General features: G+C 55.7%; 3 protein-coding genes across 3 annotated transcripts; all 3 read left to right on the top strand.

Annotated features, from left to right (window-relative positions):
* The first annotated feature begins 5,265 nt into the window (after positions 1 to 5,265).
* Positions 5,266 to 32,941, top strand: LOC104635391 (uncharacterized). The gene is made up of 10 exons (XM_010302165.2): positions 5,266 to 5,355; positions 9,371 to 9,558; positions 23,083 to 23,201; positions 25,748 to 25,837; positions 26,815 to 26,929; positions 27,398 to 27,528; positions 27,668 to 27,858; positions 28,248 to 28,357; positions 28,701 to 28,842; positions 29,263 to 32,941. The coding sequence occupies exons 1-10, from the start codon at positions 5,315 to 5,317 to the stop codon at positions 31,103 to 31,105; spliced, it is 2,970 nt and encodes a 989-aa protein (XP_010300467.2). The 5' UTR covers positions 5,266 to 5,314; the 3' UTR covers positions 31,106 to 32,941.
* A 1,248-nt stretch (positions 32,942 to 34,189) lies between these two features.
* On the top strand, positions 34,190 to 60,943 carry LOC104636240 (aryl hydrocarbon receptor-like). The gene is made up of 11 exons (XM_075755842.1): positions 34,190 to 34,304; positions 34,402 to 34,589; positions 47,688 to 47,794; positions 52,082 to 52,171; positions 53,126 to 53,249; positions 53,517 to 53,647; positions 54,464 to 54,666; positions 54,782 to 54,891; positions 55,220 to 55,361; positions 56,046 to 57,657; positions 59,135 to 60,943. Exons 1-11 carry the CDS (start codon positions 34,231 to 34,233, stop codon positions 59,267 to 59,269), a joined length of 2,916 nt encoding a protein of 971 aa, XP_075611957.1. The 5' UTR covers positions 34,190 to 34,230; the 3' UTR covers positions 59,270 to 60,943.
* A 48,482-nt stretch (positions 60,944 to 109,425) lies between these two features.
* Positions 109,426 to 110,852, top strand: LOC142602293 (maestro heat-like repeat-containing protein family member 7). The gene is made up of 5 exons (XM_075755781.1): positions 109,426 to 109,559; positions 109,649 to 109,786; positions 110,133 to 110,247; positions 110,614 to 110,745; positions 110,841 to 110,852. The coding sequence occupies exons 1-5, from the start codon at positions 109,426 to 109,428 to the stop codon at positions 110,850 to 110,852; spliced, it is 531 nt and encodes a 176-aa protein (XP_075611896.1).
* The last annotated feature ends 9,360 nt before the right edge of the window (positions 110,853 to 120,212 follow it).

Below are 120,212 nucleotides of genomic sequence, written 5' to 3'. Positions count from 1 at the left end.
CCACTTCTTCCTCCATAATCAGATTTCTTCATCTATTTATCTCCTGCTTTCAACTGTCGCATAATTCCCTGCTTGCTGTCTCCTCGGGGACTGGCATCACTTGTGGGGAGCAGGGCAGCTCCTGGGGAGATGGCCATGCTTCCAGCCCTGTCCTGTGCCGGGGTCCCCCTTGGCTCCTAGCTCATCATCTCATTGCCTCCACCACGAGCCCTGGCCCTCAGGTGCTGCAGGGTCTTGTCCCCATGGCTACCCTGGATCTTGCCCCCCTTCACTCCCTGAAACCCTGCCCGCCTGTCATCCTGGGCTCCATCACTACCCCAGACCTGGGGATCCTCAGCGTTGTCTCCCACCCTCCTCCCCACCCAGCCTCTGGGGCATCTTCATGACTCGCCATCTCTGTCCCAGCTCCAAGCCACCAAGCCGTGTCCCTGCCTTAGCTCCGTGTCACCCTGACGTAGCCCCGTGGTGACCCGCAGTACCCACGGCACTTTATAAGGGACCCCCCCCTGCATGAGGGATGTTGGTGGACCATCTACCAGGGCTCTGTGAGTGGCCCCAGCCAACCTCACCCTCTGCTCACGGCTCTCTGAGCTCCACTTAAGTTCAGCCACAAGCACCTAGGCTCGGCCTTAGGCTGTACCTTTACCAGTGTCTATCTCTGTCCCTCTCTTCCTGCGCATGGGTGGACCTTGGACCTATGCTGCAGGTAGCCTTGTCCCCACTCCTGTCTCCCAGATGGACCTTTGACCTATGCTGCAGCCTCATCCCTCGTTCAGCCTCCATCTCCCACTGCTCCTGGGCTCCCCCAGACCGAGCCGTACTCCTTCGCTCGCTTTCCCCGGGGCTTTTACCAGAGGCTGCCCACGCTGCTGCTGCTGCTCCCTGGGGTGCTCCATCGGGGAGGCACCCATGGCTCATCCTGCCCTTGGGTCTCTTTGCTTGTTGGCAGGGAGCTGAGACGGAGCGGGATGTTGTCACTCTCTGGAGCACACCAAATCCTCAATTACACACTGGACCTGTTCTGGTACTAGGGATGAGGTGGGTTTTTTTCCTTTTCAGCTCGGGCACCTCCATGGCTTCTGAACTGGACAGAAGGGTTTCCTTTCTGCCATGCCTTGCTGTCCTTGAACTCAGGCCATCACAGTCAGGTTTACCCTTAGGGATACTCTGGCACTGGATGGCCAAAAACCAGTGCCCTGCTGAAAGCCAGTAACTTTGGTCCCTCCTAGCTATCATACGAGGGGCTGCGAGAAGTCCTCGTGCTGGAGGTGATGAATACCATCAAATACAAGGCAGCTGTACCAGATTTTGCTGAGTGAAGGTTTCCCCTATGCTGCCCTGAAGAGGTTGAGGCACTTTTCTCATAGAGCACAATAGCCAGCGTCTCTCCTTTCACCCATCGCTTATTCCCGGCCCCACGTTTGCAGGAGGGATGGATACAGGCAGACCGGTATAAATCCACAGACGCTCATTACTGCCTTTTGTTTTGATAAAGCCACAGAGCTGAGTTCCACACTTGGTGAAATCCTGGGATGTCCGCAGCAACCTTCCCCCGGCTGCAGAGCAGGCAGACGATCTCCAGGTGAACTGACTTGTCCAAGTGGGCAAGTTTTGCAGCAGGGAGATTATTTTTTATGCCTGGGCTGCTGTCTCTTTCAACATCTGTACACTCAGTTGTCCAAATTCCCGCTGCGCCCTGCTTTCAGTGCTTGACTAGCATCTCAAAGCTTCTCCGCCTGCAGGGACGTGAACAGGCAGGGACAGCCCCGGTGACATCCATGGGATCACGTGCTTCAGACAACCTCCCTGCTGACCCATTTTGATGCCTCGTGCCTTTCCTGCACCAGATGGGAGGTTGGACTGGAGACCCTTCCCACCAAGACCTCTGTGAACCTGTGCACAGCGGGTGATGAGCCATCCGAGGCAGGTGAGCAGGGAGAAAACAGGTATAACTGTATGGTTTTGCTTCTTGTTCAGTACAGCTCCAGGCACTTGATTTTGGGGCCTGGAGCTCAGGTAGAACGTTCACAGCCCCCTCCCTGCTTCATTCAGTAGTGTGAGAGACACCTCTGGAGGGTTCCTGGCCTTTAAGCTTGAAACATGTGCAGTGCCCCAAGCCTGACTCTGCCTTGCAGGAGATGCCTTAGGAAGCCCGTTTGCTTAAAGCTGCTCTAGGTCTTGCTCCATCTCTGGCAAGAAAGTCCATCCCCAGCGGGTGGAAAGAGATGAATCAGGTGGGTTTTCCCAGAGGAAAGCTGGCAGTAGGTGTAGGACAGCAAGGTAGAGCTGCCTTGTAAAGGCACTGGGGTTTGTAGGAGCTGGGGAGGAGAAGTCCAGGAGGAGGGCGTCGGGGGCAAAGAGGGGCCAGAGAGCAACGAGAGACCGTGTGCAAGCTTCCCAAGTCCAGGGGTGTCCCACGGGCCCTGGAAACTGCCTTCCCACGGCCCTGCCTGCCACTGAGACACCCGAGAGCTGGGACATCTTCCTCCGACAGCTCCCCTTCTCCACTTGATGGAGACACTGGAGTGTAATTTCCAGGGCTGAGCTGGATCTTTGCCTGCCTTGTTAAAAAGCACGGCTAAATTTCTGGGTCTCTACGTATGGTCTGGGAAGGTCATAAACAAATGTATTAACACACTTCCCATCAAACCAACACCAGCTCTCCTGACCTGAGACAGTTTTGATACCGTTAGCTGCTTCTGCTCTGCCCCTTGGCAAGAAGCGATCACATTTCATTTCAAGAATTTATCCTTGGAATTTGCAAATGGCTTAAAAAAAAAACAAACAACCTAACCAAACCAACATACAATGTGGCTGGGTCTGGCTTTCTACCCTTAACAGCTCTGTTTGCAACGTGCTGGCACGTCAGGTGAGTCTTTCCAGTGCGAGGGTAGGGAGAACTCTGCAGTGGAGGCTGTAGGGGTGTCAGGGTGCTGAAGGGGGGACCAGGGAAGGGGATGGCCTGACTCTCCAGGACTGGTGCTCCGTGCTCCTCTGTACCCACGTGGGAATAAGAGAGCTCCAGGAGGTCAGGCTCTGCCCGAAACTGCTGGAAACTGCTCCTTGACCCTGACATCCTAAATGGGGTGTGAACAGCAAGGCGGCTGCGTTTGGTGATGGTAGGAGTTACTCATCCAGGGGAGGATGGCAGGAAGGGGTCAAAGGGGTCTTACAGGACTGAGCAATGAAACAGCAGCTCGTGTTCAGCGTGGGTAACTGTAAAAGTGATGTGGGTGGGAACATGCAGTCCCACGTGGACACGTAAAACGCAGGGCTCTGAGCTGAGCCTTACTGCTCAGGAATGGTGTCTTGTCCCTGAAAATGTCAACTCAGCAAAGATCAAAAAAGGAAAGCGGTGAGGTAAGGAGGAGAGAAGAAAATAAAGGACATCATCTGGCACCAGTATGAACCCACAGTTTTCTCATTGTCCTTCTTGTCTCAGAAAGGATGTGATGGAAGAGAAGGGCAAACAAGGACAATCAAAGATCCAAATGACCACATGAGTGGTGGAAGCCAGGCTTTAAAACCAGACCAGAGGAGGTGAGGCTTTGTGCAGTGATGGTTGGGCTGTGGAACTCGTTGCTAAAGGGTGCTAAACATTTACAGGAATTCAAGGGGAGCCTGGAAGAGTGTTGCTAGGTAGGAACAATGTCTGGCTGAGGAAATCTCCTGGGCTGAAAGTAGTTGGGCACCAGGAAAGTCCTCAGGAGAAGTATCAAATTTGCTTGTTCCATCCTTGGTCTTCCTGGGGCTTCTGCTTGTGCTGAATACGGGGCAGACTCGCCTCCCACCGTACCACCACTCTGTGCTGTAGCACATAGCTGCCTATCCCACCAACGCAGCTATGAAAGCACGTGGTTGTTTACCGTGGTTTCCTCCCACTGGGACATAAACAGCCTTGATTTTTAAGAGAAATTATTTATAGTAAAAAACAAACCATGGTTAGATGTGATGTCTCTGTGTCTAACAGTCTGTCCTTGGAGTTCATGGTTGCCTGCCTCTGTCACCCCTGTTTTCACAAAAACAGCTGAAGGTAGCTCTTGAGTGGAAAAGCGAAAGCTTTGGGCAGCGTTAACACGAGGAAATGCAAAGCGAGAGGCAACAGGCTGGCTGTTCCTGGAGGGGAACCAGCAGGGAGATCAGGCTCTGGGAGGTGGGGAGGCTTATCTTGCAAAGCCCTGGAGTCATGGCACGCAGGGGTACCTGCAGGGTTAGGAAAAAAAGGAGAGGTGTATTCCATGGAGTGGGACAATGAAGGATTTCATTGCATCTTTCTGCTCAATTTTTTGTTTTTCACTGGTGACTGCATGACAAAACATCTCGATGTTGAAACAGAGCAGTAATTCAGGTGCCTCCAGTTCTGCATCGTCTCTCTGGCTGTGGCTGTCGGGCAGGACCACATGTCCCGGGCTACACTGGCCTGGATGCTCTGGGAGGGACTGGGGCCAGCCAGTGTGTCGCAAGAGGGACAACACAGCCACCAAGCACAATGCATGGAGTCCAGCAACATGAGCCCGTGGGTGAAGGTTATCCTGCAGGCATTGCAGGGGGAGAGGAGCGTGGAAACTGGTCTGCCAGTGGTCATCTTTGGCAGGAAAAAGAGCTGGCCTGTAGACATGGGGGATCCCAGGACTTGGTACCCCCCTGCCCACAGGCACAGTGGTGACCTGTGAGTGCGGCGGTGAGAAGTGAACACGGCAGTGAGAAGTGAGCATGGCGGTGAGCTGTGAGCGCGGCGGTGAGAAGTGAGCGCGGTGGTGAGCTGTGAGCACGGCGGTGAGCTGTGAGCACGGCAGTGAGAAGTGAGCACGGAGGTGAGCTGTGAGCACGGCGGTGAGAAGTGAGCGCGGTGGTGAGCTGTGAGTGCAGCGGTGAGAAGTGAGTGCAGCGGTGAGAAGTGAGCACGGTGGCTTTTGAGGCACAGTGGCTCCCTGGGCACAGTGACCCTCTGGTCACGGTGGCCCACGGGCACAGTAGCTCCCTGGGCACGGTGGCCCACGGGCACGGTTTTTCCCAGGATCAGGTGCCTCCCGGAGCCAGTGACCCCCTGGGCACGGTGCTTCGTGCCCTCAGTGCCCGCTGTCCCCTGCGCACAGCACACACGGTGACCCGGCGACCGGGCGCCGCGGCTCCGCCATCCCCGACCGCTCCATCCCCGGGGGCCAGTCCGACGTCCCGGGGCGGGGAAGGGACCGGGGCCGGGGCGGGGCGGGGAAGGGGCCGGGGCCGCCCCGCCGCCATCCTGTTTAAACCCCGCCTCCGGGTGCGGCTGTCCGCCCGCTGTTCGTGCCCGGTGCTCGGCGCTGCCGGCGGGATGTACGCCGGGAGGAAGAGGAAGAAGCCGGTGCCGAAGAGGTGGGTGCGGAGGGGAGATGTCTGTCTGTGTGTTTCCCCCCCCCGCCGTGGCGGCAGCTGGGGGGAGGCTGGGGCCGGTGTGTGGGACTGGGCAGGAGAACTGGTCTGCGAGAGCCAAACTGGTTGTAGGGAACAGTGCTGAGCTGCTCTGGTGTGAGCATTGAAGAAGCAAAAGATAGGGAGGCAGTGTGCTTGAGCTGCTCTCTGTTTTAATTAAGGTTAATTGGAGCTAGTGCTTTGTGGGCTCTGGTGTGCTGGAGGAAAAATAAAAATGCTGGTGATGGTTGTCCTGTATCCCCAGTGTCCCTGTGAGGAGGCTCGTTGGGGAGTTTGAGATGGTCAGCTGTCCTCTGGTTTGAGTTGCAGGCTGACTTACATTTCAGTGTTTGCTTCAGTCAAACATACAGTAATTGCTATTTACCAAAAGGCTGCTGTTCCTCAATAATTAATTAGTGTGCTGCTCAATAGCTGTTGCATAATGTGTTGATGGAGTTTCCTGACTTTGGGACCCCTGTGCCTCCATCCCTGGTATCTTCTCTGAGGTAACATCAGCCTGTTGACCTCATGTTACCAGGTGTATAGGAAATAAAGGTGTGTATATATATTTCTGGGAGCCAGTGGGGGGAGACAGATGAGCTGAGCCTAAACCTGGGCTGGGTGAGGGATCTTCAATGTTATAAATGTATGGTGAGGAGGTGAGTTAGAGCCTCTCTTGGGTGTTTGTTAGGGAGTGAAGATGTGAAGGGTAGTTGCTCTGCCTCAAACCTTTCTCTGCTCCCCTTGGAGCAGAGATTCCAGCCCTGTGGTGAAGCTGGTGGGGCCAGACCAAGGGTTTGGGCTGCATTTGTGTGGCTCAGGGTGTGGGAAAAGGTGTTTCTTTGGAGCAGAGGGGACCTCGATCCCTGGTGCTGCAAGGTCAACCTCAGGAATTGGGAGAGATTATTTTCCTCAGCAACTGGGCAGATCTTGCCTGGCAGAGCAGGGCTGTGGGCAGCAGGAATGGGTGACCAGCTGGGTGGGGAGGGGAGGATGGGGTTAGGGACTTCTCTGATCCCTCTGCAGTTTGCTCAGGGCTTTTTACTTATTAAAAAAAAATTAATACAAATTAGGAGATAATATATCAGCTCAGGCAACCTCTGCTGTTGTTAATAGTTAATATCCCTTGGTATTTTGCCAGTTTGCAAAAGTGATAAACTTCCTGCTGGGTTCCCTGTTCAAAGGGCGGCTGGGGAAAAACAACCCTGCAGCAGCCTTTGCCCCTCTGGCAGCAGAGCTCTCCCCGCTGCTCTGCTCCAGCCCGTCTAATGGGGGTCAGCAGCTCTTCTCAGCGGCTTCACTGTAAACTCCACGGCACAGCCGTGCTGAGCTTTGCACCGTATCCATTTCATAAGACTGTGCTATGTTTGCTCTTGCAAATGAGATGAGGGCTCAGACCTCTTTTTAAAATGCCTTTTCCTTGCTTGTTGTGTGGGCGTTGAGCTGCTCTGAACCCCAGGGTGGTGCCTGGGCAGCGGTGCTCCCTGGGACAGCCTCGCGCTGTGCCCGGGGTCGGCAGAGACTGCCGGAGCTTTGCCCGGTGCTGTGGATGGAGATGGCCCTAAGGGTAGGGAATTGAGACAGATTTTAAACATGTAGACCAAGCTTCACTTTTTCCGTGAGCGGGGGAAATGTCGTTTCGTGCAGTGCTCACCTGTGCAGATTCTCCAGTGGCTAATAATGTGGTTGTGCTCAAGCCAGTGACTTTCCCTTGGGAGGTGCGTGATGGGGGCTGCTGGTTTTCCTGGCCCTGCTTGCTTGCACAGAGCTCAAGGGAGCTTCAGAACTGCTTGGCAGAGAGGGAACAGATTTGTCAGTGATGAGCACCTGGAAGCTGTTGTGCTGTGGCATCCCAAGGGATGGGGAACTGTGAAGCATCTGGTCCTGGGAGCTCTGGGGTGTGGGCTGTGGCATTTGCCCATGGAGACAGGCTGCCAAAAGAGCTGCCCAGCATCAGCAGAGCCATTTTCTGTTTGTCATCCCTCCCCTCAAGGGTGGATGACCTGCAGGTGCTGTCTGTGGGGGTGTGCAGGAACAGAGATGTTGGGGTGTCCTCCTTTAGCCCTCTGGTACTTTGTTGTTGGCTGTGTCACCCCATGTTGCCCCATGTGCCAGGGCACTTTCAGTGCTTGCCCAGACTAGCCAAGAGACCTGTTACACCTCTGCATTTTGCTGCCCCCCCCCCCCCCAATAAAGGGCAGCACTTCTTGTTCCTGTGTACTTTACTTTTTTTCCCCTTCTGGGCTAGATTTGGGTACCGAGTGAGCAGAGGATGTTTCTTGAAAGGATATCTGAGGAAACTCAGAATAATTTTCTTCACTTTTTTCACTTTTTTTTTTTAGTCTTAACTCTGTCTCTGAAAACTGTTTCATCTTTTTCCTTCCTGATGAGTGACTGTGATTTCAGAAGTGTTTGTTAAGCCACTGGCTAATAGAGCACACATAAGTGCTGGTGCCAGTGTGTTTTGCTCAGCTTGTACGGACAAGTTTGGTGATGAGTTGTACCCAACCTCTCTGAGAAGCAGGGTATATCCCTCCTGATGCATTTGTTACAAAACAGCATGATTGAGCTCTTCTGGAGAAATGGTAAAATTTTCCATCTGTGCTTAGAAGACCCCTTGGTAGCTCTCTGCAATGAAAATTCAACAGGCATCTCACTGCATTTCATTTAATACTCATTTCTTCTTGTCACACATGCGAGCAGTCCTGCTGGATGAGATCTGAGAGTGCTAGTAGAGGGGAGAGCTTAAATTGTTGCTAAATACTGACAGATCCTGTTATCTGAAGCTGCTTTATGAAGCGAGGATGCCTGCGGAGAGGGAGTTTGTGGTTAGACAAATTACATCAAAACAATATGGGTCGCATGTTAGGGGATGCAATCTGGCCAAATACAGAGGGGGGGGCCTGAAGGGTTTTTCTTCAAGCTAGAAAATTCAAATCAGTGTTAATAAACCAAAGGAGACAAGATGACATCCAAGACTCATTAAAGTCATTCACTAACCTGGTACTGCTGTGGCTGGGACTTCAGCTGTAGCTTGTGAAAAAACTGCAGCTGATGGAGACAGGTCCCTGTATGAGCTTCAGACAGACAAGAGCTGCTGCTGTGAACCCTTCTTCTGCAGGCTGAGGGTTGGTCTTGGAGCCCAAGTTTGGCATCAGATGTTGTTTTAGGTTGGAAATGCTCATCTGAAAGGATCAGAAATCAGAAGTTTGGAAGAAAACAAATTTTAAAAATCCACTGTTTTGTCAGTGCTGTTCCCTAAACCACACTGTGCAGTATCTCTTTTTCCAAGTGCTGTCATTGACTTTTGCTTGTGCTTCTTCTCGTAATGCTAGTAAGTAAAGCAATGGATTCAGGCTCTAAGCAGTCAGAGGAATCTTAGAAGAAGCTAACTGAAATAAATTCAAATAAATAAATCTTTTTGGACCTTCCCACTTTCCATTCTTGCTATTTGTTAGCATGCTTATTGCCAAGGGCTGCTTGGTCCTTCAGCTGATCTGAATCCTTTGAGTTACTTGAGGTAGTGCTTGCCATGGTGAGGACCTGGTGTGAGCATGTGGAGCATGGCCAGGGAGAAACCTGCTGGGTGGGAAGGGTATGAGATGAGGAAGAAGAGGAGAAAGAATGGACAGAGCAGAGTGTGGGGTGGAAAAGTCTAACCAGACCTCCAAGAGATGCTCTGATGTCTTGCAGGTCTCTGGCCTTGGTGTCTCTTTCCCTGCCAGGGCTCAATGGTGGGAGCAAGGCTGTAGTATCCAGCTGAGCTGGCTCAGCCAGGCTGCATGTTAAGGTGCCTGACAAGGTGGCCAGCTGGGATGGCCACATCTCCTTCAGCTGTTGCCTTGTGGGCTTGCTGCTACATGGCTTCACCTTGGCCACCTGATGTTTTACTGTTGTTGTGGCTGCACTAAAGTCAACACTGGCTTTGGAAAGAGCCTGTCAGGCCCAGTTTGATTAAACTCCCTTTTGCCTCTTCCAGCCCCAAACCACCACCCCCTGAGGGTGTGAAGTCCAACCCTTCCAAGCGGCATAGAGACAGGCTCAACCAGGAGCTGAACAAGCTGACTGGCTTGCTGCCCTTCCCCGAAGATGTGTGCACCAGGCTCGATAAGCTCTCCATCCTCCGACTGGCTGTTGGGTACCTGAAGGTGAAGAGCTACATGATGGGTGAGTTGTCCATGTTGTGAGGGGTGAAAAAGCCCCTGGGGTCAATCCCTGCTGCCCAGCTCTCATCCCACCCTGAGCTGTGTTTGCCTTGGGATCGAGAGTTGTGTCTCCTGAGGATAGGATGATGATGAGTTGTGGTATCAGACCCTTGTATGTTGATGTATCAGCGTTGGATCTTTAGCTGAGGTACTGGCCTGAGGATGCGCTGGAAAAATGGGGAAGAAAGTGCCATGTCTCCAGAAATGTGGAGGATTTGGGTTGATGGGAGGTGCTATGCTCATGGGACATCTACCCCACCAGGCCTTCTTTTGCCGCAATGATGCGTCTGTGTCCCTTCTGGAAGGATTCATCTTCATTTTTGGATGCTGCACACCCAGATGTAATCCTTTTTGGTCAGTTATGGGTTGTTGGTGTCTTGGAAAAGCAACATCCTTGGGAAAGTGAAACCACCTAGTTGGGTCTTGGAAAGTGAGTCACAGGGATGGAGAGTGGGCCAGCGAGTGATTCAGGAGAGGCTGGGAGTGGTCAGGAGCAGCACAGGGAGCGGAGGACCCCTGCCCCATCACTTTTGGAGGGGGTATCTGGCAGAGAAATGGCATCATGAGTGGAGGGGAGGAGCTTGGGTGCATGCTCAGCAGCTGAGACCTCCTGCAAAGTTCCTCCATCTACTGCTAATTAGCAGCCATACCACCCCTCCTTTATGTCCAACAACCCTCCTGTGTCCTGCTTTTGCCAGCCCATGGTCAAGGGAGCTATAGGTAAAACAGCGTGAGTCTGTCATCTAACTGGAACTGCTGTTTAGAATTAAACTAAACTGAAAATCCCCTGTGGATTTTCCCTGTGTGAAAAGGACCTGTGGGCTGCTGTGGGTCTCCTGGGCAGGCAGGGGTAGGAGGTGTCACACAAGGCTGCTCTGTTCATTGAGGATGGCAGGTTAGACAAGGCTGCTCCTCAGGCCCTTGTTCGGTTTGGTGTCTCATTAGCTCATTTTTTCTCCTCTTTCTTCCTTGGGGGGGGTGTGTCTCATGGTGGTGACTTACTGCTGCGCTTGCCACCCTGGCCCTGCCGGGCTCAGCTGTGCTGCAGGTCTATTGTGCTTCTCTAATGAGTGTTTCTATGAGATTGAGGGTGATGCCTCATACCCAGAGACCCCACTTCATTTTTGCAGGATGGAGGGTTGAGCTAATGCGCCTGGAAAACTGATCTCCTCACATTTGCCTCTCCGCAGCCCTTCTGCTGCGGGGACCCTGGTACAGGGCAGCAACTGCAGTGCCAGAGACACTGGCTGGACATCGCTGCTGTCTTGCTTCTGCTCTTGGCACCAGGGGCTTTTTGGGTGTGTTTCTGCCCCCATGTGTCTGTGGGTCCCTTCTTCCTGCTCACAGGTCACAGCTGTGATGACCTCCTGGTTTTTCAGCAGCCATTGATGTAGCTGAGATAGTTGCTGCTGGTGACAATACTTGTGCTGGGGGCTCCGGGGTTACTCTGCAGCCCTTGGGTTTGAGGAGCAGGGATCCCTTGTACGTTGCACACATCACCTGATGTGCTGCCTTTATGAGCAGGAAAAATACTGCAAAGAGGAGGCTGGCTGAGCTTCTCTGGGTGCACAGACCTGCTGGCTGCCCTCTCACCCCAGCCGTAGCCTAGGGAAGTTTTGTGCTGGTGTGCTCATGCCAAACCCTGCTGAGGAGCCTCTCCCAGCCCAGGAGTTGTGGATGGTTCAGCTCCTACTCCTGAAGCTGTAGCTCACATGGGGCTGCAATGATGGGATCTTGCTGGCGGAGCTGGTTTCTTGGGTGGGAACCAGAGCAGCTCCCTCCTGCTCCTCCAGGTCCCATTCCTGGGGCAGTGTTGGAGCATCACAACAGTGTGTTGCCTCTGCAAAGAACTCGAAGGTGGCTGGGGGACCACCCAGTGTAGCTGTGAGCGTGATGGACCCTTGTTTTTGCTCTGGAGATGGATGTTCTTGCTCTTACGCTGGCCTGACCTCTGTTGTGGTGTTAGGTGTTCCCTGAGCCCCTCCGGCTGCTGTAGGCTTTGAGCCTATGCCTGTACCGGCTGACTGGCTGGGTCAGAAGGGCTGTGACCCAAGAGGTCCTTCTTGGGAGCAGGACCCCAAAAGACATGATGAGGATGTAAAGAGGCACCTTGTTGTGGAGGGAAAATGTCTTGTGCTGGCTGCCTTTGCACAGGAGGGGTGATTGCTGCATGCACACCATTGGATGTGTTTTGGATGCTGTTGTGCTCCTCCAAGGCGAGGTTGGACTGAGAGCGAGCCTGGCTGAGTGTCTCTTCCTCCCTTGTCTGCTTTGTGCAGAACAAACCTGGGAAATAGCGGATTTGCTGCCTGCCCGTCTGTGAGATGCGGGGTGTGTAGCTGGGAAGGCAGCCTAAGGCAATGATGTTTTTGGGATGCGACAGGCCCTTCTGTCCGGGTGGTGCTGGTGTAACATTAACCTGTGTTGCCTTCTCTACTGACATTCAAAGCAAGGCAGCAGTCAGCCCTCCTTACTGACATGGCTGGACTCTGTGGCATCCAGCACACATCTGGGCTAAGAGGGAAAATGGGGATGCAGAGCCTGGCTGGGGGTAGTCACCACGCACCCGTGAGTCACCATGCTCCCCTGCCTGCTGGCAGGACACGGGCTGCAGTGCAAACGAAGCCTGAAACGCTGCCAGGGATTGCTTTACAAAAGCGGTTGCTTCAACACCAGGGAGCAGTGCTTGAGGGCTGGGGTGACTCTTGCAGCTGGGGGAGGCACGGGCTGGTGTGTGTGCGTGACATGGCACAGAGGAGGGTCGGGACGTATGGACAGGGACGTGTTTCATCTCCAGTGCCTTGGGCATGATGGCATGGGTGATGGACCCTGGTGAAGGCAGAGCATGTGGAGGGCAGGAAGCCATCAGCATCTTTCTATACTTAAAGGCTCCTATGAGGTCTTCTCCCCTCCAGACTGAATAAACTTGGCTCCCTTAGCTTTTTGCCCTATGCCCAGTCCCTTGGGGCTCTCCCAGGGCCCCCTCCAGCTGGAAGTGCTGGTCCCCAGGAGGAGACCTCTGCACCAAGCTCTCCAGCTGGGACCCCTGCCTCTGAGCAGGAGTGGCTCCCACTGGATGTGCTCAGCATGTGCTTCCCAGTGGGAGAGCTGCTTTGGGAAAGCAATCATCATTGAACAGGTTCATGTTCGGTGGCAGCCTTGTCCCCTTCTTGGAAACCCGTTCTGCCAGGCCAATTACTCCCATTTGGCCACTGCGCCTGTGATTTCCATTTCCCTCCCCTTGCTTTGCCTGTGCCTGAAGTTCATCTTGTTTGACTTCAGATCATCCCACTGATTCATCAAGGTCAACCCCAGTCCGAACCCTGCCTGATGAAGAGCCGTGTCATCTGTAAGTCACAGCAGCCTGCTTGTGGTGCATCACATCAGGTGTTTAGGGGCGAGACAGTGAAAGCCCTTGAGTTGTGCTTTCCAGTTCACTTTTGTTGTCGTCCAGGTAAGCGTGACATCACCTGGTGAGCATCCCTGTCCTCTGTTACCTTGGCCTCTTTTCTTTAACAACCAGAGTCTGTTGCCTTGTCTCCAGGCAGCTTTAATTGGTGCCATATTGATAAAGAGAGTTCCTCTTGTCAAGCATTTCTATCGAGCCTGGGCTCTTGCCCTTTCTCCTAGGCAAAAGGTCTACGTGGAGCCAAAGTACGCGGTTATAACCAGCCTGGCAGGGAGGTGACCCTGGACCTCTGCCTGCCTGGGCTGTGTCACAAGTTAAAAGTAAAAATCTCATGTACTGCTAGAGATGGTTCTTGCAAGAAATGCAGCATGTGCCAAAAAGCCCATCCAAGGTTCAGCCTCCTCTTGGAGTTGTGTCTTTGGGACAGGAGATAGACTGATTGTTTGTGCAAGGCAGGAGGAATTAGCTACTGACTGCTTTGGTGTCCTTCTGCTAGCTCTCCCTTCCTGCTTCAAGTCTCCCATGCAGCTCACCCTGTGGCATTGCTTCTGGGAGTAGAGGTGAACCAAACTGGGTTTGGCTTTTTGTTACTGTTGGTGGGTTTCTTGGCTTTTTTCTTCTTTTCAGTTCAGATGTTTGGGGAGAGATTGATAAGAGATGAGATGGACAATGTTTCTTCTGAACATCTGGTCCTCCCTGTCTGCATCAGCTGGTATTTCCTCCTGCTGCCCCTGATGTGGCTTTTGCCGGTTTGGAAACTCTCTCAGGAAGACTCTGCAGAGATGACAGGTCTTCAGCTGATTTCTTCTCGGGGGTGGTGGTGGTAGAAGGATCCACACACCTTCCTCTCCAGATGGAGAGGGTTAAACTGTCCTGCAGAGTGTGCAACACCCACTTGAGTTATCAGTGAAACTTCACTGGTATTTGGCCTAGGTCGAGCTGGCCAGGCTTTGTGTGCTGGTGTCCAGAAGCTCACTTTGGCTGTGCCAGGTTTGCATGTGGGCTGAGTTGTCTGACTGCAGCCCTTGGTAAGAGCTGTTGAGTTATCCCACTCTGACCTGCTGCCTGGCCACCTGAAGCAGGAAAACCATCACACAGGCTTCCCTGGACAGCTTCAGAGACCTGTGTATGTCCAGCATGGAGGTTTTCCTGACAACTTCCCAGGAACTTCATGTTTGCCTGGAGCCTCCCCTCTGATGCCAGTAGACAGGGCTGCAGTAACCACAGGCTTATAAAAATACACGTGGCACCTGTGATGCCAGCCCAGGTCAATATAAACCATCTGCCATGCAGGTGCCATGAACAAGCAGCAGCTGGTGGACAAGGATCTGGTTTAGAAATCTTTTATGAGACTGCCCGTAAGCAGGACAGAAATAGATCAACTTCTGTGGATGGACTGAAAGGTCAGCAAGGATGGTTAAGAGTTTTCTGACAAACCCTACAGCTTTTCTGATCTTTTGCTGGTTTTGGAGTTGAATACTCTTCATTGGGGGGAAAAAAAACCAACCCTGTTTCCTGGTGTTTCCACCAGTTTGCATCTCAGACTGAGCATGGCCCTCACTTTGAGGGAATGAGCCTGGCTCCCATTTTGCATGTTGGATTTAGAGCTGGGTTTGCACAGATTTTTGTGTGTTGTGAATGTTTGCACAGTGCCTTTTGTAAGCTTGCTCTTTCTGACGGAAAGCAAAGAGGATTCATGGTAGGTTCATGTTAAAAGCTCAATGACCTGGAGGTGAGTTTTACAGGATGATGCAACAGAATTAGTTGTCCTTCAGGAAACCGCACTCTGGGCTGGCTGTGTTGTGGCCTCTAAATCTGTCCTTCTGCAAGCTTGGGTTTACATCCAGTGTCTACACTCTCCTTTTGGAAAGGAAATTGCAAGTGGGCTCAGGGTGATGTCCTGAGGCTCCTCATTTTCTTGCACTACATTTCTTGTGCTCCCTCCAGCTGTAGGACTTGAGCTTTCTGGTGTTGTCTGCAACTTGCCTGGCTGCTTATATGTGTGGAAGAAATGCGAGGAAGGGGTTTCCAACCTTCATCTTCTCTGATATTTCCAATACGTGGGTGCTGTGTGCCTGTGGCTTGGACAGACCCATTTAATGGGGTTTAGGAAGTCAAGCAGCAGGGTCTGGGGCAGTGTCCAGAGTGGAAAGCAACCCATAGTAGGTTTGGATGCTGGTATCAGTCCCTGCTTATGTGGGGGATACTAGGGAAAGGGACTTGTCATGTCATCAGGGGCCTGTGGTGGAGGTCTATCTGTCCAGCTGCTCTGCATAGTGGGCTGGTGCCAAGCAGGGTATGTTGGCTGGGGTACCCCTTCCTGCTGGTGTTTGCCCATCCCCACCAGCAAACTCGAAGCAGAAAAGGAATTGATGGCCAAACTCTCCGGAGAACTGGCCCCCAAAGCTCAGGCTTTCTTGTGCCTGCCTGGTGTGAAGCTCGCATGTCCCCTCCTGGATGTTGTCATGGATATCCCTGTTACTCTGTAACACTGCTTTTTAGCTCACCATCAGCTTCCTCAGGGCATGAGGAAGAGCTCGTCAGTGGACACAGTGAGGGGAATGGCCATGGTGAGGGCCAGCCATGAGAGATGTGGGTCAGCAGCAGACACACAGATGCTTCTGCATCCTTCTCTTTCCTACCTGGGGAGGATCATGGGTATTGTTATTTATGCTTGGGATCTGCAGTTGGATAAGCAGGCAGCAGGATTGCAGCTGGAAGCTCATGAGGATTTAATTTTTTGAAAGTTGGAAGAAACTGCTTTTGGGATTTGAACTTGGTTCTGGAGCACGGGGCTGTTTGGAAACCAGGAGATGCTATTGCAGGGTAGTGACTCACTGGATCATCTTTTAAATGTTCTCTCTTCTGTCTGTGCTTTAGCAAGAAACCAGAAAAACTTGTAGTTTGCTGGAAATTACAAGCTTCAGGCATTGAGAGGAAAGCTCTCAAAGCTCCATGTCTCCATAGGCTCATTTGGGGCATACACACATCTGCTGTAACTTGTTTGTCCCCTGGTGCAAGCACTGCAGATGGTGCACAGCTCTTCTGCCTGGTATCACAGTCTTCCCTGTGGAAATTAAAAAAAAAAATATGGAAATTTGGCATGTGAGTTTAGAGTCAGGTGTTCAGGGAAATCATCTGGATTGGCCATGACTGTCATCTCCTGAACCACTCCTTCCCCTGGGGTTGGGTGGGACTGGACTTTGAGGTCAGTTGCTAAAATCTCGTCATATTTTAGCCAAGCTCTTCTACAGTACAAAAGCCAGCAGGATTGGTCTCCCGGCTCTCCTAGGAGTATAAGGTGGTTGTACAAACCACTGCTGGTGAAGCTGAAGGCAGCATTGTTTCAGGCTTGGTGTATGGAAGATGCATGTCTCGAGTCATGGTGGCTCTCAGATGGTGTGCGCCAAGTGCCAGGAGGATGGTGGTGGCTGTGTGTCCTGGCTCTGACTGTTCCCCATAGTTAGGAGGAGGAATAGAGCCAGAAGTCCAGATTTCCCTCTGCTTTGCAGCCTGCACTTGCACCAGTGTGTGGCTGTTGCACAGCTTGGGGAGCAGCCAGCCCCGTGCAGATGGCTACACCTCAGATGGCGACCTCCAGTAGTTGAGCAGTGACGGGAGCTCCACTTGCTGCAAACAGTGAGATCTCATGGAAGCTTGGATGGATTTGTTTAGTGCTGAGTGGCTTGGAAAACCTCCTGCTAGCTGGAGATCTGTGCTGGGGTTCATTGCCTAGGGTGTACATAACAAAAGAAGCAGAAGCTGGGGATTGCAGATGTGGCTGAGTGCTGGCTCTGCCAAGGGTGAGAGCAGTGAGAAAATGGGGCTTGAAATCCTCTGCGAGGTGGAGAGGATGTGCTTAGGGTATGTGCTGCCATGCCCTCTGCCCAGATTAAGGTTGCCCAGGTGGTGAGGTCTGTAATAGAGACCCAGTGGAAAAACCTCTCCTGGTACAAGACCATGCTCTGGAGGTTGGCAAAGCTTGTGTGGGGGGGGGCTAACAGCTTGTAACAGGCTTCACTCTGCACCTGGCAAGCACAGCTGGAGACAGAGGTATGTATGAAGCTGAAGGAGCTCCTACAGGGTTATTGAGCATTGTGGCTTGCTGGAGAGAAGTGGTTATGGCTGCAGGTAAGGAGCTGCCTGGCTGGGACCAGCTTTGGGGGCTGGTCTTCATGGTGGTGCACCAAGAGGTGGCAGGTCACAAGCTGTGAAGAGTTGTCAGTGTTGCAGCTGACACTTATACGTGTGGATGTATTTTTAGCCTGCTCCCATTTCAGGGTGGCACCGTACTTAGGATGAACATGGGGAAAGTCTTGCATGATGCAGCCTTTCCCCTGCATGCCCAAGGCTCTCCAGACAGCTGTGATGGGAACTTCTGCTTGGTCTGTGCTGAGCAAGAGTTCATCGTAGTGCCAAGTGGTCCTGCCTGCCACCTTTCAGCTGTGACGATGGTTTCTTAGCTCCACACCAAGGCCTAGACCTGTGGTTTGCAGGCAAACATTTGAGCACCAGCAGGCACCAGTGCAGAGATGGATCCTATATGGATATGCTGGGTGGCATAGTCCTGCCACCACAGGAGCTGATGTCCTGGTGGGTTGTCTCCTGCCCATGGAGGAGGGCAGGATGAGTCTTCCAAGGTCCATGCTTCCCACCAGCAGTGTCAGACACTTTCTGTCCCTGCACTGGTGCAGTTATAAAGGTTAGATCCAAGATCCCCATCTGTGCTGGGGACTGCTCATGGTCCTGGGAAACCTGCTCTGGCTGGCCCTGCTTGAGCAGGAGGCTAACCTAGGACATCTCACAGGTCCCTTCCCACCTCGGCCATTCTCCATGCAACTCTGCAATGCTCTGCTGCAGGGCAGCTGGCAGCAGGTTTCACCGGGTAATCTCACTGCATTCAGTGTTAAATTAGCTTTTTTAGTCATCTCCTTGTTTGCTGTTACTTTGGGCCAGAGCTGCAGGGGTCTGGACCTGAATTAAGTGAAAGGAGTCAAGCTTAAATCCCTCCCTGGGCAAGATCCTACAGGACTGTGCGGGACTGTTTGCAGCAGCAGCAGGCTGGAGAGGTTGGTGTGGGCTTTGGGGCTGCCAGCGCTCCCCTGGGCGTTTCCATGCTCCTTGGAAAAATGTTGGGTGATGTCTGATAGGTTTATAATCTGTGGGTTTGGCGTTTGCCTGCAGAGTGCTGTTTTGCTTGGATGGCGTGAGCCTGCTCTGCTTGGCACGGTGCCCTTGTTAAACAGCTGAGGCAAAAATTGCTAATTTCATGATGGTTGGGATTGGGTCCAAGAGGAAGATGGTTGTGCGTGGCATGCTGTTGTTGGAAGAGCTGGGAGCTCCTAGTTTCTTGATGACAGGCATCTCTGGACTCTGTTCAAAGAGAAATGCTTGCCAGGGGTGAAGTCTGTCATCTCCCACTGGTGTAACTCTGCCCAGCAGAACTGACCCCAGGATTTTTTGCTGATAATTAGTTTTTTTCAGTGACAAAATGAAGCCAGAGGCAAGGGATGTGTTAGCCTCCATGGTTGTGCTGCTGTGTCTCTGTGAATGTGATGAGCAAAAGTGAAGAGATTAGACTGCTTCACTCTTTTTTTTTTTTCTCATGCTTGAGGTCTTTCTCCCACATTGCAGGGCTTAGAAACCTCCTCACAGAGGTGAGAAACAAAACCCAAAGGGATGTTTCTAGGGATGTACAGGACACCTCCTGATTCATTAATGCTGAAAATGTTCCTGATCCTGGCTGACATCTCCCCTGGTTTCCTTTTAAATGAAAGCCTTCCAGTTTTGGGTGATCACACCAGCAGCAGGACCCCTCCTTCAGTGTTCTGCCTGGTGTAGGGGTTCAGGACAGAGCTGGATTTCCTTACCCTCCTCTTCAATATTGCACAATGATAGGCTCTGTCCCAGCACTTTGAAAATATAAATTGCTTCAGCAAATGTCTGGAATTTGTCTAGTAACTGCAGATCGCTTTTGTCATGCTCTTTTTCATCTTTTATTAATTACCATTAATTCTCAAAGATGTGCAGCAGGACACTGAAGAAGCTGGGCACAAACAATAAATATGCATCACCTTTGTGTTTATAGTTACTTCTTTTGGCTGTGGATGTGCTAGAGCTTGTATACATCTTGGACCTCTTTCTTTTAGTGCCATTAACTTCATGGCCTCAGCTGCTTGGTGTGGAAATGAGTCTCAACGTGTAGTGGTCCCTTACAACAAGTACCTTAAGCACAGGGGGAATTAGCTTTTAATGTGGCTTGGCAGCTGCTTTCTCCTGCCTTGCAGCAGACAGGGATCTCCTCTTGCCATCAACTGCATTCAGGGCATCTCAGCCATAGCCCCTTGGAGACATGCCTGCAGCAGGCTGAGGGACCCGGGGCTCTCGGTGGGATGCTGAGGGGTGGCATCTCCCCATCATGTAGCCTGCTCTGCTGGGGTGAAGAACCCTTGGCTTTGGTCCTCCCTGCTCCCAGTAGTGCCGGCTCCAGGTTGCTGCAGGCTCTGCTCTGGAGTCACGGCATGTCCTGGAGATGCTCTGTGCATCACCTTCACCCAGCTGTGTTGGGGAGCCAGCAGGAGGGGAAGGAGGCTCCAGGCTGCCACCCAGTGTCATTGGGAGATGGAGCCAGCAGTGCCTGTCATGGGGTGAGTATCCTTCAAGTTGTTCCTGGTGACTGTGGCTTTATGTGCTGGTGAAATTCCCCAGAGACTAATAACCTGTCTCTAGCAGATCGGGGATGTTTCAGGAGCAATCCCTCCCTCCCATCAGGTTACCAGTGTTGCAGATGGGCTGGCAGTTTTTTCCTACACTTTGATTAAAAGTTTTTTTCCTTTCCAAGTCAAAAAGTGACTGGGAATAGCTTCTGGTGGTTACATGGACCTGGAGTCATCTATCTGGATGTGATCAGGCATCTCTTGGGATTGCTCCCAACCCCTGTGGTTCTCGGCAATTCAAGTGAGGATGAGTTGAGAGACCTGTTTGGAGGGGGAGAGTCACAGGGACACTTTGCTCCTGACTTGTTGGTTGAGGAGGATGCCCAGTCATGACATGTTTGAACATGAAGAGGGTCACCACTTGAAAATGGGTACGGGAGGTTTCCAGATCATCTAGACTGCTGAAGAATGGCTGTGGCTTCTGAAAGCAGCCTCAGCCCTGCCAGTCTGCTGGATGCTCACTCCACCACTGGCCATCCCCAGCAGGGTGGGATGCCACAAGCTTAAGTTGCAGGTGTTGAAGTGATGATGAAGGCAAGGGGAGCTCAGCTCACACATTCCTGGATTATTTTGGTGGGAGAGCGCCATGTGTTTTGCTTCATGCGCTGGCCTCAGCATCTCCTTGGCCTCTGGCCATGGATGGTAAGGACTGGGCTGGATGTGAACACCAGCTGCTCTATACCACCAGTACTTAGAAGCACCAGTTACAATCCATGCCCTGCAGTTAGGACCTTGCAACCCCAGTGTGGTGATACTTGGTGGCAAAGCAGTTGGAGACAGCATCTCTTCTGGTTTCCTACCCTTTCTCTGAGTCCAGGCTTTCTCCCCAAGCCAGGTCATCATGGTGTGTCCTATGGGAGACAGATTCTGCAGGATTTTCTAGCTCAGCTGTGCAGAAATGGACTTCTCTGAGAGTAGAAGTGAGCATCTTGGGGAGATTAAAAGCCTCTTGCTGAGATTGGTGGGAGAGTTGGAAGAAATAATTTTGCTGGAAAGCACAAAATGAACAAATAGGTGTTTTCCATTGGATTCTGTAAGCCCACAGCAGCTCTTTAGCTCATTGCAGATCTCCCTGCAGGTGCTGCTGGTGGACACTGGGAGAGAGCTGGAGACCATGTGTTCTCAGGATGTGCATCATCTCAAAATGCCCTCTGCCCTTTTGGAGCTTTGTTTTGGAAGAACTTGGTTTCTTTTTTAATTTCCCTGCCAGCTTGCCTCATTTCAATGCTTTAGAGAGGAGTCAGCCCTTCAGAAGAATTAAAATTTTAAAAAAGAATCAATGTTTCATTTTGAAACTATTCCATCATGTGCAAATTGAAGCCATACCCATGGTCCGGATTGGCTATGGATGTTTTTCCTTTGGGATCACTTGGCAGTCATGCGGGGAGGCTTTTTACTTGGTGGCTGCCTCAAACCTGCCTCTTGAAACTCCCGTGGGTGTGACTTTTCTTGACTGATGAGCAAACCAAGCACAATGACAGCTTTTCTGGCATTGAACCTCCTCTTTCCCAGAGATCTCACCTCCCCTGGCTCTGGCTGATCCATTTCTTGCTGATTTGGGAATTCTCTGTGCAGAGGTTCATCCCCAGGAGAAATGGGATTGGGACCTTCTCTGTGACACGGGCTAAACTGACCCACAGGGGACGTGCCATGGGAATTGCCCACAAGCTGGAGTTTCCTCGAGTGAGCAGGGAGGATGCAGGGTGGAAAAGAGCAGAAGATGCGACCACTGCCTGAGCACCTCCAAGGAGCACCCAAGCTTTGGGGGAGGCTGATGTAGCCGAGTCGTATCAGCGATAGAGATCAAGGCTAATTCTGCTTCATGGGCTCAGCATCTTCTTCACTTTGAATTAAAACCTGTGTGACTGCAGCAGACAGCATGGCTGCTCTGTGTCACCTTATGCAAGACCTTCAGCTGATTATCTTTAACCACATGCCTGGTTGCTGAAAACCAGGTGGGTTCTTGTTGCTCAGGCTCCACATGTAGAGCTGAGCAATGTTTTGACCTCAAACTGTTTTTTTAATACAAAAATATGGTTCTGTCAGGGAAAATGCTTTTGCATATTGATGGTTTGATGAAAAGCAAATTGTTTCATATCAGCAGTTTTAGATAAAACTTTTTAGGTTTGGAATTATTTTGGCTTTGAACTCAGTGCTACTGGTGGGGGTGGGGGGTGGGTGGGAATTACAAACCTTTAAAACCTTTCAATGGTGAGGCGAGAGCTTCTACCATGGAGAAAACTAAATGTGTGGTCATACTTGGGATGGTTTGGGGTTTTTCCTCATTTCCTACCACTCCATCAGATTAGGAAGACCTTTTCCCTTTGGATCCAGCCCAGGTCATGCAGTGCCATCAGAACCCCAGGGCTCAGACAGGGCAGGGTGTGCTCTGCTGGGGTGTGATGAGCCCTGCCTGACCCCAGGATGCTGTAGGAGCTCCCAGTGGTGGCAGAGGTGGGGTGGTTCCTACGTGGGGGCTGCTTTGAAGTTTTCCTGTGGGTTTTTGGTCAAGTTGACAAAAAACCTGCCTTGAAAATTGTCCTTTAGTTGGAACCTGAATTTGGACTGAGTTTTTCAAGGATAATTCCCCAGCAGGTGAAGTACTGCTCTGGGGATGTCCCTGGGAGCCACCATCCTCATTCCTGTTCCCTGAACTGGTTTTCTGTGTCCCATGATGCTTGAGGTCCTGCAACCGGGGCAGGAGGTTTCATGTTGGCTGCACCCATGGGTGTTGTCTTGAAGGCATCTAGCAAGGAAGCATGAAGCAGTGTGTGAATCAGCCTGGGGAGGTCATGGCAGCGAGTCCTGGGAGCAGAGAGCTGCTTTGGTGTCTCACTGGGAGTGCCATGGCCACCAACCCTCGGCTCTGCTTCTGAGTAGCCAAAGGTGGGAGAAAAACTGTGGGTGCTTTGATGGCATCTCAGATGGTTTGGGAAGGTTTACCACCATCTCTTGTCAGCCCTGAAGGGCAGGAAAGCAGACACTGGGGTAGCTTGAAGCCAGTTCTAGCTCTACAGGCCCTAACCTGAAGACTTCTTGCTGTGTTGGGTGGTGTTTTCTAGCCTGGGCAGCCCAGAAGCACTCACCTCTGCTCTATCCTTTGCATCTCTGCCTCAGACCTTGGCACAAGTGAGGCTTCCCAGAAACAGGACCAAGCAGGGGAAATAATCTCTTGGAGGAAGTGTTGGGCAAGTTGGGCATGGCTCTGCTCCAGCTACCACTGGTCTCATCTTCATCTGAGCTGGGCTGATGTGCATCAGGTAGTGTAGTGCAGCCATGCATGAGCAGCACTGGGGTGGGGAGAAGGGAGAGGTTCCTGGCTTGCCCATTCCACACTGATTTCTTGCCCTCTCGCTCCCAGCCACAGCTACGAATGTTGGTGACCGCATGCTGGATCAGCCCAGAGCCCCAGGAGGGGATGGACGGATGGACCTGCAGGTCAACAGGGAGCTGTTTCCTGAGGGGGAACTGCTGCTCCAGGTATCGTGCCATAGCTTGGTCGTTTGGGATCTTCCCTCGGCTCCTGCCATCTGCCGGGCATGATGGCTGGTCCCTGTCTGCTGAACTGTACAGCAGCTGAGGAGCATGGGGTCCCACCTGTGGCTAGACCATGAGCTGCATCCATGAGCAGAGCAGGGCTTGGGGTGGTGGGTTGTATCCTTCTCGCAAAGGCATCAGGCGATGTCTGCGCCTGTAGCTTGTAGGCATTAGCTGTCACTGAGCCCAAACCTGGTGTTTTTCCTGCGGCTCATGGACCCAATGTGCACAAGTTTGTAAATCCTGACCAGGAGGGCGCAGGGGTGTCCTACAGCAGTGTAGGGAATGGTCCCTGGTTATAGTCTCTGAGATGGGGGGGTTCCTTGTGTGTGCCCAGAGGACAGTGGTGATAGCTGCAGGATAAAACATCTGCTAGAGATGGGTTGCCCTACCTGGGGCATTCCATGAGGTCCCTAGCATGGGTTCACAGCCTGCCTGGGATGGAAACAGCCCAGGTTCAGTTTGAAGGTTGAGGGGGAGAAAAGCAGGGAAGATAGATCTGGGAGACAGTGGTGAACAAACTCAATTTGTGGTGGGAGCTTTGCTTTGTAGAAAGGCCAGCATGTGTCTCATGAAACAGCTCTCACTGGATTTCGGAGAACAAGGAGCTGGTGAATCACCTGGCTGGGATGCTGTCTGCTTGGGCTGCAATTTATAGATGTAAGCTGGAAGGAAATAGGATAGAAAGCACCGACGGAAAGGCTGGTTGCCGAATAAGCATCTGGGCATCTCAACTTAAAACGTGCTGCTCCTTGGGGCTGCAGAGCAAGTCTGTGCAAGACCTTTAAACGTTCCATGGCTGTGTTCCTGATACCACATGTGTCTGTGCTTTCTGGGCCTTGAGCCCTCTTTTCCCTTCTTCCACCTCTCCAAAGAAAAGCTGATGGCTGCTTGCCTCTCTTTAAAGTCTGACTTTGGTGTCTTCAACCTTGCTCCTGCATAGCCATTATGGAAAGGCTGGCAGGTGTGAGCACCCTTGTGAGCAGAGCCCCAGCAGGAGCCCCCATGGGGGATTTTGCTGAGGGGGTGACTCCTGGAGTCCTGGTGACTCCTGCTTCCAAGTGCTCACTGGGGATTTGGGCTGGACCATGTGATGGCAATTTGTTGAGCCACCAGAGCATTGGCATCCTTGGGTGATTGAAGGCATCTGGAGAGCTTATGAGGTGTTAATGTGACAGAAATCCCCCAGCTGAGCTGCCTGATGGTTTTTTCCCCCCTCAAAGTGCATTTTAATTGGATACTGTAATTTGCAGAGAACTCTGACTCAGGGCCCCTTGGGGGGCTGCAGCACACAAAGGACAGGGACTGGTCCAGCTACAAGCTGGATCTGTATGGTATCGAGCAACATGCTCAATCCAGCAGCTTCTCAAATAACACAAATGACTAAAAAAAGCCATCCCAGACAAGCCTGAGTGTTACTGTAAATGGGCAAATGCACGAGCTCCTTTTTGTGTGGGGGAAGAGGGTGGCCAGACCCTTCTGTCCAGCCTGGTCTCAAGCAAACAGCACAGCCCCATGGTCCCCACCGGGGGTGGCTCAGGGTGGCTGAGCTGGGCAGTGAGGGCAGAGTCCATAACTGTCACGTCAGGTCCTGGCCTGATGCTTATGAGATCTGCTGAGACTTCTGCCCACATGCTGATTAAATGCAGACTTAAGCTTTTCTTTTCCTAATTTGTCTCCTTTTTCACTAATAAATTAAATATATCACAGACAAGTGCAGTACTTTCCTTTCGGAGGAAATCAGCCTGAAATGGTTACCAGATATCTCTGGATCTTCATCTTGCCTCTTTTTTTGGGTATTCACTTGATGCATGAGCTCCACTCCTTCCATCCCAGCCATGATCTCCCATAGTTTGTATAACCTCCTAACTGTAAAATTCAGAGTGAGGAACGAGGCCCAAAGTGCCTTTGGAGGTCATCCTTAAAATGAATGAGTGGATAAATAGGTCAGATCAGTGACTGACTGCAGTGTGGTTACTATTTCTGAAGGCTTCATTATGCTTGAACTGATGGTAGGCTTCTCCTGGAGTCACCAGGCTCCTGCCTGGTTCAGGGCAGTCTTCCTTCCCTCTGCACTGCCTGTTCTTGAGGTTGTAGGTAGGTTTGTTGGAGAAAATCAGAGCCCCAGAAAAATATACCTATACCCTGGTACAGCTGGAGAGGAGGTGACTAACTGTAGGTCCTCCATGAAATGTTTCCTTAGCTGGTCACTCCTGATGGTGAGAGTGCTTCAATGATGGGTTTAGAAAAAGTGGTCAGTCTACCTTTGATTGCTCTTGCTAACACTGAGGGGAAAAATAAAAACCACCAAACCCCAACTAACCAGGATTGAGTCTTGCATGGTCACAAGGTGCTTTCATTTTTGTGGGTTCCTTGTTGATGAAGGTCCCTCCCTGTCCCCAAATGCTTAAGCAACACCTTGAAGTTAATCTTTCAGCAGCTGGATTGAAGCTATGGAGAGTAACTCTGGACTGAACTTACGCTTTCAGGCACTCAATGGATTTGTCATTGCTGTGACTGGAGATGGCTACATCTTCTACATCTCCTCAACTGTGCAGGACTACCTGGGCTTTCATCAGGTGGGTACTGATATTTCCTGGCTGTAAGCAGACAGGTGCAGCCCAGGCCTGGGAAGGAGATAGTGATAGCCATGCCAGGGCTTTCTTTTCCCCTCCCAGCTCCCTTGGGTCATTTTTGATGTATGTTTTCAAATGAGTCATGTTCTTTGGGGGCTGTAAAGCCAGCAGGCATGCTTGTAACTTAGTAGGAACAGATGCAAGCTGAGCAATGGCAGGCTCTGTATCCGCTTGTCTTTGTGTCAGAGGGGTGTAAGATTTTTCTTGTATCGTGTTGCTGGGCACGAATGCCCTCACTTAGAGGGCTGAGGGTATCTCGCTGGTGAGCAGTGCCCTGCAGTACTGTGAGTTACACAAGATGCTGAGGAAGAGCAGGTTTCTCCTCATATCCACCCTGTTACCTCTGATTCCCCCAACGTCCAGCTCCTTGGGCCAAAGCACTGAGTCAGCAGGAGTGCTGTGATGCTACCAAAACCACTTTGTTCCTTGGGTTCCTGGTGCACCTGTAGAGAGACTGGTGTGTTCTCTTCTCTGTCCTTTCTTTGCACCCTTTCCCAGCTCACTGTAGAAGGATCCTCATGGGCTGGTGCCCCAAGGCAAAACAACTGTCAGAGGCAGGGAGTGGTCTTCTTGAAGTACCTGTGTGTCTGGTTAAGCATGAGGCTCCCCTCTGGCATGTTTCTGAGGGCAGGGACGTGGCAGTCGATGGCCTGAGCTGCCTGTGGGCTTGGCAGGGCCATGCTGACCGCCACGGCATGCAGGACCAGGGTGGGAGAGTTGGGTCCGAGGCATGGACCTCCCTAGGAGGAGGTGGCTGTGTTGGGAGGCATACAAAGCTGGTCGTGTTTTCCTTTCTTCACACTCAACCACTGCACTTCTTTAGTACCCACAAAGGAAAGCCTGCTGCCGTGTCCTCCTCCTCCAGACGCCTCTGCCAGGCTGGCAGGAGTTGATTGTTCTTTTCCCTTGTGTTGTTCCAGTCAGATCTCATCTACCAGAGTGTGTACGAGCTGATCCATACAGACGACCGAGCCACCTTCCACCGCCAGCTGCACGGGGACCCAGTGTCTGGCAGCACCCAGCACGCTGCCAACGGTGAGTGCTGAGGACCAGCCGGCCACCTCTGCGTGGCCACCCAGTGCCAGAAAACTCTCCTGGGGGCATTTGTGGCCACCAAGCACAGCCCTGTTCTGAGGAGCATCCCACAGCATCCCCCCAGGACTCGTACTCATCCCGGAGGTTGGCTGGCTGCTTGTCACCTAAAGCAGCAAACAGCAATGACCCGTGCTGGAGGCATGAGGACACTTCTTCCTAAGCCTTTTTAGTTTTCATCTATTTATTTTGATGTGGGAGGGCTTGTTGCCTTGCCTGGGAGGCAAGCTGAGCTTGCAGGGACCTGAAACTACTGTAAACTGGTACTTTCCCATGGCAAGGTCCTACCCCTTTTGTTAAGACCCTGGGTTCACTTGAGCAGCAGAGTCTCTACCGGGAGCAGGTCTGCAAGGCCATGGGTTCCAGATGTGCAGTTTGGAAAGCTTCATGTTGTTCTCTTTGGTTTCCTAGCCCTTCCCGGTGACCAGGCGCTGCCGGCCACGTCCAGCCCCCAGCATCTCTGTCCTGAGAAGCCGTCCTTTGCGGACAGGAGCTTCACCTGCCGCTTCCGCTGCTTGCTGGATAACTCCTCGGGATTTCTGGTAATGCAGCCCCACGCTGAGACACCCCTCTATCCCCAGCGTGTTCCCTAGGGATCGCTTGTGTGTCATCAGGGTGGGAGCACTGCCAGTTCCCATCACCCTCTTTGCTTTGCACCCACATTTTCTAATTCCCTCTAAGGCCTTGAATTTCTGCGGCCGCTTGAAATTCCTTCTGGGGCAGCAGAAGGCGGCATCGGATGGGTCCCCGCTTGCGCTCTTTGCCATCGCAACTCCCCTCCGGTCACTCTCCATCCTGGAGCTTCGGACCAAGACGCTGATCTTCCAGACAAAGCACAAGCTGGATTTCACTCCTGTGGCCTGTGATTCCTGGTACAGCTTCTCACACCTTCCCCGTGGCAAAATCAGTGGTTGCAGGCGCTGGACAGAAAGCCAGAGCCCTTAGGAGCAGGTCATTTCTCACCCAACTCCTGTGGCAAGATGTCTGATGCTTTTGTCCATCCCCTGCTGGGCATTTCTACAGCCTAGTAACATGGGGAGCAGATTAACTGGGTGCCAGCACTTTTTGGCTGCTGTGTTTTAGCCCCGCAAACCCAGCATGGGGTTTTGTGGAAAAGGGGATGCAGCTCAGCCCAGGATGGAGAGTTGTACCACCCAAAGTGGGGGTCTTTGGTCAGGGGATCATGTCAGGCCAGTGAGGTGCAGTTGGGGGATCCCTCCCTCCATCCTGTCGGGTCACTGGGTTTCTGCGCTCTTTCCAGGGGGAAGGTTGTCCTGGGGTACACAGAAACAGAGCTGTGCAGGAGGGGGTCCGGGTACCAGTTTGTGCACGCGGCTGACATGATGTACTGCGCGGAGAACCACGTGAGAAGTGAGTGCTGGAGGGACCATCGGGGTGGGTGCGTTTGGGGGGGCTCCTGGCAGCTCCCTGGCACAGCTCTGGCCATGCCAGTACTGTTGCTCCTTGGTGGCCCAAACGTCCCGGGTCTGGAGCAGCTATGATAAAGGCTTTCCGTTCCTGAGCAACACCTGCTTGGGGAGCTGCAGGGGGACAGCACCGCGTGTGCCATGGCGTGCTGGCCGCATCCTGCCTTTTCCGCCCCTGTAGCGCGGGCATAAGGTGATGCTCGACATCGTGGTATCTTGCCTGTGTCATTTGTCTGCCCCCGTGCAGTAACCGTGCCCGTGCCACCTCTCTTCTCTCCCTGCCCCAGTGATGAAGACGGGAGAGAGTGGGCTGACTGTTTTCCGGCTGCTGACCAAGAAGGGCAGCTGGGTGTGGTTGCAGGCCAATGCCCGGCTGGTGTACAAAGGGGGCAAGCCCGACTGCATCATCGCCCGGCAGCGAGTCCTGTCGTGAGTATCACTGGATTCCCTGGCTGCATTCGCCTGCTCTCGGCCATGGGGCTGCTTCGGGCAGGTGGAGGAAAAGGCAGGTGGGATGCATGGTTGGCACTTTATGACACACACCCTCATGGAGCAGGGGTACGTGAGCGAAGTGGCTGAGACACGATGCTTGCAGACATGTTCGCACCTGCCTGGGGTGAGCCCTGGAGATGCAGCCTGTCCCTGAGCCATGCAGACCCCCCCACGGGCTCCCCAGAGCCCCAGTTCTCCAGCAGCATTATTGTAGCCAGCCCAACCCAGCACACTTTTCTTTAAACATGCCAGGGCAGGGCTCTGAGCTCCCATCTTGCTGTTGGGAGGGTGGTTTTGCCTGGCCCAGAGGAGATGCTCATGCTATTTCCATCTCTTTTTTTGCCCTCCACCCTGAAGGAATGAAGAAGGGGAGGAACATCTGTGGAAGAGAAACCTGCAGCTGCCTTTTAGCTTTGCCACGGGGGAAGCAGTCCTATATGGGAATGACCTTCCTGAGTTCCTGGACTCCTTCCAGGCTAAGGAGGAGTTGCAGACACAAGCAAAATCCCATTCAAAGCAGCACTCAGTAGACCCCAATTCTCTTCTTGGGGCCATGATGAAGCAGGATGCATCCATATACATCTCCCATGCTGATAATGTGCCTCAGTTCTTGCCAGATCTCATCATTGAGCCTGATGGACTGAGCCAGCATGAGGAAGTCAGTGATGCCAAGGAGGACAGCGACTCCCTTCTGGTTGTTTTTGAAACCCTCTTTGAGAAGAGCAAGGTGGATGGAAACATCTGCCAGACCCTCCAGAGCTTCAACATGGACAATGCAGAGCTGCAGCGGTGGGAGGAGACTCTGCTTAGCTTGGGTGCAGCGGAGAAGCCTCCTGCTCAGGAGGTTGGAGAGAGGCTGGGCACTGAGGTGACATCCTATGTGGAGCAGATGCTCCTCAGGGAGGATGCTGGGAAGAGCACTGACTTCCCATGCTGCAGCGCATCCCCCTGCAATGAGGAAGACAGCGCTGTGGCTCATTTCCAGCACTGCTGGGCAACTAATTCAGTGTTTCAAGCCCCACCACAGGCCCAGGCACCTGGTGCACAAGGCCAAGATGCTGCCGTCTCTCTAGTCTCCATTACATCTGAGGTCAGCTCTGCTCAACCAGACCAGCAGGTCCCATTTAACCCAGCTGGGCTGGTGGGCAGGACTGTTCTGGATGTCCCAGGCTCCAGCAGCAAGCCCTCTGTAGCACTTCAGCTGGCAAACCTGGGACAAGTGTTTCAAACAGAAGTTACCACCTCTGCTCCTGTAGATAATGCTGTTCCTGATGATCAGAGCCAGCCTGGGTGTGAGCTGGTGGGCTCAAGCTGCCCACCTTCATTGCATTCAAATGCACTAATGACTCGGTGGCACAACGTCCTGGTCCAGGCAAACCCAGCCCATGCTTTGGGTCAGAGCACTTCTCCTGGAGGTTGTCCATCAGAAGCTTGGATGACCACAGCTTCAAAACAGCTGGAAGGAGCAGGGACACACCTGGAGTCACAAATTTTGGTGGCCAGCAGCCCTGAGAGTCCCCCCGGGGCTGGGCTGTGGGTGCTGCCCTCCCAACCTGCTCCTTGCTCTGCGCAGGGCTTGCATGAGTCCTTGTTCGCTGGGGACCTCTGTGATGAGGAGGCTGCTCTACCCGCACAAGTGTCAGCACCCTTAGGTGTCAGCCAGCTGCCAGGGGATGGTGTCTTCCCCAAACAGTCCCCGATACTGCCCCCGGCGCCCAGCCTTTCTTGGGAAGGGGAGCAGGACAAGTGGTTCATGCAGCACCAGCCGTGGCTCCTGCAGGCTGGGGCAGCTCCTCAGAGATGTGGTGGGGCAGGTCCAGTGCAACACAGCAGACTCCTTCTGGGGTCCAACATGGGTCCCAGCACCCACCAGATGGACCAGATGTTGCTGCCTGAGTGCCAGTACAGAAATAACCTTTTTGGACATGAGAGTGCCTTTCTTAGGGATGCTTCTAAAGTGTCCCTTCCCCAGCAGCTGGGTGCTTTGCCTTGCCCCGGTGAGAGCCACCCTGGAGCATCACGTTCCTCACTGGGCTTGGTTTTGAGGTGCTCAGCAGCTCTCCCTGCGAAGGTGGGTACAGGAGCACTGCCCTCCTCTGAGCGGGGCCCTGGCTTCCCATCAGCGTCCTTTGCGGGCGGGCAGCAACTCTGTGCCTGTGAGGTCCAGCTCAAGGTGAGGTGCGAGGGCTGCAGGACCTGAGGGTGCACCCGCTCAAACGGATGGAGCGAGGGGTGGTGCTGGGGGGATGTAGGCACAGTGTCGGTTGTGGGCAGCCTGTTTTGAAGCCTCACTGTGAACTAGGAGCCATGTTTTGAAAAGCCACCAGCAATTATGAGCTCTTCTGGCCAGACACACCCTCAAGTGGTGCCTCATGCTTCCTGGTTGCTTAGGTTTTTGTCTCCCAGTGCCTGAATTGAGGTGCCCCTGCAGAGCTTTTGGTAGCCTACGACAAAGTGGTTTGCATTTTGTCCATAAGAAGCCTTTTGGGGAGATGCAGCCCTGCCACAGGGAGGTTTGTCAGACTCTTGGGGTCAAGGAAACAACCCCCCCGCTCTCCAGTCCATGCGTTCCTGGCAACCTGTTGCAGACAGACCTGCCAGCCTGACAGGCACCACAGCACCAAATCGCTGTTTCTTGATGTAGTGTGGTCTCCTCATCCCCTGTGTGTGGACCACCCTTGCCAGGTTGCTGTTCGGACCCCTGCATCATCTCCTCCTGTGCCTGAGCCCCTCTGCTCCTTGCTACCCCTGTGTTCTCCATCTCTTCCCCTCCTCTTGAGCCTCTGGAGATCCAGTTCCTTTAGGAAAGGGAATGTTACCAAGCACTTGGAGAAGCTCAGCAGCATTTGAAGGGTCTTTCTGTGAGGTGGAGTTGGTGAGAGCAGAGGCACATTGGGATTTCTGGCTCCTCAGCAGCCTTCCCGGGGACTTTGGGAGAAGCGGGTACCAGGCTGTGACCTTCCCTTACAGCAGGGTGGGGAAGGTCTAGCCAAGTTCCCCTTGGGTTTGTCACTGGCTTGTCCTTGTGTTCTTCTCCTGCACTCAGCAGTGTCACCAGATGGAGGAAGGACGGGGTTTACTCCTGCAGTTGCTCAGGATGGTGGTGTTTTGCCAAAGCGGTGAGAAAGGCAGGAAGGGATGCAGTGACTGCAGTCTGCTGCTTCACACCAACTTTGTGCCCCTCAAACTGCTGTCCTGGAGAGCAGCTCACTTTGTTGAATTCCTTTTCGTTTGTATTTTTTAACCGAAGATGTGAATTAGTTGGTTTGGGGTTTTGTGGGGTTTTTTTTTATTCCTACCACAGGGCAAATTCTCCCCCAACCCTCAGGGAAAGCCCACCAAAAAAGCAAGGGGGGAGGGGGGGTAGAGGTGGTTTGATTCAAGAACAACTATACAAGCCAGGTTGGTCAGAGAGGTGGGAGAGGTTGGGGACCTCCACATCTTCCCCCTCCTTGCACCCATCACATCATGCCAAGCAAGCCAAGTGTGTACTGCTTGCCAAGTGAGTAAAGTCAGGTAATTAGTGCAGGGCTAGGGAGGGGTCGAGCTCCTGGCTGCAGGCTGGGAGCAGAGTGATGCTGGAGATGTGTCAGACCCCTCTGGAGTGGCCTGGAGAAGCGCCCGGGACGGGGCAAGGAGCTGACTGGCCATGATAAGGAGCCTTATGCCTGAGCCCAAAAGTAGCGGGATGGACTTGTTATTGTCCCAGCAGCTCTAAGACGGTGTGAAACGGCACAGCCCCAGCCGGGGGGTGCTGAGGGCTCCTGGTCCTGCAAGAGGTGCCCTTGGGGAGGGGGCACCTTGCCCGGCTCTGCTGGTTGGGGCTGGGACAGACCCCTGGTGCTCTGTTACTTGGGATTACCTCTTTGTATGTTGTGTGTGTGCATCTAACATCTATTTTCATGGCAGTGTCGTGTTTTACGCTTTGTGATTTCTTTGTATTGCTGTTGGCAGACGGATGATGCTGGGGATAAAAAGATGTCCTGAAACTCACCCCCTGCACTTGGTTACGTATTAAAAGGCAATTTGCTTTGTATAGCGGTGGTGGTTTGTTTTGACTTGAAACAGCGTCTCTCCATTTCCCTCTTGACTGAGCAGGTATTTGAAGAAGCCTTCTTTTGGCTTAGCCCCTGGTCTCAGCTCTCTGGGCTGAAGGAGGGCACTCCTGGCTCACCCCCTCCTCCCGCACTGGGTGAGGCGTGGGGCTGGGGACGTAGAGCTTTGCCCTGTTTGGGGTAATTTTGGGGAGGAATGCAGCCCTGTGGACAACTGTCTGAGGCTGCAGGCAATGGAAACACGCTGCCCTGTGTGCGCTCTGACCTTGCTGGGTGCCTGGCTGTGTTGCTGCGTGGGACTCGGTGGAGCATGGTGGAGGGACAGAGCTGGGGGGGGACCGCGGCTGGGGCATTGCATGACCCCCTGCCTCCTGTGAGTGTGTGTGTGTGTGTGCCCAGCCCAGGGTGGGGGTGCAACACACTTGTTCTCACTGTCCCCAGCCACTATGGGTGTGCACAGCAGAGGTGTGACATTGTCCTGCTGGTGCACCCCCTGTCCGCCTTGTGCAGTGGAAGGATTGCAGGCACAGTCACACCGTGACACTTGGATGCACGCACACCTTCCTGGTGTCACTGCTATACACACATGTGCACAGGCTCACACAAATGGACACACGCCCTGATGCAGACACATGCACCCTCACAGTGACACGTGCGTGCAGCCATGCACTGACAGGCATCCTGGTGTGCAGTGTGGCTGCGGTGACACAAGTGCTCACACCCATGCGGGTGGTGGGGCTTACTGCCCCATTTCCTCGCCCCATCCCCCAGCCATCACCCCTGCTTCCCCCCTCACTTCCCAATCCCCCTTCAGCCTCCCCCCCGCATCCCCCCTTACCCCCACCCGCCTATCGTCCCCCCAATCCTTCCTTCCCCCCACATCCCCCTTTACTCCCATCCACCTATCGTCCCCCCTTGCCCCCATCCACCAGCCATCACTCCCACATTCCCCCCTCACCTCCCAATCCCCCTCAGCCCCTGCTTGTCCCCCTCATCCATCCCCTCACCTCTCAACCCCCCCAGCTCCCTTATCCCCCTCATCCGTCACCCCACATCCCCCCCTCCTGTCCCCCCAGCTCCCTTACCCCCTCACTTCCCCCCCCCCAGCCCCCTTACCCCCTCACTTCCCCCCCCCAGCCCCCTTATCCCCCCGCCCCCAGCCCCTCCTTCCCGGGGCGGAGGCGGGGCCTCTCCCTCTCCCTCTCCTCACGGCGGGGGGGTGGCGGTGGTCGCGGCCCACTCGGGGCTCGGCGGCGGCTCCTGCCGGGGAATGCGCCGGGCGCTGCCGCCCCCCGGCCCGGCCATGTACGCGGGTCGCAAGCGGAGGAAGCCGGTGCCCCGCGTGTGAGTGGGGGGCGAGGGGAAGGGTCCCGGGGCGGGGGGTGCGGAACGGATACACACGGACCTCAGCGGCGCCCGGTAACGCGGCTCTGCCCGGCAGGGTGCGGCCGGGGCCGGCCGAAGGCGGCAGCTCCAACCCGTCCAAGCGGCACCGGGAGCGGCTGAACCGGGAGCTGGAGCGGCTGGCCGGGCTGCTGCCCTTCCCCGAGGAGGTGGTGGCCGGGCTGGACAAGCTGTCGGTCCTGCGCCTCAGCGCCGGCTACCTGCGAGCCAAGAGCTTCTTCAGCGGTAAGGGGCACGGCCGCGGGAGCGTCCCCCTCTCTTCCCCTGCAATTGCTTCCCCACACACACTTTTCTCCCTAGAATTGCTTGGTTTTCTCCTTTTTCTCCCTAGAATTGCTTGGGTTTCTCCTTTTTTTCCTCCCTAGAATTGCTTTTTCCCTCCTAGAATTGCTTCCCCCCCCCCTTTTTTCCCCTTAGAATTGCTTTTTTCCCCTTACCCCCCCCCCCCGAATTGCTTTTTTCCCCCAGAATTGCTTGGTTTTCTCCCTTTTTCGCACTGGAAATGCCTTTTTGCCCCCCTAGAAATGCTTTTCCCCCCTTCCCCCTCCCCCAGAACTGCTTTTTCCCCCTAGAATTGCTTTCCCACCCTTTTTTTCCCCCTAGAATTCCTTTTTCCCCCAGAATTGCTTGGTTTTCTTCCTTCCCCCCCCCCCCCCAAGAATTGCTTTTTCCCTCCCCAGAACTGCTTTACCCCCCAATTGCTTTTTCCCCCTTTTTTTTTTCCCCAGAATTGCTTGGTTTTGTCCCTCCCCCCCCCCCTTTTTTTCCCCCTAGAATTGCTTCCTCCCCCCCCCAGAATTGCTTCGTTTCCCCTTTTCCCCCCTAGAATTACTCCCCCCCTCCCTGCCAAACTTGCTTTTTCCCCCCTTTCTAACACCGAATTTTCTTCCTTCACAACCTCAAGCTGCAAAGCTTCAGGATCGCATCGTGCCTTGGCGAAAGCAGAGCTCGCGCTTGGTTGGAATTAGAGGGATCCGGGCAGATGAAGTTGATTTTGTTTGTGGGTTCCGCTGAAGTAGAAAATTGAGGTTTAGGCTCACGATCCTGCGTGGTCCTGGGCTCAGGCTTTGGCAGGCACAGCTGCCAGGGTAGCGATGTATTGTGCGGCCCGGTTGGAAAGTTTCATGGTGCAAGAGACTTTTTTTTTTTTTTTTTTCCCTCTGTTATAATAAACCGGAGAAATACTCGGTGTGCTGATAATGAATAATAATTACCTGTGATGTGGTTACAATTTATATGGGAACCTTTTAAAACAGACTGTGTTAAAGGCATGTCTGCGTTCTGTCGGGCTATAATTGTTGTAATTAATAGGAACCCCCCAGGAGGGTTTTTAGGCAGCCTTGGATTTTCCTGGTGAAACAGCAGTGGTTTGAGACTGCTGCATATGATCTCAGCAACACCGTAATTTCTCTTTTTAAATCCAAATTATTGGATGCTCTCTTTTTTTTTTTCTTTTTTTTTTCCTTTTCCATTCTCTTTTAAACCCTGCTTGTAGGACTGGCAAGTGAAATGAAAAATGAATGCCCTCGGAGAGGAGATGTTTGCCTTGCAGCGTCAGGTCAATTTGTTTGTTTGACTGTATCGGCTGTGTTTTCCGCCCTGGTTTTGCCCTGGTAAGGAGCTCTGCTGCGTCGGGCTTCGCGGCGCTGGACGTGTTGCCCGAAAGCCATCGTCTGCGACGATGCTCTGAAGCAGAGGAGGACCAGCGTGGCGCTGGGGTTTCTGAAACACGCTTGTTCTTGCACGGGGTGGGACTCGGTAGCGCAGTGCGGGCCACGCTCTTCCCCTGAAACATTAATAATTTCAAGTTTGCAGCTTAAAGAATTTAAGCATCCTGCTAGGGCTGTGCGTCCTGGGGTTTGACATTCCTGCATCCCCGGCACGGTGGGTTACTTTGGGTTTGCATTGTGCGAAACTGGGAAATCTCGTTCTGAGATTCTCTCTCAGCTTTTCTTTCTTTCTTTCTTTTTTTTTTTCCCCCTGTCATGCCATCTGGTTTGATTTCGTGGTGTCAACTTCCCAACCACCGAGCGCATCGGTGTGTCTGAAGCTGTGGGATGGTACCCGCCGCTGTCTGGTTTAGGGCAGGTCAGAGTAATTCAGGTGTGGGAGGGAAGGAGGAAACCCTCATCCTTTTAAGATGCAAATAGTGATTGCAGACCTCCTTGAGTCTCTTCTACAGCTTTTAAATGAAAAAAAAATCTTTAAAAGGAGCTCTGGGCAAGCCCATGTAGAAAATAAAACTATTTAAAGTTACTTTAGTCCTTTCAGTGACAGTGCCAGAGTGATGTTGGTCTTTGATAAGCTGTGCTGGAGCTGAGATAAAGTTCAACTTTGGAAGGCTGCTGTTCAAAATACTATGGTTATTCCTTTGGCTTTTTTTTTTTTTTTTTTTTGTTGGTTATCCACAGGTCAGGGTTTTTTTTCCCTTGGTCTGCCAGAGACCAGGGTTAGGGGGGCAGCTGGGGTCTGCCTCCCTGCCTGCTCGCTGCTGAGCCGGGTGAGCTCCCCGCGTGCTCTGATGCCCGCTCAGCATCCCTGGGTATGTGAAACGGGATCCCGAGGAGGCTGTTGTAGCTGCTGGATGCTGACAAGTCCTGTGTGAGATCAGATCAGAAAACGCAAGTGTTTTGGGGTCTTTTTGTGTTTACTGAGAGCAGCCAGCCGGTCCCAGCGCCGTCTGAAGGCAGCTCAGAAACAGGCAGGATGAAACCTCGTATTGAGCGGGGAGCAAGGACGAGCTGGCCTCTCCCTCGCTTGACTTTGTCCCTGCTTGAGCGCTCCCTGGAAGAAGACCGAGGAAGAGCAAGGACAGAAAGTAGAGCGTGCTGCCATGCCTTGCTGGGAGAAATATCTTGGCAGCATGTCCTCCTGGAGCAGGTCTCAGGTGGTGAGAGTGATCACCGACAGCAATTCACCCAGCAGGTTTATGTCGGCTGCTGTTTCTCCAGCAACTTAAATAATTCATTGTATGTCTCCTTCTCCTGGCTATTTGAAAATTAATTATTTTTTAGTTTTGTTTCAGCATGTTGATTTATGCGTAGCTTGTGTATAGGGAAATTTGTACGGGCATAAGAACCAGGCAGGTTCTAGGTCTTGGTCACTGGGAAAATCTTTGGGAGCTTCTTTCATTCTGTGTTGGGCTCCTAATCATCTTCTGACCGCATGATAAATTCTTCAAAACGCAGAGCGGGCTTCGCAGCTCTCGTTAAACATGAACCTGCGTTTACATTGCAGTGGGCAATCCGCACAGGTCGGGGTCGATCGATTGAGCGGTGCGGCGGAAGCAAACCTGCTCTTTAGCTGTCGGAGATGGCCGAGATACCGCGCGCAAGAAGCATCTGCATGTGCTTTTATCTGCACGGTGGAGTTCTGAACGTTGGTTTGGGGAGATATTGCCAGGAGGTCTTTGATATTTAAAAAGAGGTAATTTTTCCTTCATGCGTGAGGGTTTTTATATTTTATATGGCTTAATTTGAAACTGTCCCGCTCCCTTGGGAGCATGATTTTTAGGCATGCAATTAGGTGATAGAAATCAGAAGATTTAAGGCCATTCAGTGTTTTGTTCTTTAACCTTCAGAGTGGTTCAGAGACCATCAAACATTGTCTTTGCTGAGCAGGGTTATTTATCTAAACAAACATTTCCTCAGGGTGACCTGCCAAGTACTGGCTTGGGTGTCCCTGCTGTGAAGCCCCTGATGCTAGATTGTTTTCTTCCAAAGGACAAGAGCATCCCCATGTGTGTTTGTCTGCTAACTCTGTTTCTTTTTCTTGCGGTCTGGCAAATCTTTCCAGTTTCACAAAGCGGGAGGCAGTTTAGTGCCAGGAGTTTGCCACGTGCATTCAGCATCTCTGGGGAAGGAAGGTTCTTGGCCATGGTAGCTCTTGGCCACGGTCTCCTCCTGGAAGGAGGCACTACTTTTTGCCTTGCACACCAATAATGATATAACGCTGTCTAGACAAGCGTTGGGCAGACAGGTGTCCTGATGTCAGACTGGAGGATCTTTCTGATACCGACCGTCTGAAGGACCCTCAGGACACCAAGTACCAAAGTGCCTTGGGATTGCAGAGTGCCTGCCCCAGGACAGCAGATTTCCCTGCGGCACGGTGCAGGGCCAGCGAGGATGGTGGGGAGCTAGCTGTGCCACCAGCAAGCACACCCCAGCGTGCCAGGTTTGATCCGTGCTGGGGTGGAAGAGGCTTCTCCTGTGTTGGAGCAGCACTGCTGTCCTCTGCGAGACACCCAGGTGCCGTATTTTTACCCTGTTGCCTGGCTGTGCAGCTCAAGGTGTTGACGAATACTTTCTGTCCACGGGAACGCTGCTTACCACGACAGAGGTGAACTTAGGTGGGGAGCAGGGCCGCGGGAGGACTTAAGACATTGGGAGAGATGTCCCACCAGGGAGGTGGACTCCAGTGAGGAGCCCTGCCCTGCCCATCCTTCACCCATCCTGCCCGGTGCAGCAGCACTGACCCGAACCCAGCACCGTTAGCCTGGACTAGGGGGACCGAAAGGGGCTGAAGTTGGCTTCCAAGTCGAGGATCCTATCCAAACGTCAATGAAAGTGGACTTGAAGGCTTCAACCTTCTCCTTTCCTATCCAGGTCTCTTCAATAGTCCATCCTCCCCACAAATCTCTTATTTCTCTATTCCCCCTTGGCGAGACGGATATTTTTAATTCTCGTTCATCGTCCCAGCCTTCCCCCCTGCTCTGCAGGAGGCTCCTTCAGCGCGTGTGGCTCGGTGGAGGCGGGAGCGTGCTGCGGGGGCTGCCGGAGCCGAGGAGGCAGGCGCAGCGGTCTGCATCTCCCCCGAGCATGGGACCCCCTTCCCCCCCCCCCCCCGATGCTGAGAACTATCAGAGCGGTGCAGCCACGCTGCCGAGCAGCCTTGCTCCTGCCACCCTCCTCTCCCTCTCTCACACACCGCGTCCTGCCGTTGGGTGGCCGGTGCCACCGCGCCGGGGTCTGCACAGCACGCCGTACCAAACGGTCAACGGCGGCTGAGCCCTGCGGTGCCTGGCAGGCTGCTCCCCTCTAATCCCTCGCCGTTTCTCCCCTTGAGGCTAGGGCCCGGTAAACGCCGCTGGCTTACGGGAGGGTCCCTGTGTCTTCTGCCTTCCTCGCCCTCTGGAAGGGGGGAGGGAAGATGGGAAGATGCTGCAGGGGAAGGTTTGTCGCTGGGTCTTGCCCTGCGTGGTGATTTGTCAGTAAAAAGGAAGATGCCTCAAAGGCGCCTTGTCCCGTGGCTGCCGGATAACGTCCGTGTTGCTTGATCTGCTTAAACGCCCAGTGGGAAGTCAATCGGCAGACCTCAAAACTGGCAAGAGCTCAGTTCAGAGAGGTATCTCTCGCAGTTTGCTCCTGCAGCGTGCCGGGAAGCTCGTCCGAGCTGTGCTCCTCATCCTACAGCGAGCCCAGCCCTTCTGGGGTGCGAGAGCTAGCCCCCTCCCCGAGCGCTCGCTTGCCCTTGGGGGCCAGCTGGGTGTCCCCAGGGGGTCCTGTGCCTGGCGCGGACCTGTGCCCGCAAGGCTCTGTTCCCAGGTGCCTGCCCACCGAGGCTTTGCTGGGACTCGGTGGTGGCCTGAGCTGGTCTCAGTTGGGTTCTCATGGGCTCACGCTGTTTCGGAGGGCTGTCACACAGCTTTTCCAGCTCTTCCTCGAACAGAAGCTGGGGAGGAGGCAGCACGGGGCGGCATGCTGCTGGGAACACAGACGTTTGCTCGCTCCGCTTCAATCAAAGCGCTCTTGAGGTGGCTGTGGTTGCTGTGGCACCAACGTCCAGTGATTGACCAGCAGCCGCCTTCTCATGTGGGGCTCTGAGTCGAGTCTGGGGTTTATAAACCATAGGAAGAGGGGTAAGAAGAGCTCAGTCTGTGGTGCCAAGAGGTGCGTGCTTGAACCCCACTGCCGAGCCTTGCTGTAAGCCAGTAATGGGCTAACTCTGCTCCAAAATGGGGCTCCTCAGGGGTGCAGACCCACCTCTGCCTGTATGCAGCGTGCTACCCGGAGAGCTGGGCTTGCCAGCAGCCAAGGCACAGCCTCTGGGCAGCTCAGGTAGCTGGAAGGAGAGGAGGAACATACCCTGACGGGTGTTGTGCTGTTAGAAACTTTTGGCTCGAGGTGGATTATCAGCTGCGCGGTCTGTCATCGTGGATCAGAGGGTAGATGTAGCCTTCGTTCTGAGCTACGCGTGGTGTGTTTTACTAGTAAAGCCTTTGAGATCGTTTTCCATGGCGTTCTCCTGGAGAAGCTGGCTGCTTAAGGCTTGGACGGGCGTACGCTTTTGCTGAGTAAAGAACTGGCTGGGTGGTGGGGCCCAAAGAGTTGTGGTGAACGGAGTTAAACCCAGTTGGTGGCCGGTTGCACGCGGTGTTCCCCAGGGCTCAGTGCTGGGCCCGTTCTCTTTAATAGCTTCATCGGTGATCTGGACGAGGGGATCGAGGGCACCCTCAGTCGGTTTGCAGATGACACCAAGCTGGGTGGGAGGGTTGATCTGCTGGAGGATAGGAAGGCTCTACAGAGGGATCATGCAGCTAACCTCGATGCTCTTAAAGGTCTCTTCCAACCTAAACGATTCTATGATTCTGTGAATCCAAATCCGAAGGAGTTTGCCCCTCCACGTGTTTTAAAAAACAACACTCCTGCGGGTGTTGAGGGTTTGGAGGTTTTCCTGGAGTCCTCTTGAAATCTCAGGTGGCACCCGCAGGATCGACGTGCGGCCTCGGGGCCCAGCCTAACCCTTTGAGCTACGGTAGGAGCCTGGGCAGATATCGCTAGAGCTGTGATGGCCCAAAAAGTGCCTAAGCTGCTCCCTGGCAGTTGGGTCAGACTGGAAAAGTGCTTTAAATTATACGGTTGCTATAGACCATATAGCTGCATCCCTGAAACCTCTGCTTGGGGCTGAGGGTGTGAGATTGGGATGTGCATTTATTGATCCGCAGTTGTTTTGAGATGGCGAACGTTGCTCGTTTGTTCACTGCTCTCCCACCTTGTGAGCTGTTGGGCCATGTACTGCAGACAGCAATAAAGCCTAAGGGATGGTTTAAGAAAATAAAGCCTAGTCCTGTGATCACCCTGCTCTCTTAATTGCCTAGGTAATGAGCTGGCCTTGGAGGAGCAATTTAAGCTGGGAAGGTCTTGTGACTTCCCTTAGGTAGGCAATTTTCCTGCTGCGTGCTTTCCTTGCCAAATATTTCTCCGTGGGTCTCACGAGAGCAGCTGGTAGGAAGCTGTCGGAGGTCCCTGGGCTTTACACGGGGCGCTCGGTGTAAGCAAGCAGCCGGGGTCTCTCAAGGCTCCTTCAAACGCAAGGACGGGAGCAGGGCTGGCAAGAAACTCCAGGTTAAGGTTTCGGGCTGGGACGATTCACACCTAAAGCGCCTGAGAGCGGGAGCGTTCAAACCGCTATCGATGCTGCAAAAAGCCTGGCAGGTCCTTGTCCTCTTTGTCCTTGTTTAAACCTCTGCACGTGCTTCTCCCTTTGAGACCCAAGTGCCTTTGGTGACGCGACAGAAAGCTCCGCGTGGTCGAAGCCTCCTTGCTTTTAAAAGTGCAATTAGATCTTTTAGCAGGACATCCATTATTCACCACGCGTGCTCACGGAAGGCGGTGTATCCGTGTCGTTCAGGCAAGGGATAAATAATTCATCTATCTAATGAAATTTGTGTCAATGGGGAGCCATGGCAGGTATTATGAAGCAGTAAGTAAAATCGTAGTATCCATTATGAATAAGCAAAGGGAAGCTCAAGAAGTAGTTGCAGTTGCTAGAAGATGGGCTTTGTCCAACTCCATGGTGAGAAACGAAGTGATGGTTCGGCAAGCCGGGGAGGAGACGGCTCTGCTGCCCGGTGTCAGCAAATCTCTGCCTGCTTCTCTCGCCAATTCAGTGATGCTCTTTCCTTCTAATGCATTTCAAATACTCTGTATCAGAGGAGCCGCTGGCTATGTTCCCTTAGTCTTCCTCGTATCTGGAAGTGGAATAATTTTGCATTGGCTAGGAAGAGCTCCGCTCATGCTGGACAATTAAAAAAAAAATCCTAGAAGGGGATACGCTTTACTAAGCGTATGTTCCTGTTCTTTGCTTCTCAAAATAGTTGGAGAGGTGTAAGCTTGCTGTAAAACGTGTGAATTAAATGACAGAGCAAGGATCAGATCTGGCATGCTGGCAGCATAGGCACCGTCGGAGAAGCCGGAGCGGAGGTCGCAGCGCTTCACCTGCCTCCACAGCAGCAGTTTAGCTGTCCGCAGGTTTAAGCGCGGCAATCGAGAAGGCACTCGGGCCAAATTTTGCTCCCTCGGCATCACGCCGTCGTTCTCTGCATTGTGTGCTCCCGCTGAGCTGTGGCTGTGTCACCTGTGGGCTTCCCACCCGTGGAAACGAAAGCTCTTGTGCTGGTTTCACTGGAGCGTTGCAGAATTCGTGTGTCGTGATAGAGGGAGCCGGGCTCTTCCTCGGCGTTTTCAGGTGGGGGTGCTTGCTCTCGTGGGTGGACGTGGCAGGTCTTGGAGGATCTCCCCAGCATGCCTCCTGCATGGGACCTGTGTGAGCCCATCAGTAAAACTCTTCTTATGGTGGGGGAACCCCTTTATTTATTTATTTTTAAAGGAAAATATCATTCTGGCTGGGGGGAAGCCACTTTTCTGTTTAAATTACTCTTCTCAATTAAAAATTTAGATTAAAAATGAAACAACCTCAGTTTATTCAAAATAAACCCAATGAGGTTTTTTTTCTAACTTTCAAACGTTTTGTTTCTTCTTTGCAACAAAGTGCAGGAAAACAATTTTGAGGGTGGTTTGTTTTTTTTTTTTTAATGTCAGGGTGTGTGTACCGAGCAGCAGAGCTGCGGGTCCCTCTGCCCATGAGCGTCTTGGAGCTGGAGATCTGGGTGGGAAAGGAAGATCTGGAGATAATCTCACGGTGAGGTTGTCACTGCCGTCAGCGGAAGACCTGCTTTTCAGGGAATTGGCACAAATAACAGAAAGAAAGAGGTGGGGAGAAGGCAATTTCATGAATAAATACATCAAGCAATCTCTCCTTTCCCCAGAGAGTGACTGATAGGCACTGGGGCGTTGAGCCCTACGGCAGGGTTCTTGCGGGGAGCACCCTTCCCAAACCCCCTCTGCTCTCTCCCCCTGCAAGAGCTGCTGTGACTAATAACTGCCATGCGGATGTCCCTGCCATCACTTGCGGCTGGGTTTGGTGTTTTCTTGCCTCCTTTACATGATGCCGGTGGAGACACGTGGGGAGACACGACCCCTCGCTGCTCTTGAAGAGCCGTGAAGCGGTTGGGTTTCCTTCTGCTGCTTCTCCTGCATCAATGCCCGGAGCGGGTTTGGGACCGAGTCATCTAGTTTTCCCGCTTCACAGTCAGCAGCTGATGCGAAACCCTGTTCCCGCTCAGAGGTTTTTCTGAGGGAAGGGGGCTGGGTGATATCCTCTCAAAAATGTTAATACCCGCTTCTTGGTGCAGAGATTTCTCAGGTCTGCAAAGCCCTGGCAGGTTCAGGAGTTCACTGGCAAACCTGGTAGTCAGCGAGGTGGCCCTTCGGCGCCACGTGAAACGGCTTCCCAGGCTGCGTGCTGGGGGGGGCAAAGCGCCGTCGTGGAGATGGAGGGGGGGGAATGCCACCCCCGTGGGCCCCCAGCCCTCCTGCCCCGGGGGGGGACAGCACAAGGCCGGGCTGCACCTGGAGGTGAGGACCGTGCAGAAAGCATCCTCCTCCTGCGGGGAGGCAGACGCAGGCAGGGACCTCCTTCCGTGGAGACGGGGCCAGGCAGGGAGAGGTTTTATTCCTCACTGCTGGAAGGCTTTTTGTGGCAAAGTAGCCTGCAGGTTCTGGCAGAAGGTTTTTTTTCTTTTTTTCTTGGAAGAAATAGCAGGAAAATGTGCAAGCCTTGCTGCTTTCAGGTGACCAGCTTCTGGCTCCTCACCTTCCTCCTTCCACAGCTGCCAGCGGCAAAGGTGATGCTGGTGGCCAGAGTGAGGGAGCCAAGGAAAAGCCACCTCTTGCCTTTGGTTTTTTTTTTTACTTTTTTTTTAACTTTTTTTAAAATTTTTTTTTTTTATTTTTTTTACTTTTTTTTTAACTCTTTTACTTTTTTTTTTAAACTCTTTTACTTTTTTTTTTACTTTACTTTTCTATTTTTTCCCTGCAAATGCCTGTTCCCAGTTTACATAGTGAGGGTGAGGACTGCCCCTTGTCTCCCTGCCCAGTGTGAAGACAAGTGCTGTGTTGGGAAGGCCACCTTTCCCCCGGTGCTGAGCTCGTCCCGTTCCTGCCTTGCCCTTCCCCAGGGTGGCCGGGTGGGAGGGGAGGGTGCCGTGGGAGGGGAGGGTGCCGTGGTGGGGAGGATGCCACACGGGCTCTCCGGCTTGTCTCCGCTCCGTCAGGCTGATGCGCTGCGACAGTTCTGCTGAATTGCTGACCCGAGTGGCTGCGCGGGGCTATTTATGGAGAGACAAAGCCGGGGGACGCCGGGCGGGGGCCAGCCTGAGATGTCTGCAGCCAAGAGCAGGTCATCTTTGGGGTTCCTTGGGTGGAAAACGTGCTGTTTGGTGAAGGTCGCAGGGAAAACTCCCACCGGGATTCTGGTTTGTAGGGGAGCAGCCCCTCGCCCCCGGTGCTTCGATCCTGTCTGCAGGAGCAGGTTGGGTTCGGTGGCAGGCATCCGCGTGGAGGACAGTGGGCCGTCTTCTGATTTTTAATTGTGTTTCCTCTGGCCCCGCGGCTTAGGAGCAGCTCAGATGCTGACAGCAAAGTCTATTTTTAGGCAGCGGTTGTAATGAAGTTTTCCTTTTTGCAGGGAAATATCAACCCATTAAACCAGACCTCTGAGGAGAGGGCAGCACCCTTTAGCTGCTCTTCTATCCTCCACGTTTATTTTTATCTTGCACCTCCCGTGCAGCAGTCTGGGAGCCAGCAGAGGAGGACTGAAGACCTTTAATAATTCATAGCTCCTACTGTTTGCTCCTAGGGATCAGAAAAGCGAGTTGCTGGAATGGCACTGCTAGAAACCTGCTCCGTCCGCACCACGGGACGCCGCTCTGCCCGGTGACCTGCCCCTGCCTGGGACTTGGTGCAGAGCTGTCGGGGTCCGGCCCGGGCAGAGGACCGCAGGCAGCAGCACTCACAGCAGGATGGTGGTCAGGGTGGGGGAGCGGTCGGGACACAGCAGCGTGCGTGTGTCCACCCCAGCACGCTCAGGACCGACCCGCTGTCGTACAAACACGTGCCGTAAACTTAATCCCGGGCTGTCGGCCCCTCGGTGCTCAAACAGCTCCTGAAGTAATCTGTGCGGGCTGAGCCTGAGGGGAATTTCCCAGACCTCCCCGAAGCAGGGGGTTTGCTGCCATACCAGATTTTTTTTCTTTTGATTATAAGCAATATTAGAACCAGGACATGCTCTGCATTTGGTTATGGAGCGGAATTGATCGTCGGGATGGTCCTGCATCCGGTGGAAGTGCATTTTGTCCCCAGAGCCTCACGTGCATACCGGTGAGGCTCTGCAGAGCACGGCATCCTTCCTTGCTCCCACCTACCTACGAGCCAGCGCTTGGCAAACGCCCACGGGGGACGCAGAGGCCTTTGGGATGGAAGGTGAGCCCTGGCAGTGGAAGAGAGTGGGTCTGCAGGGCACGGCGTGCCTTTGCTGCATGCTTGCCTGTCCCAGCGCAGAGATGCTGACAGTCGGGAGGATTCTGCTTTGGAGACCGAACCAGCCCCTCCGCTTGCGACTGCGCTGTGAACACGGGGGGTGCTGGGGTCGGCTTCAGACCTCCTGGTCGTGGAAGGCTCGGAGATGCGTCTGGAGCATCCATCTCTCGCAGCGGCTGCGAAGCTGCTCGCCCGCGAGCTTCTGCGTGCAGGTGGCTGGAGGAGCTGAGTTCCAGCAGCTGCTTTGGCAAAGCACGAGGCGAGCTGAGCGTTACAGAGCCTGGTTTCTTTGACGCGCTGCTGGCCGGTGCCTTCTGACTCGCTGCTCCGTCTCGGCTCGTGGCTTTGCTCCCGCTGACAGCTTTATGGGGTGATAAATTACTTCCAGCGTCCACTTGATGCTCCCGTCACATCTGAGCACGGCAGCTCCTTGGCACACGTAGCACAGGAGCTGGGAAAAGCAAATTTGGCTCTCTCTGAGCAGGAACAAGGGCAGGCTGCAGTGGTGGCTGCGGCTGGAGCCTCACACCTTTCCTCCCAAGTAGCAGCTGGTTTATCGGAGGCCAAATGCTGCTTTCCATCCTCACCGTGCTTGGAAGGAGCTTCCTGGCTTTGCTGCATTTTCCGCTGTCTCCTGGGCAGGCCTGCCATGCACAGCCTTGTTGTCCTCTTACTCTGTAAATATTATCCACCCTAAAATATCCCTGGGATTTGTTCTCGCGGGGAGCACGGTACAAAATTTACAGGCACATCTTTTAGTTAAACTGAGTGATGGATTTCCTCATCGATCGCTATTAGGTTGCTTGCAATCTCGGGCGTCTACATTTGTATCCACGTGTGCGTTTTTCCCTGTTGTTTTTCTCCCACTGTGAGCGGCGGCTTTGCCTTAATTTGATTGAATAAACCCGCTCTGTTGCTGAACTGTAATGAGACATCGTCGACTGGACTATCCGGATTGTACCCTTCAAAATAACGTGTTCTTCATCCCGGATGAGAGTGGGGTTTGCTGCAATGCCTTTCGCTGCAGGCTTTTGCTGCTGTTGGTCAGCTGTCCTTCACGGGGTCGGGGCGTGTGTGAGCCGATCCGTTTCTGCTTCAGCATCGCAAAGAAATGCTGGGTGCATTTCTCCAGCACTCCCCCAGCAAGACGTGTGTGGCGTGGCACCCTCTCCCTTGCTGTTTGCAAGGAGCCGTGCAGGCATTGAGCAGCGTCCGCATCAGGACCAGGGACCTCCGCAATTGCTATTGCTAAATTAAAAGAGAGATTTCCGGGTGGTGAGCTCGCTAAACGTGTCCTTTTGTGCCACTGGTTGCAGGTAATTGCTGATAAACGCAGGGCCTTGTAGTTATTGTGCGGGTGCACGTCTGATCCCTGGCTTTAACTCCTCTTGTTGAGGGTCTAGGGGAGGAAAAAAAGGAAGTTGAGGATATTGGTCGTTAAAGGTCTGGGAGGGGGGGAAAAAAAGTTGAGGGTATTGGGTGGAAGAAAAAAGTCCTGTTAAAATCGACTCTCTTGAGGAGTGAAGCAAAGGGCTGGCAGTACATCGCCGCTTCCCCTGGCACTGCGTTGCCCAGCTTTGCAGCCAGGTCCACGTTTTGGACGTTTGTGGTGGTGACTTGGGTGTGTTACTGCAGCACTGAAGCCCCTTCCCTTTGCTTCGTGCAGTTGCTCTAAAGAATCACGGTGCCAAAGAAGTGGAGAGGGATGGAGACCGCAGCAATGGACCAGCTCCGGGCTCGGCAGCGGTACTGGAGGGCGAGCTGCTCCTACAGGTTAGTGCTCCTCGCTGGCCACCTCCCCCTGGCAGATGCCTTCAAGGGATTTTCCTCTTGTCCCCTTTCCAGCTCCTTTGAATTTTACCCAAAAAGCAGGCTGTTCTGTTATGGATTGCAGGATGGTTTGGTGAAGCAGTGATTTCACGTGGTGTAGCTCATAGTGCTTCTGACTGAGCAGAGGTTTAAGACCTCTTCGGGTCCCTGGGACAGAAAATGTGTTGCTTTTCCTCTCCTTTTCTCATCCTTCGTAGAGAAAATTGCCACCTGTAAATCATTTGGGTGTCAGAACCCCCTCTGTCTCAGTGGAAGCAATGCTTAACTTCTGACCACGGAGATGCAGCTCTCCTGCTTCTCTGCCCTCGTGTGTAAACGGGCCATAGGTGTGACGTGGGAGCCGAGCAGAGCAAGATGTTTTGAGTGACGGACACTGGTCCTGATTCGGGAATGCTGTCCAACCACTGGTGAACACAGGGAAGAAAATGTCATGGAAGTCTTCCCTGGTTTTCAGGCAGTGATGCGCGACACCGAGTACGTAGATAGGTGCTGATGGGCCATACGCTCAGCCCATGTACACAGGGTACGTGGATGTACCCTGGGAGCGCTGCGAGAGGCAGAGTTGGCTCCTTTGGTGATGCTGGAGGCAACGCTGGTGATGCTGCAGCATGGCTGGGCTGAGCCCGCTGCTTCCATAGTTTATTCAGCGACACCAGGAGATGACCTCCTGTCTCCAAACCGTGCACAGTCAGTAGGAAGAGGCCAGGCTCGGGCAGCACGATGTCCTGCGAGGGACATGGGTCTCCCCTTCCTTCCCTGCCTGGCACCTGAGGATGGGCTGCAGCACTGTCCCCTGACCAGCTGTTGTCCAGAGCGGGGCGAGTGTGCTGGTCAGCCCCAGCGCCTTTCCAAAAGCTCGCTCAGCTCTTAGCAGTAAATGTAATTACTGTCCTGCTTGAGAGCTGGGGAGCCAGGATCTCAGTGTCTAGTGAGAGAAATGCTAAAGCCAAGGTGGTTAATAACCAAAAAGCTGAGGGTTTTCCCGCTGTGGATGTAACAAAACCGTGCTCAGCGGTGCTTGCCAGGGCTTGATGTCCTGCTCATCAACTTGATGCCATCCTTGTAGAGGTACCAAGCTGGGTGTTAAAAGCTGGGTTTATGTTTGGCTCTTCTAGGGGCTCAGAACCTGCCTCTGTGCCACGAGGAAACTCTCCTACAAGTTCAAAAAGCTACTTCCACCTGATCTGTCACCTTCAACATCCAAACGTCCTTTGTCTCATCTCTTGGTCCACCCTAATTCTTCCCTTGCCCTCTCATTTTCCAGCCTTACGTTTTTCCGCCCTGTCCTTTTCCCCCAAGACTCTCTCCAGCAGCAATCTCAGCAGAGGAAGGTACCTTAAACCGGGGTTAAGAACGAAAACCCCTCTGAAGGGATTTCAGCAAGGCTGAGAACTGGGTGGACCGCGTCTGCCCAGGTGCACGGCGGTGGTACAGGTCGCTGGCTGCGGGGTATGACATCAGCCTGCTGCTCTGTGCAGTTAAGGAAGGGCAGAGTGCCGTGAGACGTTGCTTGCCGCTGCCACGGCAAAGCGATGCCTCCGGAGCTGCTCAAAGGGTTAAAGTGCATTTGGTGGCACTAATTAACCTCTGCAGCAGATTCCCACACACTGAGATCAACCCCAGTAAATAGAGAGAGCATTTGTGCCTGGAATAAAGGGAAGGAGAGGGGGGAGAAACGCAGACCTGGACAATGAAACGGGAGTTGGCAGTGACAATAGCTGGACTTGGCTGAGACTACACGCTAGACCCTAATTAATCCTGATGTCTATAGGTTATGAAGTGGGGGAAGCAGGCCAGGGCTGGCTACTGCGGCTTCCCTAACCCAGGTTAGTGGTACAGGGTGGTTTTGGCTCTGGACAGCCATAGGGCTTCTGCGGTCCACACCGCAGGAGGACCCCTGCCTTCTGAAGGCTCCTGCTTCGAGCTGACAGGAGTGTCCCCAGCCCTTAGGGAAGGGTGGCCGGATGGTGCTGTCATGACTTTGAAGGCTGTTCAGCTTCTGAGAGCTAAATCGGTGATTTTCTTGGGTTTTCATGGCCTTTGCTCTTGGGCAGCACTGTGGACTTGAAGGTGTTTACTGGAAGCCTATAGTGATCGTTTCAGAGCTGGGGAAACCGAGTCATGGACTGATGCCTAGCACTCGGAGGTCAAGGGGAAACTCCTGTGGGCCTGCTCCCAGCCCTGGCAAGGTGGTGACATGATCTTCAAAGCACCGGGCTCTGCGCCACCGGGGCTGGCCCCTGTGGTTGGGAAAGGCTGGTGCAGTGCCTGCGTGTCTGCAGCAGTTTGGGGTGCTTCGGGGTGCTCCTCGGGACCCTGCCAGTGCCCGTATTAGCAAGGCTTTCACGCACATCAGCTCCTACCTGGTGCCAGAGAGCAGGGATGCAAAGCCAGGGCTCTTGGGACAGTCCTGGAGCTTGAGGAGAGGATGGAAAGGCCAGTGAACTGTAAAATATCTAAGTTGTGTAGCATTAAAAATACATTGGAAACTTCAGATTGATGGCTGCATTTGCTGCTTTCTGTGGGGAGGGCTTAGTACCTCGAGCTTGCAGGGGCGAAGCTGCTGGAGCATTTGTTTTGTGAAAACAGAGCACGGCGTTCCGCCTGTTCGGGTGGAGGGTTCTCCGTGACGTGGTGTTTGCGTTGTGCAAGTCCGTACACCATGCAGAGAGCGCTCCAGAGGAAGAGGAGCGTGGCTGGGAGCGTCTTGTGGCCAACGTGGGCATCCCAGGCGCGGGGGGGTGCAGGCACCCCTTAATCCGCAGACACCCCTTAACCCACAGACACCGATGCTCGGTCCTTTCGCTGCTGTGTGGCGCTTCGGAAGGACGGTGCTGTGCAGGCTGGATGAGTGCCTTGCAGCAGGTTGTCGCAGGGCACGTGTTTGGGGTGAATCATTTATTTGCCGAAAGGAAAAGGTAGTCTGAAGGTCAGCCAGTGATTCTGTGGTTTTCCCCCAAATCCAGGGACCGGACTCAGCCTGTACTCCCTCCTGCTTTGGAAGAAAATGGCTTTTTAGAAATGAGACTTTTTTGCCACGGTTTCAGAAACCAAAATCTTAGGCTTTAGGTTTCACCCTTTCTGCTTTCGCTGGCCAAGGCTCTTTGCAGCATTGGGTTGGCCACCTCGACCCTCAGAGCAAGCGATGGCGGGAGGACGGAGCGGGCAGTGGAGACAACACCTCTAGGCTGGTCCCTTGTTCCTTGCCCATGGGCAGCCCTCGTGGGCACACCACAGCCCTTCTCCAAGCCTCTCCTCTGGCACCTGGGGAGGGCAGGAGGGACATGAACGAGGCCAAGAACCGGCCAGGTTTCTCCCAAACCTGCAGGAGTTTCCCCATCCATGTGGGCCAAGCAAGAAGGGAATGCCCATCCAACGCTGACAGCACACAGTGATCTGCAGTGGGTTTGCTCCCCTCTGAATGTCCCCCGGCTTTTCCAGCCCCACGTTGTCCCAGGCCACGTGTGGCTGCAGGACCCTCCCGGGCTGCAGGGAGGAGGGAAACGAGCGGAGCCACCCAGGTAGACGTGGGTCAACATTAAATGTGTCCGACATGAAACTCTCTTTTGATTCAGGGTTGTCAGAAAAGCTCGTTTCCACCAGAATACCAGAATGGACCCATACCTAATGGTGTCCGGTTTCGTTCTGCAAGCCGTTCTGAGGTTTTTATTTGCTTTTGACATAGGATGAGTCTAAATGTCCAAATCTGAGTCTGAGCGACCACTCTCAGGATGGAAGCAAAGTTTTCCATCAGTTTGGATTAGGGTATGCTCGGGCAGCTGTACAGAAGAGCTACCTGACCTCAGCGGAACCAAGCAGAAGGTACCGTCTGTTTTCTTGGTGAGCACAGCTCTGCTGGAGTTGATCCCCATTTTTCTCCATCCAGCCTTTAATGGAGTTTGCCCACGTGAGGCAGAGCGGAGGACACTCCGAGAAGGAGCTGCAGCCCTTGACCTCTGCTAGGTAGAGCAGACTCATCAGGTCTGTGAAAACCTGTGTTTTAGCTGCATGTGCAGATGCCATTGGGAAGAGCTTCCTTTTCTTCCAGGTTTTCCCATGCTTTGGCTCCTCTCCTACGCCTTTCTCTTGGTGGGGCAGTGGTTCAGCTGTCTGCTAGCTGGGACCAGCCAGGACTTGGGTGACCAGTGTCCAAGCAGAACAGAACTCACCATCCAGCTAGAAAAGGGCGACGTGAGTGTGGCGTGTACCTGCCAATCTCCTCTCTCCTAGGCGCTCAACGGCTTCGTGCTGGTGGTGACATCGGAAGGACTGATATTTTACTCCTCGCATACGATTCAGGACTATCTGGGATTTCATCAGGTTGGTGGGACACCTCTGACTTGCTGTGGTGGATTTGCAGAGTGGATTTTTCCTTGGTGGTGGAGAATAGCTGCAAGTTCCCTGTGAGGAGGAAGCTCTACAGGGATCACAGGGTCTTGGAAAAGCATGGGGCTTTTCTGTGGTCTTGTGAATTTGGACCCCGTGTTGCCTGACATGGTTGTGAGGAGGTTTCAAAGCAACTTGGCTAGCCCACAGATGCTTTCCACCAGCCACGCTGAAAGGCTGTGAGGTCCATGGCCCCATTGTGTAATGCCGTGGTGAGATGTCTGTGCCCTTGGGCACCCGCTCCTCTGGGTGACCCCTGGCAAATCCCGTACGGCTCCAACGCTTTGTGGTTATCTGAGCACTCAAGTAACCTGGAAGGCACTGGGTCAGATTTATGGGGAAGTGGGACTTACCTACAGTCCTTTAGTTACTGGTTTTTGGTGTTGCTTTGCACAGCTGGCTTTCCCCAACATCTGGGGTAGATGAGGACTGTCCATCTGGGCGGAGGGAGCAAGTCCCAGAGCAAATGCCTAGTTCTCTCAGTAACAGTGTAGGGCTGGGGTGGCTTTGCTGCTGTTTTGTTCCCAAACTCACGTTTTCATCTCATCCTATAAGTCAGCACTAGGATTTTGAAGAACGCCATGTTATGGGGATGAGCTTGTCAGAGTGGAGCTGTATTGTTGGTGCTAGTGGCTCTTTAGGATGTGGGAGAGGAGGTCTGGCCCAACATGGGCAAGGGGTCCGTAGAGCCAGATGTGCTGTCCGTTCCCACCAGCGTCACCTCCGGTGGAAGGTGTCAAACCTCATTCAGCCAGGGAATTGTTGAGCACCGGGGAAATTGGGTGAGATACGGCCAACTGGGGCTGTGACAGGCTATTTCCAGGTGGGACGTGAAAACTGGTGCCTGGGGGCTGGCCACAGAGCTCACGTGTTGCTTTTTTCCTCTAGACAGATGTCATGCACCAGAGCGTCTTTGAGCTGATCCACACTGAGGACCAGGAGGAATTCAGGCGCAACCTCCACTGGGCACTCAACCCACCCCACGCTCCCAAGGATGAGCCTTCTGCAGAAGGTAAACGCAGGCTGGCAGCCAGGCCAGTACAGATGTGTACCTCCCCACGTAAGCCGGGGAGCCCAGCACCCTGCCGTCGCTTGCACGGGGCTTGCGTCCTCATGGCTCAAACCACGGCTTCAACCAAACATCGTGGCTTTCCCTGAGTGTCTGTTGTGCTCTGCAAACTGCCGCAGTCCCTGATGCTGGGAATCTCCAGCCCTTTCCCAGGACCTCCAGCCCTCGCTGGGCATCCTTCCTTGCTTTCCCACTCCCTTTCTCCTACAGGGGGGAAAAGTCTCGGCTCTCCTGCTGTCACCTACAAGCCGGATCAGCTGCCCCCAGAAAACTCCTCCTTTCTGGAAAGGAGCTTCGTGTGCCGCTTTCGCTGCCTCTTGGATAATTCCTCCGGCTTCCTGGTGAGTACAGACCCACGCTGCGACCTCCACAGCAGGAGGGGTGCAGGCTCACCCCGAGGGGTCCATGCCACTGCTGGAGCATAAAAGTTGACCTTGAAAGACCCGGCATTCCTTTCTGCCATGTGCAGCACCTGCCTGTCTCAACAGGGAGATATTTTTGCTGGTTTTCATAGGTTTGGTCTATACCTACAACCTCTCCATGTGGGTTTTATTCCTCTCTTCTCAGAGATGAGGAATCTTGAACAAAAGTGCTTTTCCTCTGCACATTTTGCCAGGTTTTTGTGTTAAAGACGTCTCTTAATACCAAGTAGGTGGTGTTCATCCCTCCTCCTCCTCTCTGCTGCAAGATAATGGGGTTCTTACCTTCATAACCACAGGTGTAACAACGCTGTTTCTCTCTCATCCTGCTTCAGTTTGGAAAGTCAATATGAAGAAAAAGTCCTGGTTGTCTGTTGTTTAGAAGCAACGCTATGATCGCTGATGGGGCTGTGGTATCGCTCAGTTAAAATGCAAAGCAGCCTGTGCATCGCGCGATGTCCTGACGTGACCGCAATGTGTGCGCGGTCCTGCAGCTGCGTCGTGTCCCAGACCCGGCAGTGAGTGGCTGCACGGGCAGAAGGCAGTGGGCTGCTGCTGCGGGGAGCTCGGCGTAGCATCGTTTTGATCCTCCCTCTTATTTTAGTAGGGAGCACTGGGACAAGTCGCAAGCGATCATTTGTATCAATTCTGCAGCGAGATGGCTTGCTTTCCATGCAGCTCTCCTCCCTCTCTCCACCCAGTTTTCTGTGTGACACTGAGCTTTTCTTCTCTTCCCAGGCTTTAAACCTTCAAGGCAGGCTGAAATTCCTTCATGGGCAGAACAAAAGGTCTGAAGACGGGTCTGCACTGCCACCCCAGCTCGCTCTCTTCGCTATCTCCACCCCCTTGCAGCCCCCGTCCATCCGGCAGATCCGAACTAAGAACATGATCTTCAGGACGAAGCACAAGCTGGACTTCACCCCCTTGGCGTGCGATGCCAAGTAAGCAGCGGAGCTGATTTGAGGGACGATTCCAGTGTGCCGGTCCATACCCTGCCTGGGTGATGTCCCACCCCAGCTCTGTCTCTGAGCTGGGTGCGTTCTCGGTCTCTCGTAGGGGGAAGATCGTTTTGGGCTACACCGAGGCGGAGCTGCGGATGCGTGGCACCGGCTACCAGTTCATCCACGCTGCCGACATGCTGTACTGTGCTGAGAACCATGTCAGGAGTAAGAGTCCCATCCCTGGTTGTGCCCACCTCCGAGGCTGATGAGCGAGCTGGGACTACGGGCAGCTCCGTAGCATCGAGCCCGGCAGCTCTTTCCCCATAGGATGCTTTGCTTTACGCTTTGCTGTGATGCTCTTGTCACCGCAGAGAGCTGGGGGTGGAGCATAGTGAGGGGTGTTTAGCCGGGATGGTGTCCCCTGCATGTGCCAGCCACGCTGCTGCGGTGTCCCCACCTGCTTATCCCGGCTGGAAATGGCAGCGTTGCCGGAGGCAGCCCTGCCTCTGGTGTCGTGCTGGCAGCCCTCGGCACGCGTGCTTCCTCCCGGCAGTGATGAAGACGGGTGAGAGCGGCCTGACGGTCTTCCGCCTGCTGACGAAGGAGAATCGCTGGAAGTGGGTGCAGGCCAACGCACGGCTCGTCTACAAGAATGGCAAGCCCGAGTACATCATTGTCACGCAGAGACCCCTCGTGTAAGTGCCGTCTGGGTCAGCCCAGTCTGAGATGGGCTCAGGCTTTTTGGCTTTTTGGCTTTTTCCGTCAGTGCGGGCTCCGCAATGCCCCAAGCAGGGCAAGATGTTTGATTTGTCAGTGTGCCGTAGGATACTGTTGGGCCATGTCCCCCTCTGCAAGGCCACTCTGCACGTACAGGCGAGTGCTGAGCAGTGCCCTGCACCTCACATCCCTGCCCCCGTGTCCCGGGCACTGGTGCGGACACACCCTGGGCAGACTGGTGACTGCTCACCAGCAGCTGTAGGGATGTGCGGGTGCAGGAACAGCAAGGACCTCAAACGTGGCAGCCGTCTGGCAGCAGCCTGACATCCCTGTCCTGAGGGGTGGCTGCAGCACAGAGGAGCAGGGCAAAGGTGTGACTTCTGACTGGCAGAGCTCTGTTAACCTTTGCATTTTAAGTATCCTCTTGGTTACGCTAAAGATGAGTGATTTTATGTCTGTACATATAAAAAAAAAGTGTGTGTGTATTTGTATTGTGTAAACACATACGTAAATGTTTATGTGTGTGGTTCTGCTCGGTGTATGCATGCTGGTTCTAGCAAAGAGGCTTTGGCTTGCAGGAATCGCAGTTATCCATTGCGGAAGCACTTTGTGGGGTGTGTTTGTGCACATGCAAGCCGCAGTCTCCTCTTCCTGCCCTGCAGAGATGAAGAAGGAGGAGAGCACCTTCGGAAACGGTCCATGCATCTTCCCTTTACCTTTGCTACAGGAGAGGCGCTCTTATACCAAAGCGCATACCCTCTCTCAGGCTTCCCTGACCCTTTCCAGAGCAAAGGGAAAACCAGCAAGTCCAAGAAGACCTCCCACAGCCACGGAGGACGCTCCCAGAAGAATGGCGTTGACCCCAGTTCTCTGCTGGGCGCCGTGATGCGACAGGACAAGGCGGTGTACGCCTCGCATCCAGCTCCCTCACCTAACCACTCCTTCAGCAGCAGTTCCTTGGGCCACCTCGAGGATGTATCCTTGCTGGAGGCAGGAAGAGATGCTTGGAGTATGGGCACTGCTCCAGTTTCTTCAAGGGGGAACAGCGTCAAAGAGGAGCTGGTGGATTTGCAGCAGGAGGACCCTCTCTTGGCCACCCTGGACTCGCTCTCAATTGAGAGTGACGAGAGCTGTTCCAACAATGAGTTCTTCAGTGCGCTGGAGGGCCTGGGGTTGAATGCTGAAGACCTAGAGCTCCTGCTGCTGGATGAGAAAATGGTGATGGTCAATATGGACCCTGACCACGCCCTGTCCCTGCACGACTGCCTCGCCAGCAACCAGGTTCTCTCCTACATCCACACCGCTCTGGTGAACAAGCACGAGGGAGGACAACAGGTCTGTCCCCTGCCAGGCACATCCCCGAGCCCACGTGGAGGCACCTCTACATTCCAGGCCCACAGGGAGAACGAGGACACGCAGTACCTGCCCCAGCACATGGTGCAGCCTGGCATTGCCCTGGGCCAGCCCCCCGCTCCGCTGTGGGAACAGCCCCCCCCTGCTGTGCCGGGGCGGCAGCCCCCACTGCTGCCGGAGCTGGCCAGGGAGGAAGAGCCAGCCGATGGCTCGCGGTGGAGGCCAGCTGGGGAGGAAGGTCTGCTCGGCTTCCTCCAGCCGGCGTGGGGCACCCCGTGGGACAAGGCACCCAGCTCCCCCCCAGCAGCCCGCTGCCCACAGGAGCTACCCAGGGCTGAGCAGCTGGAGGGTGGCTTCCCGGCCACGCGTCCCACCCAAGAGGATGCTCGCCGGTCCTGCTCCCTGCCCAGCCCGTGCCGGGGCCGCGTGGGACCAGCCGGCCAGCCGAAACACCATCACTTGCTGGTGAACGGGTTGTGCGGCCCCAGCCCCGACCCTGCTCCACACCTCCTTCCCAGCAGCAGCCCCAGCCCGTGGCAGGACTACATTTCCCCGCTCCTGGGGTCCCCAGCCCAGCCTGGTTTTTATGGTGTCAGCCAAGACTTGATCTCCCAGCATCAAGGCTGCGTGCATCCAGGGCCCGGCGCGCCGGCAGCACACTTTAACCTGAACGGATTATGCAGCATGGAAACTGCGGGCAGTGGGGGGTCCCAGGAAGAGATGGCTCCATACTCCAGTTTCCCCCCCTCCTCATACCAGCTTGTTCCCGAGAAGCAGCCGAGCCCTGTTCCCTCTGTGCCCCAGCACACTTTTCCGAGCCCAGCTGCAGGGCACTTTGAGAGCGTCAGCATCCCCATGGAGAACCCCGTGAACTCCTTCGGGACGTACGCCTCCGTGCTGAGCCAGGAGAGCAGGCACAGGGTAAGGGCTTTTCTCTGCTCTCGTGCTTGGTATCTTCTGTGCTGGTATTTCCTGGGGGTCTCAGCACAGGGAGGGACGCACAGTCTGGTCAGCAGGCAGGAATCGCCTTGCTCCAGCTGGTGCGTGGTCAGAAAGGAAGACTTCAGGAGCTTTTCATTGCACCAGGAGTTAAAGGGCAAAAGACCAGAGTGTGGGTTCTTCCCTTTAGAAGGTGGCTGTCTCTGGGTCTAATTTCCATGTGGTTTGTTTAATTGCCATTTCTGTACAGGGAGTAATTCCAGCCATGTGCTGGATGGGTGGTACAAAGCACATGTGAGATGAAGATCTTCTGCACGATAAGGTCTTTCCTTTGTGGAAATGTCCCCTGGCCTGTGCACAACCCCTGTGGAAAGCCCATCCAGCTGCTGCTAGCCCTCCGGCTTCTCAAGGCAAGGTCTGCAGCATTGGGTCTGAGGGTCACGGTGCCCTTCAGGGCTGTTCTCACAAGTGTTTGGGGAGGGCATAGGGAGTGAAAGCTGCCTGGCCCTTCACCTATCCGTGACGCAGATGCCATACATGTCTGTAAGGACCGTCAACTTTCTGGGCTGGGGCTGGATGGAGAGCTGGTCTAGGTCCTGGAGGAGCCCATCTCTGCAGTGATGCTTCCCCAGCCTGTGACACCACCAGGCTGGGTGAGATGTCTAGGGTGGGTCTGTCCTGCCTCCCTGCTTGTCCTGCCCTGGCTGATTACTGTTGCCAGGGCAGATTGTTCCTCCATGCCAGACATCATCTACTACTGGAAGGGTGCCCTGTTGTCTCACAGGGCTCTCTGTATTAAGCTCTGGGGCCGTCAGATGCTGTCAAAGCATCTTCTGCTTCTTCCTGAAGGCCATACCCTGCACCTCGGGTCCTCCCATTCTCCATCTCCTCCAACTCAGTACACCAGGTACCTTCTAGCTCTGTTGAAGACCTTGACTCTGGTCTTGCCTGGAAGTCTGGGAGGTTGTAGGACCAGTGAAGAACAGACCCAACACATCTCTAGAGCTTGGTGGATGCCTCATGTGGCTGGCGTGTTTTTGGCTAGCCAGGAGGAGTCCAGCAAGGGTGCAAGATCCAGGTGCTTGCTTCAGATGCAGTCTAGGTCCCTGCAGTTTACAGGCAGGTTTCATGAGTGAGCTGCAGGTCAGGCTCTGCAAAGGTCAATTGGCAGGTCAGTAGGTGAAAATGAGCAGCAGCTGAGGAGGTTGGAGGCACTTGCCCTCTATGTGCTTTCAGCCTCTTGTCAATGAAGTGATGGGTCGACATTTGCAAGAGAGGACCTGGGGGAAGGTGTGGGAATGTGTACAAGGTCACTGCTAAGCCCTTGTACCACCGGGGGTGGTAGGGCAGGAGCGGACCTGCTCCCCCTCCTGCCAGCCTCCTCTGGGCATCAGCCTGACCGGTACCAGTAGAACACTGCAAAATGCCTCAGCACTCTGTTTTCTCTCTCTTCTCCTAGCCCGAAAGCGGCTGTGTTCTGCCCAGCTCTGCTGTGGGGGTCCCCGGAGACGTGGCTTCCCCCTGCCAGCCGCACCCCCGGGCAGAAGCGCTGCCAGATCACCCTCGTGCCTCCGGCGATGACTTCTGTCTCTAGGAGAGGAGGACTGGAAAGGACAAAGCGGGACTATTCCCTGGGGAAGGAGCTGCCATCAAGTTGCAGATAACAAACCTTCCCCCTGCCGTGCATGTCCTGCCATTGGTCTTGATGTTGTTTGCTTTGGCTCAGCTGGGGTTTTTTTGCCTTTTTTTTTAATTATTATTATTTTTTTATCAACTTCCCACCATCCTGCCCCTTCTGAGGCTCCATGTGTCAGTCCCGTGGAGGTGTCCCTGGCCTGGGGAAGGCAGCAGCAGGGCTGGAGGGCAGATTTCCTCAGGGCACGGGAGCAAGCCGGGCTGCGATGCGAGTCAGCCGGCATCTTTATCTTAGGACGTTCAGGAGTTGTGCGGCTCTTGGTCAGTTGGAGGATCTCAGAGCACATTTGTCACTTGCCATCTCTCATCCTACCCACCTGACCACCTTGCTCTTCTTTCCCCTCTGGGGTGAGTGTCTGCCCATCCTGCCTGCACATCTTACGGAGAGTCAACTTTGAAATATTTGGGCCTTTTCTGGTTGCTTCTGTCTTTTAAATGGCATTCGTAGACTAACTGTTGCTCTGGAAAGAAAACAAGGGTTGCTTTCTATCGCCAGCCAGGCTGCGGTGCTGAAGGTGCGATGTTCGTGCGGCAATTCCCACACTTTGCCACAAAGCCAGTCTTTGCAGTTCTGCCGTTAACAGAGTGCATTTTTTTGGTGCATTTTGCCAGGCTTTAGGAAACTCAGGCTGCTTCCGTGGCTGTCGCTTGGCTCCCGCTGTTCGGTAATGCCCGTCTGTGCACGGCAGCCCTCGCCCCGAAGGACAGGCGAGTTTCTGATGGCTCATGTCCTCCAGCTTCACCAAAGCTTTGCAGTTGCGTGCATGATCCAACACAGATGCAAGACTCGTGTGTCCAAAAAAAGAAAAAAAAAAAAGAAGGGACAGGAAAGGTTTTCGCCTCTGGTATTAAATTTCCTGCCATCCCAGCCAGGCATGTGTGGCTGTGGCCACATTGTACGGATATTGCCTGGTTTATAAAGAAAGTGAACCCTTCTTGTGTTGCACTGCTCCTTCCCCACCCCAGGTTTCCCTGTGTCCCAGGTATTCCCGTTTGTTAGGATCCAGATTAGAGCTCCTGTAGCTGACACCTTGGGGTTTGCTGTACTGTATGTGACGTGCCCAAGCTAGCTGAAAAGCAGGGTTTTTTCTCCTGGGTGATGGGGTCTAAGTACCTGAACAGGTAGCGGGGGTCATTCTCAAACAGCAGGAGTAGGCTGGTGTATAAGCCATACCTTGCATCTGTGCCTAAAAAGATTGCAGATAAGTAGTGGAGCTGCCTAACCTAAAGAGATTTCAGATTTACTGTTTAAAAAAAAAAAAAAAAAAGTTTTCAGTAAGATAAAGAAAATAAGTATAATGATACTTAATTTGAAGTACTGATAGAGTGATATTTTCCCACAGAAAATAAATACAGCCCATACATATGTATATAACATGAGTTGACAAATTTATTTTTATGCCACTCCAGTGGAGGGGAAAAAAAAACAACAAACCTTTCTACCTTCCCAAAGTAGCATCCTAAGGAATGGGACAAAGAGGCTGTTCAAAAGATCAGAAATACAGCGACCCTTCAAGAAACCTGACAAAGCATCATCCCTCCTCCTGTGCATCTGGCTTGGGTTTCACATGAACTTTCTATCCTTTTCATTTCAATAAATGGTTTTGGACCTGAGCCCCTGACATCTCCCTTGCTGGTTGTGTGTCTCTCCCCCATCTCAAGCATGTCAGGGTTTGGCCGGCTGCAGCGTCGGAGCCCGGGTCTTGGCGCTGGCGACCCGGGACAGCAGCCACATGCGAGGGAGGCGGGCAGGGCTCACCCCTGCGCGATGGAGGCAGTTGCAAGCTGTGCAGTCGAGGCGGTTAAAAGACCTTCCGTGTGTTTCCCCCAGCAGAGGAAGGCAGAGCCCCTTGAAGACTCCTGCAAAGGAGGTTTCTCAGCTTGTACCTGCTTTTCTTTCTTCCTGGGAGTACACCCAGGTCATGCGGTGGAGAGAGCCCACCCTGGGGACTTTTGTCCTCTGCCTTCGGTGAATAGGTGAGGTTTGCAGGGCTGGAGAAGGGGGCAGTTGAGCTTGCATGGGAGTTTGGTGTGCAGGCTGGCTTGGGCACTCTGGCTCCTGCCAGCCCTGCCTGTAAGAAGCCCTCTGCTCAAGGAGATTCAAGCTGCTGCTGGGTGATGCTCAGCCCCTGGAGAAGAAAATTTCCTCTGTGCGATTGCTCTTGGTTCGGTATGTTGTCCCATCTGATGCTGGGGACTGCCATGTGCAGGATGCGTAGCCTGGAAGAGCGGAAGGTGAAGCCATTGTTGGGATGGTGGGCAGCCAGGAGCGCAGCCACCTCACCCCAGCAGCACTCGCAGCCTTTGGGATGCCAGATGCTCCTTCCAGCTCCTGCCACAGACGTGCCTGCAGCCCCACAAGTACCTGGAGAGCGTTTCCCAAGGCTGCTGCCTGTCCAGTTCATGAGTATCGCCCCTTTATCACAGGAGCATCTTTGGCCAGCTCCAGCGGGTGATGCCACCTGGTCTTCAAGGTGGGTTGTGGATCTGTACACCCTGGGGATGTGGCATTTCAGTGGGTACAGCCTGGAGGTTGTTCCTAACCTCTCTCTAGAGTAAGCGGGCTTCGTGTGCCCGTTCTGTCCTTCGGGAATCAGAGGAGGTGGAGGGAGTTGATAGGGTGGGATGGCGAACCCTGGTGTCTCAAAAGAAACAAGCCAGGAGGTTAAGGTCAGCTGACAATCTGAATATTTAAATCTCAGTAGGTTTGGAGAGCTGGTACCCAGGGGTATCAAAAGAATCAGCTCAGTCTCTGATCTGGTGATCTGAGTATCTGATGATTTTAAAGGAATGGAGAAAAAGCAAATATTCTGCCCATATTTAGAAAGAATCAGGTGGGAAGCCAGCAGGTCAGGTGGGTTTATATGGACCGGGGCAAATTCTCCAGAAGGGCAGTCAGTTGCTCCAAAGTGAAAAGGTTGCTCTAATTAGTCAGTGTGATCTTTACGCAAAATAAAATTTGGGTAGTTTGGGTTTTTTTAAAATTTAAAAAAAATATATCAGAAACAATTTTGAAATGAACTGAGAAAATTGATGGAGAAGGGTGAGCACGTGGTTACGACAGACTTCTGCAAGAGCTTTTTTCTCATGCTGCACAACCTTCTGATTTAAGAAGGTATCTGCAATGTGCAGAACCAGAAGCTTGCTCTGGGTTGGGCCAGGAAAGCTCTCTCATACAGGAGTTTAAATGTGACCTTTGCTCAGGTTTGGGGTAAAAGTGCAAAGTTTTCGATGAGATCAGTTGTGTAGCCCTGTATATACATAAATATGTAATTATATAGATGTATATTTAAATATACAGTGTATATACATATAAAATGTCTTTGAAGACAGACTAGCTGATACTTTTCCCCTGTGTTGTGGGTTTTTTTCAGTCTGGAAATTGGAAAAAAACTTAGGCTTGGTTTTCTGAATATTAAATTTTAAAACATTCCCACCCCTACCTGGCACCTGCTTTTCCAATAAAATATGGCAGTAATGTAACATTTCTTGAGTTTGATGGAGACGCGCTGGGAGAACTAGGTCTTTTATAGTTTCTGTGCCCTGCTCTGCTTTTCTTCCTTTTTCTCCCTAAGGAACAGGCTACAGGATGGCATCACACGCATGATGGGGACAGAGGGACGGCCACCCTCAGCCCTGTGGCACAGCACCTTGCAGCTGCAGGTCACCGACTTCCAACGGTCTATTGAATCCTAGGCGCTGAGAACAACCTGACCACCAGCAAACTTTCTCCTTGAACCAGGTCCTGCATGTGCGACGATCATACCATCGCCACATACCCTGACTGGCTTCTCCTCTTCCTCACCACTTGTCTCCACAGCCCCGAGAGTTTCCCAGCACCAAAGGGACCTCGGGAGGACTGCACCTCTCCTGGCTTTGTCACCAGGGTGCTGTGCTTTACTCGACCGTGGCATCAATTTGTCCAGTGCTGTGTTTCTGCGAGGTCTGTGGAGCAAAAGCCATCATCTCTGCAGCGGGAGGTGGCCTGCAGCAGGTGCCCTTTGCTCTCCGAGGAGGCTGGCACATCCATAATTCACGTCCATCCTCGCACCAGCTGCTGCTTGTCCTCCCCTGGGCCTTATGGCAATGATTTGCAACACACCGGGCCAGCCTGGAGAGCCTGGCTGGAGCAAAACCTCCCGCGTGAGCTGCAGCAAAGGAGAAGCCACCGTTCGGCATGCCGGCATCTGCAGCCTTGCCCTGAGCCGCGGCGGTAGGAAAGGGACGTCAGGCAGATGTGCTGTCGCACTCTTGTTCGCACGCCCAGGGTGAGTGCTGTCTTGTGGGATGTGTTCACCCCTGAAGAGCTGGGTGAGCCTGAGGAAGGTGTGAGGAAAGAGGATGCAGCGATTCAGGGATGCTTGTGTAGCTCTGGGCTGGGCTCCGTCTGAGGAAGAAGGTCTGTGGTGCCTCTTGGCTCCTCGCAGTGGGAGGAGATGTGTTCAGGTAGCCTTGCTCCAACTGTACCAGGGAGGTGAAAATCCTGCACTCAGCACTCTGCTCTGCCTACACTCTTCGAGTCCTACACCCTCCGTGTGCTTTGCTCTGCCTCCATGCCCCACGCATGCCGTTGACTCTGCCGTGTGGTTGCAGGCAGGCAAAAATACATGATTTATGTGTGGATCCAAGAGAACTTACTGTTGGTCAAGTTACTGTTTGAACAGCCCAAGCAAAGACTTAAATAAGTCCCATTACGGTCCAGCCGGGTGCCTGCGTGGCACTGAGGAGATGCAGCCTCCTCGCACAGGGAGATGGAGGTCAGTGGTGAGGAGGGGCTGAGCCCGGGTGAGCCCTGTGCCCTCCCAAGGAGGGGGGCTGGTGTCCCCTCATCTGTCGCAGGGGATGTGGCTGACCTACGAGCAATGGTGAGAGTGTTGGTGTTCATGCCCTGCTGGGTTGTAAGTGGGGAGGGAGCAGATTAGCACTTTTAACGACATTCATGCAGGGAGGAGGAGAGTGAAGGGGATTTTTTTTCTAATTTTTTTTTTCCCCCTCTGCATCTCTCTCCTTTGCCCTCATGCCCACCATTTTCCCAAGCTGCAGCAAATGCCAGCCAGGACAGGGGGTCTGTGAGCCACAGCAAAAGGAGGCTGTGGGCTCGAGCCAGCTGGAGCGTCTGATGCTGCCTGCGTCCATGAGGCTGAAAGCACTGGTCCCCAGGCGGCATCGCGGAGGCTGGGAGCAGATGTCTCCCAGGGCCCCAAGGCAGCGGAAAGTAAGGTAAATATTTTTATAAAAGCTCAGCCTGGTGTTTGCCCACACCACCTACGTGCACCATCCATTATAAATGGGGGCTGGAGCCGTGGGCAGTAGAGCAGAATGCTTTCTGATGGTTTGTGCATTAAATAGAGATGAAGGAGGATGTGGGGACGTGGCGTTCGTTCACACCTGGCCCGTGTGCTCTTCGCTGGATGCGGCTCGGTGCCAGAGCCGTGCCGAGCTCCCGCAGCGGGTGAGAGGAGAACCGTGGACTGGTGTTACATCCTGACTTGGGACACCTGGGACAGCGGGCATAAAGTTAACTAGTGTGTTCCTGGGGAGAAGCTGAGACACCTTTCACTTTGGTTTAAATAATTAAAAAACAATTTGGGTGATACATAAACTCTCTTGAGGTGCTTCAGCACATCTGGAACGTGCAATGCTTTGTACCCAATACTGAGTTGAGTGGCCAGCCACGTACACAACCTTTTGTGCCCGTGATTTTCACATATGATGGGCTTTACATATCAGTTTTCTATCCAAAGAAATACATTTGTGTTTCCTTTTGGTAGGTCCGATGACTTTCCAAGCCTGGCTGGTGATACAAAGAATGATGGAGCACATCAGCTATCATCCTGGAAGGAATGACCAGCTCACGGCTAGGAGGTGCTTTTGAATAACGGGGTGGTGGTTGTTATTGTAATAATAACAATAATTATGATAATAATTATTATCATAATAATAATGATAATAATTATCATCATCGTTATTATTATTATTTTCTGTACCTATGAAAGTTGGATTTGGATGGGCTGAAACTTTTCATGTTGTTTGATAAATGTGTGTTTCACAAAAAATAATTTCGAAGCTAATGTGAAATCTTCCTAAAAGAAATGTTTTCAGCTCTTCTGTTTAATTATTTCATAGTGAAACTTACTTCAGTTTACTTGATGGGTTTTAGAAAGATAGAGTCAAAGCTCATCGCTCTGTGTAACCTCCAGTAAAACATTTCTTTTCAACCCAGAGCATGCTAGCTTTTGGGTTATGTTTCTTACCTTCTGCAAAGTTTGAGAAGACTTTAATTGTAGGTGAGTACGAGGATGTATTTTTCATCCTGGCATTGCAAGTAGATCTAAACCAGCATTACCTACATGGGAGTGATCTAAATGAGCAGAGGTGACTGAGGACCAGCAACCATGTGCCTGAGACAGGCAAGGACCCGAGCTACTGACATATCTGTAACCAAAGGTGGCAGGAGGGTGAAGTCAGCCTCTCCTACACCAGTCTTAATGGACACCAGCACAGGGCTAGCAGACTGGGGAGGCAGAGAAGGAGCATCCATCCTTCTCTGGCATAGATTCATGGATGAGCACTGTCAGTCAGTCTTGCTTGGCTGATGCATGGCCATGGTGGGATGGTTCCTCAGGAATGCAGGGCTTGGCTTCTGCAGTCACCTCTTTGACTTACTGCATTACTTTGGTTTGTACTGTCACAGCATCACTGAGATCTGTCAGATTTGTTCTCCTGAGACTTTGCTGTTTCAGGGCAGAACCAAATTAGCTTTATGCTAAAGTCTAACTGGCATCTGCCGGTGTTGGAGCCACCCGTGCCTGGTTACTTTAACGCTGTTTGTTGGCTATAACAGTGTATTGCTGTCCTCGCCCCTTCTCCTGACGTGTCGGCAGCCTGTTGTTGTTCTGCAACTGTGAGAAGCTCCGGCCTTTGCTAACAGATGTACTGTTGTTATGTTGCTGGTGTCTCCCAGATGTCTTTCCACTGAGCATAGAGGTGTTCCAGGGCTGTTTGGTGCCATGGCGTCCCATCGTTGGCTTTGAATTTTCCTCCCCACCAAAAAAAAAAATCATTATTGCCCTCTTCCTGGCTAGTTGTCAGCAGTGGTTGCTAAATCCTCAAACGCATCTGAAAGGATTTCCAAACTGAAGAGGTGGACCGAAGTGTCACGTCTACCTTGCGCAGTCCTCTGCAGAGGTGCTGGGCTCCAACCCCAGCTGTTCCAGCCATCTCTAGTGGTTTTGGCTCTCCAGGGGAGGAAATGGCTCTTGCAAGTTTGCCCAGGAACAGTTTGCATCTCTGTGCTTCCTGCTTTTGCACAGGACGGTTCATGCCAGAAAAAACCCTTGGTTTGAACGTGAAATTGCATTAGTGCTAAAAATCCCAGCCCAAGGTGATGGTGGCCTGGCCACACAAGGGAAAGGGAACTGCAGTTCTTGAGGGAGAAGGAAGTCCATTTGCACGTTGGTCCTCTGCAAAATCAATAGCTGGAATTTGCAGAAAGCAGAGCCCAGCAGTCAAGGATCTAGCAAACAAGCAACGTCTGTACACAAAGTGGAGGAGCTCAGAGGTGGGTTGAGCTCAACATCAACCTTAGGGACAGCAGTGACACCGAACCTGTCAGCCCTGCTGCTGGTGAGGCCAGCACAGTGCCTCGTGTCTTTGGAAGATCCTTGCTTTTGCTCAGATCTTGTTGCCTTCCTGTGAGGTCAGTGGGTAGAGTTACCTGAGCCAATTTGTGGAGCAGAACAGACACATTGGGCTGGACTCTTCTGAGGTGCTCTCCGAGTTACGGTGATCCCATGTGGTTCAGTTCATCCCCAAAGGGAGAGCGGCTGCATTTTGCCAAGTCAACTTTACCTCTGAATAGGAGCCTCTGCAGAAACAGGCTTCTCCTTTCCTGCCCCTGGAGAAGGAGGAGGGTTTCAGGGTTTGATCCTGGGGTTTACAGATTTGATCCTGCCCTGCAAGTATTTGCCTGCAGTTAATTTCAGAGTTGTTTTACCAAGGCGTCCATATGTCTGCCAGCAGTTGGCTTGGGGATCTTTTTCCCAGCGCGGGCAGGAAAAGAGCACTCCCGGGAGCATGGTGGGGTACGGATGGTGCAGAGGCAGCCGGGCACGGAGAGGAGCACTCCAGAGGCTGCCTGCCACCCCCCATGGGACACAGCACCCAAGGGAGAGCAGGAGGAGGGTGGCAGAGGGGAAGTTCAGCCCTCTCTTTCCCCTCAGCAGGAAGGAAGTTCCTGCAGCCAGGCTTTGAAGAACGGTGGAAGAGAAGCCAGGCAAGACTGTGGCAAGCTGGAAGAGGAACAGGCCAAGCATTATGCATGCTGGCTGCGCCCCTGCGGAGGTAATCTCGTAGTTATTTTAGACTCTAGCTGGGAAGCAGCTCTGATCCCAGCTTTTGCAATATCCTGCCAAGCCCATGCTCCAAATCTGCTCTCGCAGGCTCTGAGCAAGGCAGACTGCACGGCAAGAAGCTGCCAGCATCAATCGAGGTGAAAGACCTTTGTGCTGCTCCATGCTGCTGGGTGTGCATTTGTGCCTTGCTGCCCATCTCAGAGCTCCTGGGAAGAGGCTGTGGGACCTTGGTCTTGGTCTTTTCTTTTTTTTTTTTTTTTTTGTCCCTGTGATAGGCAGATTCAAAGACAAAAACAGAGCAGTTGGATCCATGCCTCCTGTCACTGAGGAGTTCCTTGCTCCCCAAACCATCTTGCACAAACATGGGACCTCCCTCTTGTGGGAAATGCTTCTTACCAGGATTGACAGCAAAAATAGACAGCATTTTAGGGCTTTCCTGTGCTAATAATACATGTGGTGGAGCTGGTTCACTTTCTAAATCTATGCATACCCAAGCAAAATCCAATCCCCTTGTGTCTGTGTGTTTTCCTGAGTTCCTTTGCACACACAGTGTTCAGAGGGGTCTAGCATCACTAAAGAAACGCAGACTGGGTGGCACTTGGGCACCTTCTGCTTGCTTTTGGTCTGTGTCCTGGAAATACATGGGAAATGTGCAAAGAAGCTCAAATCTGAGCTCCTCCCCTTTTATCAACAGTGGTGGCTGCTCCTTCAGCAGTATTGCTGTACCATCGTTAGGTCTGGAGTAAATTACAAGCTTGCAGTGGGATTTCACAGTTGTGGATTGTATCTCCTGGGCACGCTGGCTACTTGCTCAAAGCATGCTTTGGGGGGCTCAGCCTCACTGATTTCCTCAGTGATGCTCCTCAAGCGGCAAGACCAGGTTGAATCAACTTCAACGGCTGCTGGTCCTCAGATCCCACAAGGACTTCTTGCCCAGTTTCAACCGGATCGTGCTTTGATTTGTTGGGTTCTCAGAGATGGATCAAGAAGCACTTTTTGGAGTTTGGTTTTCTTTGTTTTCAGGATGAAAAAGCAAAACTCAGCTGGTTTTTTGGGGGGGAAAGGGAGGAATGGAAGAACTTGGTTTGGAGCAAGCTTTGCCTTCCTAGCCGTGTTGTTTAAGCAAGATAAGTCTCTACATCCCTTGAAATACATTAAGTGTGGCTCCAGGGGCCATCGTGGAGATCCAGCACTGCAAAAATGCAGATTTCAGGGAAAGCCTTATGCACTATGACAATTTAAAGTACCCCTGAAGGGTGTTCGCTCAGGCAGAAGCACGCTTTACTTGAAGCATATTATGAATGAGACAGGAGAACAATTTGCTTGCTAGAGATGGGCAGTGTATCAGTTAAGCAGAGCAGAGGGCACAGAGCAAGTCAATTTGCGAAAGGGCAGAACACAGAGGAGGTGGCTACATTCTGTCTGGATTCCAGGGTGTCCTTCTGCTCTCCGCTGAGATGGGATTGAGGAGCTGGGCTTCGGGATCCCAAGTGTCTGTGGCTTGTGGCATCCCTGGATGTACGTGGAGACTTGCCTGCCCTGAGATAGGGGCTCACCGTTGTGCGGTGAGACCACCAAGCAGCGGGCACCCTTCCATGGGTGTTGGGGCATCCCCTTGGCTCTGCTCTTCCTTCCTGGTTATCGGGATGACTTCTCAGTGTGGTTTGAGAGTTGCTGTGCTGTGAATCAGCTGCTGTGGCCCAGGACCTGCTCTCCAGGTGGTAGCAGCTCACTTAGGGCATACAGTTATCTGTATGTAAACACTGGGGAACCAAACCCTTTTAATCTATGGAGAAAGAAAAAGGAACAGTGCAAGCACGTTTGTGTGTTGTGGCGTGGGGAGGCCGACTGCATGGGATTTTAATTTACCTTGTTTTTGAGGGGAAGGCACTTCCCTTTTGCTAAGGTAGAAGGCAAAGTGCTCAGAACTACAAAATCTTACTGGATGCCAAAACCAGATTTTTTTAAATAGGAAAAGGAAATATCTGAAATCCTCCATCTGAAAAAGGATTTTTTTTTTTTTTTCCCAGAGCCTATCTGAAAGTGGCTAGAAAAAAAAAGCCAGATGATGGTCTTTCATTCCAGCTGCTTAAAAGTCACTGGGTGTGCATGTTTTTCTGCTGACTCTCTGTGTGAAAGAAATGGGATCTGCGTGAGTTAACAATGTCATGACCTCAAGTATGACCTCAAGGAGTGCCTGCATCCTTCTGAATTTCAAGAAACAATGAATCCAGCTGAGTGTTCATAAGTTAATTGGAATATGAGAATAGATGGAAAACCATGTCACTGTCCAGTGGATGGCGTGCAACCTAGAATGGCCTAGGATCTCTCTGTGTGTGGACAACATGAACACCACAGCTCGAGACAACCGACCTAAACTGACCAAAGGGATATTCCATACATACGGTGTCACGTTCAGCAATAAAAGCTCAAGGAAAGGAGGAGGAAGGGACGATGTTTGTGGTGGTTATGGTGTTTGTCTTCCCAAGCAACAGTTGCGCCAAGGCCTTGCTTCCCCAGCAGTGGCTGGGCATCTGCCTGCTAATGGGAAGTAGGGATTGAATTCCTCTTTTTGCTTTGCTCGCATGTGCAGCTTTTGTTTTCCCTGTGAAGCTGTCATTACTTCATTCCACAGGTCTTCTCACCTTCCCTCTGTTTTCTCCCCATCCTGCGAAACAGAGGAGTGAGCAAAAGGCTGGGCTTGGCTGCTGGCAGGAGTCAGCTCACCACACCCAGGTTCTCCGCTTGGTTTCATGTCTTGGTGCTGTCTCCCGTGGAGGGAGTATGATGTTGGTTTCCTTGGAAATGCGGTATCTGCTGCTAAGCCCATTGTCTTGCACGAGTGAAGTTCATGATGGCTTGAGAAATGCTTCGTGTGTGCTGGGGCAGTCATGTCACTAGGAACCATAGCATTACCAGTGTGAACCAGGAAAAACGAGGGCTTCAAACAGTCCTACTCTGTGTTACTGAGTCTGTGAACCAGAGAAGCTGCCTTAGCTCTTATGAGCCACACACTTCAAGGATCTGATTCCTTGGATTTGAGCTGACAATCTGCCTGGAAGAACCCAGCCTACAACAGACCTGCCTGGGCAACGCAGGGTTTGCTCTTCATGTCATCCAGACTTTCACAGAATAGTTTGGGTGGGAAGGGACCTCACAGCCCATCCAGTCCCAACCCCCTGCCATGGGCAGGGACACCCTCCACTAGCCCAGGTTGCCCAAAGCCCCATCCAACCTGGCCTTCAACACTGCCAGGGAGCCAGGGGCAGCCACAGCTTCTATGGGCAACCTGTTCCAGTACCTCACCACTCTAACAGTAAAGAACTTCTTTCTAACGTCTAATCTAAATCGACCCTCCTTTAGCTTAAACCCATTACCCCTTGTCCTGTCACTACACTCCCTGATAAACAGTCCCTCTCCATCTGGGGCCCCCAGAGCTGGACGCAGTACTGCAGGTGGGGTCTCAGCAGAGCGGAGTAGAGGGGCAGGATCACCTCCCTCGACCTGCTGGTCACACCGCTTTTGATGCAGCCCAGGACACGGTTGGCTTTCTGGGCTGCAAGCGCACACTGCCGGCTCATGTTGAGCTTCTCATCAATCAGTACCCCCAAGTCCTTCTCCTCGGGGCTGCTTTCAATCCATTCCTCACCCAGCCTATAGTCGTGTTTGGGATTGCACCGACCCACGTGCAGGACCTTGCACTTGGCCTTGTTGAACTTCATGCGGTTCGCACAGGCCCACCTCTCCAGCCTGTCAAGGTCCCTCTGTTATTCACCTTCTCCTTAAGGGCAGGACTTGCTTTGGTGCAAGGTGGATTAGGACAGACCCAGAGCAATAGGTATGGAATAGGCTGATGAAGGTGTCTTCTCCTGTACTTAACAATTACAGATTACAGCTGAGGTCTTCTGCTGTCTGGTAAAACGCAGCGTATTGCAAGGCCCGGTGCTGTTGCTTGCAGAGTGCCTTGTGCAGTTGCCAAAACTGGCCCCTTATTAGCTGCGGTGTCCTAGCCTCTGTTTTTATTGCGTCGATGACAGATCAGCTCTGGTGAGCTCAGGGCTGTAAGAATGCGGCGTGCTGCCATCCGGTGCAGTCTCTGTAATGTGTACAGCCATTCTGCTGCTGCTTGTTTTTAAGGACCAGTCCAGGGTGAACTGAGGGCTTCATTCAACATGAGAAGGGCCCTCAGCGTCCTCCTGTGGCACCAGCCTCGAGCGAGAAACTGCTCACAATTTTGGGAAAGCCAGTGGGACTTTCTTAAAAGGATGGCTATTCCTACCCCATAGGAGCACAGGTCCCCTTGCAGATTCCTCCACCGGGGTGATAATCATCACGTTATGCTTTAGTCTACGTTTGGTTTGGCTAGGCTGAGATTTCAGTCTCTAAAACTCCTGCTGTCACCCCCACTGCCCGAGCGTGCCCAGCCCCAGGGACTGGCTGTTGCTGGCAGCTGGAGGGGTTGTTTTAACCCTTCGTCTCCTGACCTGTACCAGGATCTCTGCAGTCAGCACTTCCAAATTTTTCAACCATCTATTTAATATGTACCCTCAAAACGCCTCTGCTGGGTGAGCCAAAAACTCCTTCAGAAGTAATAAGAGAGAAACCTGCTAATAACCTTCTGGGGTCCTTGGCTTTTTCCACGAGCTTCTGCTCCGTACTGGTCCCTGTGTCGCTGAAAGCAGCAATCGACGGGCTTCAGCTCAGTCCTGAAGTGCAAACAGCACAGCAGCTCCAGCAACAGCCGTTCCTCTGTGTAAGTAAACTGCCTATCACCTAAGGAGCCACAGCACTTAATGAACTGTGACATGGGCAAGCCTCTTTGTCTGTACTAACCCCTGGGCAAACAGCTGCCAGAGGCAGTTACAAACTCTGGTTTTTATGAATAACCTTGTGACCAGGCTGGTGGTTCTGCTTGTTTGGATTTTGTTGCAGTCTGTCCTGACGCACAGTACTGTTGATGGCAGCGATGCCAGACGTTGCCCTCAGAGGTTGGGGAGATGGAAAGAGAGCCCCGAGCCTGCTGCCAGGCACTGCAGAGCAGGGTGCCCAGGGCCATCGCGCTCCCCGCCTGGCCAGGCAAGTGGTGACGCCGTGGGGAGTCCCCTCCTTGCGCCATGTATTGCTCTGGCCTCGCACCTCTCTGCACGCTGCCCCTGGCTGTCCAGCAGCCACAACCCACCTCATTGCCAGCTTCCTCCCTGCTCCAAGTCCCTCTTAGGGAATGCAGTGCGGTGATGCTGCAGGACCAGCGTGAGAGTCAGCCTCTGCCTGCTGACTCCAGCAGAGTATGGAGGGAAGGGAGAGCGAGCCACACTGAGTGGAAAAGGGAGAGGAGGCAGCTGTGCCAGGAGGGAGCTGTGGCCCATCAGTAATGCGTGCAGAAAATCCTCATCCTGATGAAACAGATTGTCATAACAAAACGTCTAGCTGGATGAAGAAAGGCAGATGCACCCAGAGCCCTATGGCCTTGACCTTCTGATAGTTTTACAGCAGGCTAGGTGGGACTGTGACTTCTATCGAGCACCTCTTTATTTTCTTTCCTCCCATTGTCTAACCCCTGGGGAAAGAGCACGTCTGATTAGCCCTGAAACAAGCGGTTCTCTCAGAGAATTAAGGCTGTGTTGCTTCCTTGCTAACCTTCTTTACTTGCTTCCAGGCAGCACAGTGATAAGTTAAACTCAGCAGCTCTCCAAATACAAGCGATTTGATGACAAAGGTATGAATACAGAGGATGATTTGCCCTACTGACTGCATCCCTTGGAGATCCTGGGAAGCAGGACATGCATTGACAAGCCAGTTATCTTCTCAGACACCGGCCACATCCAGTGCACACATGGGAACCAAGGTGAGCTGCTTGCATTTTATATACAGATGCAATGCAAGTCCCTAGCTGTGTCAGAAGGACCATGATGAAGGGCTATTCCAGCGTTAGCTGGCACGAAGAACAAGACAGTGTCACAAACCTTATCCATGCAGGTCCACAGGCCAAGGCTGCATCTTGGTGATCTCCTACAGGAACGGGGCAGAGAGCTCCCAGGTGCCAACACGGCAACGTTTGCTGTCAGAAAGTCATTGAAGCGTTCCCTGCCGTGCACCGGTGCTGACTCGCGTATTAACAAGAACTGAATCAAGCACTTCTAATTTCCTTTGTTTCCTTAAACCTAATCAAAAGTTAGGCTTTACCATAGGTAAAAAGTGCTTTGTTGTGACTTTCTGAACCGTCTGCTTCCATTTGACCTGATATTGATGTGGCCATGGTACTTTAAGATCTGCTTGGATTCTATGGGAATGAAGCATTTTGGTGCTTTTGAACTGTAGTCTGGGGGAAAGTTTGTTCTGGGGATAGCAGGTGAATTCTCTCTTTGCCTTATCTGTTTAGCAGGGAAAATTCTGATTTGCAACCAGCACTTTGCTCTTTCTGTTTCAACGAGATTTATACACAGGGCTGGCAGGGTTAGCCATCATTTTCCTTTAAAAAAAAATTTCAGAGAGGTGGCTGGGTTTTAAATGCAATAAATGTTCAATAAAGAGTTTCTTGTTTCCAGGGAAAATGCTGACATTTTTGTCAAAATTGACATTTAAAAGATGTTTTGTTTTTCTAAGGAAGCTGTTTCGGCTTTCTAACCAGAATTTGATTTTTTTTTTTTTTTTAATGATCTTTTCTAGATCCCATGTCCTACACATTATATTTTTGCAAGCTACAGGTGAAGCTCTTTATGGGGTTTTATCTGTTTTGTGGGTGTGCACAAGTGTTTCTTCCAGCTCTAGGAAAGGTCCCAGTGCTCTTTCTGTGTTTCCCTTGTACTGTTTCCTAGATTCCTTTCTTAACAGATGTGTTTGAAATCCCGAGTAATGCATCTCTCTGCCTTAGTAGTTAGAACTGAGCCCCAGTGATTTAAAGCAAAGATTACCAGACCTCTCTGCCTTTCTGGAGCTGTGAGAGGGGTTGGTCGCTGCGGGAAGGCTGTTTCCCCTGACTTGTTCCTGTTTTCCAGTGGAGGCATGAGGCAAGGTGTACCCATGCCCGTGGGTTAATGAAATCTCTCATAGGCTATGAAATTTGGGCAAGGGTCTAAGAGAGCAGCACAAGAGTTCAGTACTGGTTGTTTGGGGTTTATTTTTCCCACGAGCTTTTGCCCTGAGGCAAAGCTCTTTCAGGCCCAAAACCCTCCATCTCCCTGGGACTGTAGTCAAATCTCCAAGGTTAGATGCCAGACATATGGCTTGGCCTGAAAATCTCACCAAAGGTATCACCTTTACTGTGAGGGGTTGTTAATTGATTGACCGTCCCATAGCACGGTCACGTGGCATTATGTCACAGGGCCCTTTGTGACCCGCTGTGAGATGGGCACCAGTGGTGATGTGGTCACCCCACAGTGCCCAGAGGACGTCAAGGGACAGGACGGGACAGAGTGGGGCTGTGAGGAGCCCCTACGCAGCCACCTCCTTCCCTGCTGACCCACGTCTGTGGTGTTTTTCCGAGGCATCTCCCATCTCTGTGAGAGGAGCCCTCGAGGCCAGACCTTCACAGGATGGCGGAGAGAGCCCCCAGCGTGCCCAGGCTGGCGTGGATGGGGGAGAAGGAAGAGGAGAAGCAGCAAGGAGCTGGGGCTGCCCCAGCATGGCAGCCTGATGAGGTGGAGCAGGTCCAGCCACTGCAGGCGGGTGAGTGACTGAGCTGGGCCACGGAGCTAGTGGCTGCAGCCAGCTTGGCCCCAGGCCATCCCCCTATGGACATCCCCAGGGAAAGAGGGGAAGAGGGCATGGGCTTGTTCCCTACGGTCGGGCTCTGGCCAACCTCCATCCACTGGGCGCCCCCAGGCCCAGTCTGTGGCCAGACAGATGGGCGTCAGTGTTCCCAGCAGCCCCTGTCCCACGGCTGGCCCTGCCTGGCAAGCATGGGGCTCGGCTGAGTCCTCCAGCCTCTCCTGCAGCCCCTCAGCTCTGCCTGCACTTGGTCTTTGCCAGATCTAGACTGGGAGCTGCCAGAAGAGGAGCAGGAGCAGGAAGACACCGGTGCCCTCTCCCACAGCAGAGCACAGGTACCCGGCAGCCAACCCTGCCTGGGCTGGGCCTGCTGTCGCTGCTCAGCCAAGCACCGCTGTTGGGACACGCGGAGTGACATGCCTCTCTTCCCTGCCCTTCCTTCTCCTGCAGGGGTTTTGGGAATCCCTCAAGCCCACTGAGCGTGAAGACAGCACCCTCAGGGCTATTGAGGGCATGGCAGGCTCTGGCTTCTATGATGCGGAGGCTTGTGCTGCCATGCTCGATGCACTTGTGCAAAGTGATGCCTCCACCTTGGAGCATGTAAGTAGCCTGTGAGCCCCGTGGGGATCGTGTGGCCCCTGAAGTCAGGCCCACTGGGTTCCCGACAGCCTTTGAGGCCAGCACGGTGTGGTGGGAAGGGAAGCACTTCCAGGGGGAAGCTGGGGAAATGGCTGCATCTCTCAGCACTCCATCTCTCAAATGTGTCTCCTCCAGGTGCCGAGCAGCGTGAGGTGCATCTACCGGTGGCTCAAGTCCAACACGGATGTGTCTGCCGAGCACAGGCTGGACAACACCCTTCTGAGGCTGACCCACGTGCATGCCCATGATGTGGTGGTGACCCTCCTGCACTGTGCCCCCGCGTGCGACAGGTATGAGGCCCGCCTGCCTTGAGGGCTCAGGGCTCCCCAGCCTGTAGAGCCCATCAGCCTGTAGAGCCCCTCCCACGTGGGCTGCCAGAGAGACGGAGCTTTTCAGGACCCTCTGACCCCTCCGTTTCCCTGCCCTGGCATGTCAGCCCCAGAGCCCGCTGCCATGCTCCCTCCCTGCCCGTCACGGCACCATCACTCGGTCGCCTGCTGCCGCAGGGCCAGGCCCGCTGAGTGCTGCCGGCGAGGGGCAGGGGGCAGAGGCAGGGCTGGCGGCCTGCCTGGGCCCCTGGGGTGGCCCGGGCCACGGCACTGTGGCCGAGACCCCACTGACCCAGAGCTCTGGGCCTGCAGAGCTGCTGTGACCATGTGGAGGGTGATGGCCTCCGCGGACACGACTGCAGAGAAGGTGCTGCTGGAGCTGCTCTGCGTGCTGGAGGACTGGCCACTGCACACCACGTCCACCTCCGACGGTGAAAGAAAGGACATCTTTGCCCTGGCGGTGAGTTTCTGGACCAGGCCTTTGCTCGCCCCCAGGGTCTGGGCGGCTCTCCATCCTCCCCCGCCACTGCATCTCCCTGCCTCATGCGGTGGGCTGGAAACCTGGCTTGGGGACAGGTTTAGGGCCAGCTAGTCCGGCTGCTCCCCCTGCATCTCCCCTGGACCAGGGCAGCGCCTGAGCCTCACCCTCCCACGCTCGGGCCCTGCCACGGGGACGTCTCGGCACTGAGCGCTCTCTCTGGGTGTTTTGTTTTCTGCAGGCAACCAAGGCACTATGGGAGATCCTTCATCAATGCCCCAGTCACACAGGGGCATTGATGGATTATTTCCCCTATCTCTTCCTGGCGCTGCTCTTCCAAATTTTCTTCAGCACAGAGCAGATTCCAGAGGAGGTCAATACCTTCTGGAGGCAATGCCAGGAGGAAGGCTGCCTTCCCACCAACCCCAGCAGGTACTGCATCCCAGCCCTCCCATCCCTTGCATGGCCCTGGAGATGGGGCCAGGGCTCCCGGCATCACCTGGGCTTTGCTCTGCACACAGATTTGCAGTGCTGACCATGAAAGCACTCTTCTGCCGTATTGACTATGAGAACGTGGTGGTTGAAGTTGAACGGAAGCGTGGCTGGGACACACTCCTCAACGCTGAGACCCAGCACTGCGCAATGGGTCTGCTGGCCAGGTGAGAGCCCCCTTCTGCCCAGTCCCCCCCCTCCATTGATCCCCTGCAGACAAGGAGCCCCACACAATCCCCTTGGGCATGGCTGAGAGGGACTTGTCACCGAGGAATGGCCCAGCCCAGCAGACTGGAAAAGCCTGGGAGAGGTGGGCGCACGAGAGCAGCCACCTCCCAAAGCACCAGCGTCCCCTCCCGTGGGGCCTGGGCTGACGGCCCAGAACGAGGGCTTCGTCTGCTGTGGTGGGCACTGCCTTTCTCCTGGCCGAGGGGTGGTGGGGAAAGAGCAGTCAGTGCCAAGAGAGGTTTGCCTGCCCTGCCCAGGGCCAACGGTGCCTTCTTCCCCCTGCCAGAGAGATGCGCCATATGTCAAGTAACGTGTGTAACCGGATCACACAGTACTTCCTCGAGCTGCTGAGCGGGAAGGAGACACGCTGGGAGCTCCCTGCCATGGCATTCCTTCTCGAGGTAAGCCTGATGGCGAGTGCTGCCTCCCTGAGCTGCCTCCAGCCACTCTGCCCTCTCGTAGCCACAGCTGCGGGGGGAGCCCAGTCTGTGGTGCTGGGGCAGGGGGCGGTCTGCGCTGCGTGCCCTTGGCTCCTTGCTGCTGGGGTGACGCTTGTCCCCTCCTACGTTTTGTGTCCCCCTTGTGCCAGCTCTCGCTCTTCCATCATGGCTCCTCTGGCTGAGGAGTCAGAAGGTGCCGAGGGCTGGGAGGCCCACAGCGGAGTGGGCGAATGACCTGTCCCGCGTGCCCCTGCAGCCACTACTGCCTGCATGGTGCTGGGGTCCTGCCAGTAAGGCACTCCCCTCTCACTGCTCTGTGTGTTTCAGCTCGTGGCCCAGCCTGGCATAAAGGCTGATCGCATCCTGCAGCTCATTCCAAGGTACCTGCAGAGTGAGTGCAGAGTGATGCGTCGCCTGGTACTCAGAGCCCTCGCTGTGATGTCCAGGAGACCCTTGATGGTGAGCAGGGGCAGGCGGCTGAAACCATGCTGGCGGGGTGGGTCTGGGTGGGGTGTGCAAGGTAACACAGTAGCTTGGACTTGGCTGGGCTTCGGGAGCTGTGGTAGCTGCTCCCAGCTCTCCTGCCTGCGTGTTCACCTGCCCGAGTCCTTTGGGGCAGGCCTTTGGCTCCTGGACCCTGAGGCAGCAGCGTGGGCTCAAACTGTTGGAGCGGTTTTGGCAGAGCTGCCTTTTATGGCTTCACACCACGGCGTTATGTTCCACACAGGCCAAAAGAATGGAGTTCTTGCTGCCAAGGTTTATAGAGCTACTGCAGGATGCAGATGGGGAGGTGGTCAGGATGACCCTATCTGTGCTCAGAAGGATGCTCCTGACCATAGACATCCCGATTGCCAGCCCCATCGCTCTGCCGCTGGCTGAGGCGCTCCGGCCACTCTTTGACAACGTAAGGCTTTGTACAATCCATCCACCCTCCCCTCCTCACAGGCGCTGGGTGCTGCCAGGAAACTTTGTGCCCTGCAGATTTTCAGACCCATACCCAGGTGGGCATGGAGCAGCTGGTGCTGAGGTCTTGCCCTCTTCCTTTCCACCAGGAGTCCAGCTACGTGCAACTGCTGTCCATTCGCCTCTTCCGAAATGTGATGGAGTTTGTATCGGAAGCGGGAAAAAAGCCACTGGAGGCGCATGTACAGCAGAGCTTGCTCCCACTGCTCTACCACTTGCATGATGAGAACCAGCGCGTGGCAGAGGTGAGGATTCCTGACCTGCTGGTTTCCCCGTGGGAGGTGGCTCGGCTGCCTCCTGCCCTGGCGCCTCGCGGACTGCGCTGCTCCAGCTTCTTCCTGGCCTTGGCTACAGAGCAGCAGCTCCAGGGCTTTCTGTCCTGCTGCCCCGGCAGCACCAGGTGCCCGACCTGGGGGTTGCCCCACTCCTCTGCCCGGGCACCAAACCTGCCGACGGAGGCGTTGCCCAGCTGCTGCATCTTGCCATCAGGGCCCAGGAAAGGCCCCGAGCCTTGCCCAGGTGCAGGGCACGCAGGTGCTGTGGCCTGGGCAGCGGTGCCATCTCCCAGTCTCTGCTGCTCTGCAGGCCTCTCAGGAAACCATGCTTCAAGCTGCCACATTCCTGAAGAAGAGGAAGCTCGCACGGCTGCTGAAGAGGCAGCGGACATGGGCGGTCGGCGAGTGCCTGGTAAGGATGGCCGCGAAACCCCAGCCCCAGGCTGGACAAGCCCCCAGCCCCCAGTGCCCAGTGTGTGGGGCTGGCAGCTGTGCCCCTGACCACTGCTTCAGCCCATCACCGCCAGGCTGTACCCCACACACGCTCCCGTCCCTTGGGTGAGCGGCCCTGCAGGCTCTCCTGCCGTCTCTTCTCCCTCCCTTCCCGAGCCCAGGGGTGCCGACGGAGCCCCAGCCTAGCTGGGCTTTGGTGGCAGGGTGGCACCACAGCTCTCCGGGGAGCACCCAGCCCTCTGCTCCCTCCAAACCCCAGCACCAGCCGGCTGATGGCCGGGCATCGTGGGTGTCCTGGCAGGGGAGGCCAACGCTGGGCATATGGACTACTCGGCCAAGGGGGAGAGTCTGCACTAACCCTTCCCTCCATCCCCTTGTGCTCTCTCCAGTTGACGGAGCCCAGCAGCAGAGCAGACGAGTACGTGCTGCAGTCCCTGCTGTACCTGCAGAGCCCACAGGAGTCAATGCGAGAGGCGGCCGTCAGGTTCATTGGTGAGTCACAACCCCCCGGGGGTCCCTCCCTGCCCCACTGCAGCTCAGCCCCAGCCGCGGCTGCTGCACCGGCATCAGGAATCGGCCCTGTGGCTGTGGAACACCGACTACACGATGCGGAGCCCGTGGGTCTCTCTGCTGCCCTCTCCCTCGCCTGCCCTTGGAACGCCCCGGGCTCAGCCCTGCCAAGGGCAGGAAAGCGTGCAGCAGGGCTGTCGTGGGGAAGCTGCGCTGCTGGGCTAGCGGGATTTCTGATGGGCTGCTTGTTCCTAGGGCGTGCTGGGCGACGGATGAGGTATCGGGAGAAGGAGCTCCAGATCATCTACAATGGTGAGTGGGGGCAGCGGGACATGGCGGGGAGGAGGAAAGACCCTGGGCAGGGAGCTGGAATCCCTGCCCCGGCCAGGGAGGCTCTGCTCCCTGCATGGATGAGGGGCTGGCGTGGGCAGAGCAGAGAGAGATTTCAGGGGCACGTGGGATATTCGTGGCCAGCACCTTGCGGCCGATCCCGTTGGCCCCTGATCCATCCTGGCCATGGGGAGAGCTGGGTAGGGCGGCCCGGCAGGAGGGGTGCCCGGGGTCCCCGCAGATGCGGGCTCTGACCTTGGCTCTGTTCCTCTCTCTTCCTCCAGCCCTTCAAGGCATGACAAATGACATCAGCCCCTCCGTCTCAAACCTGGCAGCTCAAACCCTCTTGCTGCTAAGAGGTACAGAGAGAAGACCTTCCTTTGGACTCAGGCTGCAGGTGCTGCAGGACCAGCTCCACCGGGCATGGCATAGGCGGCCTTCTCTCCAGGACAGTGGCTGGCTGTGCTGCTGGAGCTCTGTGCAGAGGTGATGCCAGGAGCTGCGTGTGCTGGGCCACCTGAGCCTGCAGGGAGGGCCGGGTGGCTCCCGGCCTCTCCCTGTCCACGGGACAGCTCTTCTGTCACCCAGCAGGGGAACATGCAATCCCTGGTGTTATGCACCGAGACCCTGGAGCATGAAAGGACGAGACCGATTAAAGGCTTTAAAAGCTGCGTAACTTCCTTCTTTTTAAGGGGAGCTGAACCTAACAGCTGCAGCTGCCAACACTCTGTACAGATGCAGAAAGCAAGCTCTGGAGGAAAAGCGAAAAACACCAACCCAGAAGTGATCAGATTTCTAGGCTCTTCCAGAGCCTTTATTTCTGTAGCTTGTCCCACACGCTTTCCTGGTGCAGGACTTGGCCAGCCGGTGGTGGTGGTGAGCAGCCCAGGAATGGCTGTACCTGCAAGTCTTGAGCTACTTCTCTTGTGCGCATCGTTCTCCAACCTTGCTGTGCTCCCTAGTGTCCCCAGGGCAGTGAGGAAGAGAAGAAAAAGGGCTCTTGTGTGTGTAGCGTGGTTGGAAAAGTGTCCAGAACCCCCTTTGGCCTTTGGTGGTTCTGCTGAAGCCTTAATGCTTCTGACCAAGCTCATGGGCAGAGCTCAGAGCTGTGGGGATGCCTGAAAATCTCCCGTGGCAAGGGCTGGGTGGGGTACAGCCCGCAGCTCCAGGCCATTTGTGTCCCCACGGCCTCTGGTGCGGGAGCACTAGAGCTGCCCGTCTTTTGGCACAAGAGCTGTGCGAAGAGACGGAGGGGAGCGAGGGCAGCCCTAACGTGATCGTAGAAGCGCACTGTGGGGTGGGAGGCAGAGAAGGGAGCTGCTGAGACAGATGTATATGACACGCGTCTGATTTTCCATGAGATTAGTAGCTTCCAGATGAGGGAAGGTTTGATCCAGGTACGCCAGCACTGCTGCAAGCCCCCAGGGTGGGTTTGTGCGCCCAGCACCCCAGAGCTCTGAGGCTGCTGGAGGCCTTAAGGACATCCCTCGGGAGAGAAGAATGTTGCCTCTGCTGCACCAGGCGCCAGCCTGTTTCTCTGCTGGGCACTGTGCCTTCACGTGAGGGATGGGTGCCTGAGGGGTGGGTGCCACAGGCTCTTGCCCGGGAGCGGGAGCATCCACCGCCTGCTCTGATTGCTGCCGCAGTGGCTGGCTTCCTCGTTGAGGGCAGAGACTGGTGCTGCCAGGGTGAGCACTCACTGTCCCATGGACACCCTCCTCCAGCCCTTCAATCCAAAATGCCCACAGAGCCTAACAGGGAACCATGGACAGGAGAGAGAACTGCTCCATCAGCCGAGCCTGGTTGAAACAGCAACATCCTGGCCATTGCTTTGCCGCCTCCCAGCGCTACAGCCAAGAGGCTCCTGTGGTCTGTGGCGACCTGTTTGGTGCGTGTGTGGGACCGCTCAGGGAAGGAAGCCTGGAGGGAAACACGGCGGGGCGACGCAGGTGCAGCAGCCGCGAGGGACGTCCGCTCCGGGAGCGAGGCCGTTGCTCTTGTCCCAGGAGGCTGCCACGTAAAAATGCTGCGATGGCGAGAGGCAGAGTGTGACGGAGCAGCGCAACCGCCCCGTGTAGCACCCACTTGGGAAGGGCAGTGGGAGCTGAGATGGGTGCCAGGAGCCGGCCAGCCAGGTGCTGGGGTGAGAGGTGCAACATCATGGGTTCAGTTTTATAGAGGAGAGAAAGGAAACGCACGGGGACTTTCTTCTAATCACATCTAAGAAGAAAGATGGTGAGATGGGGAGTGACCAGGGAAACCTTCTGAGCCACACAGGGGTTTGCTCGCTGGTCCTCTCGTGGTAAAGCACTTGAAAGAGCTGTCGCACGTGAAGGAGAGTTGTGCCTTTTCTTGCAGAAAAAGACACGTCTTCCAGATTTGCTGGCTGTTTCTGTGAGGACAAGGGTCTGTCAGGAGTACACCACCCAACAGATACTTTCAAAAAAACAAACGCCCTTAATCTGTCCCGTCAAGGTGAAGGTGACATGTGACCAAGGAGTGAGAAAGTACCTGCTTTCCGGAGGGAACCATGCTGCGGAGAGGGCATTTTGAAAACAGGCCTTTGGAGACATTGCCGTCAAGTGGGTTTGCTGCCACGTCCCCCATAACAGCTCTCCTGGCTGTATGCTTCCAAAGCTCGGAGACAGAATTTTCTCACCTGCTTAAAAACTCTCCCAGACAAAGGGTTTCAGAGGGTTTTGAAGCCGCTTGTTAAGAACAGAAAAAGGCACCAAGACCTCCCGATGTGTTTGCAAGCCTAACCGAGCGAGATCCAGGATGGGGGAAATTTCCTGGCCGACTTTCAGCAAAACTCTTTGCAGAGTTGAGAAGGCGGGACTGGGAGACAGAGGAGGTCCATCAGGATGCAGCGAGCACGGCCCACAATGCCCCTCTGGCATTTGGACCTTTGTGTCCGCGGGAGGTCTCTCTCCCAGTGATGGCAGCCATTAAACCAAGTACCCCACTACACTGAACCCAGAAGTGGACCTGCGCATCGCTGTGTCACAGAACACTGAACCAAGGTGTTCAAAAGGAACACAAATGAAGCCGATTCATGTGCACTGCTCTCACTGAACAAATATCGTTAATAATATGTATAGCAAAATTTTATTAATTATTTTATACCATAATAATAAATAATTTTTTGTGGGAGAAAAAGGGGTTTTGTGCTGCAAGGCAGACTTGGAGGTCCTTCTTGCCAAGGCTTGGTGTCCCTGTAACAAGGTCCTGCCCATGGGTGGCCCTGAGAACTGGGCTTGCTGGGAGGCCCTGAGGGGAGGAGATGGCGGAGTGCCCCGAAGACACACAGGTGAGACACACTAAGGGTACAGGGCAGCTGGAGGTCCCATAGCACGGTCACGTGGCATTATGTCACAGGGCCCTTTGTGACCCGCTGTGAGATGGGCACCAGTGGTGATGTGGTCACCCCACAGTGCCCAGAGGACGTCAAGGGACAGGACGGGACAGAGTGGGGCTGTGAGGAGCCCCTACGCAGCCACCTCCTTCCCTGCTGACCCACGTCTGTGGTGTTTTTCCGAGGCATCTCCCATCTCTGTGAGAGGAGCCCTCGAGGCCAGACCTTCACAGGATGGCGGAGAGAGCCCCCAGCGTGCCCAGGCTGGCATGGATGGGGGAGAAGAAAGAGGAGAAGCAGCAAGGAGCTGGGGCTGCCCCAGCATGGCAGCCTGATGAGGTGGAGCAGGTCCAGCCACTGCAGGCAGGTGAGTGACTGAGCTGGGCCACGGAGCTAGTGGCTGCAGCCAGCTTGGCCCCAGGCCATCCCCCTATGGACATCCCCAGGGAAAGAGGGGAAGAGGGCATGGGCTTGTTCCCTACGGTCGGGCTCTGGCCAACCTCCATCCACTGGGCGCCCCCAGGCCCAGTCTGTGGCCAGACAGATGGGCGTCAGTGTTCCCAGCAGCCCCTGTCCCACGGCTGGCCCTGCCTGGCAAGCATGGGGCTCGGCTGAGTCCTCCAGCCTCTCCTGCAGCCCCTCAGCTCTGCCTGCACTTGGTCTTTGCCAGATCTAGACTGGGAGCTGCCAGAAGAGGAGCAGGAGCAGGAAGACACCGGTGCCCTCTCCCACAGCAGAGCACAGGTACCCGGCAGCCAACCCTGCCTGGGCTGGGCCTGCTGTCGCTGCTCAGCCAAGCACCGCTGTTGGGACACGCGGAGTGACATGCCTCTCTTCCCTGCCCTTCCTTCTCCTGCAGGGGTTTTGGGAATCCCTCAAGCCCACTGAGCGTGAAGACAGCACCCTCAGGGCTATTGAGGGCATGGCAGGCTCTGGCTTCTATGATGCGGAGGCTTGTGCTGCCATGCTCGATGCACTTGTGCAAAGTGATGCCTCCACCTTGGAGCATGTAAGTAGCCTGTGAGCCCCGTGGGGATCGTGTGGCCCCTGAAGTCAGGCCCACTGGGTTCCCGACAGCCTTTGAGGCCAGCACGGTGTGGTGGGAAGGGAAGCACTTCCAGGGGGAAGCTGGGGAAATGGCTGCATCTCTCAGCACTCCATCTCTCAAATGTGTCTCCTCCAGGTGCCGAGCAGCGTGAGGTGCATCTACCGGTGGCTCAAGTCCAACACGGATGTGTCTGCCGAGCACAGGCTGGACAACACCCTTCTGAGGCTGACCCACGTGCATGCCCATGATGTGGTGGTGACCCTCCTGCACTGTGCCCCCGCGTGCGACAGGTATGAGGCCCGCCTGCCTTGAGGGCTCAGGGCTCCCCAGCCTGTAGAGCCCATCAGCCTGTAGAGCCCCTCCCACGTGGGCTGCCAGAGAGACGGAGCTTTTCAGGACCCTCTGACCCCTCCGTTTCCCTGCCCTGGCATGTCAGCCCCAGAGCCCGCTGCCATGCTCCCTCCCTGCCCGTCACGGCACCATCACTCGGTCGCCTGCTGCCGCAGGGCCAGGCCCGCTGAGTGCTGCCGGCGAGGGGCAGGGGGCAGAGGCAGGGCTGGCGGCCAGCCTGGGCCCCCGGGGTGGCCCGGGCCACGGCACTGTGGCCGAGACCCCACTGACCCAGAGCTCTGGGCCTGCAGAGCTGCTGTGACCATGTGGAGGGTGATGGCCTCCGCGGACACGACTGCAGAGAAGGTGCTGCTGGAGCTGCTCTGCGTGCTGGAGGACTGGCCACTGCACACCACGTCCACCTCCGACGGTGAAAGAAAGGACATCTTTGCCCTGGCGGTGAGTTTCTGGACCAGGCCTTTGCTCGCCCCCAGGGTCTGGGCGGCTCTCCATCCTCCCCCGCCACTGCATCTCCCTGCCTCATGCGGTGGGCTGGAAACCTGGCTTGGGGACAGGTTTAGGGCCAGCTAGTCCGGCTGCTCCCCCTGCATCTCCCCTGGACCAGGGCAGCGCCTGAGCCTCACCCTCCCACGCTCGGGCCCTGCCACGGGGACGTCTCGGCACTGAGCGCTCTCTCTGGGTGTTTTGTTTTCTGCAGGCAACCAAGGCACTATGGGAGATCCTTCATCAATGCCCCAGTCACACAGGGGCATTGATGGATTATTTCCCCTATCTCTTCCTGGCGCTGCTCTTCCAAATTTTCTTCAGCACAGAGCAGATTCCAGAGGAGGTCAATACCTTCTGGAGGCAATGCCAGGAGGAAGGCTGCCTTCCCACCAACCCCAGCAGGTACTGCATCCCAGCCCTCCCATCCCTTGCATGGCCCTGGAGATGGGGCCAGGGCTCCCGGCATCACCTGGGCTTTGCTCTGCACACAGATTTGCAGTGCTGACCATGAAAGCACTCTTCTGCCGTATTGACTATGAGAACGTGGTGGTTGAAGTTGAACGGAAGCGTGGCTGGGACACACTCCTCAACGCTGAGACCCAGCACTGCGCAATGGGTCTGCTGGCCAGGTGAGAGCCCCCTTCTGCCCAGCCCCCCCCTCCATTGATCCCCTGCAGACAAGGAGCCCCACACAATCCCCTTGGGCATGGCTGAGAGGGACTTGTCACCGAGGAATGGCCCAGCCCAGCAGACTGGAAAAGCCTGGGAGAGGTGGGCGCACGAGAGCAGCCACCTCCCAAAGCACCAGCGTCCCCTCCCGTGGGGCCTGGGCTGACGGCCCAGAACGAGGGCTTCGTCTGCTGTGGTGGGCACTGCCTTTCTCCTGGCCGAGGGGTGGTGGGGAAAGAGCAGTCAGTGCCAAGAGAGGTTTGCCTGCCCTGCCCAGGGCCAACGGTGCCTTCTTCCCCCTGCCAGAGAGATGCGCCATATGTCAAGTAACGTGTGTAACCGGATCACACAGTACTTCCTCGAGCTGCTGAGCGGGAAGGAGACACGCTGGGAGCTCCCTGCCATGGCATTCCTTCTCGAGGTAAGCCTGATGGCGAGTGCTGCCTCCCTGAGCTGCCTCCAGCCACTCTGCCCTCTCGTAGCCACAGCTGCGGGGGGAGCCCAGTCTGTGGTGCTGGGGCAGGGGGCGGTCTGCGCTGCGTGCCCTTGGCTCCTTGCTGCTGGGGTGACGCTTGTCCCCTCCTACGTTTTGTGTCCCCCTTGTGCCAGCTCTCGCTCTTCCATCATGGCTCCTCTGGCTGAGGAGTCAGAAGGTGCCGAGGGCTGGGAGGCCCACAGCGGAGTGGGCGAATGACCTGTCCCGCGTGCCCCTGCAGCCACTACTGCCTGCATGGTGCTGGGGTCCTGCCAGTAAGGCACTCCCCTCTCACTGCTCTGTGTGTTTCAGCTCGTGGCCCAGCCTGGCATAAAGGCTGATCGCATCCTGCAGCTCATTCCAAGGTACCTGCAGAGTGAGTGCAGAGTGATGCGTCGCCTGGTACTCAGAGCCCTCGCTGTGATGTCCAGGAGACCCTTGATGGTGAGCAGGGGCAGGCGGCTGAAACCATGCTGGCGGGGTGGGTCTGGGTGGGGTGTGCAAGGTAACACAGTAGCTTGGACTTGGCTGGGCTTCAGGGAGCTGTGGTAGCTGCTCCCAGCTCTCCTGCCTGCGTGTTCACCTGCCCGAGTCCTTTGGGGCAGGCCTTTGGCTCCTGGACCCTGAGGCAGCAGCGTGGGCTCAAACTGTTGGAGCGGTTTTGGCAGAGCTGCCTTTTATGGCTTCACACCACGGCGTTATGTTCCACACAGGCCAAAAGAATGGAGTTCTTGCTGCCAAGGTTTATAGAGCTACTGCAGGATGCAGATGGGGAGGTGGTCAGGATGACCCTATCTGTGCTCAGAAGGATGCTCCTGACCATAGACATCCCGATTGCCAGCCCCATCGCTCTGCCGCTGGCTGAGGCGCTCCGGCCACTCTTTGACAACGTAAGGCTTTGTACAATCCATCCACCCTCCCCTCCTCACAGGCGCTGGGTGCTGCCAGGAAACTTTGTGCCCTGCAGATTTTCAGACCCATACCCAGGTGGGCATGGAGCAGCTGGTGCTGAGGTCTTGCCCTCTTCCTTTCCACCAGGAGTCCAGCTACGTGCAACTGCTGTCCATTCGCCTCTTCCGAAATGTGATGGAGTTTGTATCGGAAGCGGGAAAAAAGCCACTGGAGGCGCATGTACAGCAGAGCTTGCTCCCACTGCTCTACCACTTGCATGATGAGAACCAGCGCGTGGCAGAGGTGAGGATTCCTGACCTGCTGGTTTCCCCGTGGGAGGTGGCTCGGCTGCCTCCTGCCCTGGCGCCTCGCGGACTGCGCTGCTCCAGCTTCTTCCTGGCCTTGGCTACAGAGCAGCAGCTCCGGGGCTTTCTGTCCTGCTGCCCCGGCAGCACCAGGTGCCCGACGTGGGGGTTGCCCCACTCCTCTGCCCGGGCACCAAACCTGCCGACGGAGGCGTTGCCCAGCTGCTGCATCTTGCCATCAGGGCCCAGGAAAGGCCCCGAGCCTTGCCCAGGTGCAGGGCACGCAGGTGCTGTGGCCTGGGCAGCGGTGCCATCTCCCAGTCTCTGCTGCTCTGCAGGCCTCTCAGGAAACCATGCTTCAAGCTGCCACATTCCTGAAGAAGAGGAAGCTCGCACGGCTGCTGAAGAGGCAGCGGACATGGGCGGTCGGCGAGTGCCTGGTAAGGATGGCCGCGAAACCCCAGCCCCAGGCTGGACAAGCCCCCAGCCCCCAGTGCCCAGTGTGTGGGGCTGGCAGCTGTGCCCCTGACCACTGCTTCAGCCCATCACCGCCAGGCTGTACCCCACACACGCTCCCGTCCCTTGGGTGAGCGGCCCTGCAGGCTCTCCTGCCGTCTCTTCTCCCTCCCTTCCCGAGCCCAGGGGTGCCGACGGAGCCCCAGCCTAGCTGGGCTTTGGTGGCAGGGTGGCACCACAGCTCTCCGGGGAGCACCCAGCCCTCTGCTCCCTCCAAACCCCAGCACCAGCCGGCTGATGGCCGGGCATCGTGGGTGTCCTGGCAGGGGAGGCCAACGCTGGGCATATGGACTACTCGGCCAAGGGGGAGAGTCTGCACTAACCCTTCCCTCCATCCCCTTGTGCTCTCTGCAGTTGACGGAGCCCAGCAGCAGAGCAGACGAGTACGTGCTGCAGTCCCTGCTGTACCTGCAGAGCCCACAGGAGTCAATGCGAGAGGCGGCCGTCAGGTTCATTGGTGAGTCACAACCCCCCGGGGGTCCCTCCCTGCCCCACTGCAGCTCAGCCCCAGCCGCGGCTGCTGCACCGGCATCAGGAATCGGCCCTGTGGCTGTGGAACACCGACTACACGATGCGGAGCCCGTGGGTCTCTCTGCTGCCCTCTCCCTCGCCTGCCCTTGGAACGCCCCGGGCTCAGCCCTGCCAAGGGCAGGAAAGCGTGCAGCGGGGCTGTTGTGGGGAAGCTGCGCTGCTGGGCTAGCGGGATTTCTGATGGGCTGCTTGTTCCTAGGGCGTGCTGGGCGACGGATGAGGTATCGGGAGAAGGAGCTCCAGATCATCTACAATGGTGAGTGGGGGCAGCGGGACATGGCGGGGAGGAGGAAAGACCCTGGGCAGGGAGCTGGAATCCCTGCCCCGGCCAGGGAGGCTCTGCTCCCTGCATGGATGAGGGGCTGGCGTGGGCAGAGCAGAGAGAGATTTCAGGGGCACGTGGGATATTCGTGGCCAGCACCTTGCGGCCGATCCCGTTGGCCCCTGATCCATCCTGGCCATGGGGAGAGCTGGGTAGGGCGGCCCGGCAGGAGGGGTGCCCGGGGTCCCCGCAGATGCGGGCTCTGACCTTGGCTCTGTTCCTCTCTCTTCCTCCAGCCCTTCAAGGCATGACAAATGACATCAGCCCCTCCGTCTCAAACCTGGCAGCTCAAACCCTCTTGCTGCTAAGAGGTACAGAGAGAAGACCTTCCTTTGGACTCAGGCTGCAGGTGCTGCAGGACCAGCTCCACCGGGCATGGCATAGGCGGCCTTCTCTCCAGGACAGTGGCTGGCTGTGCTGCTGGAGCTCTGTGCAGAGGTGATGCCAGGAGCTGCGTGTGCTGGGCCACCTGAGCCTGCAGGGAGGGCCGGGTGGCTCCCGGCCTCTCCCTGTCCACGGGACAGCTCTTCTGTCACCCAGCAGGGGAACATGCAATCCCTGGTGTTGTGCACCGAGACCCTGGAGCATGAAAGGACGAGACCGATTAAAGGCTTTAAAAGCTGCGTAACTTCCTTCTTTTTAAGGGGAGCTGAACCTAACAGCTGCAGCTGCCAACACTCTGTACAGATGCAGAAAGCAAGCTCTGGAGGAAAAGCGAAAAACACCAACCCAGAAGTGATCAGATTTCTAGGCTCTTCCAGAGCCTTTATTTCTGTAGCTTGTCCCACACGCTTTCCTGGTGCAGGACTTGGCCAGCCGGTGGTGGTGGTGAGCAGCCCAGGAATGGCTGTACCTGCAAGTCTTGAGCTACTTCTCTTGTGCGCATCGTTCTCCAACCTTGCTGTGCTCCCTAGTGTCCCCAGGGCAGTGAGGAAGAGAAGAAAAAGGGCTCTTGTGTGTGTAGCGTGGTTGGAAAAGTGTCCAGAACCCCCTTTGGCCTTTGGTGGTTCTGCTGAAGCCTTAATGCTTCTGACCAAGCTCATGGGCAGAGCTCAGAGCTGTGGGGATGCCTGAAAATCTCCCGTGGCAAGGGCTGGGTGGGGTACAGCCCGCAGCTCCAGGCCATTTGTGTCCCCACGGCCTCTGGTGCGGGAGCACTAGAGCTGCCCGTCTTTTGGCACAAGAGCTGTGCGAAGAGACGGAGGGAAGCGAGGGCAGCCCTAACGTGATCGTAGAAGCGCACTGTGGGGTGGGAGGCAGAGAAGGGAGCTGCTGAGACAGATGTATATGACACGCGTCTGATTTTCCATGAGATTAGTAGCTTCCAGATGAGGGAAGGTTTGATCCAGGTACGCCAGCACTGCTGCAAGCCCCCAGGGTGGGTTTGTGCGCCCAGCACCCCAGAGCTCTGAGGCTGCTGGAGGCCTTAAGGACATCCCTCGGGAGAGAAGAATGTTGCCTCTGCTGCACCAGGCGCCAGCCTGTTTCTCTGCTGGTGTGTTGGGTTTGTGTGGCAAGGTTTTGGTAGTGGGTGGGGGCATGGGCTATAGGGGTGGCTCCTGTGAGGAGCTTCTAGAAGCTTCCACAGTGTCCGATAGAGCCAATGCCAGCCAGCCCCAAGATGGGCCCGCCCCTGGCCAAGGCCAAGCCAATCAGCGCCTCTGTGATAACATATTTAAGAAAGTGGGAAGTTTTTTTACATCGGGAGGGGGAAGTGCGGAGATGTAACATCAAGGTCAGTGCAGGAGGAGGGGGGAGGAGGAGGCGCTCCAGACACCGGAGCAGAGATCCCCCTGCAGCCCGTGGTGAAGACCATGGTGAAGCAGGCTGTTCCCCTGCAGCCCATGGAGGACCGATGAGGGGGTGTAGAGATTCCACCTGCAGCCCGTGGAGGACCCTACGCTGGAGCAGGTGGAGGTACCCGAGGGAGGCTGTGGCCTGTGGGAAGCCTGGGCTGAAGCAAGTCCCTGGCCGGACCGGTAGACCCGTGGAGAGGGGAGCCCATGCCAGGGCAGGTTTTGGTGGCAGGACTTGTGACCCCGTGGGAGACCCATGCTGGAACAGTTTTCTCCTGAAGGTCTGCACCCCATGGAAGAGACCACGCCGGAGCAGTTCGGGAAGGACTGTAGCCCGTGGGAGAGACTCCATTTTGGAGCAGGGGAAGGATGAGAGGAGTCCTCCGCCCGAGGACAACGAAGCGGCAGAAACAATGTGCGCTGCACTGACCGCAACCCCCATCCCCCTCCCCCCATTCCCCCCCCCCCCCCCCCCACTGAGGGGGGGAGGAGGTTTGAAGCCGGGAGTGAAGTTGAGCCCGGGAAGGGGGGAGGGGTGGGGGAGGTGTTTTAAGGCTTGATGTTACTTGTTTTTTTTTTTTTTCATTGCTCTATTCTGTTTAGTAATAAATTAGATGAATCCCTCTTTCTAAGTTCAGTTTGTTTTGCTCGTGATGATAATTAGCTCTCCCTGTCCTTATCTCGACCCGAGCCTTTTGTTAACTTCTCCTCCCCATCATGCTGGGGAAGGAGTGAGTGAGCGGCCGCGTGGCGCTCAGCTGCCGGTTGGGCCTAAACCACGACAGTCCTTTTTGGCGCCCAACGTGGGGCCCGAGAAAATCGAGATAAGGATACTAATTGGAAGAGGTAACGGGCAAAACATGAACTGAACATAGTTTGAGACTGAAATAGTGGTGAAGGGACGAGGGGTGGACTCTGTATTGGTGTTGTGATGGGGATATTTTCGTTTTGGTGTGGGAAATTTTTTTTTTTTTCCCTTTATAGATGTGATTACTGTTTGTGAAGTTTTTGTGTTGAATGTATATTTTAATGATTCTTAAATATGTGATTCACAGAGGCGAGGGGTGGAATGTGTTGGGTTTGTGTGGCAAGGTTTTGGTAGTGGGTGGGGGCATGGGCTATAGGGGTGGCTCCTGTGAGGAGCTTCTAGAAGCTTCCACAGTGTCTGATAGAGCCAATGCCAGCCAGCCCCAAGATGGGCCCGCCCCTGGCCAAGGCCAAGCCAATCAGCGCCTCTGTGATAACATATTTAAGAAGGTGGGAAGTTTTTTTACATCGGGAGGGGGAAGTGTGGAGATGTAACATCAAGGTCAGTGCAGGAGGAGGGGGGAGGAGGAGGCGCTCCAGACACCGGAGCAGAGATCCCCCTGCAGCCCGTGGTGAAGACCATGGTGAAGCAGGCTGTTCCCCTGCAGCCCATGGAGGACCGATGAGGGGGTGTAGAGATTCCACCTGCAGCCCGTGGAGGACCCCACGCTGGAGCAGGTGGAGGTACCCGAGGGAGGCTGTGGCCTGTGGGAAGCCTGGGCTGAAGCAAGTCCCTGGCCGGACCGGTAGACCCGTGGAGAGGGGAGCCCATGCCAGGGCAGGTTTTGGTGGCAGGACTTGTGACCCCGTGGGAGACCCATGCTGGAACAGTTTTCTCCTGAAGGTCTGCACCCCATGGAAGAGACCACGCCGGAGCAGTTCGGGAAGGACTGTAGCCCGTGGGAGAGACTCCATTTTGGAGCAGGGGAAGGATGAGAGGAGTCCTCCCCCCGAGGACAACGAAGCGGCAGAAACAATGTGCGCTGCACTGACCGCAACCCCCATCCCCCTCCCCCCATTCCCCCCCCCTCCCCCCCCCGCCACTGAGGGGGGGAGGAGGTTTGAAGCCGGGAGTGAAGTTGAGCCCGGGAAGGGGGGAGGGGTGGGGGAGGTGTTTTAAGGCTTGATGTTACTTGTTTTTTTTTTTTTTTCATTGCTCTATTCTGTTTAGTAATAAATTAGATGAATCCCTCTTTCTAAGTTCAGTTTGTTTTGCTCGTGATGATAATTAGCTCTCCCTGTCCTTATCTCGACCCGAGCCTTTGGCACTGTGCCTTCACGTGAGGGATGGGTGCCTGAGGGGTGGGTGCCACAGGCTCTTGCCCGGGAGCGGGAGCATCCACCGCCTGCTCTGATTGCTGCCGCAGTGGCTGGGTTCCTCGTTGAGGGCAGAGACTGGTGCTGCCAGGGTGAGCACTCACTGTCCCATGGACACCCTCCTCCAGCCCTTCAATCCAAAATGCCCACAGAGCCTAACAGGGAACCATGGACGGGAGAGAGAACTGCTCCATCAGCCGAGCCTGGTTGAAACAGCAACATCCTGGCCATTGCTTTGCCGCCTCCCAGCGCTACAGCCAAGAGGCTCCTGTGGTCTGTGGCGACCTGTTTGGTGCGTGTGTGGGACCGCTCAGGGAAGGAAGCCTGGAGGGAAACACGGCGGGGCGACGCAGGTGCAGCAGCCGCGAGGGACGTCCGCTCCGGGAGCGAGGCCGTTGCTCTTGTCCCAGGAGGCTGCCACGTAAAAATGCTGCGATGGCGAGAGGCAGAGTGTGACGGAGCAGCGCAACCGCCCCGTGTAGCACCCACTTGGGAAGGGCAGTGGGAGCTGAGATGGGTGCCAGGAGCCGGCCAGCCAGGTGCTGGGGTGAGAGGTGCAACATCATGGGTTCAGTTTTATAGAGGAGAGAAAGGAAACGCACGGGGACTTTCTTCTAATCACATCTAAGAAGAAAGATGGTGAGATGGGGAGTGACCAGGGAAACCTTCTGAGCCACACAGGGGTTTGCTCGCTGGTCCTCTCGTGGTAAAGCACTTGAAAGAGCTGTCGCACGTGAAGGAGAGTTGTGCCTTTTCTTGCAGAAAAAGACACGTCTTCCAGATTTGCTGGCTGTTTCTGTGAGGACAAGGGTCTGTCAGGAGTACACCACCCAACAGATACTTTCAAAAAAACAAACGCCCTTAATCTGTCCCGTCAAGGTGAAGGTGACATGTGACCAAGGAGTGAGAAAGTACCTGCTTTCCGGAGGGAACCATGCTGCGGAGAGGGCATTTTGAAAACAGGCCTTTGGAGACATTGCCGTCAAGTGGGTTTGCTGCCACGTCCCCCATAACAGCTCTCCTGGCTGTATGCTTCCAAAGCTCGGAGACAGAATTTTCTCACCTGCTTAAAAAATCTCCCAGACAAAGGGTTTCAGAGGGTTTTGAAGCCGCTTGTTAAGAACAGAAAAAGGCACCAAGACCTCCCGATGTGTTTGCAAGCCTAACCGAGCGAGATCCAGGATGGGGGAAATTTCCTGGCCGACTTTCAGCAAAACTCTTTGCAGAGTTGAGGAGGCGGGACTGGGAGACAGAGGAGGTCCATCAGGATGCAGCGAGCACGGCCCACAATGCCCCTCTGGCATTTGGACCTTTGTGTCCGCGGGAGGTCTCTCTCCCAGTGATGGCAGCCATTAAACCAAGTACCCCACTACACTGAACCCAGAAGTGGACCTGCGCATCGCTGTGTCACAGAACACTGAACCAAGGTGTTCAAAAGGAACACAAATGAAGCCGATTCATGTGCACTGCTCTCACTGAACAAATATCGTTAATAATATGTATAGCAAAATTTTATTAATTATTTTATACCATAATAATAAATAATTTTTTGTGGGAGAAAAAGGGGTTTTGTGCTGCAAGGCAGACTTGGAGGTCCTTCTTGCCAAGGCTTGGTGTCCCTGTAACAAGGTCCTGCCCATGGGTGGCCCTGAGAACTGGGCTTGCTGGGAGGCCCTGAGGGGAGGAGATGGCGGAGTGCCCCGAAGACACACAGGTGAGACACACTAAGGGTACAGGGCAGCTGGAGGTCCCATAGCACGGTCACGTGGCATTATGTCACAGGGCCCTTTGTGACCCGCTGTGAGATGGGCACCAGTGGTGATGTGGTCACCCCACAGTGCCCAGAGGACGTCAAGGGACAGGACGGGACAGAGTGGGGCTGTGAGGAGCCCCTACGCAGCCACCTCCTTCCCTGCTGACCCACGTCTGTGGTGTTTTTCCGAGGCATCTCCCATCCCTGTGAGAGGGGCCCTCGAGGCCAGACCTTCACAGGATGGCGGAGAGAGCCCCCAGCGTGCCCAGGCTGGCGTGGATGGGGGAGAAGAAAGAGGAGAAGCAGCAAGGAGCTGGGGCTGCCCCAGCATGGCAGCCTGATGAGGTGGAGCAGGTCCAGCCACTGCAGGCAGGTGAGTGACTGAGCTGGGCCACGGAGCTAGTGGCTGCAGCCAGCTTGGCCCCATGCCATCCCCCTATGGACATCCCCAGGGAAAGAGGGGAAGAGGGCATGGGCTTGTTCCCTACGGTCGGGCTCTGGCCAACCTCCATCCACTGGGCGCCCCCAGGCCCAGTCTGTGGCCAGACAGATGGGCGTCAGTGTTCCCAGCAGCCCCTGTCCCACGGCTGGCCCTGCCTGGCAAGCATGGGGCTCGGCTGAGTCCTCCAGCCTCTCCTGCAGCCCCTCAGCTCTGCCTGCACTTGGTCTTTGCCAGATCTAGACTGGGAGCTGCCAGAAGAGGAGCAGGAGCAGGAAGACACCGGTGCCCTCTCCCACAGCAGAGCACAGGTACCCGGCAGCCAACCCTGCCTGGGCTGGGCCTGCTGTCGCTGCTCAGCCAAGCACCGCTGTTGGGACACGCGGATGTGACATGCCTCTCTTCCCTGCCCTTCCTTCTCCTGCAGGGGTTTTGGGAATCCCTCAAGCCCACTGAGCGTGAAGACAGCACCCTCAGGGCTATTGAGGGCATGGCAGGCTCTGGCTTCTATGATGCGGAGGCTTGTGCTGCCATGCTCGATGCACTTGTGCAAAGTGATGCCTCCACCTTGGAGCATGTAAGTAGCCTGTGAGCCCCGTGGGGATCGTGTGGCCCCTGAAGTCAGGCCCACTGGGTTCCCGACAGCCTTTGAGGCCAGCACGGTGTGGTGGGAAGGGAAGCACTTCCAGGGGGAAGCTGGGGAAATGGCTGCATCTCTCAGCACTCCATCTCTCAAATGTGTCTCCTCCAGGTGCCGAGCAGCGTGAGGTGCATCTACCGGTGGCTCAAGTCCAACACGGATGTGTCTGCCGAGCACAGGCTGGACAACACCCTTCTGAGGCTGACCCACGTGCATGCCCATGATGTGGTGGTGACCCTCCTGCACTGTGCCCCCGCGTGCGACAGGTATGAGGCCCGCCTGCCTTGAGGGCTCAGGGCTCCCCAGCCTGTAGAGCCCATCAGCCTGTAGAGCCCCTCCCACGTGGGCTGCCAGAGAGACGGAGCTTTTCAGGACCCTCTGACCCCTCCGTTTCCCTGCCCTGGCATGTCAGCCCCAGAGCCCGCTGCCATGCTCCCTCCCTGCCCGTCACGGCACCATCACTCGGTCGCCTGCTGCCGCAGGGCCAGGCCCGCTGAGTGCTGCCGGCGAGGGGCAGGGGGCAGAGGCAGGGCTGGCGGCCTGCCTGGGCCCCTGGGGTGGCCCGGGCCACGGCACTGTGGCCGAGACCCCACTGACCCAGAGCTCTGGGCCTGCAGAGCTGCTGTGACCATGTGGAGGGTGATGGCCTCCGCGGACACGACTGCAGAGAAGGTGCTGCTGGAGCTGCTCTGCGTGCTGGAGGACTGGCCACTGCACACCACGTCCACCTCCGACGGTGAAAGAAAGGACATCTTTGCCCTGGCGGTGAGTTTCTGGACCAGGCCTTTGCTCGCCCCCAGGGTCTGGGCGGCTCTCCATCCTCCCCCGCCACTGCATCTCCCTGCCTCATGCGGTGGGCTGGAAACCTGGCTTGGGGACAGGTTTAGGGCCAGCTAGTCCGGCTGCTCCCCCTGCATCTCCCCTGGACCAGGGCAGCGCCTGAGCCTCACCCTCCCACGCTCGGGCCCTGCCACGGGGACGTCTCGGCACTGAGCGCTGTCTCTGGGTGTTTTGTTTTCTGCAGGCAACCAAGGCACTATGGGAGATCCTTCATCAATGCCCCAGTCACACAGGGGCATTGATGGATTATTTCCCCTATCTCTTCCTGGCGCTGCTCTTCCAAATTTTCTTCAGCACAGAGCAGATTCCAGAGGAGGTCAATACCTTCTGGAGGCAATGCCAGGAGGAAGGCTGCCTTCCCACCAACCCCAGCAGGTACTGCATCCCAGCCCTCCCATCCCTTGCATGGCCCTGGAGATGGGGCCAGGGCTCCCGGCATCACCTGGGCTTTGCTCTGCACACAGATTTGCAGTGCTGACCATGAAAGCACTCTTCTGCCGTATTGACTATGAGAACGTGGTGGTTGAAGTTGAACGGAAGCGTGGCTGGGACACACTCCTCAACGCTGAGACCCAGCACTGCGCAATGGGTCTGCTGGCCAGGTGAGAGCCCCCTTCTGCCCAGCCCCCCCCCTCCATTGTTACCCTGCAGACAAGGAGCCCCACACAATCCCCTTGGGCATGGCTGAGAGGGACTTGTCACCGAGGAATGGCCCAGCCCAGCAGACTGGAAAAGCCTGGGAGAGGTGGGCGCACGAGAGCAGCCACCTCCCAAAGCACCAGCGTCCCCTCCCGTGGGGCCTGGGCTGACGGCCCAGAACGAGGGCTTCGTCTGCTGTGGTGGGCACTGCCTTTCTCCTGGCCGAGGGGTGGTGGGGAAAGAGCAGTCAGTGCCAAGAGAGGTTTGCCTGCCCTGCCCAGGGCCAACGGTGCCTTCTTCCCCCTGCCAGAGAGATGCGCCATATGTCAAGTAACGTGTGTAACCGGATCACACAGTACTTCCTCGAGCTGCTGAGCGGGAAGGAGACACGCTGGGAGCTCCCTGCCATGGCATTCCTTCTCGAGGTAAGCCTGATGGCGAGTGCTGCCTCCCTGAGCTGCCTCCAGCCACTCTGCCCTCTCGTAGCCACAGCTGCGGGGGGAGCCCAGTCTGTGGTGCTGGGGCAGGGGGCGGTCTGCGCTGCGTGCCCTTGGCTCCTTGCTGCTGGGGTGACGCTTGTCCCCTCCTACGTTTTGTGTCCCCCTTGTGCCAGCTCTCGCTCTTCCATCATGGCTCCTCTGGCTGAGGAGTCAGAAGGTGCCGAGGGCTGGGAGGCCCACAGCGGAGTGGGCGAATGACCTGTCCCGCGTGCCCCTGCAGCCACTACTGCCTGCATGGTGCTGGGGTCCTGCCAGTAAGGCACTCCCCTCTCACTGCTCTGTGTGTTTCAGCTCGTGGCCCAGCCTGGCATAAAGGCTGATCGCATCCTGCAGCTCATTCCAAGGTACCTGCAGAGTGAGTGCAGAGTGATGCGTCGCCTGGTACTCAGAGCCCTCGCTGTGATGTCCAGGAGACCCTTGATGGTGAGCAGGGGCAGGCGGCTGAAACCATGCTGGCGGGGTGGGTCTGGGTGGGGTGTGCAAGGTAACACAGTAGCTTGGACTTGGCTGGGCTTCAGGGAGCTGTGGTAGCTGCTCCCAGCTCTCCTGCCTGCGTGTTCACCTGCCCGAGTCCTTTGGGGCAGGCCTTTGGCTCCTGGACCCTGAGGCAGCAGCGTGGGCTCAAACTGTTGGAGCGGTTTTGGCAGAGCTGCCTTTTATGGCTTCACACCACGGCGTTATGTTCCACACAGGCCAAAAGAATGGAGTTCTTGCTGCCAAGGTTTATAGAGCTACTGCAGGATGCAGATGGGGAGGTGGTCAGGATGACCCTATCTGTGCTCAGAAGGATGCTCCTGACCATAGACATCCCGATTGCCAGCCCCATCGCTCTGCCGCTGGCTGAGGCGCTCCGGCCACTCTTTGACAACGTAAGGCTTTGTACAATCCATCCACCCTCCCCTCCTCACAGGCGCTGGGTGCTGCCAGGAAACTTTGTGCCCTGCAGATTTTCAGACCCATACCCAGGTGGGCATGGAGCAGCTGGTGCTGAGGTCTTGCCCTCTTCCTTTCCACCAGGAGTCCAGCTACGTGCAACTGCTGTCCATTCGCCTCTTCCGAAATGTGATGGAGTTTGTATCGGAAGCGGGAAAAAAGCCACTGGAGGCGCATGTACAGCAGAGCTTGCTCCCACTGCTCTACCACTTGCATGATGAGAACCAGCGCGTGGCAGAGGTGAGGATTCCTGACCTGCTGGTTTCCCCGTGGGAGGTGGCTCGGCTGCCTCCTGCCCTGGCGCCTCGCGGACTGCGCTGCTCCAGCTTCTTCCTGGCCTTGGCTACAGAGCAGCAGCTCCGGGGGTTTCTGTCCTGCTGCCCCGGCAGCACCAGGTGCCCGACCTGGGGGTTGCCCCACTCCTCTGCCCGGGCACCAAACCTGCCGACGGAGGCGTTGCCCAGCTGCTGCATCTTGCCATCAGGGCCCAGGAAAGGCCCCGAGCCTTGCCCAGGTGCAGGGCACGCAGGTGCTGTGGCCTGGGCAGCGGTGCCATCTCCCAGTCTCTGCTGCTCTGCAGGCCTCTCAGGAAACCATGCTTCAAGCTGCCACATTCCTGAAGAAGAGGAAGCTCGCACGGCTGCTGAAGAGGCAGCGGACATGGGCGGTCGGCGAGTGCCTGGTAAGGATGGCCGCGAAACCCCAGCCCCAGGCTGGACAAGCCCCCAGCCCCCAGTGCCCAGTGTGTGGGGCTGGCAGCTGTGCCCCTGACCACTGCTTCAGCCCATCACCGCCAGGCTGTACCCCAGACACGCTCCCGTCCCTTGGGTGAGCGGCCCTGCAGGCTCTCCTGCCGTCTCTTCTCCCTCCCTTCCCGAGCCCAGGGGTGCCGACGGAGCCCCAGCCTAGCTGGGCTTTGGTGGCAGGGTGGCACCACAGCTCTCCGGGGAGCACCCAGCCCTCTGCTCCCTCCAAACCCCAGCACCAGCCGGCTGATGGCCGGGCATCGTGGGTGTCCTGGCAGGGGAGGCCAACGCTGGGCATATGGACTACTCGGCCAAGGGGGAGAGTCTGCACTAACCCTTCCCTCCATCCCCTTGTGCTCTCTGCAGTTGACGGAGCCCAGCAGCAGAGCAGACGAGTACGTGCTGCAGTCCCTGCTGTACCTGCAGAGCCCACAGGAGTCAATGCGAGAGGCGGCCGTCAGGTTCATTGGTGAGTCACAACCCCCCTGGGGGTCCCTCCCTGCCCCACTGCAGCTCAGCCCCAGCCGCGGCTGCTGCACCGGCATCAGGAATCGGCCCTGTGGCTGTGGAACACCGACTACACGATGCGGAGCCCGTGGGTCTCTCTGCTGCCCTCTCCCTCGCCTGCCCTTGGAACGCCCCGGGCTCAGCCCTGCCAAGGGCAGGAAAGCGTGCAGCGGGGCTGTTGTGGGGAAGCTGCGCTGCTGGGCTAGCGGGATTTCTGATGGGCTGCTTGTTCCTAGGGCGTGCTGGGCGACGGATGAGGTATCGGGAGAAGGAGCTCCAGATCATCTACAATGGTGAGTGGGGGCAGCGGGACATGGCGGGGAGGAGGAAAGACCCTGGGCAGGGAGCTGGAATCCCTGCCCCGGCCAGGGAGGCTCTGCTCCCTGCATGGATGAGGGGCTGGCGTGGGCAGAGCAGAGAGAGATTTCAGGGGCACGTGGGATATTCGTGGCCAGCACCTTGCGGCCGATCCCGTTGGCCCCTGATCCATCCTGGCCATGGGGAGAGCTGGGTAGGGCGGCCCGGCAGGAGGGGTGCCCGGGGTCCCCGCAGATGCGGGCTCTGACCTTGGCTCTGTTCCTCTCTCTTCCTCCAGCCCTTCAAGGCATGACAAATGACATCAGCCCCTCCGTCTCAAACCTGGCAGCTCAAACCCTCTTGCTGCTAAGAGGTACAGAGAGAAGACCTTCCTTTGGACTCAGGCTGCAGGTGCTGCAGGACCAGCTCCACCGGGCATGGCATAGGCGGCCTTCTCTCCAGGACAGTGGCTGGCTGTGCTGCTGGAGCTCTGTGCAGAGGTGATGCCAGGAGCTGCGTGTGCTGGGCCACCTGAGCCTGCAGGGAGGGCCGGGTGGCTCCCGGCCTCTCCCTGTCCACGGGACAGCTCTTCTGTCACCCAGCAGGGGAACATGCAATCCCTGGTGTTATGCACCGAGACCCTGGAGCATGAAAGGACGAGACCGATTAAAGGCTTTAAAAGCTGCGTAACTTCCTTCTTTTTAAGGGGAGCTGAACCTAACAGCTGCAGCTGCCAACACTCTGTACAGATGCAGAAAGCAAGCTCTGGAGGAAAAGCGAAAAACACCAACCCAGAAGTGATCAGATTTCTAGGCTCTTCCAGAGCCTTTATTTCTGTAGCTTGTCCCACACGCTTTCCTGGTGCAGGACTTGGCCAGCCGGTGGTGGTGGTGAGCAGCCCAGGAATGGCTGTACCTGCAAGTCTTGAGCTACTTCTCTTGTGCGCATCGTTCTCCAACCTTGCTGTGCTCCCTAGTGTCCCCAGGGCAGTGAGGAAGAGAAGAAAAAGGGCTCTTGTGTGTGTAGCGTGGTTGGAAAAGTGTCCAGAACCCCCTTTGGCCTTTGGTGGTTCTGCTGAAGCCTTAATGCTTCTGACCAAGCTCATGGGCAGAGCTCAGAGCTGTGGGGATGCCTGAAAATCTCCCGTGGCAAGGGCTGGGTGGGGTACAGCCCGCAGCTCCAGGCCATTTGTGTCCCCACGGCCTCTGGTGCGGGAGCACTAGAGCTGCCCGTCTTTTGGCACAAGAGCTGTGCGAAGAGACGGAGGGAAGCGAGGGCAGCCCTAACGTGATCGTAGAAGCGCACTGTGGGGTGGGAGGCAGAGAAGGGAGCTGCTGAGACAGATGTATATGACACGCGTCTGATTTTCCATGAGATTAGTAGCTTCCAGATGAGGGAAGGTTTGATCCAGGTACGCCAGCACTGCTGCAAGCCCCCAGGGTGGGTTTGTGCGCCCAGCACCCCAGAGCTCTGAGGCTGCTGGAGGCCTTAAGGACATCCCTCGGGAGAGAAGAATGTTGCCTCTGCTGCACCAGGCGCCAGCCTGTTTCTCTGCTGGTGTGTTGGGTTTGTGTGGCAAGGTTTTGGTAGTGGGTGGGGGCATGGGCTATAGGGGTGGCTCCTGTGAGGAGCTTCTAGAAGCTTCCACAGTGTCTGATAGAGCCAATGCCAGCCAGCCCCAAGATGGGCCCGCCCCTGGCCAAGGCCAAGCCAATCAGCGCCTCTGTGATAACATATTTAAGAAGGTGGGAAGTTTTTTTTACATCGGGAGGGGGAAGTGCGGAGATGTAACATCAAGGTCAGTGCAGGAGGAGGGGGGAGGAGGAGGCGCTCCAGACACCGGAGCAGAGATCCCCCTGCAGCCCGTGGTGAAGACCATGGTGAAGCAGGCTGTTCCCCTGCAGCCCATGGAGGACCGATGAGGGGGTGTAGAGATTCCACCTGCAGCCCGTGGAGGACCCTACGCTGGAGCAGGTGGAGGTACCCGAGGGAGGCTGTGGCCTGTGGGAAGCCTGGGCTGAAGCAAGTCCCTGGCCGGACCGGTAGACCCGTGGAGAGGGGAGCCCATGCCAGGGCAGGTTTTGGTGGCAGGACTTGTGACCCCGTGGGAGACCCATGCTGGAACAGTTTTCTCCTGAAGGTCTGCACCCCATGGAAGAGACCACGCCGGAGCAGTTCGGGAAGGACTGTAGCCCGTGGGAGAGACTCCATTTTGGAGCAGGGGAAGGATGAGAGGAGTCCTCCGCCCGAGGACAACGAAGCGGCAGAAACAATGTGCGCTGCACTGACCGCAACCCCCATCCCCCTCCCCCCATTCCCCCCCCCCCCCCCCGCCACTGAGGGGGGGAGGAGGTTTGAAGCCGGGAGTGAAGTTGAGCCCGGGAAGGGGGGAGGGGTGGGGGAGGTGTTTTAAGGCTTGATGTTACTTGTTTTTTTTTTTTTTCATTGCTCTATTCTGTTTAGTAATAAATTAGATGAATCCCTCTTTCTAAGTTCAGTTTGTTTTGCTCGTGATGATAATTAGCTCTCCCTGTCCTTATCTCGACCCGAGCCTTTTGTTAACTTCTCCTCCCCATCATGCTGGGGAAGGAGTGAGTGAGCGGCCGCGTGGCGCTCAGCTGCCGGCTGGGCCTAAACCACGACAGTCCTTTTTGGCGCCCAACGTGGGGCCCGAGAAAATCGAGATAAGGATACTAATTGGAAGAGGTAACGGGCAAAACATGAACTGAACATAGTTTGAGACTGAAATAGTGGTGAAGGGACGAGGGGTGGACTCTGTATTGGTGTTGTGATGGGGATATTTTCGTTTTGGTGTGGGAAATTTTTTTTTTTTTCCCTTTATAGATGTGATTACTGTTTGTGAAGTTTTTGTGTTGAATGTATATTTTAATGATTCTTAAATATGTGATTCACAGAGGCGAGGGGTGGAATGTGTTGGGTTTGTGTGGCAAGGTTTTGGTAGTGGGTGGGGGCATGGGCTATAGGGGTGGCTCCTGTGAGGAGCTTCTAGAAGCTTCCACAGTGTCTGATAGAGCCAATGCCAGCCAGCCCCAAGATGGGCCCGCCCCTGGCCAAGGCCAAGCCAATCAGCGCCTCTGTGATAACATATTTAAGAAGGTGGGAAGTTTTTTTACATCGGGAGGGGGAAGTGCGGAGATGTAACATCAAGGTCAGTGCAGGAGGAGGGGGGAGGAGGAGGCGCTCCAGACACCGGAGCAGAGATCCCCCTGCAGCCCGTGGTGAAGACCATGGTGAAGCAGGCTGTTCCCCTGCAGCCCATGGAGGACCGATGAGGGGGTGTAGAGATTCCACCTGCAGCCCGTGGAGGACCCTACGCTGGAGCAGGTGGAGGTACCCGAGGGAGGCTGTGGCCTGTGGGAAGCCCGGGCTGAAGCAAGTCCCTGGCCGGACCGGTAGACCCGTGGAGAGGGGAGCCCATGCCAGGGCAGGTTTTGGTGGCAGGACTTGTGACCCCGTGGGAGACCCATGCTGGAACAGTTTTCTCCTGAAGGTCTGCACCCCATGGAAGAGACCACGCCGGAGCAGTTCGGGAAGGACTGTAGCCCGTGGGAGAGACTCCATTTTGGAGCAGGGGAAGGATGAGAGGAGTCCTCCCCCCGAGGACAACGAAGCGGCAGAAACAATGTGCGCTGCACTGACCGCAACCCCCATCCCCCTCCCCCCATTCCCCCCCCCCCCCCCCCGCCACTGAGGGGGGGAGGAGGTTCGAAGCCGGGAGTGAAGTTGAGCCCGGGAAGGGGGGGAGGGGTGGGGGAGGTGTTTTAAGGCTTGATGTTACTTGTTTTTTTTTTTTTCATTGCTCTATTCTGTTTAGTAATAAATTAGATGAATCCCTCTTTCTAAGTTCAGTTTGTTTTGCTCGTGATGATAATTAGCTCTCCCTGTCCTTATCTCGACCCGAGCCTTTTGTTAACTTCTCCTCCCCATCATGCTGGGGAAGGAGTGAGTGAGCGGCCGCGTGGCGCTCAGCTGCCGGCTGGGCCTAAACCACGACAGTCCTTTTTGGCGCCCAACGTGGGGCCCGAGAAAATCGAGATAAGGATACTAATTGGAAGAGGTAACGGGCAAAACATGAACTGAACATAGTTTGAGACTGAAATAGTGGTGAAGGGACGAGGGGTGGACTCTGTATTGGTGTTGTGATGGGGATATTTTCGCTTTGGTGTGGGAAATTTTTTTTTTTTTCCCTTTATAGATGTGATTACTGTTTGTGAAGTTTTTGTGTTGAATGTATATTTTAATGATTCTTAAATATGTGATTCACAGAGGCGAGGGGTGGAATGTGTTGGGTTTGTGTGGCAAGGTTTTGGTAGTGGGTGGGGGCATGGGCTATAGGGGTGGCTCCTGTGAGGAGCTTCTAGAAGCTTCCACAGTGTCTGATAGAGCCAATGCCAGCCAGCCCCAAGATGGGCCCGCCCCTGGCCAAGGCCAAGCCAATCAGCGCCTCTGTGATAACATATTTAAGAAGGTGGGAAGTTTTTTTTACATCGGAGGGGGAAGTGCGGAGATGTAACATCAAGGTCAGTGCAGGAGGAGGGGGGAGGAGGAGGCGCTCCAGACACCGGAGCAGAGATCCCCCTGCAGCCCGTGGTGAAGACCATGGTGAAGCAGGCTGTTCCCCTGCAGCCCATGGAGGACCGATGAGGGGGTGTAGAGATTCCACCTGCAGCCCGTGGAGGACCCTACGCTGGAGCAGGTGGCTGGGCACTGTGCCTTCACGTGAGGGATGGGTGCCTGAGGGGTGGGTGCCACAGGCTCTTGCCCGGGAGCGGAGCGGGAGCATCCACCGCCTGCTCTGATTGCTGCCGCAGTGGCTGGGTTCCTCGTTGAGGGCAGAGACTGGTGCTGCCAGGGTGAGCACTCACTGTCCCATGGACACCCTCCTCCAGCCCTTCAATCCAAAATGCCCACAGAGCCTAACAGGGAACCATGGACGGGAGAGAGAACTGCTCCATCAGCCGAGCCTGGTTGAAACAGCAACATCCTGGCCATTGCTTTGCCGCCTCCCAGCGCTACAGCCAAGAGGCTCCTGTGGTCTGTGGCGACCTGTTTGGTGCGTGTGTGGGACCGCTCAGGGAAGGAAGCCTGGAGGGAAACACGGCGGGGCGACGCAGGTGCAGCAGCCGCAAGGGACGTCCGCTCCGGGAGCGAGGCCGTTGCTCTTGTCCCAGGAGGCTGCCACGTAAAAATGCTGCGATGGCGAGAGGCAGAGTGTGACGGAGCAGCGCAACCGCCCCGTGTAGCACCCACTTGGGAAGGGCAGTGGGAGCTGAGATGGGTGCCAGGAGCCGGCCAGCCAGGTGCTGGGGTGAGAGGTGCAACATCATGGGTTCAGTTTTATAGAGGAGAGAAAGGAAACGCACGGGGACTTTCTTCTAATCACATCTAAGAAGAAAGATGGTGAGATGGGGAGTGACCAGGGAAACCTTCTGAGCCACACAGGGGTTTGCTCGCTGGTCCTCTCGTGGTAAAGCACTTGAAAGAGCTGTCGCACGTGAAGGAGAGTTGTGCCTTTTCTTGCAGAAAAAGACACGTCTTCCAGATTTGCTGGCTGTTTCTGTGAGGACAAGGGTCTGTCAGGAGTACACCACCCAACAGATACTTTCAAAAAAACAAACGCCCTTAATCTGTCCCGTCAAGGTGAAGGTGACATGTGACCAAGGAGTGAGAAAGTACCTGCTTTCCGGAGGGAACCATGCTGCGGAGAGGGCATTTTGAAAACAGGCCTTTGGAGACATTGCCGTCAAGTGGGTTTGCTGCCACGTCCCCCATAACAGCTCTCCTGGCTGTATGCTTCCAAAGCTCGGAGACAGAATTTTCTCACCTGCTTAAAAAATCTCCCAGACAAAGGGTTTCAGAGGGTTTTGAAGCCGCTTGTTAAGAACAGAAAAAGGCACCAAGACCTCCCGATGTGTTTGCAAGCCTAACCGAGCGAGATCCAGGATGGGGGAAATTTCCTGGCCGACTTTCAGCAAAACTCTTTGCAGAGTTGAGGAGGCGGGACTGGGAGACAGAGGAGGTCCATCAGGATGCAGCGAGCACGGCCCACAATGCCCCTCTGGCATTTGGACCTTTGTGTCCGCGGGAGGTCTCTCTCCCAGTGATGGCAGCCATTAAACCAAGTACCCCACTACACTGAACCCAGAAGTGGACCTGCGCATCGCTGTGTCACAGAACACTGAACCAAGGTGTTCAAAAGGAACACAAATGAAGCCGATTCATGTGCACTGCTCTCACTGAACAAATATCATTAATAATATGTATAGCAAAATTTTATTAATTATTTTATACCATAATAATAAATAATTTTTTGTGGGAGAAAAAGGGGTTTTGTGCTGCAAGGCAGACTTGGAGGTCCTTCTTGCCAAGGCTTGGTGTCCCTGTAACAAGGTCCTGCCCATGGGTGGCCCTGAGAACTGGGCTTGCTGGGAGGCCCTGAGGGGAGGAGATGGCGGAGTGCCCCGAAGACACACAGGTGAGACACACTAAGGGTACAGGGCAGCTGGAGGTCCCATAGCACGGTCACGTGGCATTATGTCACAGGGCCCTTTGTGACCCGCTGTGAGATGGGCACCAGTGGTGATGTGGTCACCCCACAGTGCCCAGAGGACGTCAAGGGACAGGACGGGACAGAGTGGGGCTGTGAGGAGCCCCTACGCAGCCACCTCCTTCCCTGCTGACCCACGTCTGTGGTGTTTTTCCGAGGCATCTCCCATCCCTGTGAGAGGGGCCCTCGAGGCCAGACCTTCACAGGATGGCGGAGAGAGCCCCCAGCGTGCCCAGGCTGGCGTGGATGGGGGAGAAGGAAGAGGAGAAGCAGCAAGGAGCTGGGGCTGCCCCAGCATGGCAGCCTGATGAGGTGGAGCAGGTCCAGCCACTGCAGGCAGGTGAGTGACTGAGCTGGGCCACGGAGCTAGTGGCTGCAGCCAGCTTGGCCCCATGCCATCCCCCTATGGACATCCCCAGGGAAAGAGGGGAAGAGGGCATGGGCTTGTTCCCTACGGTCGGGCTCTGGCCAACCTCCATCCACTGGGCGCCCCCAGGCCCAGTCTGTGGCCAGACAGATGGGCGTCAGTGTTCCCAGCAGCCCCTGTCCCACGGCTGGCCCTGCCTGGCAAGCATGGGGCTCGGCTGAGTCCTCCAGCCTCTCCTGCAGCCCCTCAGCTCTGCCTGCACTTGGTCTTTGCCAGATCTAGACTGGGAGCTGCCAGAAGAGGAGCAGGAGCAGGAAGACACCGGTGCCCTCTCCCACAGCAGAGCACAGGTACCCGGCAGCCAACCCTGCCTGGGCTGGGCCTGCTGTCGCTGCTCAGCCAAGCACCGCTGTTGGGACACGCGGTGTGACATCCCTCTCTTCCCTGCCCTTCCTTCTCCTGCAGGGGTTTTGGGAATCCCTCAAGCCCACTGAGCGTGAAGACAGCACCCTCAGGGCTATTGAGGGCATGGCAGGCTCTGGCTTCTATGATGCGGAGGCTTGTGCTGCCATGCTCGATGCACTTGTGCAAAGTGATGCCTCCACCTTGGAGCATGTAAGTAGCCTGTGAGCCCCGTGGGGATCGTGTGGCCCCTGAAGTCAGGCCCACTGGGTTCCCGACAGCCTTTGAGGCCAGCACGGTGTGGTGGGAAGGGAAGCACTTCCAGGGGGAAGCTGGGGAAATGGCTGCATCTCTCAGCACTCCATCTCTCAAATGTGTCTCCTCCAGGTGCCGAGCAGCGTGAGGTGCATCTACCGGTGGCTCAAGTCCAACACGGATGTGTCTGCCGAGCACAGGCTGGACAACACCCTTCTGAGGCTGACCCACGTGCATGCCCATGATGTGGTGGTGACCCTCCTGCACTGTGCCCCCGCGTGCGACAGGTATGAGGTCCACCTGCCTTGAGGGCTCAGGGCTCCCCAGCCTGTAGAGCCCATCAGCCTGTAGAGCCCCTCCCACGTGGGCTGCCAGAGAGACGGAGCTTTTCAGGACCCTCTGACCCCTCCGTTTCCCTGCCCTGGCATGTCAGCCCCAGAGCCCGCTGCCATGCTCCCTCCCTGCCCGTCACGGCACCATCACTCGGTCGCCTGCTGCCGCAGGGCCAGGCCCGCTGAGTGCTGCCGGCGAGGGGCAGGGGGCAGAGGCAGGGCTGGCGGCCTGCCTGGGCCCCTGGGGTGGCCCGGGCCACGGCACTGTGGCCGAGACCCCACTGACCCAGAGCTCTGGGCCTGCAGAGCTGCTGTGACCATGTGGAGGGTGATGGCCTCCGCGGACACGACTGCAGAGAAGGTGCTGCTGGAGCTGCTCTGCGTGCTGGAGGACTGGCCACTGCACACCACGTCCACCTCCGACGGTGAAAGAAAGGACATCTTTGCCCTGGCGGTGAGTTTCTGGACCAGGCCTTTGCTCGCCCCCAGGGTCTGGGCGGCTCTCCATCCTCCCCCGCCACTGCATCTCCCTGCCTCATGCGGTGGGCTGGAAACCTGGCTTAGGGACAGGTTTAGGGCCAGCTAGTCCGGCTGCTCCCCCTGCATCTCCCCTGGACCAGGGCAGCGCCTGAGCCTCACCCTCCCACGCTCGGGCCCTGCCACGGGGACGTCTCGGCACTGAGCGCTCTCTCTGGGTGTTTTGTTTTCTGCAGGCAACCAAGGCACTATGGGAGATCCTTCATCAATGCCCCAGTCACACAGGGGCATTGATGGATTATTTCCCCTATCTCTTCCTGGCGCTGCTCTTCCAAATTTTCTTCAGCACAGAGCAGATTCCAGAGGAGGTCAATACCTTCTGGAGGCAATGCCAGGAGGAAGGCTGCCTTCCCACCAACCCCAACAGGTACTGCATCCCAGCCCTCCCATCCCTTGCATGGCCCTGGAGATGGGGCCAGGGCTCCCGGCATCACCTGGGCTTTGCTCTGCACACAGATTTGCAGTGCTGACCGTGAAAGCACTCTTCTGCCGTATTGACTATGAGAACGTGGTGGTTGAAGTTGAACGGAAGCGTGGCTGGGACACACTCCTCAACGCTGAGACCCAGCACTGCGCAATGGGTCTGCTGGCCAGGTGAGAGCCCCCTTCTGCCCAGTCCCCCCCTCCATTGTTCCCCTGCAGACAAGGAGCCCCACACAATCCCCTTGGGCATGGCTGAGAGGGACTTGTCACCGAGGAATGGCCCAGCCCAGCAGACTGGAAAAGCCTGGGAGAGGTGGGCGCACGGGAGCAGCCACCTCCCAAAGCACCAGCGTCCCCTCCCGTGGGGCCTGGGCTGACGGCCCAGAACGAGGGCTTCGTCTGCTGTGGTGGGCACTGCCTTTCTCCTGGCCGAGGGGTGGTGGGGAAAGAGCAGTCAGTGCCAAGAGAGGTTTGCCTGCCCTGCCCAGGGCCAACGGTGCCTTCTTCCCCCTGCCAGAGAGATGCGCCATATGTCAAGTAACGTGTGTAACCGGATCACACAGTACTTCCTCGAGCTGCTGAGCGGGAAGGAGACACGCTGGGAGCTCCCTGCCATGGCATTCCTTCTCGAGGTAAGCCTGATGGCGAGTGCTGCCTCCCTGAGCTGCCTCCAGCCACTCTGCCCTCTCGTAGCCACAGCTGCGGGGGGAGCCCAGTCTGTGGTGCTGGGGCAGGGGGCGGTCTGCGCTGCGTGCCCTTGGCTCCTTGCTGCTGGGGTGACGCTTGTCCCCTCCTACGTTTTGTGTCCCCCTTGTGCCAGCTCTCGCTCTTCCATCATGGCTCCTCTGGCTGAGGAGTCAGAAGGTGCCGAGGGCTGGGAGGCCCACAGCGGAGTGGGCGAATGACCTGTCCCGCGTGCCCCTGCAGCCACTACTGCCTGCATGGTGCTGGGGTCCTGCCAGTAAGGCACTCCCCTCTCACTGCTCTGTGTGTTTCAGCTCGTGGCCCAGCCTGGCATAAAGGCTGATCGCATCCTGCAGCTCATTCCAAGGTACCTGCAGAGTGAGTGCAGAGTGATGCGTCGCCTGGTACTCAGAGCCCTCGCTGTGATGTCCAGGAGACCCTTGATGGTGAGCAGGGGCAGGCGGCTGAAACCATGCTGGCGGGGTGGGTCTGGGTGGGGTGTGCAAGGTAACACAGTAGCTTGGACTTGGCTGGGCTTCAGGAGCTGTGGTAGCTGCTCCCAGCTCTCCTGCCTGCGTGTTCACTTGCCCGAGTCCTTTGGGGCAGGCCTTTGGCTCCTGGACCCTGAGGCAGCAGCGTGGGCTCAAACTGTTGGAGCGGTTTTGGCAGAGCTGCCTTTTATGGCTTCACACCACGGCGTTATGTTCCACACAGGCCAAAAGAATGGAGTTCTTGCTGCCAAGGTTTATAGAGCTACTGCAGGATGCAGATGGGGAGGTGGTCAGGATGACCCTATCTGTGCTCAGAAGGATGCTCCTGACCATAGACATCCCGATTGCCAGCCCCATCGCTCTGCCGCTGGCTGAGGCGCTCCGGCCACTCTTTGACAACGTAAGGCTTTGTACAATCCATCCACCCTCCCCTCCTCACAGGCGCTGGGTGCTGCCAGGAAACTTTGTGCCCTGCAGATTTTCAGACCCATACCCAGGTGGGCATGGAGCAGCTGGTGCTGAGGTCTTGCCCTCTTCCTTTCCACCAGGAGTCCAGCTACGTGCAACTGCTGTCCATTCGCCTCTTCCGAAATGTGATGGAGTTTGTATCGGAAGCGGGAAAAAAGCCACTGGAGGCGCATGTACAGCAGAGCTTGCTCCCACTGCTCTACCACTTGCATGATGAGAACCAGCGCGTGGCAGAGGTGAGGATTCCTGACCTGCTGGTTTCCCCGTGGGAGGTGGCTCGGCTGCCTCCTGCCCTGGCGCCTCGCGGACTGCGCTGCTCCAGCTTCTTCCTGGCCTTGGCTACAGAGCAGCAGCTCCAGGGCTTTCTGTCCTGCTGCCCCGGCAGCACCAGGTGCCCGACCTGGGGGTTGCCCCACTCCTCTGCCCGGGCACCAAACCTGCCGACGGAGGCGTTGCCCAGCTGCTGCATCTTGCCATCAGGGCCCAGGAAAGGCCCCGAGCCTTGCCCAGGTGCAGGGCACGCAGGTGCTGTGGCCTGGGCAGCGGTGCCATCTCCCAGTCTCTGCTGCTCTGCAGGCCTCTCAGGAAACCATGCTTCAAGCTGCCACATTCCTGAAGAAGAGGAAGCTCGCACGGCTGCTGAAGAGGCAGCGGACATGGGCGGTCGGCGAGTGCCTGGTAAGGATGGCCGCGAAACCCCAGCCCCAGGCTGGACAAGCCCCCAGCCCCCAGTGCCCAGTGTGTGGGGCTGGCAGCTGTGCCCCTGACCACTGCTTCAGCCCATCACCGCCAGGCTGTACCCCAGACACGCTCCCGTCCCTTGGGTGAGCGGCCCTGCAGGCTCTCCTGCCGTCTCTTCTCCCTCCCTTCCCGAGCCCAGGGGTGCCGACGGAGCCCCAGCCTAGCTGGGCTTTGGTGGCAGGGTGGCACCACAGCTCTCCGGGGAGCACCCAGCCCTCTGCTCCCTCCAAACCCCAGCACCAGCCGGCTGATGGCCGGGCATCGTGGGTGTCCTGGCAGGGGAGGCCAACGCTGGGCATATGGACTACTCGGCCAAGGGGGAGAGTCTGCACTAACCCTTCCCTCCATCCCCTTGTGCTCTCTCCAGTTGACGGAGCCCAGCAGCAGAGCAGACGAGTACGTGCTGCAGTCCCTGCTGTACCTGCAGAGCCCACAGGAGTCAATGCGAGAGGCGGCCGTCAGGTTCATTGGTGAGTCACAACCCCCCGGGGGTCCCTCCCTGCCCCACTGCAGCTCAGCCCCAGCCGCGGCTGCTGCACCGGCATCAGGAATCGGCCCTGTGGCTGTGGAACACCGACTACACGATGCGGAGCCCGTGGGTCTCTCTGCTGCCCTCTCCCTCGCCTGCCCTTGGAACGCCCCGGGCTCAGCCCTGCCAAGGGCAGGAAAGCGTGCAGCGGGGCTGTTGTGGGGAAGCTGCGCTGCTGGGCTAGCGGGATTTCTGATGGGCTGCTTGTTCCTAGGGCGTGCTGGGCGACGGATGAGGTATCGGGAGAAGGAGCTCCAGATCATCTACAATGGTGAGTGGGGGCAGCGGGACATGGCGGGGAGGAGGAAAGACCCTGGGCAGGGAGCTGGAATCCCTGCCCCGGCCAGGGAGGCTCTGCTCCCTGCATGGATGAGGGGCTGGCGTGGGCAGAGCAGAGAGAGATTTCAGGGGCACGTGGGATATTCGTGGCCAGCACCTTGCGGCCGATCCCGTTGGCCCCTGATCCATCCTGGCCATGGGGAGAGCTGGGTAGGGCGGCCCGGCAGGAGGGGTGCCCGGGGTCCCCGCAGATGCGGGCTCTGACCTTGGCTCTGTTCCTCTCTCTTCCTCCAGCCCTTCAAGGCATGACAAATGACATCAGCCCCTCCGTCTCAAACCTGGCAGCTCAAACCCTCTTGCTGCTAAGAGGTACAGAGAGAAGACCTTCCTTTGGACTCAGGCTGCAGGTGCTGCAGGACCAGCTCCACCGGGCATGGCATAGGCGGCCTTCTCTCCAGGACAGTGGCTGGCTGTGCTGCTGGAGCTCTGTGCAGAGGTGATGCCAGGAGCTGCGTGTGCTGGGCCACCTGAGCCTGCAGGGAGGGCCGGGTGGCTCCCGGCCTCTCCCTGTCCACGGGACAGCTCTTCTGTCACCCAGCAGGGGAACATGCAATCCCTGGTGTTATGCACCGAGACCCTGGAGCATGAAAGGACGAGACCGATTAAAGGCTTTAAAAGCTGCGTAACTTCCTTCTTTTTAAGGGGAGCTGAACCTAACAGCTGCAGCTGCCAACACTCTGTACAGATGCAGAAAGCAAGCTCTGGAGGAAAAGCGAAAAACACCAACCCAGAAGTGATCAGATTTCTAGGCTCTTCCAGAGCCTTTATTTCTGTAGCTTGTCCCACACGCTTTCCTGGTGCAGGACTTGGCCAGCCGGTGGTGGTGGTGAGCAGCCCAGGAATGGCTGTACCTGCAAGTCTTGAGCTACTTCTCTTGTGCGCATCGTTCTCCAACCTTGCTGTGCTCCCTAGTGTCCCCAGGGCAGTGAGGAAGAGAAGAAAAAGGGCTCTTGTGTGTGTAGCGTGGTTGGAAAAGTGTCCAGAACCCCCTTTGGCCTTTGGTGGTTCTGCTGAAGCCTTAATGCTTCTGACCAAGCTCATGGGCAGAGCTCAGAGCTGTGGGGATGCCTGAAAATCTCCCGTGGCAAGGGCTGGGTGGGGTACAGCCCGCAGCTCCAGGCCATTTGTGTCCCCACGGCCTCTGGTGCGGGAGCACTAGAGCTGCCCGTCTTTTGGCACAAGAGCTGTGCGAAGAGACGGAGGGGAGCGAGGGCAGCCCTAACGTGATCGTAGAAGCGCACTGTGGGGTGGGAGGCAGAGAAGGGAGCTGCTGAGACAGATGTATATGACACGCGTCTGATTTTCCATGAGATTAGTAGCTTCCAGATGAGGGAAGGTTTGATCCAGGTACGCCAGCACTGCTGCAAGCCCCCAGGGTGGGTTTGTGCGCCCAGCACCCCAGAGCTGTGAGGCTGCTGGAGGCCTTAAGGACATCCCTCGGGAGAGAAGAATGTTGCCTCTGCTGCACCAGGCGCCAGCCTGTTTCTCTGCTGGGCACTGTGCCTTCACGTGAGGGATGGGTGCCTGAGGGGTGGGTGCCACAGGCTCTTGCCCGGGAGCGGGAGCATCCACCGCCTGCTCTGATTGCTGCCGCAGTGGCTGGCTTCCTCGTTGAGGGCAGAGACTGGTGCTGCCAGGGTGAGCACTCACTGTCCCATGGACACCCTCCTCCAGCCCTTCAATCCAAAATGCCCACAGAGCCTAACAGGGAACCATGGACGGGAGAGAGAACTGCTCCATCAGCCGAGCCTGGTTGAAACAGCAACATCCTGGCCATTGCTTTGCCGCCTCCCAGCGCTACAGCCAAGAGGCTCCTGTGGTCTGTGGCGACCTGTTTGGTGCGTGTGTGGGACCGCTCAGGGAAGGAAGCCTGGAGGGAAACACGGCGGGGCGACGCAGGTGCAGCAGCCGCGAGGGACGTCCGCTCCGGGAGCGAGGCCGTTGCTCTTGTCCCAGGAGGCTGCCACGTAAAAATGCTGCGATGGCGAGAGGCAGAGTGTGACGGAGCAGCGCAACCGCCCCGTGTAGCACCCACTTGGGAAGGGCAGTGGGAGCTGAGATGGGTGCCAGGAGCCGGCCAGCCAGGTGCTGGGGTGAGAGGTGCAACATCATGGGTTCAGTTTTATAGAGGAGAGAAAGGAAACGCACGGGGACTTTCTTCTAATCACATCTAAGAAGAAAGATGGTGAGATGGGGAGTGACCAGGGAAACCTTCTGAGCCACACAGGGGTTTGCTCGCTGGTCCTCTCGTGGTAAAGCACTTGAAAGAGCTGTCGCACGTGAAGGAGAGTTGTGCCTTTTCTTGCAGAAAAAGACACGTCTTCCAGATTTGCTGGCTGTTTCTGTGAGGACAAGGGTCTGTCAGGAGTACACCACCCAACAGATACTTTCAAAAAAACAAACGCCCTTAATCTGTCCCGTCAAGGTGAAGGTGACATGTGACCAAGGAGTGAGAAAGTACCTGCTTTCCGGAGGGAACCATGCTGCGGAGAGGGCATTTTGAAAACAGGCCTTTGGAGACATTGCCGTCAAGTGGGTTTGCTGCCACGTCCCCCATAACAGCTCTCCTGGCTGTATGCTTCCAAAGCTCGGAGACAGAATTTTCTCACCTGCTTAAAAAATCTCCCAGACAAAGGGTTTCAGAGGGTTTTGAAGCCGCTTGTTAAGAACAGAAAAAGGCACCAAGACCTCCCGATGTGTTTGCAAGCCTAACCGAGCGAGATCCAGGATGGGGGAAATTTCCTGGCCGACTTTCAGCAAAACTCTTTGCAGAGTTGAGGAGGCGGGACTGGGAGACAGAGGAGGTCCATCAGGATGCAGCGAGCACGGCCCACAATGCCCCTCTGGCATTTGGACCTTTGTGTCCGTGGGAGGTCTCTCTCCCAGTGATGGCAGCCATTAAACCAAGTACCCCACTACACTGAACCCAGAAGTGGACCTGCGCATCGCTGTGTCACAGAACACTGAACCAAGGTGTTCAAAAGGAACACAAATGAAGCCGATTCATGTGCACTGCTCTCACTGAACAAATATCGTTAATAATATGTATAGCAAAATTTTATTAATTATTTTATACCATAATAATAAATAATTTTTTGTGGGAGAAAAAGGGGTTTTGTGCTGCAAGGCAGACTTGGAGGTCCTTCTTGCCAAGGCTTGGTGTCCCTGTAACAAGGTCCTGCCCATGGGTGGCCCTGAGAACTGGGCTTGCTGGGAGGCCCTGAGGGGAGGAGATGGCGGAGTGCCCCGAAGACACACAGGTGAGACACACTAAGGGTACAGGGCAGCTGGAGGTCCCATAGCACGGTCACGTGGCATTATGTCACAGGGCCCTTTGTGACCCGCTGTGAGATGGGCACCAGTGGTGATGTGGTCACCCCACAGTGCCCAGAGGACGTCAAGGGACAGGACGGGACAGAGTGGGGCTGTGAGGAGCCCCTACGCAGCCACCTCCTTCCCTGCTGACCCACGTCTGTGGTGTTTTTCCGAGGCATCTCCCATCCCTGTGAGAGGGGCCCTCGAGGCCAGACCTTCACAGGATGGCGGAGAGAGCCCCCAGCGTGCCCAGGCTGGCATGGATGGGGGAGAAGAAAGAGGAGAAGCAGCAAGGAGCTGGGGCTGCCCCAGCATGGCAGCCTGATGAGGTGGAGCAGGTCCAGCCACTGCAGGCAGGTGAGTGACTGAGCTGGGCCACGGAGCTAGTGGCTGCAGCCAGCTTGGCCCCATGCCATCCCCCTATGGACATCCCCAGGGAAAGAGGGGAAGAGGGCATGGGCTTGTTCCCTACGGTCGGGCTCTGGCCAACCTCCATCCACTGGGCGCCCCCAGGCCCAGTCTGTGGCCAGACAGATGGGCGTCAGTGTTCCCAGCAGCCCCTGTCCCACGGCTGGCCCTGCCTGGCAAGCATGGGGCTCGGCTGAGTCCTCCAGCCTCTCCTGCAGCCCCTCAGCTCTGCCTGCACTTGGTCTTTGCCAGATCTAGACTGGGAGCTGCCAGAAGAGGAGCAGGAGCAGGAAGACACCGGTGCCCTCTCCCACAGCAGAGCACAGGTACCCGGCAGCCAACCCTGCCTGGGCTGGGCCTGCTGTCGCTGCTCAGCCAAGCACCGCTGTTGGGACACGCGGTAGTGACATCCCTCTCTTCCCTGCCCTTCCTTCTCCTGCAGGGGTTTTGGGAATCCCTCAAGCCCACTGAGCGTGAAGACAGCACCCTCAGGGCTATTGAGGGCATGGCAGGCTCTGGCTTCTATGATGCGGAGGCTTGTGCTGCCATGCTCGATGCACTTGTGCAAAGTGATGCCTCCACCTTGGAGCATGTAAGTAGCCTGTGAGCCCCGTGGGGATCGTGTGGCCCCTGAAGTCAGGCCCACTGGGTTCCCGACAGCCTTTGAGGCCAGCACGGTGTGGTGGGAAGGGAAGCACTTCCAGGGGGAAGCTGGGGAAATGGCTGCATCTGTCAGCACTCCATCTCTCAAATGTGTCTCCTCCAGGTGCCGAGCAGCGTGAGGTGCATCTACCGGTGGCTCAAGTCCAACACGGATGTGTCTGCCGAGCACAGGCTGGACAACACCCTTCTGAGGCTGACCCACGTGCATGCCCATGATGTGGTGGTGACCCTCCTGCACTGTGCCCCCGCGTGCGACAGGTATGAGGTCCACCTGCCTTGAGGGCTCAGGGCTCCCCAGCCTGTAGAGCCCATCAGCCTGTAGAGCCCCTCCCACGTGGGCTGCCAGAGAGACGGAGCTTTTCAGGACCCTCTGACCCCTCCGTTTCCCTGCCCTGGCATGTCAGCCCCAGAGCCCGCTGCCATGCTCCCTCCCTGCCCGTCACGGCACCATCACTCGGTCGCCTGCTGCCGCAGGGCCAGGCCCGCTGAGTGCTGCCGGCGAGGGGCAGGGGGCAGAGGCAGGGCTGGCGGCCAGCCTGGGCCCCCGGGGTGGCCCGGGCCACGGCACTGTGGCCGAGACCCCACTGACCCAGAGCTCTGGGCCTGCAGAGCTGCTGTGACCATGTGGAGGGTGATGGCCTCCGCGGACACGACTGCAGAGAAGGTGCTGCTGGAGCTGCTCTGCGTGCTGGAGGACTGGCCACTGCACACCACGTCCACCTCCGACGGTGAAAGAAAGGACATCTTTGCCCTGGCGGTGAGTTTCTGGACCAGGCCTTTGCTCGCCCCCAGGGTCTGGGCGGCTCTCCATCCTCCCCCGCCACTGCATCTCCCTGCCTCATGCGGTGGGCTGGAAACCTGGCTTAGGGACAGGTTTAGGGCCAGCTAGTCCGGCTGCTCCCCCTGCATCTCCCCTGGACCAGGGCAGCGCCTGAGCCTCACCCTCCCACGCTCGGGCCCTGCCACGGGGACGTCTCGGCACTGAGCGCTCTCTCTGGGTGTTTTGTTTTCTGCAGGCAACCAAGGCACTATGGGAGATCCTTCATCAATGCCCCAGTCACACAGGGGCATTGATGGATTATTTCCCCTATCTCTTCCTGGCGCTGCTCTTCCAAATTTTCTTCAGCACAGAGCAGATTCCAGAGGAGGTCAATACCTTCTGGAGGCAATGCCAGGAGGAAGGCTGCCTTCCCACCAACCCCAGCAGGTACTGCATCCCAGCCCTCCCATCCCTTGCATGGCCCTGGAGATGGGGCCAGGGCTCCCGGCATCACCTGGGCTTTGCTCTGCACACAGATTTGCAGTGCTGACCATGAAAGCACTCTTCTGCCGTATTGACTATGAGAACGTGGTGGTTGAAGTTGAACGGAAGCGTGGCTGGGACACACTCCTCAACGCTGAGACCCAGCACTGCGCAATGGGTCTGCTGGCCAGGTGAGAGCCCCCTTCTGCCCAGTCCCCCCCTCCATTGATCCCCTGCAGACAAGGAGCCCCACACAATCCCCTTGGGCATGGCTGAGAGGGACTTGTCACCGAGGAATGGCCCAGCCCAGCAGACTGGAAAAGCCTGGGAGAGGTGGGCGCACGAGAGCAGCCACCTCCCAAAGCACCAGCGTCCCCTCCCGTGGGGCCTGGGCTGACGGCCCAGAACGAGGGCTTCGTCTGCTGTGGTGGGCACTGCCTTTCTCCTGGCCGAGGGGTGGTGGGGAAAGAGCAGTCAGTGCCAAGAGAGGTTTGCCTGCCCTGCCCAGGGCCAACGGTGCCTTCTTCCCCCTGCCAGAGAGATGCGCCATATGTCAAGTAACGTGTGTAACCGGATCACACAGTACTTCCTTGAGCTGCTGAGCGGGAAGGAGACACGCTGGGAGCTCCCTGCCATGGCATTCCTTCTCGAGGTAAGCCTGATGGCGAGTGCTGCCTCCCTGAGCTGCCTCCAGCCACTCTGCCCTCTCGTAGCCACAGCTGCGGGGGGAGCCCAGTCTGTGGTGCTGGGGCAGGGGGCGGTCTGCGCTGCGTGCCCTTGGCTCCTTGCTGCTGGGGTGACGCTTGTCCCCTCCTACGTTTTGTGTCCCCCTTGTGCCAGCTCTCGCTCTTCCATCATGGCTCCTCTGGCTGAGGAGTCAGAAGGTGCCGAGGGCTGGGAGGCCCACAGCGGAGTGGGCGAATGACCTGTCCCGCGTGCCCCTGCAGCCACTACTGCCTGCATGGTGCTGGGGTCCTGCCAGTAAGGCACTCCCCTCTCACTGCTCTGTGTGTTTCAGCTCGTGGCCCAGCCTGGCATAAAGGCTGATCGCATCCTGCAGCTCATTCCAAGGTACCTGCAGAGTGAGTGCAGAGTGATGCGTCGCCTGGTACTCAGAGCCCTCGCTGTGATGTCCAGGAGACCCTTGATGGTGAGCAGGGGCAGGCGGCTGAAACCATGCTGGCGGGGTGGGTCTGGGTGGGGTGTGCAAGGTAACACAGTAGCTTGGACTTGGCTGGGCTTCGGGAGCTGTGGTAGCTGCTCCCAGCTCTCCTGCCTGCGTGTTCACCTGCCCGAGTCCTTTGGGGCAGGCCTTTGGCTCCTGGACCCTGAGGCAGCAGCGTGGGCTCAAACTGTTGGAGCGGTTTTGGCAGAGCTGCCTTTTATGGCTTCACACCACGGCGTTATGTTCCACACAGGCCAAAAGAATGGAGTTCTTGCTGCCAAGGTTTATAGAGCTACTGCAGGATGCAGATGGGGAGGTGGTCAGGATGACCCTATCTGTGCTCAGAAGGATGCTCCTGACCATAGACATCCCGATTGCCAGCCCCATCGCTCTGCCGCTGGCTGAGGCGCTCCGGCCACTCTTTGACAACGTAAGGCTTTGTACAATCCATCCACCCTCCCCTCCTCACAGGCGCTGGGTGCTGCCAGGAAACTTTGTGCCCTGCAGATTTTCAGACCCATACCCAGGTGGGCATGGAGCAGCTGGTGCTG

The sequence above is a fragment of the Balearica regulorum genome, chromosome 6 (genome assembly GCF_011004875.1).
Source record: "Balearica regulorum gibbericeps isolate bBalReg1 chromosome 6, bBalReg1.pri, whole genome shotgun sequence".
NCBI lineage: Eukaryota > Metazoa > Chordata > Aves > Gruiformes > Gruidae > Balearica > Balearica regulorum.
This window is presented reverse-complemented; position numbering and strand designations above follow the sequence as displayed.

Coding starts and splice junctions, on each gene's coding strand:
- LOC104635391 (XM_010302165.2), top strand. CDS start 5,315: ATGTACGCCGGGAGGAAGAGGAAGAAGCCGGTGCCGAAGAG. Junction 26,930..27,397: donor CACCCAGCACGCTGCCAACG/GTGAGTGCTGAG, acceptor TTGGTTTCCTAG/CCCTTCCCGGTGACCAGGCG. Junction 27,529..27,667: donor ATAACTCCTCGGGATTTCTG/GTAATGCAGCCC, acceptor ATTCCCTCTAAG/GCCTTGAATTTCTGCGGCCG.
- LOC104636240 (XM_075755842.1), top strand. CDS start 34,231: ATGCGCCGGGCGCTGCCGCCCCCCGGCCCGGCCATGTACGCGGGTCGC. Junction 55,362..56,045: donor GTCACGCAGAGACCCCTCGT/GTAAGTGCCGTC, acceptor CCTGCCCTGCAG/AGATGAAGAAGGAGGAGAGC. Junction 57,658..59,134: donor GCCAGGAGAGCAGGCACAGG/GTAAGGGCTTTT, acceptor CTCTTCTCCTAG/CCCGAAAGCGGCTGTGTTCT.
- LOC142602293 (XM_075755781.1), top strand. CDS start 109,426: ATGGATTATTTCCCCTATCTCTTCCTGGCGCTGCTCTTCCAAATTTTC. Junction 109,787..110,132: donor GCAATGGGTCTGCTGGCCAG/GTGAGAGCCCCC, acceptor TCCCCCTGCCAG/AGAGATGCGCCATATGTCAA. Junction 110,248..110,613: donor CCATGGCATTCCTTCTCGAG/GTAAGCCTGATG, acceptor TGTGTGTTTCAG/CTCGTGGCCCAGCCTGGCAT.